The sequence below is a fragment of the Phascolarctos cinereus genome, unplaced genomic scaffold (genome assembly GCF_003287225.1).
Source record: "Phascolarctos cinereus isolate Bilbo 61053 unplaced genomic scaffold, phaCin_HiC Scaffold_726;HRSCAF=1367, whole genome shotgun sequence".
NCBI classification, from domain to species: Eukaryota; Metazoa; Chordata; class Mammalia; order Diprotodontia; family Phascolarctidae; genus Phascolarctos; species Phascolarctos cinereus.
In genome coordinates this window covers 173,953,691-174,093,977 of record NW_027556098.1, presented here as the reverse complement: position 1 = coordinate 174,093,977, position 140,287 = coordinate 173,953,691, and the positions used below count along the sequence as shown (strand labels likewise).

Here is a 140,287-nt window from a genome sequence, read left to right as displayed (position 1 = left end):
TTCCAAAGATTGTCCTAGTCCCTTTTCTTTAGCTATACTGTATCCCTCTGTCATCTTCAATTATCATCATTTTGAGGATGAGTCTCATAGCTTTAATTCCAGCCCTAACCTCTCCCCCATCTTTTTTTTTTTAAAGGCAATTGGGGTTAAGTGACTTGCCCAGGGTCACACAACTGGTAAGTGTCTGAGGTCAAATTTGAACTCAGGTTCTCCTGACTTTAGGGCTGGTACTCTATCCCCTGGACCACCTAGCTTCCCCTCAGTGCTAACCTCTCTCGATCCTCTAATCTTGTGTTTCAATTCAATTCAACAAACATTAATCGCCTGTTGTTAACAGCACTGTGCTAGGCACTGGATGAGATACAAAATTTCAGTGTGTCTCTACCCCCAAGGATCTTGTTTCTATCTGGCTATTATATATTTCCTTTTGGATATCCCACCCTTGCCTCAAGCTTGTCTTCTATTTAAACTTTTTTTTAAAAATGACTTTTATTACTACCTTTTGTTTTTATATCACATTCATTACTGAGTACTTGCTTCTCTGACCTGCTCAGTGAACCATCTCTTGTAACTAAGATTAATAAAGAAAAAATAATCAGTTCAGCAAAATCAACCAACTGATCAGCCTGTGACATGTCTACCCAAGCCTTCTCTCCTTTGTAAAGAAGGATAAAAGTGCATTTTCTCAACTCTTTTCAGGAAACAAATCAAGTTTGTCTTTTAAAACCGAGTTCGAAGGCCTAGGTGGCACAGTGGATAGAGCACTGGTCCTGAAGTGAGGACTACCTGAGCTCAAACCCAGGCTCAGACACATAATATTTCCTAGCTGTGTGACTCTGGGCGAGTCACTTAACCCCAATTACCTCACCAAAAAAAACCCCAATAAAAACACCCCAAACAAATTCATCATTCTCCCTCCCAACTCCCAACCAAACCAGGTCCCTTTCCTAGCTTCATTGGATTGATCAATGACAACACCTTTCTAGCCTCCTAACCTTAAAACCTTGGTGTCATCTTTGATACCTCACTGTCTACCATCCTCTATATAGGATTACTCATTGAGTTTTAGGGGTTCATCCTTTGAAATGTCTCTCATCTCTATCCCTTCCTCTCCATACCCATTGTCACCAGCCCGGTCCAAGTCTTCGTCACTGCAAACATGGATTATTTCAGCAGCCTTTTGGGAAGTCTCCTTACTTCCCATCTCTCCTCTAAGCCATCCTCCACACAGATTAAGTCTATTTTCATCATGACACACAAAAACTTTGAATGGATCCCTTTTTTCCTAACCGACTCTGTTTGGCTACCAAGGTCTTCCTTGATCTGGTTCTGCCTTACTGGCCCAGTCATTTTTTTCTACTCATTAGTATGTGCTCTTTGCTTTAGGCAGGCCAGGCTTCTAGTTTCCCTAAGATGTTGTGCCATCCCCTTTCCTGCCTGAATAGCCTTCTTATAATACAGGCAGTGTGGCTTAGTGGGTAGAATATTGGGCTAGAAGTCAGGAAGACTGGGGTTCGCAATTCACCCCCAAGTATTATACAAATGTGAGTTGTTATTTTGAATAAATCTTTATTGAATTAAATTGCTCATATTTCCTTCACCATGCTTTCCCATTACCCCTCTGCCTATCAAAATTGCACCCATCCTTTGAGTCCTACCTTCTCAATAAAACCTCCTCTGACCACTGGCTACCCCAACCTTCATTGATAGTCACTCAGTAGGTACTCTTAAGTACCCGTCACGTGCCAGGCACTGTGCTAAGTGCTGGGGAGACAAAGAGTGTCCAAAAAACAAACAAACAACCAGTCCCTGCTCTTAAGGAACTCATGCTCTGTTAATAGGGGAGAAAACATGCAAACAGCTATGTACAAACTATACCATTGTTGCAGTCAGATAGGACTATGTATGACTCTGATTGGGGTTTTCTTGGCAAAGATACTGGAGTGGTTGGCCACTTCCTTTTCCAGATGAAGAAACTGAGGCAAACAGGGTTCAGTGACTTAGCTGGGGTCACACAGCTAGTAAGAGCCTGAGGCCAGATTTGAACTCAGGAAGATGAGTCTTCCTGTCCGTTAGGCCTGGCATCTATCCACTGAGCCACCTAGCTGCCCAACGACAAATAGGAGAAAAACACGACCATTAAGGTGGTTCAAGAAAGACTTCTGGAAGGTAGGATTTTAGTTGCGACTTGAAGGAAGCCAGAGAAGCCAGAAGGTAGAGAGAATGATAAAATTCCAGGCATGGAAACAGCCAGAGAAATTGCTCAGAGAGTCTAGAGATGAAGTGACTTGTTCAAGGAGCAGCAAAGAGACCAGTGTCTCCGGATTGCAGAGGACACAACGGGGCTTGTAAAGGAGTAAGGTGTAAGAAGACTGGAAAGGTGGATAGATCCAAGTTATAAAGGACTTTGAGTGTCAAACAGAGAATTTTATATTTCTAATATATGAGAATGTCAGAAGAGCTGGAAGGGTCCTTATAGATCATTTGAGTCCTACTTTTTCCTTTTTTTTTTTTTGGTGAGGCAATTGGAGTTAAATGATTTGCCCAGAGCCACACAGCTAGTGTTATGTGTCTGAGGCTGGATTTGAACTCAAGTCCTCCTGACTCCAGAGCTGGTGGCCTTTTCCTTTTTTTGACATCTACATGACTTCAATCACTCCTTTGAGATTTGAAAAGATTTCACAGAGGGGAGTGATCTCTGTCATGCGGAGCATAAGGTTTTGTATCAATTTCATTACTTGCTATGGCTTTTAAAGGTCATCAGGGGCAGCTAGGTAGCTTAGTGGATAGAGCACTGGCTCTGGAGTCAGGGGAACCTGAGTTCAAATCCAGCCTCAGACACTTACTAGATGTGTGACCCTGGGCAAATCACTTAAACCCAATTGCCTAAAAAAATAAAAATAAGAAAGAAAGGCCATCACCTAGCAGTCAACATTCTAGTGCTAAATGTATCTGAATTCAGATAGTCTGGTCACCAGGAATAGTTAGACCCCTAATCCTGTGCAAGGCCCATACTGGAAGCCTGTTCGACTTAGTAAAGTCTGCTAGAATTTAAGGTCCCCTGGCATAGCCTTCCAGAGTCTGGGTCACTTCCCCAGCACAAGGAGGCATCAAAAAGAAAACTTCAGGGTAGAAGTACTTAGGTTTACTCAGTTTTATTCATTAGTGTGTGTGTGTGTGTGTGTGTGTGTGTGTACACACGAGCTTATTGTTTTACTTGGATTATTAGCTTGAAGGCAGGGATGAGTCATATTTGGATTTTGAAGAGCATTGATCACAAGTCCTTGCACATAGTAGGTCCAGCTTTAAAAATGTCTGTTAAATTGAACCAAAAAGAGTTTGTAAAGCAAGCTATAAGCAGGGATTATCTCTTTTATTCTGATTCTATCTTATTTTCCATTGCCTTTTTTTTCTTTTAGGCAATTGGGGTTAAGTGACTTGCCCAGGGTCACACAGCTAGTAAGTGTCAAGTGCTTAGTCTGAGGCCAGATTTGAACTCAGGTCCTCCTGACTTCAGGGCTGGTGCTCTATCCCACTGGGCCACCTAGCTGCCCCCTCCTTTGCCTTTCAACTTTCTCCTTGTAAACCAGAGCCTTTGGAGGTAGGTAATATATCTTTAGCTGAGTAAATGTCTTCATCCCATGGAGATTTCATAGATGTATAGTCTGTTGGAATTGGAAAGGATATTAGAGATCCTCATTTTATAGAGAAAATGGAGGCCTGGAGAGATTGAATACCTTGCTTAGGGTCATGAAGTTAGTCCATGCATGTTCCTCTGCTCAGGGTGCCTCCCACAACTTAAAAAATATTAGTTGAAGTGGGCAATGCATGAGAATATTGTGTCTGATCCTTAAATATCTCCTGATGAAGTTCTTTATTGGACAAGGCCAGTGTTTGGACTTCCATGTCAGTCTTTTCGGGTTTCCTTCAGCTTTTGTGTCCCAGGTTTGGAGGGGTTTCTTGAGCTCCATGTGGCAGCTACACCTACAGCCTGGGGGATGGTGGAATAGAAAGAATCAGGTTGGTCATTGAGAAGGTGAATGTTGGGCATGGATTTAAAGAATAGGAAGAACATGACCCAAAATAGAAGCCCTAAGGTGACTTCAAGATAGGGAGTGGCCTCTCTAAGGATTCCAGCCCTGAGTTTCATAATCTTATCAGCTCTTGGGGAAAACCTATCTAGGAGGCCTTTGCCTATGTCCCTAGGACTTTCTCCTTTACTAATTTCAAATCCAAACTCCAAACAAAGTCAACAAGCCTGCATTTTCTTGGAACTTTCAACTGTTTGGGTTCAGAGATCTGCTGCACCCGATCCTTAATTACTTCTCCCTCTCTCTTCCCCCACTTCCTTTCTCCTTCTGATGCCTCTGTACCTGGCTGTCTGATTCTGGCACTGTCTGCCTCTTCTTCTCCGGCATCTCCATGTGCTCTAGAACACACGAGAATGTTTTCTAGGATTTACTTATGAGAGAAAAGAGAATATGCAAATTTAGAAATAATACATTGGTGAAAGGTAATTAGAAGTGAGAATAAAAGAATTGTAACCAGTCCCAGACTAGGTGTTACTTAATTTTTAAGTTGTACTACCTACTTACAATTCTCTAGGTTTAGCCTGGCCCATCATTCCTCTCTCTACCCTGGAACTGCTGCTCCCTTCTGGCCATCAGACAAGCAAGGTCCCAGAACATCTCCAAGCCCATTTTGTGAGATTAGCCCACCTGAGGGAGTGGACTAACTCATTCCACATTCCCTAGCCCACTCTCAACCAATCAGAAGGCCTCTCTGCTGCGTGGAGTTTCATCCATATTGCTAAAGAAATATTTAGCTAACTATGTCTCTTTCTCCCCTACATCTACTCAAGAGAAAATAAGGAAAAGCAAATGGTACAGACATGGAACTATCACCTCAAAAATCAGACTAATTTAGTCAGACATATGAATTACCCCCAAAGTTCACAAATATAACCTCTTTCCTCCTAGTCTGTGGGCAAGAGGTAGAAGAGGTAGAAGAGAGCAAAATGTGAGATAGGAAGAAGTTTGACCACTCTGGAGTGTGGCATCTGAATTGGGGAACTATGGGAGGTGAAGACAGCTCCATCTTGGGGGAGGACAAGAAAAGGAAGTAAATGAGGACATATGTTAGCACTTCAAGTATCTATGTGAGGTTAATCTGGGTAGGCCTCCAGGAAGAGGATGCTCCGCTGTGGATCATATATGTGTAACTCAGGTCTCAGAACTGGAACATTTGCATAAGTCTTTCCCAATTGGTGGAGAGAATGATGATGTAACCCTGGGTGAGCCTGTGAGGGGTAGAGTCATCTGGAGTGCTTTGGAGAAGAGACATTGTTCCTTCGTACTTGGAGAGATGGCACATGTGCTTGCAGACTTTCTTCAGGGAGGCACCAACTAGAGAGAGAGAACAGACTTTGGAAGGCAGAAATGTAGGGGAAAGCCAGCTTCTCAACATGTCTCTGATTTCCAGCTTGTCTCCCTAGAGATTGAAGGGAATTTCACCTGGACTAAGAAGGAGGCCTTTTTCTTGGTTGATCTGAGATAATTTATGCCTAATAGAAGAACTCTCTTACTCTGTGTATTATCTGGCATATTCTAGTCTATAGAACTTCTCTGATTTCTGTTTGCTATCTGCTTGGATAAATTAGTTTATTTATTTTCTATTTACTATTTGTGATGGTCTTTTGTGTAACTAGCATTTGATGGGAAGAGGTAAAGTCTATAGATATAAGCTAAGGGTACCCTTTCTTCTTTAAGGAATGTGGCTTGGACCTAAGGGGAAAAAAAAATCATTTCCCTAGACCACGGTGGGGTGGGGTGGGGTGGGGTAGGGATGGATTCAGTCAAAGGGCCATACTTGAGGACCTATGTGACCTTGAGACTGCAGGCTCCCCACCCTTGCCCTAGACTAACAGTATTTAGGGGGGCAAATAGATATATAGTTATCCTTTCCACATTATGGGGGTTAGGGGTGGGGTACCTCAGGCATCTGAAAAATCTGCATAAAAATGTTTTGACCCTCCCTTTGTGCCAGAGAGGAAGTCTGAATTATCATGGTATTAAAAGATAAAATATGTTGATATTATACAATACTATACATATATTTTATGCATTTCTGAGTTTCTAACTTTTCTGTGTCATTTGCTGGGCTTCATGTATCTGTGGTTTCTGCAAAACTCCCCTCAAATTCCTATTTAATTCCTTGTGCTGACCCATAATATATCGAAAGTACAATGGGGAAAGTTGCAATGTGGAAGGGATAACTGTAATTCTAGTCTGATACTCCTCTCAATCAGGGGGAAACAATATGGCCAGTCTTGAGGCCTCTTCTATTTTTTTCCAGGCAGGTATCAAAACCTCACTTGGAGAGAGGGAGGCAAGATTCCAGATATTCATGCATCCCCACAAGATTTAGAGGGCTTATGTGAAAGGTAGGGATGTATTAGTGGGTAGTGATAGAGCTAGAAGGAGAAGGAGAAGGAGGAGGAGGAAAAGGAGGAGGAAGAAGAGGAAGAGGAAAAGGAGAAAAAGAAGAAGAAATCAACCGAACATTAAAATATTTGGAATTATACAAATAAAGTGACTAAACTTTGCAAAACCTTCGACCCAGAGGTTCTGCTGCTAGGTATATACCCCAAGGAGATTAAGCAAAAAAGATTCCATAGACACCAAAATATCTATAGCAGCACTTTTTGTGGTAGCAGAGAATTGAAAACAAAATAGGTGCTCATCCATTGGGAAACGGCTAAACAAATTGTGACATACAAATGTGATGGGATATGATTGCGTTGTCAGAAATGATGAACTTGAGGAATTCAGAAAAGCATGGGAATGCTTTCATGAACTGATACAAGGTGAAATAAGCAGAGGTAGGAAAACTATATATACAATGATTGCAACAATATAAATGGAAAGAAAAGCAACCACAAAACAATTGAAATAGAATATTTGAAATAATAAAAAACAAGCTTAGCTCCAAAGAAGAGATATGAGAAAATACTTCCCCCACCCCCCACACACAGAGGTGGAGGTTAATGAGTAGACAACATTAGGTATAACATCATATTTTATTAGTTAATTGGTTTTTCTGATTGTTTTTCTTTTCTCTCGCTTAAAAAAAATTCTTTGTTATAAGAGATAACTTTCTGGGAAGGGGAGGACTAATGGGGGAAATGCAGGTAATATAAAAACAAAATATATTTAATTAAAAAAATTAAACATTAAAAAGCTAGAAGTAACAAGTTCAGGAAGGTATACAAACTGGGCAATTTTAGTTATCCATTAAATTTAACATATACTTAAAAAAAAAGTACATATAACAAATGTTCCTGGTTTCATATACAGTCTTTTCTTTTTTTGGTAATTCTTTTATACTAAAATGTTCATGTTTGTTGATGATTGTTAAGGTCATAATAAAAGAAAATAGAAGGGAATCTCCTTCCATCATGGAAATCAGCCACTGTCTGTAGTTGATGCAGTAGTCTTAGAGAGTTGTCATTTGCTGTGTAAGTGACTTGCCCAGGGGCACATAGCCAGGATGTGACAGTGGTAGGCCTTTTGTCCCTGTCAGTTCTTCCTGACTCCAAAGCCAGCTCTGTATCCTCTTTACCAGGCTGCCTCTCTGTGCAACTATCATTTGAAATGATTAAAAATGATTAAGATTGGAGGGGCAGCTAGGTGGTTTAGTGGATAGAGCATTAGCCCTGAAGTCAGGAAGACCTGAGTTCAAATCTGACCTCAGACATTTACTAGCTGTGTGACCCTGGGCAAGTCACAAACCTGATTGCCTCCAAAAAAAATAATAATTATGAGATTTGAGAGGAAACTGAGGCTCAGAATAGAAAAGAGAGGCTCAGGAGGGTCATGCTACAGTAGAAAGGGCCCTGGATTTGGAGTCAAAGTTTCTGGTCACAAATCCTGGCTCTGCAACTTACTACCTATATGACCTCAGACAAGTGTCTGTACATCTCTGTACCTCTGTTTCTTCATCTGGATAATGAGGAGGTTGGACAAGATGATTTACAGTTCTAAAACTAGGATTTGCCTCATACATGGAGCAGGGAGGCATAGAAAGGGTGCCTTTCTATTCATAGCAGAGAACTGGCTATTGTAGAAATTTAAATTATTTCTATTATGGAAAACACAGGTCACACAACTAGTAAGCAGCAAAGCCAAGACTTGAAATCAGGTACTTTCTGTCTATCTGTAAGTTGTTGAACTTTCCACTTTTTCTTCAGTTGTTTCAATCATGTCCAACTCCTTGGGACCCCATTTGGGGTTTTCTTGGCAAAGATACTGGAGTGGTTTGCCATTTCCTTCTCCAGCTCATCTTACAGATGAGGAAACTGAGGCAAACAGGGTGAAGTGATTTGTCCTGGGTCACCCAACTGGTAAGCATCTGAAGGTCAGATTTGAACTCAGGAAGATGAGTCTTCCTGACTTTAGGCCTGCCTCTCTATCTATTTTGCCGTCTTTCCACTAGACTCATGTAAAGGAAGGCAGATGTGGCCATCCATGTCATGGGCAGAAGAAAAAAACATTGCTCAAAATAACTGAGACACCACCATGAAGTATGGGAGGAAAGTGTAGGGAGGAAGTACAAGGCAATTAATTTCAGCGGATTGAATAGAAGGGGGAAAGCTAGACAGATAAAGCCACCATTTTGGACAACCACTGGAATAGAACCTCTGAAAGTCATTGTTAGGGTTGTTGTGAGGAAATCACTTTGTAAACCTCTTCCGCTTCTGGGAGCCAAAATGGCAGAGTGAAAAGGTAGTCGCTCTCACTCTCCCCTATCAACCTCTGAAAACCCAGAAAATATCACCCCAGGAAAAAAACCCTGGAACACTTGAACTAGAAGAAAGATGAGGAGTAGCAGTGCAGCAGCCCAGCAAACGGGTCTCCCAGTGCCTCAGCAAAAATAAGGGAGACAGAACTACAAGGGGGTCCAGGCGGATAAGTACCCTGCGGCATTCATCTGAAAGGAGGTGAAGAAAACAACCTAAAGTCTTCCTAAAGCCCTGGCCTTGCTGGTTCCAACCCAACACCAGGTGAACTGTCGGAGCCTTGCAGCCTCCAGTTGTGAAGAAATCCTGAAGCCCAGGTGGTAGAACAAGCAAACGCCAACACCTGGACCTCTGAGTGCCTGAGTGGGGGGGGGGACGGGACGGTGGAAACCAGCTCAGAAAACCACCAGGTGCCTTGGCACTCTACCACAAAGGAATCTCCCGGTGCATTAGCAGAAAGGAGGGAGACAACACTGCAGGGGGCCCCAGGCAGGTAAACATCCTGCAGCAGCCATCTAAAAGAAGTGGAAGAAAGCTAAAGGAAAGGAAAAGCAGGCAATCTAGAATTGCCTGAAAGTTCCAGCCTTGCTGATTCCAGCCCAACACAAGGTAAGCTGCCAGAAACCTACAGCCTCCAATTGCCAGCATAAGAGGCCCCAGCACACAAAGCCAGTGACCAAGACCTAGGCTCCCAACACAAGAAGCTTGCGTCAGTACCCTCTGTTCCCCAGCAGGACAGCTCAGTCTCTTTAAAGGCCAGGGAATAAAGAAACACCATGAGTAAAAAGAAACGTACCATAGATTCATATTATGAGAAGAGTGAAGATCAAGACAGAAATTCTGAAGAGGCAACATTGTCAAACCCACATCTGCAACAACAAAAGGGAATATGAACTGGTCTGAAGCCCAAAAAGCCTTCTTAGAAGAGCTCAAGAAGGATTTTAATAGTCAAATGAGAGAGGTAGAAGAGTCCTTCAAAAATACAATTGGCCAATTGGAAAAAAAATACACTGAAGAAAACAAGTCCCTAAAAAACACAATTGGCCATTGAAGAAGGAAGTACAAAAACTAACAGAAGAAAACAATCTGTTAAAAACTAGAATTGGACAAATGGAAACTAATGTCTCTGAGAGAGCAAGAATCAGTCAAACAGAAACAAAAAAATGAAAAAATAGATGAAAACATAAAATACCTCATCAGTAAAACAACCGACCTGGAAAATCGACTCAGGAGAGACAATTTAAAAATTATTGGACTACCTGAAAATCATGATAAAAAAAGAGCCTGGACAGTATCTTTCAGGAAATCATAAAGGAAAACTGCCTGGAAGTCCTAGAACCAGAAGGGAAAATAACCATAGAAAGAATCCACCGATCACCACCTGAAAGAGATCCCAAATTGACAACACCAAGGAATATAATAGCAAAATTCCAAAATTACCAGATGAAAGAGAAGGTGCTGCAAGCAGCCAGAAAAAACAATTTAAATATCATGGAACCACAGTCAGGATTACACAGGACCTTGCAGCTTCTACATTAAAAGACACAGGGCATGGAACATGATATTCCGTAAGGCAAAGGAGCTTGGAATGCAGCCAAGGATCAATTACCCAGCAAAAATGAGCATCATTTTTCAAGGGAGGAGGTGGATATTCAATGAAATAGGAGACTTCCAAACTTTCCTGATAAAAGACCAGAGCTCAACAAAAAATTTGATCTTCAAGTACAGGACTCAAGAAGGACTTAAAAAGGTAAATGGGATGGAAAGATACAGTGTGTTGTTAATAAGGGGGGGGCTGTTTGAACCCCTACAAGGGAATATGACACTTGCAACCCTTGAGAACTGTATTGTTATTACACCATGTTAAAGGAGTATACATAAAGAGGGTGGATATTAGTTGACTTTGATATAATGATAAAAAAAAAATCTAATCAAGTGGGTTAAATGGATCCAAATAAGTGGATCAATCTGATCTTAGAAAATGTACTGAGAAAGGAGGAGGCAGACAAGGGTAAATTACATTACAGGAAAAGGCACAAAAACCTATTACAGCAGACTGAAAGAAGGGAGGGGGGAAGCATTGTTTGAACCTTACTCTCATCAGATTTGGCTCAGGAAGGGAATAACATAATCAGTTAGGTATAGAAATCTAACTTGCCCTATAGGCAGTGGGAGAGAAAGGAGGGGGGGAAGAAAACAGAGTGGGGTAAAGAAGGGAAGGAAGAAGCAGTAAGAGTAAAGGGGAAGAAAAGGGAAAGGGATAATAAAAGGGGGAGGGACTGAAGGAGGTGGTGGTCAAAAGCAAAACACTAGTGAAGGGGGGAAAGGAAAAAGGAGAAAGAAAAGCATAAATGGGGGAAAAAGGATGGAGAAAAAACCTTAAAGCCTATTGAAACGGGAGCTACTGCTATTCAAGGATGATTTATTCAGTGTCTACTGTGATAAGTCGCATGGCTGATTGGAGGAAAGAAGACCCTGGATCACATTTCATTCCTGACACTGACTGGATAACTGTAGGCTAAGTAATTTACCTTCGAAGTGAAATTGTTTCTTTATGGAAGTTACCAAGGAGTAGTTTGCTTTCTAGTAGTTAGTTTTCCATAAGGGCTGCTAGGTGGCACAGTGGATAGAGCGCCAGGCCTGCAGTCAGGAAAACCTGAGCTCAAATCCAGCCTTGGCTTGTATGACCTTGGGCAAGTCACTTGACCCTGTTTGCCTCAGTTTCCTCATCTGTAAAATGAGCTGGAGAAGGAAATGGCAAACCACTCCAGTATCTTTACCAAGAAAAACCCAAATGGAGTTGTTGGACATAAATGAACAGCAACAATAATAGTTTCTCAGAATGATGAAATCACCTGGAAACTACAATTTTTTTAAAAAAATGCTCAGGGCCTTAGTAGAGGCAGGGAGGAATGGCTTTCTATTCTCAACAAAGTCATCATTTTGCTACTTATACCTCCCAGTGATGTGCAGGAAATGCTTTACAAACTTCAAAGTGTATGGATTATATATAGATTATACACATAAAATATATATTTATGGATTATATATAGATTATAAATGTATAGGATATATATAATATATATTATAAATATATAAATTATTTTTTCATCACCAGTGCCTTCTTGTCTCAGACACATACTGGCCATGTGACCCAGGGCAAGTCACTCAACCCTTCAGTGCTTTGGGGGTGGCATATTGAACTGCAAAGCAGATGGCCAGGGTGGGCCTTTGCTCAACAATTCAGTACTGTGCTAGGCTCTGGGGAAGATATGAACTTAATTTGAGACTCAGTTCCTGTCCCCAAGGAATTTATAATCTAGTAGGAAAATGAGTCAAATGCAGATGGTGGTAACACACAACAATATAGGGTAAGGATATGAGAAAGGTAGATATAAAGTACAATTGTGATATGGGACCTGAGGGGAAAGAAGGCTTTATGGGGGGAGGGGAGGGAAGAGACTCAAGGAAGGTTTCATGAAGGATAAGTCCAGTTGCATGTGTCATTAGGTTCAAATTTCACAAAATCCAAGTGTTCGAGGTACTCTCAGAGGCTGTGGAATACCACCCTCTCATTTCATATACGAGAAAGCTAAGGCTCATGGAGGTCAGGTGACTTATCCAAAGATACACAGGGAGAAAGGATCAAAAGTATAATTTCAACCCAAGTCCTCTGGATCTAGACCCCATTCTTATTCTCACCGTATCATGAATTGACTAGTCCTATATCCTTTTTGTTGTTGTTCAGTTATTTCACCCGTCCGACTCTTCATGGCCCCATTGGCAAAGATGCTGGAGTGGCTTGCCATTTCCTTCTCCCCCCTCATTTTACAGATGAGGCAAACAGGGTTAAGTGACTTGCCCAAGGACACAGCTAATAAGTGTCCGGGGTTGGATTTGAACTCAGGTCTTCCTGACTCCTGAAAACCCCAAATGAGGTCATGAAGAGTCAGGCATGACTGAAAAATGACCCAACAATAACAACAACAACAACAATTCTCTGACTCCAGGCCTGGTACTCGATCCACTGTGACACCTACCTGCCTGTATCCTTAATTGAGTCTGAATATGATTGTCTGAAACAGCCATTCCTGGTCACGCCCTCTGGGGCCACAGAACAAATCTAGTTCTTCTACATGAGACAGTCTTCTGATCCTTGAAGACTGAGGACCTCCAAAAGTCTCTTCTTGTCCAAACTAAATATCCCTACTTTCTTTGTGTTTATGAGGCTTTTCAACATCTTGGTCATGTTCCAGTTCGTCATAGTCCTCCATAAAACATGGCACCATGAGAAATGGCATTTGTTTTGGGTTTTACTTGATAATTCTGTAAAACCTCCAGTAAGGCAGGGCTGGTATCTTCTACTTCATCTGTGCCTTCCAATAGTGTCTAGGGAGGTATCTATACCAGGGTATGTACCAGGCTCTAATGGGAGCTGGTCTGAGGGTTTAGGAACTGCCCTTGGAGGTGGAAGTGGAGAGGCAGAAGAGACAAGAGCGGGATGTCATCTGAGATCTTCCTCCCAGCTTTGGACTCAATTCATTTTAGTATTCATTTAGTATTCATATTGGGATCTTTAAGGCAGGGGTTCTTAACCTGGGGTATGGGAACTTTAAAAATATATATATTTTATAACTATTTCAATATAATTGGTTTCCTTTGGAATCCTATGCATTTTATTTCATACATTTAAAAACATTCTGAGAAAATTGGTTGTAGGCCTCACCAGATGTCACTTTACCAAAAGGATCCAATGCACAAAAAAAGTTAAGAAAACTTGGTTTAAGGTTCCCAAGGGCTCTCCTTTGATCCTCACCACAACTGTAAGTGGTGGGGATCAAATATTACGACTAATATTTAAGTGCTATGATAAAATATGATCCTCTTTTGCGGGAGAGGCTAGGTCTGTGAATTCATCAGTGTACAAAGCTCCAGGTGGGGAGCTCCCTCTACCAGTTCAGGTTGTCATCTGCTCTGTCACTTAGAGTTTCAGGGTAACTCACTCAAGATCACACAGATGGCATATGTCAGGGGCAATACTGGAACTCAGGTCTTCCTGATTCTGATGCCAGTTCTCTCTCCACTACAACACGCTGCCTGTCCCCATTTTAGAGATGAGAACAATAATGCTCAGGAAAGTTAAATGTGTTGTCCAGAGTCAGATCTAGAGGGTGGAAAAGCCAGCACTTGGACCTAGATTTTTTGACTGAAAATTCAGATTTTTACTTTTTTCCACTATAGCAGGCTATCTTACTCAGAGGAAGATCCCCTAAACAGAAAAACCAGTCTCTGCCACTGAATCCCCAGAGCCAAGTTTCCCCCTAGAGGAAATGCTGGGACAGCAGGCAGAAGGGAAGGCTCAGGATTTCTTCCTTCCCCTGCTTTAGATCTGCTTCCTCTGTTTCAGCTTACCCCCAGAATAGCCTTTCTCAACTGCAAATCCAGATCCAGCCACCAGGGGGGGCAAACGAGCACCGCCTCCCCCAGCCCCTCCTCTTTCCAAAGAACACACCTGGTGGCCAAGATGGGCGGAGGCCTCACCTGGCTCCTAGATACATCCTGAGGCAGCCCAGGTAACCCCTTTATGCCCGGGCTGGGCCGAGAAATTTCCAGATGATGTGGGACTAAATTAATCAAGAGGGAGTTGAGGGTGGCAGAAAAGGGAAGGGAGAGAGAGAGGTGATGACAGGCTTTAGAGGGGGGGGAGAGGAAATGTTCTGAATGGTCTGGTCAAATTGTTTAAGAGGGTAGGCAGCAATGGGGTAGGGGGATTTGCTGACCATGCCTCCTCAGGAACAGAGAAGGGAGCCAGAGCCCTTAGTAGGCTTGAGTATGTATGGGGAGCAGAGGGAGGCTAAGGTCTCAGTGGCTGGAGCTGGGGGTGGGGGGTGGGATGCTAAATAATGAGCAACAAAACCTAGGCTTCCTGGCTCTGAAGGCAATTTCTGCAATAACTACTGGTATATTGCAGGGGAGATACTCAGAGAAGGGGAGGGTTGATCGATATTTAGAAGTGAGGGTGAGAAGGCAGGGTGGTCAGAAGAGGTGAGTGGTGGACACTGCCTCATTACTCTCCACAGATGCTCTGGGTTAGGGAGCATTTCTCAGCAATTCAAGCCAGAATACAGCACCCCCCCCATGGCATCAGAGTTCCAGGCAATAAGGTGTTAAAAAGAGTGGAGTAGAGGGAGGTAGTCTGGGAGTTGGGGTGCCTCTAGTTTCTTTCCACCAGATCTGCTTGGGAATCCACCAGGCTAGTATGGAATGAGTTAAGTCTGCCTGCAATCTGTAAGACTGATGCCGATGGGGTGGGGGGGGAAGGTTGGGGGTGGAGAGGGAAGGGAAGCCAGAGCCTCCTGGATTGCTGGGAGACAGCTTCAGGGCCCCCTTCCCTAAAGGGCTGGCTGCCCCTTCCTCCCAGTCCCCACAGGGGCCCTGCCCTCCCTTGAGGTCCCCTCTTTCTCTCTCCCAGAAGCTCAGGCTCCCCCTGGCTTTGTGTCCCCAGGAGGGTGGGCTGCAGGATTTCCAGCCCAGCCCTGGCTGCCTGTTCAGTTTTTCCAAACCCTCCAGTTGGGGAAGGCAGAAGCCCTGTCAGGATAAGAGTCCCTTCCCCCCCCACTCAGCAACCCCCCACCTCTTACTTCCTGCCCCCAACGCCTCCCCCCTACTTCATTCCCATCCCTCTCCTCTAGCGCTCCCCCCTACCATTCCTGCTCTAATTGGAGGGGGTCAGCTAGGCTGGCAGAATTCTGGAGAGGGGTTAGTAAACCTTGATTCAGTAGACAGCTCCTAGTTCAATACCTGGCATGGTGCCTAACCTCCTTTCCAGCCTGGCACCCTGGTGTGTGTGTGCGTGCGCGTGTGGGTGGTGTGTGTGTGTGTGTGTGTTGTGTGTGTGTGTGTGTGTGTGTGTGTGTAAGGGCACAGCCTGTAGTGGTATCCCCTCAGGATAAAGAGGTGGGCAAAGGACTTCAGTTCCCTGGGGATAAAGGGATTTGAAGGGGGTGGGGGGTGGGAATGAAGAGTAGGAGCTGGCCCTGGGGCAAAGGGTAATGAGTGTTGGCTCAGTCCTGTCCTGTTGGTGTATTATATAATAATCACCATCTATCAGGAAGCTAGGCAGCAGGAGCTAGGACACCTGGGTCCTCTGCTTCTTCTCTAGAGCCCAGGAAGATGTCTCCGCCTTGGAGTTCTTCCAAGCAAGGGGTGTCATCATAATGATGTGAGCAGGGAAAGGAGATATTGAGGGGGGAGCCTGAGAGATGGTGGGCAGTCTAGCTGCCACGCTAAGAAATTGGCAAACTGGCCCCCCTTTTCCTCTGACTGACGGCACCCTGAGCCAATAATAGGAGTTATCATAAGGCTTAGATTTAACCCTTTTTTGAGTCCCTGGCTCAGTGATTTTTAAGGGATTGAAGTCCCTCCTGGGGAATGGGTCATCAGGGTGAGACCCTCCCACTCCTTTCATCTGCATGCCTAGAGGGGAACAGAGGTGTCACAGCCTGGAAAACAGGGATTCAAAGGTTCCAAGGAGCTGCTACTCTGGCCAACCCCATCAGAAAACTAATGAAAACTCTGTGTGTGTGTGTGTGTGTGTGTGTGTGTGTGTATTGCCCTATGTTGTGTATTCCATAACCATGGGACAGGAAAGGACTTTAGGCTGTGATGTCATACATGCACTGAGAGAAGCAAAACAGTATTAAACACTGACACAGATACACAGTGACACAGTTAGGTACACAATGACACATTCAAACACACTAGCATACATGACAACACAACCCATGTTTGCCAGTAGAGGGGGTTACTCCATTCCAGCAATGGGCACTCAGACATCCCCCCCACCCTATCTTCCCATCTCTCTCATTCTCTCTCTCCTCTCTCTCTCTCTCTCTCTCTCTCTCTCTCTCTCTCTCTCTCTCTCTCTCTCTCTCTCTCTCTCTCTTTCTCTCATTCTCTCTCTTCTCTCCTATCTTTTTCTCTCTTGTTCTCTCTCCCTCAATATCCCCTCAAGCTTTTTTTCTCTCTCAGCCCACCTAGACACTCTACTTGCTCCATGAGATTTGTTCTGTATCCCAATCTGGAACTTGAAGTACTGGGGGAATGAGTCACAGCCCCACCCTGGGGAATAGGCACATGGTTTCACAGACCAGGCCAAGGACTCCTATAACATTTATCATCTAGCCTTGTACCACATCATATAATGAACAAACTCATGCAAGTCTCACTATGCATTAATAAAGGCCCCTTTATGTACATTAACCCCATATTTATGTTCTGTGGAACATACTATGTGGTAGACTCAACTGTGGGATTGGAGATGGTGAACTTCCCTGGATGCTGCAACCCAGAAATCTTACCTTAGCCCTCAGCATTTTCTGGACTCCCTACTTTCTATCTGAGATCAACTTCTTTCTATTCCCAACTTCAGTCACCATTTCTGTATCCCAGGTAGGGGCTGAAAACCTTTAGAGCCTTCCCTGCCCTGTGCCTACCAGCTGACATGTTCTATCCATCAAACAAAATATATATTGAACATCTAGTTTGTGCCCAGCATGGTGGCACTGGAGGAGAAGAAAGAGACGCAATTAAAAGTCTGAGCCATCTTTACTGCCCTCGGGGAACTTATCTTCTAGGTGAGGAGACAAGGCTAAGACACTTGAAAGGATGATACAAAACATTATAAAATTAAGTGTGAAGTTGAGTGGTACTGACATTTGAAGCTGTTAGGATTTAAAAGAGGGAGATCTGTGAGAACTGCGGAAGTCTGGTAAAGCTTCACGGGGGAGGTAGAGCTTGAATTGGGCCTTGAAGGAGGTTGGGGGTTGGGAGGTGGGAGGGAGGCAAGAAGGTACAGGAGCAGAGTCGGGAATGAACATGATGTGCCGGAAATAGCGAACTATCATACAGATTAACACTGGGTGTAGGCTGCTTTGCATAGTTTCTGGAAATAAGATTGGCTAAGTAATGATGCTCATGGTGGCAGTGGGGAACCCACCTCTTTGGGCAGAGATAAGTCCATGTGACCCCAGCAGAATCTTCTCTGCTAAATATCACCCCTACTTGGATCTTCTGCTAGGTTCTCTCTCCCTGGGGATCACTGTCCCCTTCTTGGCTTCATAGCAAGTTGAGGGATGTTGCTTTTGGGGGAATAGATTAGGGAGGGGTCTGGTCAAAGCTTTTCCTCAATCCTAGAATAGTTTAGGGTATGGTTAGTGTTTCCCCTCTTCCCCACCTTCCATCCTTTCCAGCTCAGCCCTGTGGAGGAAGGAGGAGGGGGAAGGGATGAGAAGAGGAGGAGAGGAGGAGAGGGAGGAGAAAAGCCCCCTACTCCACCCCCCCATCTCTTCCCAGCCAGCTGCCATCCACCTTGGGCGCCTTACCGAGTCAGACCACTGGGAGGCTTGGGGGAGCCGGCCTGGGCGAGAAGGCGAGCGAGATGGTGGAACTCTTATTTTGACAGGGGCCTCTCCGGGCTCTGGTATGAAGGCAGAAGGAGGCAGCCAGAGCCCCGATGCTTATTCAGGCTGGGGAGAGGAGCGGAGCGGAGAGGAGAGGGACCGGGAAAGAAGGAGGAGGAGAAGAAGGAGAAGGGGTGGAGGAGGAGGAGGAAGAGGAGGAAGAAGCGGTGGTGGAGGAGGAAGAGGAGGAGGCGGAGAGAGTCAGAGGAGGCAGCCGGACATGCCCAAGACCCGGTCCCGCTGGACCCCCGCCGGACGCCCGGACGCCAGGGTCCCTCCGCTGACCCCCCGCTGGCAAGCTGTGACCGGGACTTTCGGCGTCTGACCGACACTAGGCGCCCAGAGCCCCAGCCTCCCTGGCCCGCCGGGAGCACAGCCGTCCTCGCGGACCTCGGAAGAAAGTGAAAGGACAAGCGGCGCCAGGGCTCCGAGCTTCGGGGCAGGAGCCTCCCCACCTCCCACCTCCGCCCCATCCCCAGGCCCCTCCCGGTGCCCCGTGCCCACGACCATGCCCCGGGGCTCGGAGGCAAGAAGCCAGGCTTGGTGCGCCCTCCGGAACCTCCCTTCGGGGCCCTGCCGGTGTTGAGAGTCAAGCGCCAGGATTAAAAAAGGACCAACACCCACCCCCCATTCCAACTGGTATATACCACCGTACCCAAAATCCAAAAAACGAGAGGAAAAATCCGCCGCCCCAAGACCTGATCATGGAGTCTACCCTCGGCCTGGCGTGAAGATACCCCCCCGACCCCAGGATCCAGGTAAGAGGGGCGCCAGGCAAGCAGGGTCACTAGTTTGAACGGGGTCCAGAGAGAGAGAGACACGGGGGCAATAGGATTGTTGTCTTGCACCCTAGTGGTTGCCCTCCAGTCTATTATGGGGCATCTGTGTCCTCCAACCCCAGATGGAGCTACTATGCTCCCACCCTCCTTGGGCCCCCACTAGGCCAGTTGGCAGCTTAATGGTCTGGCGTGGGGGTAGTTTGGGGAGGGGGGGGGGAGCTTCAACCTTAACACAGAGAACAAGGCCGGCCTGGGGCCAGCCCGAGGTCTGGCTAACCCTGCCCTGGGGGCTTCTGGGAGATGTAGTCTTTTTCCGACCCCCCACCCCCACCCCCAGCGCACTTATACTTCATTATACCCCTGGTCTCTATACCCCATACCCTGTACCCCTATATCTGATGACTAGGAAATTTCTTTGGGAAAATGGATTTGACTTGTGCACAGCTGGGGTCCTCCCTCCAGCCCAGGGCCCTGCCCAGCACCTGCAACCTGTGGTGTAGAAGAGGAGGCATGTAACCTCTGTCTGCCCACCGCTCATAATTTGCACTCTTGTCCCACCTGGCAGAAGTGTGAGACAGTTGTGCAGGTTGGTGCATCATGAGGTTACTATTACTTTATCCCTGCCTGCCCCACTATCACAAGGGATGTACCTACTGCCCTCCCCTTAGGTTCCCTAGGAGGCTGGGTATTGAATGATGGGTTGGATGGGCTTGGGACACAGGACGCACTTGGCCATGGTGCCTGAGGTTGAGCATTCTGAGAGGCATTGCCTATCCTGGGACACTTGAAATGGTCAATTCTTAGGGAAATTTCTCTTTTTCCTTTCCATACTGTCTTGGGAAGTAGAAAGAGGAGGCATATTCTAGGGAGTAAGAGCTCTCCTTGGGAGTATAGAAGGTGTCTGTCTCTATCTCTCCAGCTTCCTTCCTTTGGGGCCCCCACCAGCCCCCTGCTTCTGTCTTGTCAGTCTAAGGCTGGTTTTGAGGGGGAGGATCTCAGATTGGTAGGACAAGATACTGGAGGAATTTGTGGCATAGCCTTGGTGCCCTCAGAAGGCAGCTCTGAGGTATTTCTTATCCTCTTACTTCTGCCTCCTCTCTGTCTCTGGGCTTCTTGCTTTACTTAGAAAAGCTCTCCTGTACTTTTATCACAGACAGTTTGTTCAGTTATCGCTGCCAGATGGAGGTCAGAGATCCCTGGGGTGGCTGGGCCAGGGCTCCCTTAGCTTTCCCTGTGACTCAATCAGGAGACCCCTAGGAAGTGGCTTCCGTTTTCCTGGACAGAAGCTGTCTCTCACGCTGACTGCACTTAACCAGTGTTTCCGAGGGTAATGCTGGTGCCCAGGATTCAGTGGCTTTAACACCTTTTGCTCCTGGTACTAGAGCCAAGGTGTAGGAGTCTCTCTGTGTGGTAGGTCTGAATGAATTTGCTGCCATGTAGCTGGTGTGGTGGTGATGATAAGGAAAAGAGTAGGTAAGCAGGGGAAAGGTGGGGAAGGATCCCAGGAAGGAGGTATTCACTCTCATGTGGGGGCCTGTCCCCTGGCCCAGGTGTTCTGGTTGATTAAAGTGGGCAGCCTGGACATCTTAGCCTGAGCTGGCCTCCATAACTTGAAGGTGAGATTGCTCTTGGTTTGGAGGTGGGGGAGGGGAGCACAGGGAGTTCTGGGGAAATAGTAGAGGAGGGGTAGGGATGCTCAGGAATCTGAAGTGACTCCTGGACTTGGGGGCTGTAAGACGATGCTGCAGCTGCTATCTGGTGATCTAGGACTAGGCATAAGCGTCTGATAGTGGTGAAACAAGGCTGGACATAGGGTCAGGACTTCTAGGGTTTGTGATCTTGATAAAGGAATCTGGTGATAAGAAGGAAATCTAGGGTCAGAAATATGGTGACTAAGGAGAGGTCCAGGACCTCTGGACCTGAGGATCTTGTTTGTTGTGGCTACTTCTTGGTTCCCGTTCCCATTGACACCCATAGGGACTCCAGGGCTAAGGAGAGCTGGATTGGAGTTCTGGTGTGGTTGGGATGGGGAATGGGGGTTCCCCTTCTCCTGAAGCTTTGGAGCCTATGTCAGAACTGGGCATTATGCCCCTGGGTCTGGGCCTGGAGGGTGGTGGTGATGGCAGGAGCAAAGGCCAGGACGCCTGGCACCTGCTTTAGATTAAAGGAGACGCCACGTAAAGGGGGGCTGCCTGCCAGCAGGCGGAGTGGCTGGGATGGAACTGCATGGAGCCTGTGAGAAAGAGGGAGGGAAGAAGGGAGGGAGGGAGCAAGAAGAAGGAGCAAGGCCAGGGTTTGGGGAGACTGCATAATCCATAGGCCCAGGGGCTCATGTGGGATAAAGAGGGGTAAGGTGGTTCAGGGACTGAAGAAGCCATAACCTCTTACTTCCCAATTGGCCCTGGGGAGAGCAGAAGGGAAGCTAGGAAGTCCCAGATATTGGAGGGCCTGGTCCATTGAAGCATGGTGGGGGAGTTCAGAATAGGTCAAGGGAGAAGCATGGAGCATTGGCAGAGGGAGAGGGAAGGAACTATGAAAAAGGTACCAGGACATTTGGAGGGATCAGTGGAGCCTGAGACATGCTGAACACTTCCTTCTTGCTCCTAGGTGGGAAAGAACCTTCTCCCAGCCTCCTGTCCTTGCTCTTCCTGGGGCCACCAAAGCAGCATGGGATGGGGGTTGGTTTACTATCTGGCAAAGTTCAGTGTGTGTACATATGTGTATATGGGGTTGGGGGGCGTATATCTACCCAAGTACCTCTTCTAGTACCAGCTGTAATGTGTATACTCTAGGTAGTAGGAGGGAGCACACCAAAGGTGACTCAGAAGTCACTTCCCTCCTCCTCTCTCTGCCATGAGCCCAGTACCTTGGCCTGGCTATTGACCCCATGGGGGTGGGGGGTGGAAATGGGGGATGGCACCGTGGGAAAGCGGGAAGCCGTGGGAGCTGGGCTGGTGCGGGCCAGGCGCCCCAGGCAGAGGAGCCTCCGCCAGGCTCTGCTCTCCTCGGGGTGGGGCTGGGTTGTTTCTGAGACTGGCCCAACCTGTTGAACACTTGCCTTCTCTGGCCCTGGCACCTGTTTCCCCCCTCCCCCCCCATCCCTCTGCCCACCATACCTGACTGATGGCTGCTCATCTCCAGGTCAGAGAGGGCTGCTTCTTGGTTATGAGAAAAGTTACTTCAGAACTTGGGGGTGGGGGTAGTGATGGGGGATAAAATAAGTGGGCCTGCCTTTGATCCAATAGGAGCTCACTTTGTTGAGCCCACTTCTCCTGCTTGGCAGCCTGCCTGCTGTCCCTTGGAGTTGGACCGTTTTAGAAGCAGAGGGACCAAGGGAAGGAGCTAAGGTGTTAGGAGTAAGGGGTAAGGTGATGGAGATGAGGATTTCTGAAGTGCTGAGCTGTCTGACTGGCTGCCCTGGAGCTACTACTGGGTGCCAGGCCCTGCCTGGAGTAACAGCCTGGAATTTCCTTTGCTGAGTGCCCGAAGCCCCGCCCCCAGCCTGGCCTGACTGACCTTCCCTCCCTTCCTCAGGCTGCCTTTCCTTGGAGGTTGGAGGGAGGGTGGGGGGAAGTTGGGACAGACTGGAGCTGGGGAGGGGGTGGGGAGAAAGAGGAGTCTCAGACTGTGGGAGGGGAACCTTTCCAAGGACTGAGCAGCAGCTGCCCAAGATAGTCATATACCCAAGGGGAGGGGAGGCCTGGGTCCTGGGTTCCTCAGATATCTTCTTCTTTCACATACTTGTGAAGCCTCTTTCCCTTCAGTCATGTCCTCCGCATGGGAGGGAGTGGGCCAAGATTCTCCCCCTACTGGGTCCAAGATTCCTGTGCAATCTGGGGTCATTCGGGGAAGGCCGCAAAATGGGTGGTGACAGAAAGATGGCAGTATGGGGGAGAGCATACTTAGATGCCCACAAAATAAGAGGGCAACCTGAAATGCTTGGCAGCAACCAGCAGGACAAGGAAGAGGGACAGCACGTTTTATTCCCTTCTGTTCCTTCCCTCTGTCCTCTGAGCTGTGGCTCCTAGGGGCCCAACCTTCCCCCCCCCCACTCTCACTTTTCCTGTCTCCAGGCCTCTTTGCTCCTTTTGATTTTTCCTCTCCCTGCCTGGCCCCTCCCTGCCTGGCATCTTGCCTACTGCCCCACCTACCCCAGGCTCAGCCTTTAACCTTGGCTTTCCTGGGGGCTGGCACCCCCTCTCCTAATGCCACCCCCTCAATCTATTCTCCTTTCCAAGCAGCCTGGTGATGGGGATGGGCTTGGACTAGCCTCTCTCTGCTCTTCACTATGCCCCCTGCCTTCCATCCTTCCCTCCCCAGCCCCCTTCCCTAGCTGGGAATAGCCCTGAATCCAAGATTTCGAAACCAGGATTGTTTTGAAATCTGTGAGTACTTCTCCTCCCCCCACCCCCCCATCTCCCACCCCCCCCCATTGGGGCTGCAGGAGTATTGTCTCCAATCTGACTTCACCGCTGTGGATTGCAAGTGTGTGTGTGTGTGTGTGTGTGTGTGTGTGTGTGTGTGTGTGTGTGTGTGTGTGTGTGAGAGAGAGAGAGAGAGAGAGAGAGAGAGTGTGTGTGTGTGAGCATGTGGCTGCTTGTATACAACTTTTGAGTGTGAATGTATATATCCATATGAGTGTGTCTTCGGTGTGTTTGTGTATCTGAGAGACTGTCTTTGTGTATTATTTGTGAGTGCGTCTGGGGGAGGGGGAAGAGGACAGTACAGTTCTTGGTTGTATGTGTCTCTGGGGAGATACCTGTCTGTGTATGTTGGGGGTTACTGTGAGTTCTGGTCTCTAGTGTGTATGTCTCTTTTGAGGTGGGGGGAATTACTTTGCACGTATACATAGGTGTGCTGTGCCTAGCATGTGCATGTGTTGAGGGACTTGTCTGGAATAGGTGGGTGCATTTCTTAGAGGGGAGAGTGTGTCTCTGGATTATGTGTCTGGAGGGGTGGGGGAGGTTGGTGGTTATTTCATCACATGTCTCCCTGGAACTCTCTGGGACGTGGAGTCCTTTGTTCTTTGGAAGGAAAGGCTCCCAGAGTAGGGCTGAGGTGCCTGCTCATACTGTTGTCCCTAGTGGGGAGTGGTGAAGTTTGAGGATGAACTGTTCCCAAGCTCAGGATTCATGGTGATAACAGAGCCTATTCCTTGAGGAGTGCCCTCCCTCTTGTGGCTTTTCAAGCTCCATAGCTCTGGTCTCTATCACCCTCTATTGGGGCCCTCCTAGCCCATCCTGTGATTTATAGATGTCAACCTACAGAGCACCCTTCCAACAGTTCCAGGGCCGGGTCACATCCCTTGAGGGAGAGGGATGGGGGAAAAGGCAAGGGGCAGTTACAGAACTACTAGGTTGCCTGCCGGTTCTGGAATTGGATACCTTTACTAAATTCTGGACAGCTTTAGAATGGGAGACTGTAACAGCCTCAGATCCATAAGCTGATGGCAAAATCAGGGCCTAAGAGAAGTGACTTGGCCAAGGTCACAGAGAAAAGTAGAACAAAGTGCTAGGTACACTGATTCCCACACTGGGTAACAAGAGGGTATCCTGAAATACTGAGGGGGATGTGCCTTTTTTTGTGTCATGGACCCATCTGGTGGTCTGGTGTCACTTATAGACACCTCAGAATAGTGTTTTTAAATAATTGAAGAAAATGCTAAATTTCAGTTGGATAGAATTTTTTCCTCATCCAAGTTCACAGACTCCTCCCCCTTTCCCCCCTCCACTAATTAAGAACTGCCTTAGGGCTAGCCAGCAAGTTGGGGGGAGGGGGCAGAGAGGAGAAGGGGGCAGTCTCCCAGTGAAAGATTTCCGGAAATTCTAGTGTCTTTCAGCCCTGGGGAGGGGGAAGTCATTCTTCCAGTTTAATCTAATCCCCTTTATTACAATTAGAAAGTTGTGCTGGAGTATGCTGAAAAAAATGGGGAGGATTGAGGGTGGTTGGAAGCTTCTCTGATAAGGACTACCTGGTGATAACTGAGGTGGGGGGTGGGGAGAGGATTGGGGCTTAGATACTAGAATTCTTGCTCCTTTCTGTAGTTGATTTTCCACTCTGACTTCTGGACAAATCTTGTGGTCTCATTCATCCTAAAAGCAGGAATGGGAGGACAGTTGGGAGAGCAAGGCAACACTAAAGATACTTTAGAATTGAGGGGATACTGTCTGAGCTTAGAGCTTTCCATCTCCTGTGACTTAGGAGAAGAATGGGGGAAACAGGGTAGCCTCAAAGGAAGGTCTCTCTTTTCCAGCCTCCAATTCTGGGACACTCATATGTATTGCCCTCATAAACCTTCAGGAGCTGATCCCAGAAAAGTCACCACAGTGGTATTGGGGTTGGTATTCTAACAAGTGGTGCCAACTTAAGATATATAGAATCCCCTCTTGCCAAGCCTTCTGTCCCTTGTCTTCCTGCCTGGCATGGAAAAATAGGCCTGCCAGGGGTCTTCATCCCTACTCCTCTTCCCTGTCCCTATCCCCACCCCCTTTCTAGAGTCCACTGGGAACAGTGTGTCCTTGAAAGGGTTAAGTCTGGTTGGCTGGGACCCTGGTTCTCTTCCCCCCCCCCACCAGGATTGGTGCCGGGAGGGGTGGTTAGCAGCTTGCTCTAGTTGGCGTCTCTCCCAGAATGCTTCGGAAAAGAACTCCCCTTTGACCCCCAGTACAAACTGAGCCCAGCCGCCAGAGGGGAGGAGGAGGACTGCCTGCCCAGCCTCCTGCTCTGGGCTTCACCCAGCTCCCTCCTATCTCAATCCTCCCATCTCAATCCTCCCCATGGCCACTGAAGCCCTGTTAGGGCAACATTCCATCCCTGCCATTGTGCATCCCAGGGGGCTTTGAGGAACATCTCTCTGGTCAGGAATCTATCCATTCTCTGCCTGAGGTCCTTAAGAGAAGCTATTGGGACCTGGGATTCTTGGGCCCCTTCCTTAGCCCTCTCCAAGGGTCCATACCCTTTCCCCTTCCCTGTGTTTTCTGTCCTTGGGCAGGGCATGAGGTAGCCTCCCCTGGAGGGTCTTCTGGCAGGAACTCCTGGGTTCTTCCCCTGGAGATTACAGTGTCTTGGTATCTACCAATCCAGCCTTCTCCTCGTCCCCTCACCCCCCACCCCTAACCAATCTTCTTGGATTGGGTCAGACCATAAGAGGCCTCTCCCATCTCAGTCTCTCAGTAGAGAACTGCACTGAGGCTTATTTTCATTGCCTCCTTCCCTGCTTCCAGGATGGGGGTAGGGGGAACTGGATGGGGGGGAGAGTGGTGTGGCAAGGAGGCTGCCGACTCAGGCCTGGCCCCCAGCCAATCCACAGAGGCCCTGGTGGGGGGGGGAGAGGGGTTCTGTGCAGCTCAGAGACTTCCTGGAGCTGTAGGGTGTGTGGGGTGGGGTAGGGAAGTTGGGGGGATGCAGAAGGGGGAGAGCAGGATGAAAATGGAGTGTTTAGAAGAGAGCACGGAACCCAGGAGCCCTCCAGTATTTGGCACTGGGGGCTGGGGTAGGGGGGGAGGGAGAGGCAGCAGCAGGAAATCGAAGATCCCAAGGAGAGTGTTTAGGTTTCCCTCCTCTCCCAGGGGGAGACCACAGGGGGCATGTCAGGGTGTGGTTGGGTGCTCTGCCCCACCCCAGGATCCACACCCTTTAGCCCCAGCCCCTGACATAGATTCCGCAGTTGGAGAGTGTGTAAATGTGTCTCTGTCTTTGAGTCTCTGTGGTTGGTAGTGTCTATCTTTCTCTTTCTCTGAGTGTCTGTTCTCCTTGGGTGTCCGAATCTCTGCCTCCTTTCTTCTGGGCAGCCAGTGGAGGGCCCCGGCTTTGACCGTGCTCAGGTCCAGGAGACAGCTGGAAAGGGGTCAGAGAGGGAAGAGGGGGCAGGGTCAAGGAAGCATAGATACTATACTCCCCTCATAGCTCCTGGCCCATACCTGTTCCTTTTTGTACATCCAAAGTGGAAGGTGGGGGAGAGCTACAATCCCATCTCATGTGGGGGCAAAGATGTCACTCCCTGGTTACCCCAGTCCTCCCTCCACCCCTCATTCTCCTGGCCCCAGCCCAAGCTGGCTGAATCAAAGCCTGGATGGCAACCAGCCATGATAACGTGGTTTCTGTCCCTGCCCACCCCCCCCTTTACTTTCCCTCTCCCTTCCTCTCCCCTTCTTCCTTACTTAGCAACAGCTCCCTGAATTCACAACAAACACTCTTGTGGGCTCTTGGTCTGACTAGGAAAAGCTGGAGGGAGCTTGGGTGGGGAGGAGGGAAGGAGCAGGAAGGGAGCAGGAAGGGAAATGTCTCCCCCAGGCTGTCGCCAAGAGTGAGGTGCTGACTCCCCTTTCCCTGACTGGTCAGAATATGACTTCCTGGAAGAGAGAGGGCAGCGGGCTGAGGGAGCAAGGACCTGGGCTGGGTGAGAGCCCAGGTAAGCGAGGTGTGGGTTGGGACAGGTGGCCTGGAAGGATGGACAAACCGTTGGTATTGGGCAATAGAGAGGGCAGATAGCCTGGGAAGGGGCAGGGTAGGGGCTGGAATGGCCTGACCCTTGACCCACCCCCACCCCCAGTGGGTGGGGCAGGAGGAAGGGGGAGGAACACCTTGCTCCTCTCTCACCCTGTTGGTCTCCTTCCCTAGTCAAAGCCTATCTGGTGTTGCCTGAGTAACATCTTTTGCTCCTTCCCCCTTGCTCCCCCCACCCCCTACCTGAGGCTAAATGAGTAGGTATAAGGGGATTGGGGGGGGGAGAAGAGGCAGAGGGGGACTTTGCCCTCAGAGTCCTAGCCTTCCTGGCCCTCCTGTTGGGGCCAGGGAGGGAAATGAAGGAAGGAACGGGGACAGGCCTGGCTTGTTCCCATTTCTTTCCTGATCTCATTCGCTCCCATGAGACCGATCTTTCTTTTTTCTTTACCTTTCTTCTGGCCCACCCATCATTATGGCTGCTGGACATTTATGCTGATTTGACTTGCTGGCTCGGTGGTCCGCCCAGTCACTCCAGCAGGGAAAGAGTTAATAGGTGGGTGGGTGTGGGGGAAGGGAAGACGGGAATATAGATTTCTAGGAAACTCAGGTTTCTCGTTGCTTAAACCTTCCACTCCTACACCGAAACACACACACACACACACACACACACACACACACACACACACACACACACACACACACCCCGCACATTTTTGTTCCTTCATGCCTCAGTTTTCCCACCACTGTGGGTTTGGTGACATCTTTATTGTCAAGTGCTGAGAGTGGCCAGAATCCCCAAAGAGCCTCAGCTCTTCTCCCTTCCTTCTGTAGCATAGCAGTCTTCAGGATGACTTTAGATAATGTTTTTGAAATACTTTTCTAAAGTTCCTAATTACTCATAGGAGCTAGAAGGTACTTAGAGGCCATACGGTTCAACACCCCCCAAACCCCAACACTTTTGACCATTAGGGAAATTGGATTGTAGTGAGTTTAAGTTAACTAAGTAAGAGCTGGGGTTTGAACTGAGGTCCTGCTTCTTGAGTTAGGACTGTGCTGTGCTGTACTCTTTTCTATACTGACTTCCCTTAGGTTGTAATAGCCATAGTTCTTTTGAACCAAAAAATATGTGGATGTGTGGTTTGACAAAAGACATTTTTTTTTGCAAAGACTCCTTAAAAGATCTCTTTCCATTCCTCAGATGCAGAATCGTCCCAGAAAATCTTGAAGTACATGGCCCCTGTTTCCTCCCTGTTGATACATCCTGCTCTTCTCCCTTTTCCACTTCCCCTAGGACTATCCTGGGAATCGTGGTCTACATAGTTATATATCACCTTAAACCTGAGAAAGGCACCCGGGAGAAGTGTAAAAAGTAATGGGCTTGAAATTAGGAAGTCTCAGGTTGAACATAGCAATGGTATTTGGTAGTTGTTTGACTGTAGAGAAGTCATCTGACCTCTCTGATCCTCAGTTTCCCCATTTGTAAAGTAGATGCTACTTTAGAGGATTATTGTGGCGGAAAGGGCTTGTGAACCTTAAAGAATTATAGAAATGGGAGTTATTATTAGACCTGGCTCTGCTGCAAACCAGCTGTGTGACCTTGGGCGAGTCAACGCACTTTTCTGAGTTGTCATTTCTAAAGTGAGTAGGTTGGATAGATGATCTGTAAAGTCCCTTCTAGCCCAATGATTCTCTGTTCCTGGAAAGATTGGGGGTGGGAGGTGGGGTGGAGCTAGAGATGGTACCAGTTATGAACTGTAGGGCACTGCCCCTTTCCAGGAACCAGGACCTCACACAATTCTAGGGCATTATCAACAGCTCCTCCAGCCTATCTGTATAAAACTCAGCCTAGGCACTGCTCTGTAGCAGCATTGAGTGAGGGATTTGGAGACACCTCCTAGTTCTCCTAATTTCCTTGGGGAGGCCCAAGGTATTATGACTGGGTGCCAGCCACTGGCAGGGAAATTCTGGAGGATATCCACACAGTCACCACTTCATGCCCAGGGTGAAGTTTAGGGCAGTGGGGAAAAGCATGGGCTCAAGTGAGTGAATAAAAGTTGGGACTCTGGGGTTGGAAGAAAACTGACCGAATCCAGGCATAGCTCCCAGAATTCCAAATGGTATTGGCATCAGAAGGAGAGTGAAGAGAGGGGCCCCTGGCAAGGGCTAGCTGGGGCTGGGGCTTCCTATGGAGTTTACAAAATAAGTTATAGTAGAAAGAGGACTGAAATTTATGTGCCCAAACCTCAGTTCAAGTCCCATGCTTGACACTAGCTGTGTGGCCTTGAGCAAATTGTTTAATCTTAATCTGGTGCTTAACACAGTGCCTGGCACATAGTGGGGCTTAATAAATGTTCATTGATTGCTTGATTAATCTCTGAGTCTGTTTTCTGTTCTGTAAAATGGGGATGAGAATGATAATATCTGTACTACCGACCTTATAAGGATATTGTAAGGATCAAATACAATAATGCTCCTCCAGGTAAATGTAAAGTGCTTTGTAAATTGTAAAGTATGTGGAAAGAGCCTGATCTGGAGTCAAAAGACTTGGGTTCAAGATGTGTTTGTCTCTTATGTAGGCTTGGGCAAGCCGTTCCTCTGATCTTTCTGAGACTTGGTTTTCTTCATTCATAAATGGAAGTGTTGAACTACATTGTGTCTATGGCTTCTAGCAGTTCTAAATCCTAGGATTCTGTTCTCTGTGGGTTTCTGGATTCTTCCAGGGCTGTACTCTTTGGGACAAGGGCCTAGGAGGGTGGGTCAATCAAGGTGAGGTGAACTGGGCTGAGACAGGTGGTCTGGCCTTGGAGCTCTGAGCCCCTCCCCCGTCCCTAGGACTTGGTGTCCCTATTTCAGGATTAAGCTGATTAGGCTGTGGCGGAAACGCCTGGGATGCCAGGACACCTGGGTCTGCTGTCCAAGACTAGGCCTTGCCCTTGCCTCTCTGGCCACATGCTAGGAGAGTGGCATAGAGACCCTGGACTCTACCAGCCAGCCTTGAAGGCAGAGGCACGCTATATACCTCATCTCGGGCCTCCTCTAACCCTAAGGCACTACGGGGTGAGAATGAGAGTGGACACAGAGATCTGGCTTGGTGCCAGGGACTTGGCTTGCCTCCTACCAACCACTGCTCCCTGCTGGGCTGGTTATGCCCATCTGTGCCTGCCTCCCAAGGCTCTCTCACCGGGCAGGCTAGGACTATTTTTGGGAGTCGGCTGGGGCACTGGGGCTGGTTTCAGATGTTCCAATGTTAGCGGGAGAAAATGCGAACAGATGGCTACAGGGTTCATATCATCATCAACCCTGGAGCAGTTTATTTATAGGACCTCATTAACCCTTGAGGGGCTGGCTGGAGCCACCCTGAAATGTACAAGATTCCCTGGTTGGGGGAGGCCAGGTGTTTCCCCCTAGATGCCCTATACTGGCTCTTTCCTTCCACCTTTCCCACCAGAACTCCGTCAGGCCACATCTTTTCTCCAAGACTCAGTGAGACGTGGGGAAGGAGAAGGGGTGGAGCCCCCTCACCCATCCAGGCACTCCTGTCATCTGAATGGCCACCTTACTTCCAGGGGCAGAGGAGGCATGAAAAGAGCTACAAAGAACAATCTCTTGCCACCCAGAACTTTAAGATGGGAGAGGATCTGACAACCACCCAAATGGCAACCAGTGGCTTAGGGGCAGGGTAGTAGTAATTGGCCATGATAATAGCTAAGAAGTATAGGCAGTCATAACACATGGTGGAGAGTGTGAACCTTTGAGAAAGGATGTGTCGGACCTCCCCTTTACCCTCTGCAATGGATAGAGATTCAGTGGAATCAGCAAACTGTTCCTGGACTCAGGAGACCTGAGTTCCAATCCTGCCAGGTAGCTGTGTGACTCTGGGCAATTTACTAAATCTCTCGGAGCCTAGTTTCTTCACTGTGAGGTGGGACTCCTACCTGCAGTGTCTCACAGGGTTGTTGTGAGACCATGATTTACTTTAACCTTAAAATGCTACATGTTATTGCAAAAGACTTGGCATTTTTATTTTTATATGTGTGTGTGTGTGTGTCCATCCTCATTCATATGTTTGTGGGCAGCTGGGTAGCACAGTGGATAGAGTGCCAGGCCTGGAATCAGAAAGACCTGAATTCAAATCCAAGCTAAGACATTTACTGTCTGTGTGACCCTGGGGAAGTCACTTAACCTCTGTCTCAGTTTCCTTATCTCTAAAATAAGGATAATGGCCTCCTACATCCCAGGGTTGTTGTGAGGATCAAATAAGATAATAATTGTAAAGTGCTTAGCATAGTGCCTGCTACATAGTTAGTGCTATATAAATATTAGCTATCATCATTATATAAGCCATTCCTTTAGATGCATGTCACAGGTACCTCCTTACTGCCTAGGCGGTAGAACTGGGTAAGTTCTCCACATTTTAGTGCCTTGATTGGAGCCTAAGTATAAAGTCAGGAAAGGTGTTAGGTCCTAATGGGAATCTACCTGTCAGTGTGTCAGACCCCTATATTGTTTGAGCACCGGGCATCCTGAATCCTGTCACTGGAAGTCAGAAGAAACTGACTTCATATGTTACTGGCAGGGTCAGCCCAGATATTGGGTAGATGGGAGAGGAGGGGCTAGCCCAGAAAAGTATCAGCTAATGATGACTGGACGAAAGGCATGGGATCATAGCTCTAGAGCTGGAGGGGCCTTAATAGCTATCTATTCCAACCCTGACATTATCTAGATGAGGAACCTCAAGCCCAGAAAATTTAAGTGATTTGTCCAAGGTTACGCAGGTAGCAAGAGATGAGATAAGATTTGAAGTTAGGTTCTCTGACTTTGCGTTCTTTTCACTGTCTCTGTCATATAGGATGCCTACATTCTAGAGCTTGACGGTTTTGTGCTTTGTGAGTCATTTGATGTTATATTTTGGGGCTGGTAAAATCCTTTTGGAAATCCCAACATCTCTCTCAAGTGTACTAAGGGGAAGAAAGAGGGATATCCATGATTAGGTCTGGAGAATATGGGGGAATCCTTGGAGTCCAAGAACCACTGATAACAGCAGTGTATATGCAGAAGAAAGGGAGGTACAGAAGGGGTTAGAACTCAGCTTTGAGGAGCTGCCCAGTAAAGATGGCGTATGGTAGGAAGAAACGAAGAAAACCCTTATCTGCTAAGCCAAGGTATGGTTGCAAGAGATAGTCTTCTGGCTCATATATTTTTTTCCTATGAGATATTTCCCCTCTTGGGAATTTAGGAAGGGCAGGGAATGTGAGGTTGCTGAAGTGAGCCAAGTTGGGGGAGAGATGGGTATTAAGGTCAGTGGACCCTGAATCCCTAACTTGAGTTTTCCAGGATGTGACATTGCTGGATTTTCTATCCTCGTTGCAGAAGAGACCCAGGTCTGCACCGTGCTCAGCTCTCACTGTATCAGTCCATATGCCCCTCACCTTCTACAAGGGGTCATGGCAGTCTGGGTGCCAAAGTGTGTGAGGACATGCAGGCCCCTCTGGGAACCCTAGATGCCCTGAGTCTGGGATGTGGTAGGAGTGGTAGACCATTAGTGCTGGCAGGGTACACCTGCCTGCTGGGGGGCTTACCCATCTTGGGCAGTACCTGGGGAAAGAGCGGGTGTCGGGTGAGATTCCGGCCCGTGGCAGGCAGCCCGTGCCAGCGGTCTACCCGAACTCCTCTCCTCCCACAATGGCTCCATTGTTCCAAGCAGCCAAGCAGCTTGAAGGAGGCTCCTTGGCCATCCCCCCCATCCCAAAACCAGGGCAAGCTTAACCCTTTAGGGGCTAGGAACTGAGAAGGAGAGCCAAGGGGAACTGCCTCTACTCTTCCCTCCACTTACTTTTCTAGGAATCTGAGTTGATGGTGCTACCTATCCCCCCATCATCTCTGCATCCATACCAGAGGAAGCCACTTGGCCTTCCTCATTTGTCCTCTGAAGAGCAGGGCTGGGGTAGCCAGGTCATGCCTTCTGGCCTGTCTCTCTTTCCCCATTCCCCAGGACATTTCCTTCTGCTGTAGAACAGGGAGCTCCTATGAAGGGCTAGGGGCAGTTCTCACCTCCCTACCCCACCACTATCTTGGCAAAGGTGCCAAGGGCAGGAAGTGCCAGTGGGGCATTCTGGTGGGGGCCAGATATATTTGGGTGGTTGGGGCATTCATTCCAGCTACCACTGCCTGCCCTACTGGATCTTGAGCTCCCTTCCTTCCTGTGTAACCAGAGCTGGGCTGGGCCTAGCTCAGGATTTCGGTGGATTTAAAGGGACAGTGCCACTTCTGCTAGCCCCTTTCCCCACCCCGAGGCTGGAGGAAGTCCGTTCTCCTGTCCCGTCCTGTCATGTTCCCCCCCCCCCCCCCCCCCGCCCCGTGCTGCCCCCTCCACTCACACAAAGGTGGTGGGAAGGCTAGAACCTATGCATATAGTCGACTTGATCAAACCTCATTGGGGAGAAAGAGGAAGGGGCTCCTGGGCTCCCATGGTCTCCCTTAGCCCAGCCAGCCCCTCCCCCCAACCCTAGGCCCCCTGTCTCAGGTTGGGTTACCATCTCCTCCAGCTCCGAGTCCCAGAGCCTTTGGGCGGGTGGGGTGGGCGGGGGTGGGCTGTGGTTTCCTGTGTTGGTTGTTTGTGCCTGGCCCCAAGTGCCCGCTGTACCCGGCTCCCCCTGGGTTTCCTGCCTTGTCTTGTTTCCTTGTCCCGTCCTGTCCCCTTCCCCACCCCCACCCTTTCCCTTACCAAGCCCCAGGGGAGAGAGCTAGCAGGGATTTGGACAGCCGCTTTTGGGGGTCCTCGAGAAAAGGAGGAAGCCTTAGACCACATTGCTCTCCTACTGGGAAATCCCTGATGGCCCAGGGGGTATCCCTGGGCCCCCAGCTTTCTGGCTGTACTAAGCGTAGCTGGAGCCTAGCCGCGGGGGTGGGGAGGTGACTTCGAGGCAATCCCAAGTGTGCTCTAGGCCTTCTGAATGGTTGATGGATGTTGGTGGCTGGGGCAGCTGGGGAACTTCCCCTGACCACCTCTTCTCCAACCTCCTGGCTAAAAGTACCCCAGCTAGGGAGGAATTTCCATGTCCCAGCTGGGACCTCCAGCACAGCACAGCTTTGCACCTCATGGTCAAGAGCGCTGGGCCTTCCCATGGAAACAGTTCTCATTTGCATGGCTTCCTTTAGGTGTGAGAAGTGGGAGAAGGGGAAGGCCCCCAGAGCCTGGAAGTCCCCAGCAGAGGTTCCTGGGTCCCAGAACAGCAAGCCAGGCCCCCCAGCGGAGTTTCCTGCTGTGCCAGTTGAACTTTGACCTCCCCACCCCCGCCTGAGTCATCACCTGCTCAGGAAGAGGAAGTGACCTCCTGGTTTGGGGCTTTCATGGGACTGCTCGGCAGCCCAAGGGACTGAGCGAAGACCCAGGAATCCTGGCTGTCTTGGGGGTCTCTTGTGCCCAGCAGCCACTGCTTGCTGGGGCAGTGTCTCACTGGACTCTGTCAGTGGTGGCTGCTCCCCCTCCTCTTCAGGGTGACCTCTCCTCCCTGTCTCCTGTTTTAGCCCAGGGTACACCTGGGTTCTGTGTCTCGGGACCTGATTTCCTCCCTCTAATTAAAGAGCTTTTAACCTGAGCACCACAGACCTGTGACTGAATTTCAGGGGTTCTCTGAACTTAGACAGGAAAGAAATTACATCTTACTTTTCACTAACTTTTGCTTTGTTTGTAATTGTATGTATTTTATTTTGTGGTTTTAAAAGGAGTCCATAGATTTCACTTGACTACCAAAGGGCCTTTCCGTGCTGTGACCCCAAAAAGGTTAAAAATGTCTGCCCTGATTTATTTGGTTCATTCTTGAACAGGGCCTGTGAAGGAGGCTGAATATAATAAATACTAATGATAATAGCTAGCAAATATATAGTGCTTTAAGTCTGGCAAATCACTTTATATGTATTATCTCTTTTGAGCCTCACAACCCTCTGAGAAAGGTGCTGTCATCCCCATTTTACAGATGATGAAACTGAGGCTGAGAGGAGTTAAGTGACTTGCCCAGGGTCACACAGCTAGTGTGGTATTCCTTTTCAGTTCTTCCTGACTCCAAGTCCAGCACTCTGTTCACTACATTGAGCTGCCTAGAACATTTGGCTACATTCCCACAACTCATATCTATCCTTAGAAAAAAGTTGGGTAGTCAGTGAGGGATGGGGGAGGGGCACAGCAACTATATCCCGAAGTCATCTTGCCACCTAATAGGGCAAACGGTCCCGATAGTTTTCAGGGGATCACAAAACCAGAGCTGCAAGAGACTTTGGGCATTAATTCAAGTCCCTACCTTCAAGGGGAGACAGCATGCAAATGCACACACATACCAATCTATGTAAAGGATAAATAGAAAATCCTGAATGGAGGAAAGGCACTAGAATTAAGAAGGGTTGGGGAGGGCTTCCTGTGGAAGGTGGTATTTTAGTTGAGACTTAAAGGAAGCCAGGAGGTCAGTAGTTGGGGTGGAGGAGGGGAGAGCATTCTAGGGATGGGGGACAGCAGGAGAGAATGTCTGGAGCTGTTTATTATCTAATAACTCGATTCTAGTTTAACTTTCCTCACTTTTCCAATGAGAAAGCTGTGGACCGGAGAAAGGAGCTAGGTGAGTTGGCCAAATTTTGAACTCAGGTCTTTGGACTTCAAATTCCTTGATGTTTCCTTGGCATCACACTGTTGCCTTTAACCCTTTGACTAACAGGCTATGATGAGACTGCAGACACTGGGCTAGCTATAGCACATTGGGAGATCTCCCCCCTCCAATTCTCAAGAGTTTAGGGAAAGGTAGATAACCTCACTCTGTGTGTCTCGTCGTCTTTCTCTCCACCCCTCTGCCTTGTTCCTCTAGTGGGTTAGGAGTCTTTTCCTCTTGGAAGGTGACTCACACCTGCACCCGGTTTGTGTACACATATTGGCTCCCTTCCCCCCTGCTGAGGCAGTACTTCTCTTCCTAGGACATCAGATCCCTTCTCTTCTCCCCCCACCTATGGAAGAGGCTTCTGACCTCTTAGGCACTGGAGTTGGTCTTCCCACTTAGACAACTGGGCTCAGAACTTGAACCGTGGTGGTTGGGCTAGAGCTCCTCATCGCCTCATTGCTCACCCTAAGTGTTAGGGTTGGGGTGGGTGGGCCCTGGGAGCCCGAAGGGGAGGGGATGGGCTCCTGGAGAGGGCAAAGAAGGGAAGAGGAGGGGAGACAGAAAAGGTCTGACTCATCTGCTCTTGAATCAACTTGCCTGATGACCGGGTGGAGGTGAGGAGGAGGAGGAGGGTAGAGCTTGGGAAGAGGGGGCTGGGGCTTTGTCTGGAAGAGGACTCGGGAAGGGTTTGGAGAGCACACTTAGCTTCTCAGCTTCTCTGTGTGTTTTTATTCTTTTGGCTGACTGGGAACAGGGTGAGGGGAACAATTTCCCATTAGTTAGGTAGCCCTGTAGCTTGGAGATCCTAGTCACAGGGGCACCGAATGGCATTCTTCTGCAGAGGATGCGATGGTTAGCCAGGTACTAGTGTGGGGGAATGGATGTTGTCCAGTGGAGATGGCATGAATTCTAGCTGTTAATCTTACGTCCTCCTCGACCCCTTTCCCTATTTTTGAGGCCTGAGGTGGGGAGTAGTAGTGAAGAGAATCTGTCTGTGGGGGGGGGTCCTTTTGTTCCCCCACTCTAGGGGGAACAGAATAAAGTAGACACAGGGTGCTCTTTCTTGAAGACATCTTCAAGGAAGGCAGTGTGGTGCTGGATTTGGAGTCCAGAGACCTGGTTTCCTGGGAAGGTTTAGCGTCTGCCTTCAGGCATGGTAATATCGAGTCATTCTCCTAATCTGGGCTACAGTTTCCTCTTCTGTAAAATAGAGGGACTAGCATTCTCCAAGGTTCTCATAGAATGTGAGACCTGGAAGTGATAGCCTACGTTTGGTATCTGTGATCTGGATGATGGACGGTTTCAGATGAAATGCTGGTCGCACCTTTGAACCTAGCACACAGTAGGAGCTACTTAATAAGTAAATGTTGTTTGATTTGGTTTTGTTTTGTTTTGTTTTTAGGCAGTTGGGGTTAAGTGACTTGCCAAGGGTCACACAGCTAGTAAGTGTCAAGTGTTTGGTCTGAGGCTGGATTTGAACTCAGGTCCTCCTGACTTCAGGGCCGGTGCTCTACCCAATGCGCCACCTAGCTGCCCCTGTTTGATTTTTTTGAAGCTAGGATCATCTCCTCAAGCCTCAAGGCACCTGATTCTGCACTCTGGAGAGACTCCCCTAGAAAGCAGTGGAGCATGTTTTGGGGGTGTCTGTCTTGGAGGGGACGGACACTACATTTATGTGCTTTTTCCAAATGGAATAAAGTAGTGGCGATCTATGGTCTGGACCCAGCGTATTGAAGGAAGGGAGGGTCTTCCTCTGTTGCCTCCCATTAACCTGCTTGAAGGCCATTGAGGATACCTAGGTGGTCTCCTTTTTCCTGGGGCCTCAGAGTATCAGGGGAGAGAACCAGGGGCCTAAGGAATGACATATAGGATGTGAGAAGAAGCATCTGGACTTGTGTGTCTGTCTGTTACCACATTTTTGTGACTGTGTGTATCTTTGTGGGCTTGGGTTGAAGTTCCCATCTGTCTCCCCTCTGTTTCTCTATATGTATTCATATCTGTCCCTGAACCATTGACTCTTCTGTCAGTGGCCTTCTATCCCCTGGCCGTTTGTGTTGGTGGAGCTCTGTCTGTCCCTGGGCTGGCTTTGTTTCTGTTCCCATGAGTGCCTCTGTGTTTGTCTGGATCTGGTAGTCTCTTGACGCTGTGTGTGGGTCTGTCTCTGGAGTACTCTCTCTCTCTCTCTCTCTCTCTCTCTCTCTCTCTCTCTCTCTCTCTCTCTGTGTCTCTCAGTGTCAGTATGTGTCTCTGTGTCTGTGTGTGTATGCACACGTGCCTGCGGCCTGAGAAATTATACTGCAGTCATGCCAGTCTCTCTATACAGCAGTAGCTCAGCTCTTGGTTCTAGCCCTGCTGGATGAGGGGGGGTTAAGGGGGCGGGGGGAGGGGAGGGGACGGGAGGCTCCTGCATTCTTGCGGTTGGGGAAGAATCTGAGCCAACATTACTGGTCTCCAGAGGAGCCCAGCTGCAGCCCCGGGGCCCCGCCAGGCCAAGACTCTCTGTGCCGGCACAGGCCTGCTGGGGATGGGCTAGGACTGGGACTGGGCCTTGGGCTTGGGGTGGGGTGGGGTGGGATTTATTTGCCCTCAGCCCCATCACTAAAGGGCATGTAGCAAGGTTCAGCAGAGCAAGCCCTTGATAGCAGGAAACATGACGGATCATTGGATCGCAGATTTAGAGCTGAAAGAGACGATCTAGGCCAACCTCATTTTACAGACAGGAAACTGGCCTGGAGGGGCTAAGTCATTTATCTAAGGTCATGTAGCAATATTCAAACTCAGGTCCACGGACCACAAACCCTGTGCTCTTTCCATTCAACCTGTTGCCTTCATTGCCTGTGGTGTTAACTTCTCAAGGGAATTTTTTTTTAGACTATAAACTCCCTGAAGACAGGGACTTCCACTCCATGGGGATTGGTGGCATATGGTGGGGGCTGAGGGGCTGAGGAGGCTTTTAATTGTAAATAGTGATGAATATGGCCCTAATTAAGACCACCACCATCCCTTCCTCCAACTTTCCTGCCCTTTGGTTCCTCTCTACCTAGTTCCTATAACCCTAGGAGCTTCTGGCTTATTGGAGTCACCTATCAGCCCCCTCTCAAATTTATAGGAGGTTTCCTTTTTGTTAGCTCCATAGATCATCAGGTCTCCAGGCCGCTGGGCATAGGGTACAGACGTTTGAAACTCTATCAGGTTGTAGGAGCTTATTCAGAGCCTGTGAAGGGGAACCTCAGCTAACAGGAATAATATATATATGTGTGTGGGTACCTTAAGAGAGGGACAGATGTATAACCCAGATTGGGAAGGGCGAAGAGAAGATAGTCCTGAGTTATGAAAGGGTTGAAAAATGTCAGCATCTTGAAAATTGAAGGACCCCTGGGTTACCTGCAGGATATGTTGGGGGTGGGGAGACCTTAGAAAGAGGCATCCTCTTGCATTAACCCAAAGGACTCAGGGAAGAGGGTGACTCTGATCAGATAATGTCCTTGTCTTATGGGCACTTGGTGCTGGCTGTCTCCTGTGGGGCCTCCCCTACCCCCCAATCCTCCTGCTTTGCCCTCTTCTGAAGACCTCCAGCTCTGTAGCACCGGCTGAGAAAAGACTGCCCTCCCCATCTGCCATGTGCCAGACAGTGCTTGTGCGGTCTAGCTGAGGGGCATATTGCTAGCGGGTGGGCACCTGCCTCCTCCCCCTCCCCAGGAGAGGCAGGCAGACAGGGCCAGGCGGCGGCGGGCAGAAGCAGTGGCGGCTATAGCCGCCAGCAGCAGCAGCAGCAGCAGCAGGACAGCAGAGCTGAAATAAATCTGAGCTGGTGTGGAATGAGGGGGGATAAATATCCTCTCCCCGTGATGTGATCTTTCCAGCGGCTATTAATAGGTCTCCGGGGAGAGGGATGGGGAGGGGGGGGAGGCTGGTGGGGGAGTGGGGCTGGGCTTAAAGGGCCCACAGCCCTGTCTGCAGGAATCCTTGGCTCATGGCTCCGATGCTCTTGCTTTGGGAAGCTGGCTGTCCATACCACCACTGCCCCTCCCCTGCCTTCTGATTGCCTGCCTGTCTGTGGGTCTGCCTGTTTCCCACTGGGGAACTGGGATGGTGGACCTCTGCCCTCTAGGTCATTTCCTCCTTTTTCCTAAGGGAGACCTCCATAAACAGTGATCCCAGATCTTCTTGTCCCCCTTCATCATTCTCCACCCTTTGGCTGGGAAGGGGATGGGATGGTTGGGGGAAACCGGGAATGAGTGAGGGATCGAGAAGGGAGATGGCAGGTTTGAGGGAGAAAGGGAAATGGTCCAGGAAGAGGGGATGCCAACATAAGGACCTGAGTTTGAATTCCCTTTCAAGGTTGGTTGTAGACCTTCTTATCGATGTATGAAGGATTTAGGGGAATGAAGAAGGGGTTGCCATAGAAACCAGCAAGTCCAGGGGGCTGGTGAATTGGAGACTTGAGGTGGGTACCTGGTTGGGGATATGGTTCCCCTTCACACTTGAGATCCTTTGCTGATCTCAACCCAGAGGGGGGTACCCCTCAGTCTAACGGGTCACTGGAGTAAATCAGGGCGGTAGATTAGCTTGTTCTGTCTCTAGACATTTTGTTTTCTTGATGGAAACAAGAAACTATACAATTGAGTTGGCCCGAGGGCTACTTGGGCTCTGAGGATAAGCCAATTCCCCACAAGATTAATAATCCCTTCTTTCTTTCATTCTCTTAGGCACCTCCACCTCAGGACAGGAGCCCCCTGGGATCCTGCCACCATCCCTCCAAGGCCCTCTAGCCCCAGCCAAGCCAATGCACCCAGAAAATAAACTGACCAATCATGGCAAGACGGGGAATGGTGGGGCTCAGTCACAGCACCAGAATGTGAGCCAAGGGCCCACTTGTAACCTGGGCTCCAAGGGTGTGGGGGCAGGGAATCATGGGGCCAAGGCCAATCAGATCTCCCCCAGCAACTCCAGTCTGAAGAACCCCCAGGCACCTGTTCCTCCCTTTGGCTCACTCAAGGGGAAGGTGAAGAGGGAGAGGAGTGTGTCAGTGGACTCAGGGGAGCAGCGGGAAGCTGGGACCCCATCCCTGGACCCCGAGGCCAAAGGTACCTATAGTGTCCTAATCTGCAAGATCTTCTCTATCCTTTCCTATTGCCCTCAGCCACCAACATCCCATACTGTGAGAATCGGGCATTTTCCCTTTTGGCTCTGGTTTGGGGGCTAGGGGTGGAAGTGGGCAGGGGCTAGGAACTGAGTTTTGTGGCATAGGGAGAGTATCTCCATCTAGGCAGTACCAGTCACCAAAAGGGCACGTTGTGGGTGATGGAATCTCAGACAAAGGGGTCTCTAGTCCTGTCTTTTCTTTCTCACAACACCCTGAGGAGAGGATAGGGGAAGTGTATTTAGGTGGGACGTAGGGGTAGGAGAGAATACCTCTAGGATAAAGTGTGAAATCCAGGTAGGTCCTGGCTCCCAGGCTTTCCAGTGTCCTGAACTGGTGGAAGCCATTTGGGGAAGGCACAGGGGCCTGGATGAGTAGCTGTTCCCCCCTCCCCCTTCTCCCCCCCCCCCAGTCCTAATTGGAAACAGTTGTGGTCAGGATTATTCTATGCTTGGTATTGGGTGGGGGGGAGGGGCGCTGGGCGGCTTTAGCTTTGGAGCAAAATCAGAAACAAATGGTAGTATGTTGGGGGCCAGTGGCATGGGGGCGGAGTGGGAGACTGGCACAGTTCCCACAACAGTCTGGGCAGTGCCAACAAACTTGAGGAGAGAAGAAGGGAACAGAGATTGGGAGTGAACTGGGTGAATGCCCAGGACTTTAGAAACAGACACTAACATCTCTCCCTTCCTTCCACACACTGCTGCTGCCCTTCTGCCTTCCCGGGACAGAGGTGGCACCAAGGAGTAAGCGTCGCTGTGTGCTGGAGAGGAAGCAGCCATACAGTGGGGACGAATGGTGTTCAGGGCCTGACAGCGATGATGACGACAAACCCATTGGGGCCACCCATAGTGAGTTCCCATTTGGGCAAGGTTGGAAATCTCCAGATAGATAGAAGGAAGGGTTCCTTAGCCTTTGCCCTGTGTGTGTGTCTGGGGGAAGGGGGGGGAGGAAGGGTGCTTTGGGGAAAAGAGACCCCCAATCTCCTCCCACAAGATGAAGTCTCATCTTTAGCCAAGGTATGTGAAGTCTTGGAGCTGGGCAAAGTAGGTGATAGGGCAGCTGTACCTAGAACCCTTTAGTGTCAGACCCAGGGATCCCCAGAATCGACCCTCCCTTTCTACATTCTCCCATTCTGGCTTTCAAGGTACCCTAAGGGGCAAATCTTCCCCCCTACCCCCACCTCTTCCAGTGAAGACCCTATGTTATCTCTAATGAAGGCGGCTCAGAGGAACTGCATGCCAGGTCCCTCTCCTACTGCTGCCCCAACACACTGGTCATCATCCTGCCCTTCCCTGGTCCTCAGTTTTCTTCTTTCTAAAGGGAATTGGGGGTGATGAGTCACCCTTATCCCTGGAAAGCCCAAGGAGCCACCTTGAATCCTTGGCCTGTGCTGCCACCTGCTGGTTTTGTCGGGAAGGGCAGTGCTGGCTCACGCTTGAGATAGGACAGACTGGTTCAGTTGGTTAGAAGCTTTGCTAAGTAGCTGTAGTCAGGGGTTCAGACCTGGTGTGGACTATTTTGTTCCACTGTGTTCCTGGGCACCATTACTTTCTTCTAACCACCTCAGAAATGGGTCACAGAAATCACAAGGGACACTTGGAGTTTGTGTGACCAGACCAGTACAAAATTATTTTTCTTTGTTACTATATAGTGTCTATTGTATATAATCAGCATTTAATAAATGCCTGATGATTTATTGGTTGATTGATCATTTAGTCTGCATTGAGTGCATGGATGAGACAGATTCCTTCAAGTCAAGGACCTTACAGAGTAGTTAGGGAGAAAAGATTCTCACATATAAAGATGACCAGTATTGGCTCCACACTAGACAGTAAGCTCTGTGATGTCTGTCTATGATCAGGTTTTATCCAAACTTGGAGTCTCTGGCAACACCCAGCAGAGCAGGCATTTCAACAAATTTTTGCCATACTGTGAGCTAGAAGGCTAGACTACCTCTGTGTGTGTTATATGGTGTCAAACACAAATAGAAACATCTTTTTTTTCTTCTTTTTTTGGTAAGGCGATCGGAGTTAAGTGACTTGCCCAGGGTCACACTAAGTGTTATGTATCTGAGGTCGGATTTGAGCTCAGGTCCTCCTGAATCCAGGGCTGGTGCTTTATTCACTGCACCACCTAGCTGCCCCCATAAATTTCAAATTTCTTCAATGCAGGTGCCATGTTTTTATTTATCTCTGTACCTCCTCCAGTATTTAGCTTAGCCCATTACATGTCATACATTCAGGAAATGTCTGTTGGTTTATATGCTGTTGTTGTGCGCCGCTGTTAGGAGGTGATAGACTTTGAGGAGTTTTTCTGCTCTTGGGGTGGTTTGGTGCCAAGCCATCCATACTGTCACATTCACCCCCTTCTACAACCCTTGTGATCAGCTTATTTGTGAAGTGACTAAATTAGATTAAGAGAGTTATGGAGCAGAAATTTTCTCTTTGCTGGCCTATATTGAAGTAGAAACTGTGATCCTGACCACATTAGCATTGTTTGAACACAGATCTCCCTCCAATTTTTTCAGTCCATGTCATGGCTATGAAAGTCTAATAATACCTTACATCCTGCAGAGCTATTAAGTTGCTTCATCCTTACTGTATTCCTAGAAGGCATAGAGTAGGTATTATTTTCCCTGTTGTATCGAAGAGAAAAACCAAGGTATATAGAATTCAAATGACTTCCTCGAGATCATGTAGCAAATCACAGAGAGGCACTGGACCTAGAACTTCATGTTCTTGAGTTCTAGACCAAGGCTCTGCCTACTCTCCCTCACCCTCCTCCTTCTCCCTTCCCCTCTTCTCGCTCAGGGATTTACTAGTCCAGCCATCTGTGGCTTGATTGATTAAAGTACAGTATATGTACATAAATACACACATGCTGAAGCCACCATCCCTTTTCTCTCTACCACGGTTACCACTTATCGAAAATCGGCCAAGAGAAAGCAAATGAAATAGCGAACAACATTATAAATGCGTGGGGTATTTGTGGCCAGATGTCACTATGAACTCGTTAGGAAGAGGTGTCTTAACCACTTGTGATAGGTCCAGACTGGTTTTGATTAGTAAGCAGTGATCCTCTCCCAGCTCCAGAGCCTCCCTTAGTACCCATTATCCCCCTTCAGTGAAGCTGGGCTGGGGCAGAGGTCATCAGCCTGCTCACCTCTTTCTCTCCTCCTCCTCTCCCATTGCAGATTGTAATGTAGCAGACCCAGCCATGGCCACCACACAGCTAGGCCCAGGTGCAGCCCCACCACCACCTCTCAATGAGAGCAGTGCCCCTGGACCTCCCCATGGTCCTCCGGCTGGCCTTCGGCCAGAGGGCCCTGGTGGTCTGGGAGGCCCAGGAAAGCCAACTGCTCAGTTTGTCTATGTCTTCACCACCCACCTTGCAAACACGTAAGTGCTGCTGGGGGAGAATGCGTCTGTTCTGTCCAGCCCCTGCTCTGAGATTTCACCTGGGAGCATATACATCCAGATGCCTTAGCAAATTGCTTTGGGGACCGGGGTTAGCATGGACAACGTGGGGAAGTCAGCTTGGGGAGGGCAGGGTGTCTTCCTTCTACATACAGTTACCCCTCATCACCCTTCTCTTTTGCCATTTCTCTTCTCTTCTCCCCCACTCCGTGACCTCAGGGCAGCTGAGGCAGTGTTGCAAGGCCGAGTTGACTCCATTCTGGCCTACCACCAGCAAAATGTACCCCGTGCCAAGCTCGACCAGGTGAGGATTTTTAAGGCCTAGAGATGGGCCCAATCTAGAACTTTTCCTAGGAGGTGGGCGTGAGGGTATGGGACCAGGGGAAAGCCTGATGCTGTCTGAGAGGGGGGGTCCTTTGCCTACTGCCTTCTACCTCATACTTTGCTTTTGCTGTCCCATAGGCTGCAAAGGTGCCACCTACGTCGGAACCACTTCCCTTGAGCACAGCCTCAGCAGGCACCCCACAGTCCCAGCCACCCCCCTTACCACCACCTCCACCACCCTCTGGCAGTGCCCCCCCAGCTCTGCCTGCCTCCCTGCCTCCGGAGGGGCCGCCTGAGGACACACACAGGGATCTAACACCCAATTCTGTGGGTGCCACCAGTAGCAACGCAACGGGGGGAACCCACCCCAACACCCCAACAGCTGCCACTGCCACAAACCCCCTTGCTCCAGGGGGGGACCCTGGCGGTGCCCCTGGAGGTCCCACCTTGCTAGGGGAGGGCACTCCCACAGGCAATGGGCAACGAGCCCTGACTGGCTCTGAGGGCCTGTCAAAGGAACAGCTGGAACACCGGGAGCGCTCGTTACAGACGCTACGTGACATCGAGCGGCTGTTGCTTCGAAGTGGGGAGACTGAGCCTTTCCTCAAGGGCCCGCCGGGGGCCACTGGTGAGGGGGGGCCACCAGCACCAGCTCCTCCGGCACCCCAGCAACCCCAAGTACCCCCGCCCGGAGGACTGAAGAAATATGAGGAACCGCTACAGTCTATGATTTCCCAGACGCAGAGCCTAGGAGGCCCTGGGCTGGAGCATGGAGTCCCAGGTCCCCACCCAGGCGGCGACATGGGGCAGCAGGTGAACATCATGCTGCAGCGGCTGAGCCAGGACAGTCTGACGCCCGAACAGGCGGCCTGGCGCAAGCTGCAGGAAGAATATTATGAGGAGAAGCGGCGGAAAGAGGAGCAAATGGGCCTCCATGGGGGACGACCCCTGCAGGAGATGATGCTGTCCCAGGGCATGGGGGGTGTGATGGTCCGGGGCCCTCCACCGCCTTACCATAGTAAACCTGGGGACCAGTGGCCTCCAGGCCTGGGGGCCCAGCTTCGGGGACCCATGGACGTCCAGGACCCAATGCAGCTCCGAGGAGGGCACCCGTTTCCTGGACCTCGTTTCCCTGGCAACCAGATGCAACGGGTATCCGGGTTTGGAGGTATGCAAAGCGTGCCTATGGATGTGCCGATGAACGCCATGCAGAGGCCTGTGAGGCCGGGCATGGGCTGGACAGAAGACTTGCCCCCAATGGGGGGGCCGGGCAACTTTGTGCAGGGTGCAGTGCCCTATCCCGGCGGGCAGAGCGAGGCAGAGAGATTCATGACCCCAAGGGCACGCGAGGAGCTGCTGCGGCACCAGTTACTAGAGAAGCGGACTATGGGTATGCAGCGCCCGCTGGGGATGGCAGGCAACTCCGTGGGACAGGGCATGGAGATGGAGCGTATGATTCAGGCCCACCGACAGATGGAACCGGCCATGTTCCCTGGGCAGATGACCGGCGGGGAGGGTCTGGCAGGTGCCCCCATGAGCATGGAGTTTGGGGGCAGTCGGGGTCTCCTGAGCCCACCGATGGGGCAGTCTGGCCTAAGGGATGTGGATGCCCCCATGGGGCCTGGCAACTTGAACATGAATATGAACGTCAACATGAACATGAACATGAATCTCAATGTGCAGATGACTCCTCAGCAGCAGATGCTGATGTCCCAGAAGATGCGGGGCCCTGCAGACATGATGGGCCCTCAAGGCTTGGCTCCTGAGGAGCTGGCCCGTGTCCGGGCCCAGAATGGTAGTGGCATGATGGGGGCACCCCAGAAGATGCTTATACCCTCTCAGTTCCCCAACCAGGGCCAACAAGGCTTCTCTGGTGGGCAAGGACCCTACCCTGCCATGCCTCAGGACATGGGTAGTGCCCCAGACATGTTCAGCCCTGATCAGGGCTCAATGCCTGTGGGCAACCTGGGTACCACGAGGCTCAGTCACATGCCCCTTCCCCCAGCACCCAACCCTCCCCCTCCTGCACCCATGCACCCAGCCCCAGCTAGAGGGCTGGGCCGGCGGCCCTCAGACCTCACCATCAGTATTAACCAGATGGGCTCACCGGGCATGGGTCACCTGAAATCACCTACGCTTAGTCAGGTGCACTCGCCGTTGGTCACGTCACCTTCTGCCAACCTCAAGTCACCCCAGACACCCTCTCAGATGGTGCCTCTGCCTTCTGCGAACCCCCCAGGACCCCTCAAATCTCCCCAGGTCCTCAGCTCTTCCCTCAGCGTCCGTTCACCTACTGGCTCACCCAGCCGGCTCAAGTCTCCCTCCATGGCGGTGCCCTCCCCAGGCTGGGTGCCCTCACCCAAGACAGCCATGCCGAGTCCAGGAGTCAGCCAGAACAAGCAGCCGCCTCTCAACTTGAACTCTTCCAGTACCATGAGCAGCGTGGAGCAAGGTGGGCTGTCATCAGGGCTCAGATAGAGGGAGGCATGACTTGTTACTCACATGGGTCTGGAGACTTGTCTAAGGTGGCTATCCCAGAAGCACCAGACAGGAGGAGATTCCAAAGGGGAAGGTAGATTTGCTTCAGTCAGAAATGTATAGCAGGATCATAGGACCTAAAGCTGGAAGAACTGTCAGTGAGCAGTCATTACACACATGAGGAAATTGAGGCCAGAGAATTTAAAAGGTTTGTCCAAAGTCATACATAGGTAGCAAATGGCAAAACCAATATTCAAGTCCTGACTCCAAATCCAGTGGCCTTTTTACTGCCTTGTTAATTTCCCAGTGGCTGTAGGTAGGAAGGATGTGCACCTTAATCTCCCAATTGTTGAAGGGAGACATTAGTATTATCCTGGCCCTTTCAGAATTTCTAGATAACACCTTGGGATCTGTCTTAGAAAAGCAAATGGGTGTCTGTGGGGTAAGGTTGTTGAGTGTGTGAAGACGTCAAGTAAGTAGGTATAGTAGCAGCGGTCAGGTTGGTACTATGGGATGAGGGGAAATGATCCCTGCTCCATCTCTGGGATGCCTTGCAGAGGTATCATCTCTTTCTCTCCTCTCTCCTGTAGGTGCCCTCCCTCCCAGCGGCCCTCGGAGCAGTTCCTCAGCCCCACCTGCCAATCCCCCCGGAGGCATCATGAACCCCAGCCTGCCTTTTACTTCCTCCCCAGATCCCACCCCCTCCCAGAACCCTCTGTCGCTGATGATGTCTCAGATGTCCAAATATGCCATGCCCAGCTCCACCCCCCTATACCACAATGCCATCAAGACCATTGCCACCTCGGATGACGAGCTCCTGCCTGATAGGCCTATGCTTCCACCAGGGACCATGCCAGGTGGGAAACCAACATTCCTGAACACTTGGCCTTTCAGCTCTGGCCCCCTGAGGCAGAATAGGAGGGAAGGAATTCTGGCTGCCCACAACCATAGATGGAGTTAATGGACTAGGAGAGGCTAATACCCCCTACTCCATGGGGTACAGATGAGCTATGAATTATGGCAATGCTGGCAAGAACTATGTCAGAAACAGTGATAACCATTAATAATCCTAAAAATTCACATAGGGCTTTTTTCCCCAAGGGCACAGATAGACATAGATATCTATCTATCTATATGTATATATGATTACATATATGCATACATATATATATATATGTAAATTGTTGTTGATGAGTCATTTCAGTCACATCCAACTCTTCACGACCCCATTTAGGGTTTTCTTGGCAAAGATACTGGAGTGGTTTGCCATTTCCTTCTCCAGTTCATTTTACAAATGAGGAACTGAGGCAAACAGAGTTAAGTGACTTGCCCAAGGTCACACAGCTAATAAGTGTCTGAGGCTGGATTTGAACTCAGGTCATCCTGACTCCAGGGCCAGCACTCTATCCACCTAGCTGCCCAAAATATAAAATGAAGTAACACATTATATATACTTATGCATGCATATTGCATTTGAACCTTTGAAGAGCTCTGAGAACCAGGGAGAGACAGGGCTGTTTCTTCTCACTATTGCAGACAGCATACTTGAGGTCCATAGAGGCTACCTAGAGTCTTACTTGCTGCTATCCCAGGGGTGCTCATGTGGGGAGAATAAGAATCAGAACCCTAAAAGCCAAGCACATTGATCCTGAGGGAGGTGGTCCATGGGTGCTCAGTCTCATTGAGGACAAGGGAAGACATGGCAGATGAAGGCTGGAAGGGTTGGCTGCTTCCCTCTCCTGACACAGAAGGCATGTATGACCCCTCTGTCCTCTCCTTTCAGGGATCAACACCAACCAGGTCAACCAGTTGCACCTGAACTCGGCAGCTGCCCAGAGCCCCATGGGCATGAACCTGCCTGGCCAGCAGCCCCTGTCTCATGAGCCCCCGCCTACCATGCTGCCCTCACCCAACCCGATGGGCTCCAACATTCCGCTGCACCCCAATGCACAGGGGCCTGGTGGCCCCCCTCCGAACTCCATGATGATGCCCCCTGGTGCCCCAGACTCCCTGAACCCTCCATGCGGCCCCATGCCCAACGCATCCCAAATGATGTCCTCTAACCAGCTGGTGTTCCCCCCGCGGCTTCAGCAGCCCCATGGCGCCGTGCCCCCTGGGGGAGGTGGGGGTGGGGGTCCCGGCATGCAGCAGCATTATCCACCCGGGATGCCTCTGCCCCCCGAGGACCTGCCCAGTCAACCCTCAGGTCCCATGCCGCCCCAGCAGCATCTGATGGGAAAGGGGCTGGCAGGGCGAATGGGTGAGCCGTACCCTCCAGGAGTACTGCCTGGTGTGGCATCTGTGCTGAATGACCCTGAGCTGAGTGAGGTGATCCGACCCACCCCAACAGGCATTCCCGAGTTCGACCTGTCCCGGATTATCCCCTCGGAGAAACCCAGCAGCACCCTGCAATACTTCCCCAAAAGTGAGAACCAGCCTCCCAAAACTCAGCCCCCCAACCTCCACCTCATGAACCTGCAGAACATGATGGCTGAGCAGACCCCTTCCCGGCCCCCCAACATCCCAGGTCAGCAGGGTGTCCAGAGGGGTCTCAACATGTCCATGTGCCATCCCGGACAGATGCCCTTATTGGGCAGGACAGGCGTGCCCCCACAGCAAGGCATGATGCCCCATGGCCTCCATCAGGGGGTCATGTCCCCCCCTCAAGGCCTCATGGCCCAGCAGAATTTCATGCTGATGAAACAGAGGGGTGTAGCAGGGGAGGTATACAGTCAACCTCCCCATATGCTCTCTCCCCAAGGCTCCCTAATGGGCCCCCCACCCCAGCAGAACCTTATGGTGTCTCACCCCCTGCGGCAACGCAGTGTGTCTCTGGACAGCCAGATGGGCTACCTCCCTGGTCCTGGCAACATGGCCAACCTGCCCTTCTAACCAGCTTGGGACTAGGGAGGTGGGGCATGTGGGTACAGTAGGTGGGCAGGCTCTGGGCTGAAAAAAGTTTGCAAACTTTAAAAAAAAACTCATCCCCTACAACTTTTGAATGGCCTCTGTATCATGGGGTGGGGGGGGTGGGGGCCTTGTGTGTTGGAGTGGCATCTGTGGAAACCAGATAATGCTGTTGGCTTGGGGTGGGGGGGGGAATGGTTCGTTTTGGTTTGGGTTTTTACACGGTTTCAGCCCCCAGGACTCCCTGTCTTCCTCCCCTCTTCTCCCTATTCCAGTTTCTTGGCAGTTTATTGGTCTCACTTGCCTCCCCCCTCGTTGGTTACTCGGCATCAGTGAATTAAGGTGATTGTTGATCCCAGACTGTGCCGGGAGGAGGGTGAGAGCTGACACGGTCTGCCTTCTTCCTTTTCTGCTTTGGTCTCTGTCTTTCTGACTTGCCGCCTATAGGTCTCTGTGTCTCTCAAGCCTCTTGGTTTTCCTCTCTTGCTGCTGCCCCCCTCCCCTTTTACTCCTGTCTTCCTTTCCCACCACTGCCTCAGATTCCCTAGTGGTGTAGCTGATGCCTCTCTTTTCTCCCTCCACCCCTTCGCTTCCCCCATGCAGACAGGTGGGTGGATGTCATTGGCCATCATTGCTGTAAATAAGGCCTGCGCTTTGTGCCGGTGTGTGCGTGTGCTGTATTTCTGTATTTTAATAGATGACTCGGGGAAAAAAAGGAAAAAAGAAATCCCCCCTTCTCTAACCTGTGTTCTCCCTCACAACCCCCCTCCCCAGCCCTCACCCCTCAAGAAAACCCAACCCTCTGACATCTCTCACAGGGACATGCAAACACCCACACTCACCATTTGCAGAAAGGTCTCTAGTGCAAGGTCATACCCCCCAAGAGCATAGTGGCCCATAACCTCCTCCAGGCAGGCTTCCATCCTGGTGGTACCCAGCAGGCTGGATTAGGATTCTGGGAGTCCTGAAACCTGACTGTACTGCTGAGACATTCAGGGGCCACATGTATTGAATGTGTGTGTCTTCCTTGTGTCTCCCTTGATACCCAATGTCAGGCCCTTGCTTTCCCCAAGTTGCATATCTGGGGTGTCTGCCCCCACTACCTCTCCTCCTCCTACATCTTAACCCAAACTTAAAAGCTTCTCCAGAATGGAGATGCCAGAGTAGGGACCTTGTGCAGGGGCTTCCCATTCAGTCCCTCCTAAGTTCCTTTTAGGATCATGGAAGATTTTTCTCCCCCCATCCTGTTGGCTTGGGACCCTTGAGTCCCCTCCCCTCCCCCCAATTATGGAACAGGTTGTCATAGTGCCAGCAATAACTGCCCCTGCTGGAGCTGACCTTGTTACTTAAGACCATGGGACTGTGCCACACACCAGTGTCCTCCTGAAGCCACCACCCACTTCCTGTTACCAAAGAGGGAAGGAAAAGAGGGGAAGTTTCTGAGTCAGTACCCTACCCCCACCTCGGGGACTGTCTGAGGAGGAAAAGCCTCGGGGGTCCCTTCCGGGCATTGAGTTCATTGGCCCTTAGCCTTCCTGTACCCCAACCCTCTTCAAATCCCCACTTCTCCCTTCTCTACCCCCTTTTCTTCTAAGTGACCTCTCCCCATCCTCCGAAGCAGGGCAAAGCTCTTGGGAGGTTGGGGGGACAGGCACAGTGAATCAAAAGCCATAGACAGTTGTGTGTTTGCTCTCCCATTTGCCCTAAAAAAGGAATCTTTTTTTTTTCCTTTCCTGTCTTCAGGGAAGGCCTTTTGTTCTGAGGGCCAATTCCAGAAGGAGAGGTGTCTTTTTCCCTTGGGATACATGTCCCTCTCTCTGCCAGCTTTCCTGTCCCGTTAGGGATAGGGCCCCAGGTCAGTAGCCATGATACAAAGGGATATGGCCTCTTCCACCCCACCCCCCATCCCTGGCATTTGGTGCTGTCCACCTGGCCCATTGTCAGCCTAATCAAGTTCTTTCTTCCCATCCTTCCCCCAAAACAGCTCCTAGGGGGTCTAGGACAGAGTTCTCTTGTTTCTGAACACCACCTTCATTCACATCAGACTCTTCCTCATCCTCCCACTCCCACCAGGCACTTTGCCCATCCTGGGTCTTGCTTACCGTATCTTCTTTTTCACCCCAGCATTACCAACATCTTGTCTCTTCCCAGGCCCTGGGGATTCTTAATGTTCCCTGAACCCATGGGGAGTGGAGCTACACCTGACCCCTTTCCCACTGCCCACAACAGGCATTTTTCCACCTCTCCACACCCTCCACCATCACTGAAGTCAACCCGCCAGCCTCTATCCCCCCCTCATCCCCAATTCATGGCCATACCCCCGCCCCCAGCCATTTTGTATCATTATATAAATATATATATATATATATATATATATAAATATAAATATATAAATACAATATGTGAAGACATCTTCTTGGTTTTTATTTTGAAACAATTTTTAGGCTTGTTTCGGGGGTCTCTGTGCTGCCTGTACTGTATTGACCTGTTTTATAGGTGCCTTTTTATTAAAAAGAAAAACTTCAAAAATCAGCCTCTTTCCTTGTGCCTTTGTGTCTGACGGGTCTGTTCTCTGCCCTGCTGTTTGGGCTAGGAAGGATGGCTTGAGACCTCATGTTTTGTCAGGTAAGAAGCACTGGGCTTTTCTGCCCCATCAGTCAGGTCCTGAAGGGGTAGCTTTTTATTGGGTCTTGGTTATTATGAGGTAGAAGGTGTTGATCCAGGGTTGTCCAACAGATCTGAGCTCGCCAGCCCCCATCTCCAAGGCTGAAGGGGTGTGGGGCCTGGTGCAGGACCGTGAGGTGGTTGGTCAAGCTGGGCCCCTCTAAGTGAGAAGCAGCTTCCTCTGGTTCCATCTGAGCAGGTCCTTCAGAGAAGAGTGGACTGTTGCTTCCTTAGGGGTTTGGGGACTTCCCTCCCAGAGTTTGGTGCTGGGGCCCCATCCTGTCCCTTCCCCCACCTCACTTCCCTTACCAGAGGTACACTTGGTCCTGGGAGGCTGGGGCATTATGTGCCCCCATTCTCCATTTGAAGTTTGAATCTCCCTTCTAGGTACCAGTGAGTCTGGGCATGGTCCTTTGAGGAGATGCCAGTCCAGGAACTGTTTCATGGTAGACATATCAATCTATCAGTTGATAAACATTTATTACATGTCTGCTATATATCAGGCACTACATTAAGCACTGGGGATACAAAAGGAGGCAAAAACCAGTCTGCCTTCAAGGAGCTTACAGTTTAATGGGAGGCTCAGAGAATCACCTAGCTGGGTAGGGGTTCCCTGCTCAGGATCCCTAGTTTTCTGCTTGGGAAGGGGATTGGTCAGACACTGGTCTGATCAGATGCTCTCCAGGAGGCCCTTCCAGCAGACTTTCTCTCCTGGTCTTCTCGTCCCTTCCAGAAGAGCCTCTAATTCCTGGGCCCCTACACAGCTGTATTGTTCATCCCTGGTGAGCTTCATCCCCTTCTCTTGAGGTCAGGACAGTCTCCTGAATATACCCCTGTTCTGGGAGGTAAGGAGTTTTTCCCAGATTGCAAAGTGGAACAGAATTTGTCTATTGGGTAGAGAGCAGCAGGTATTCAGAGTCTGTTCCCGTTTGTGGAAGACGGCTGAACCATCCACCTCCCTACCCCCAGCACAGGTCTAAAGCTAGAATCAATCCCCACCTCCACAGATACAAAGACAACAGTTGCACTTAGGTTATCAGAACTGCTTCCCCACATGGGACTTTCCCTCATACCCGGCCCGAGACATTCCTCATTTTTCTGGCTGGCATCGGGATCCTAACCTTGAGCCTTTATAGAGCACTACCTGGGCCTGAACGGAGCTGAGCTAAGGGAGGGTTTGGGGGTGCCTGTGGTCAAGAACAAAGGTCGCCGTTAGCCAGGCTTCCAGGTGCCTGAACTAGGTCAGTCTGAGCTTCCTGTTTGCTTGAGTAGGGCCCTCAGATGGCAAGGCTGTGGAACGGGCCAAAGTGAGGAAGGCTGAAAGAATTAAGCGAGTGGACAGGTGGGGGAGCAAGGCAGATGTGGAAGAGTCTCTGCCCACATATCAGGCGGATTCACCTCAACTGGAGCCCTTAACCCAATAGTCTCTAGGCTTCAGTTTGTGATCCAGAGGGACAACACCCAGGGCCAGCTCCCCCAAAAGACTGAAAATTCTTTTCCTCTTAGGAGGTCAAGTGTGACCAGGGATACGGTATTCTAAGATGGAGGGAATAAAAGTGATGGTGAGCCTTTTTCTAGACTTCATTGAAGAGTTTATCCCTGAAGACCTAGGAGGATGTGTGAACCCTTTCCCCTCATGCCAAGCTAAGCAAACCAGGCCTTTTCAAGCTTTGGCCTCTGTCTCTATGTCCCCACCCCAGGCGCAATCTTCAGTCCCAGGTCTGGAAGAGTGATGGATGGAGATGTCCCTCGAAGAGAAGGGTTTGTCCAGTTTGTCCAATCTCCTATCCCTGTAAAAATCCTCTTTGGGGGTAGTTGTCCAGAGTGATAATCAGACTGCAAGGCAGATCCACATCTACAGGGTCCGGGAAGTACTGGGATCCCTCTCCACCCTTGAAAGGGGATAAGGGGTTGGGCCCTAGAAGGTAGAGACAGAGGTGGCATTCTCTGATTCTGAGCTGCTGCCCTTGCGCCAGCTGGGGAGGAATCGGTGAAGGGCAGCAGGGCCCACGCAGCCCAGCTTCCCCAGCAGGCGGATTAAGTCACTTCGGAACTTTACACCCACGAAGGTATAAAGCACAGGGTTGAGACAGCAGTGAGCCAGGCCCAAGAACTCACACGTGGTAATAGCCGTTGTCAGGCGGTCATCCAGTTGACAGGACTTGGGCATGGCACCTAGCATCACTAGTGTGTTCAGGAATATGACCACATTATAAGGGGACCAGCAGAAAAAAAAAACCCCCGTCACCAGGATAGCTACCTTGACGGCTTTCTGCCGCTGGTATCGCCTCTGGGCCCGGCACAGGCGCCTCACCACTCCTGTGTAGCACCAGGCCATCACCAGCAGAGGGATGAGGAAGCCCCCTATGTGGTACAGGAAGCGTGAGGTGAGCCGTGCATCGCTGCCCGCCAGGCCGTGGCCAGAGAAACTGCAGGTAGCAGAATCATTGGTGCCTGTCACATTGCTGACTGTCACAAACAGGATCTCAGGCAGCGCAAAGAGAAAGCTAGTCAACCAAACAGCCCCACAGGTGACGTGGACGGAGAAGAGGCGACGGTGGCGGTAGGTGTGGACAGCGTGAACGATGGCCAGGTGACGGTCCACGGCGATGCAGGCCAGGAGCAGGCTGCTGCAGTAGAAATTGATTTTATGAAGGGCACTCACAGTCTTACAGAAGAAGGGCCCGAGCACCCAGCCCACAGCTCCTTCCGTCATAGCAAAGGGCAGGGTAAGCACAAGGAGGAGGTCAGCCACGGCCAGGTGGAGCAGGAAGGTCTCGGTGGAACTTCGGGCGGTCCGATGGCTCACGAGAATCACTAGTACCAGTGCATTGCCCGTCATGCCCAGGAGGAAGATGGCGCTATAGGCCACCAGCACAAAAACTGCCTTGAAGCTTAGCTGGTCTTCCCAGCTGTGGACCTCAGGGCATAAGTAGTCATCCCAGGAGTCTGGCAGCTCATTGCTGTAGTTGCTATAGTTGCTATAGTTACTGAAATCCAGAGGTGTAAACTGTGAGGGACAAGAGGGATGGGGAGGAAAAGGAGAAAGAGAGGTGAGGACCAGGACCTTTGCTTCTGAGAACACTATCACCTTATCAGTTCCCTTTGCTCTTGTTAATAGCATTATGCATGCCTGTGAGGAGCAGGGAAAAGCAGAGCCAGAAGTCTTGCAGAAAAAACTGGGTTCATTCATTTATTTATTTGTTCATTTGTTCATAGGGAGGCAGCATAATATTGTGAACAGAAGGCTAGCCTTGAGATCAGGATTGAGGTTCAAGCCGTGCCCCTGACAGATCGTAGCTGCGGGATCACAGCAAGGCACTTCAGAACTCATTGCCCTCGGGCAAATTGCTAAGGCTATAATTTATTGGTGAGGGACTGACCTGCATCAGTGGAGAGAGTTTCCATACCAGGAATTCCCTGTATGGTTGAAATGAGAGTCCTGGACTGCCACAAACACCCACCTCTCCTTATCAAAATAAAAAAGCCTAAGGTAATGTGCTGGATGCCAGGGATACAGATGCAAAACAGCACAACTCCTCCCCTCAAGTTGCTGACAGTCTCCAGGAGAAAGATATACCTGTACATAAGTAAGTAAATGCAAAGATGTAGGGCTTTCGCTTAGTGAGTCTACAGCTGGGGAGGAGGACTTGACCCCTGGACACTTTGCATCCTGGTCATTGACCCAGTCTTTCTTGGGGATGGGCTCCCACTTTGTGTTAGGGAAAGAGGGCTCTTCAGCAGTGCCACCCACTTGTTCTATTTTCCACTCCTAGATGTCCTTGGGCCTCTTCCCAATCCTGGCTTGCCTCCTCTGCCTCAGTTTCCCTCTCAGGCTTATGAAGATAAAAAATAGATCTACCTCACCCCACTTACTGTCACCATCAATACTCCCTCCCATCCCAGTCTCCAACTTTAACGTAGCCAAACGGCTTCAGAAAACAGGGAGGAGAAAGATGAGGAAGAGAGAGGAGTTGAGAGAGGAGGAGGAGTGGATGCAGGCAGAGAAGTGAGTGGAGGGGCAGTGTCAGCTGTGGTTTCAGACCTCCTCTTTCCCCCTTCCCCCACCCCTTTACCCAGGCTGTTGACGGAGCTAACCGCAGAGGAAGGACCTGATCGGTGTTTTCATACCTTTCACTCACAGCTGCCTCAGCTGCACCTGGTCCTCACAGCCCCCTTCTTGCCTCTCCCTCCTCAACCCTGCCTTGCAATTGATAACTAATTATAACCCAACTGTGTTAGCAAAAAGGGTAATTCTGTAAATGACAAAGTCCCTAGGGAGCAACAGGTAAGGATGTGTTGTACGCTTATTCTCCCTGTTCATGAGGCCGTGACCTAAAAGCTCATCTTCCCACAATGTGAGTGTTGCTCCTACCTGATCCCGTGGAGGGAAAATGGCTGTTTGGCTCAAACACCCACTGCCAGCCCTTTCCTGGTTCTTCCAAAGTCTAGTGCCCACCCTTCTAAGATTACCTTGTAGTTACTCTGTATGTATCTTGCATAGACATATATATGTATGTGCTGCCTTCCAAATTAGAATGTAAGTTCCCTGAGGGCAGGGACTCTTTTCAGTTGTTCTTTGTATCTCCTGCATTTAGCAAGGAGCCTGGCACCTATGCAGTAAGTGCTTAATAAATGCTTGTTGGTTGATTGATTAACTACCATCTTCTATTGCTTACCATTTATCTCAGTGGCAAGTGCCCTTTGTCTCTGAGCTCTGACATCTGAACATAATCTCACCTTGTTAAATGGGAACTCTCCCCCAGATTGGGTCCCTCCTTCTTTCCTGGCCCTTGGGTCACAGCCAGGCCATGGTCTTTCTATCCTCTGAAAATAGGATGGATGTGTGGAGGGAATGGGAGAGATGGGAAGATAGTGCAGCCTGAAATCCAGATAACATAGAAGATCGGTTCTAATCTTGGCCTGCTAGCACTTTGCTAGCCAATCCACTTTCCTCATCCTCAGTTTGCTTGTGTGTAAAATGGGAGGGTTGTATGCTTACTTTCCTCTGGGACGTCAGACAAGCTATTTGGCCTCCTTGGGCCTTAATCTTCTCATTTGTGAAATGAGGGGGTTGGACTTCCCTTCCAGCCCTGGTCTGTGATTTCTAAAATCTCAATCCTGTGATAGCCTATGACCTTGGAAGCCCTGGAGCATCCACCTTTGTGCCCTTGGCTTAAGGTTTCTTTCTCTTGGGTTGGGCACAGGGAGCTTCATTCACGCTGCCATCTGATAACCATTGTCGCTTACTAGAATTTGGAAGGGGAAACCAAGAACATAGGGGAAGAGTAGGACAAATGAGAAGGAGAAAGAGAAGATGCAGAGTATATAGGGGCAGAAAGGGATAGAATTCTGGCAATGGGTCGAATATGGCTGCTTGTCAGAGAACCTGGAACTAGCCTGCCCAATTGGTACAGTGGCCCTGTTTTGATCTGCGTCCAAAGTGTTGGCCCACAAAACGTCAAGGCTGATTTCCATATTGATTTGCCTACAGCCCTAACAAGCCCTATCTATAATCAGAGCAGATTCAGTTGTGAGAGGATGGGGATAGTGGCAAGGAGAAGAGCCTGGTAGAGGGGGCAATTCTGTCCCCAGAGAATCTGGCCCTCTCCTTTATTGGGATTGGGGGGTGGGGGAAGTCTCTGAAAGAAGGATTAGCTCTCCTGGATGTCAGTACTCTGGGACAAAACCATATTCAGTCTGTGCTAGTTACAGCTCCGGATTTATCTTACATTTTGTGGGTAATTTATTTAATGTCAAAGTGTCTGACAATTGGGCAAGGTGAGATGATAGGTTTGTGTTCCCTCCTGACTCCCTGAAGGTGGGAGGAAAGGGAAGGATTTCTTTGTTTCATAAAGCTATGATTTGGAAGATGCCCTGGGAGAATGACAGGGTGAGAAGGGAGGGGAGGAAAGGAAGCTGGTTTGTGGGGAGAAGAGTTGATGTAATGTCGCAGCAGGAGGTGTCAAACTGCAGTTTGGGGGATGAGGAGGAGTGACAAGTGTAAAAGCCTCAGCCAACGGTTGAAGGAGGGGTCCCTGCTCTGGGAGACACCCTGACGAGAAGCATAGAGCATGGCTCCCTGAGGAAGACACACAGGCTGGCGTCAACCCACCGAGGAAGTTCAGGTGGTGGGTGGGAGGACCAGAGACTGTCCCAACAAATCCATCCCTTCTCCCCCCAGAAAGGCTATAGGGACGTGGGATATAAACACACATGTGCAGTAGGCAACACAATAGGGAGCTATTCACACACAAATTTTGGCATTAAAAAGCAGCAGAATGCAACTCAGATCAACAAACCCTTATTAACTGTCTGCTATGTACTAAGTGTCGTGCTAGGGGAATCAATCAATCAACAAGCATCAATGATTCCCATTGGTGGTTGGTTGTCCGTTCTTGAAGGGGACCAAAATGACATCACTGTATTGGAGTCAAGTTAGTGTGTCCAACTGTGGCTGCTCAGGCCAATGCAAGCTTGGAGGGCTGTGCTACAGATGGGGCACAGATAATCCATATGAACAAATAGTCTGTATGCACTGTGCTAGGCGCTGAGGATACAGATGACACAAGAGCATACACTAGGTTGGTTTTTTTTTTGGTTGGGCAATGGGGGTGAAGTGACTTGCCCAGGGTCACACAGCTAGTAGGTGTTACGTGTCTGAGGCCAGACTTGAACTCCAGTCCTCCTGAATCCAGGGCCAGGGCTCTATCCACTACGCCACCTAGCTGCCCCCAAGAGCTTATATTCTATAGGGGGAAGCAAAACAGACATGTAGTACTACAGTAGTGGTGCATGTAGAATATATAAAAGTAAGATATATAATATACCAGGCAATTTGGGGAAGGTACTTAGCAGTATGGGATTAAAGAAAAGCTTCATATGGAAGATGTTTGAGCTGAGTTTCAAGAGAAAGTACAGATTCTAAATGACAGAAGTCTTCCAGGCATGGGGCACAGCCTCTGCGAAAGTGTGGAGAAGGTTGTGTGTGAAGAAAAGTAAGAAAGTTCGGAGGTACTATAGAGTGAGTGATAGGGAATAACGTGTAATAAGGTTGGAAAGGTTGGCTGGCATGAGGTTTTAAAGAGTGTCAGGTGGGGACAGCTAGGTGGTACAATGGATAGAGCACCAGCTCTGGAGTCAGGAGGACCTGAGTTCAAATCCGAGCTCAGACACATAACACTCACTAGCTGTGTGACCCTGGGCAAGTCACTCAACCCCACTGCCTCACCAAAAAAAAAAAAAGTCCTATTAAGAGTGTTAGGTGCCAAACAGGTGAGCTTATATTTTATCCTAGAAGTAATAAAACCACAACAGTTTATTTAGAGGGAAGTGATGTAGTTGGACCGGTATTTTAGGAAAAATCGCTTTGGTAACTGAAGGAAAGATTGCTCGGAATAAAGAGAGATGAGGAGAGGAGAGCGATTATGAGGTGTAAAAGTCCATTCAAGAGATGATGAGGGCCATGTTAGGAGAGCCCAGGGGATGGGAAAGGTTTTTTCCTTTACTGCGGCAAATTTGGAAGAGGGTGCGTGACGAAGATATCCCCACCCTCCACCGGAGAAGGAAAATTAGGCAGGAACCCTCTCAGCACACTAAAATACTACATAAGAGACATTGTGAGTTGGTGGGGCTTACGGTCTAGTGAGGAGGCTGACACCTGTAAAAATGACTATAATACACCACTGAACATTCTCAGCGTATCAGAGAGGAACAAAACAGAGAGCTGTCCAAGCACTGGAGGAGAAGGATTCTTACTCTTCTGGAAGAACAAGGATAGCTTCATGGAGGAGGCAGCATCTTACAGGTTTGAATGCATTGAGTTTCAGCAGGCAGAGATCCAGGGAGGGGGACGTGGAAAATGATGAGGGAACAAGGACTGGAGACATGGGACATGGACTGGGGATGGTGAGAAGTTCTTTTTGGCTGAGGCATAGGAGACATGAAATAATAAAAAATGAAGGAAGAAAGGTGGGGGTGGTCACCAGATCACAGGGGGCCTTGACATCAGGGTAGTACAATAAAAAGAATACAGAATGGGGAGCCAAGGATCTGGTTCAGTTCCCAACTCCGTCACTTTCTCTTCGGGTGACGTGAGCAACTCATTTCCTCTCTCTGGGCCTCAGTTTCTTTACCTGGAAAAAGAGAGGATTGAACTGGATGGCCTCTGAAGGCTGTTCTATCTCTCAATCCCTGACTAAGACTATCTGGCCAGGCTAAAGAGTTTGACTTTTATTTGGTGGGCATTAGGGGGCAGAAACATGAGCTCTATATGTGTGTGTGTCTGTGTGTGTGTGTGTGTCTATATACATGGATACATACACATACATATGCAACTTGCTCTGATAGAGCAACTCAGACACAGTTATACTGATGTACGTACCCTGTTGTACCAACACCCTTATGGGCATGTGCCCACAAAAGAAATACATATATGTCAATGGGTTTCATGTATACTCTACTTGAAAAAAGCATGGCATGCCCTGGCACAGAAAGAAGAGAAAACAAGGGAACTGAATACAAGAGTACTGAGCCAAGTTCTATCTGACCTTGGTTAGTGAAATATCATGAGCCTGAGGAAATGAAAAGATGGGAAATCAGCACAATAGGCATGCAGACGTGGGTGGTGGGATGAAATCAGGATACTAAATTCAGTTCTTTCTTTATCCCAGGGCCAAAGGACTCCTCTGCTGCTGAGTTGGGTCTCTGAGCCCTGCCCAGCCTCCATCTGCCCAAAGAGTATCGATTAAAATGGAAGTTCCTTAACAACAGTCTGGACTGTTTTATTTTTTCCTTTGTATTCTCAGGGCCTAGCAGAGTGCTTGGTATATAGTATGTGCCTAATAAATGTTTGTTGATTAATTAATGAATTACTGTTAACTTGGATAGGGTTCCTACTGATATGCCACATGACTCTTGTCTTCAGCCCTGCCCTGTTCACCATGTTTTAATCAGTGACTTGGATAAAGTTCTAGATGATATACTTGTCATAATTGAAGATAGTCCAAAACTGAGAGCGTAGAAAGGGAGGGAGAATGACTGTGTTGGAGGACAGAATCAGGACTCAGAAAGATCTTGACAAGTTAGAAGGATGATTCAAAATCAACAAGATAAAACTGATAGGAGTAGTCACAGTCACAGAGTTTGAAAGGAGTTTTGTGAAGGCCACACAGAAAGTCCGTAGGTTAATAAAATCACCAGCACAGCATAGGCCGGGAGGGATATGACAAGTTAACCATTCGTATGAAAAAGACGTAGGGAGTTTTAGCAAGTTCATTGTGAACCAACAACAGGACATGGGGGCCCAGATCTCTTAGCCTGCATTTAAGCAAACCGTGTCCAGAACAAGGTCAATTCAACCGTTCTGCTCAGACACATCACATTGAGAATCACCTTTTTAAAAAAGTTGTAGTGTACTTAATGATGATATTAATAACAATAATATTATAATAATATCTAGTGTTTATATAGCTCTTTAAGGTTTGTAAAGAACTTTTCAAATATTCTCATTTTATAACAATACAATGTTATGATAAAATGATGCAGTATAATAAAACAGAGCATAATAGCTAACATTCCTATAGTATTTCTATACATTTACCAAACACTTTCCCCACAACAACACTTAAGATACGTAGTTAACATACACCATTTTATAGGTGAGGAAACAAATTCTGAGAGGTCTGGAGATCATATGGCTGGGATTCTAGGAATTGCTTCACTACACAACAGCCCTAAGGGCTGGGCAATTCCCTGACAAAGGCTGGAATGAGCACTTCTCAAGGATATTGCAGATTGACCAGGATATTGAGGGGTATGGAAACCATGTCATAGGTATGGTTAAAGGAACTAGGAATGGTTACTCTTGAGAAGAGAAGATTCAGCAAAATGTTTGCTTTCAATTTTTGAAAGGCTTTCCAATGCCCGGCCTGGCTCCGGAGTAGAAAGAGACCTCTGAGGCCACTAGTCTAACCCTTTTATTTTACAAATAAGGAAACTCAAGGAGTTTAAAGTGGCTTGCCCAAAGTCACAAAGGTAGCAAATTTCAGGGATGGAACTTGAACCTGAGTCCTGGGACATCAGAGAAGCCTCTGTTCTCTATAGATCTAGAAGGCAAAACTAAGATTAATGTGTAGAAGTCAGGGTGATGGAGATTTTGACTTAACATAAAGAACTTAAGAATTAGGTTAATTAAATTAAGAATTAACTATTAAATTAAATGAATGCTTATTAAATAATAATTAAATATTAAGAATTAAATATAAAGAACTTATTAATAGTTTGAGTTGTTCAAAATATAGAACAGGCATCTCCAAAAAAGTAGTGAGTTCTCTGTCACTGGAAATGGCCAGAGGCTGGATGTTTTATGTATTAGAGACTCTGTAGAGGGTCAAGAGGATTCCTGCATTGGGAAGGAAGGGGGAAGATGGATGGTGGACTAGATGGAGCCAACATGGGACAGTGAAAAGAGAAACAGATTTGGAATCAGGGGACCTGGGTTCAAAACCCATCTCTGCCACTTCCTCTGTATATGACCTTGGCAAGTTGCAACCTCTCTGAGTCTCAATGGCCTCATCTGTACAACGAGGAGATTGGACTAGATAGATGGCTTTTAAAGTCCCTTCAATCTAGATTCTAATATTTTTTTATTTCCTGTGGCTACATTCTTTTCCCCCGGACCTTCATTTCTAGGCTCAGTATCAGGGAGGCTGGTTTACCTATTTGTATCACCCTGTGAGGTGAGGAAATTCTGCCAGGCTGGCACCATCAGCCAACATCAGCTTGGCAGTGGGTGGGTGGCTGCCCACTCTCCTGGGCTCATGACTCAATCCAGGCCGAAGCTCAGAATTCCCATGGGTGCTGAATCATTTTGTCTGGGGGAGGCCTCTGCATACAAAGTATGGGTCACAGCCTTGAAGAAGGTTGTGCAAGCAACCTGGTTCCATCTGGAAGGTTTTGGAAGCTTTAAACAGTGGCCTCCTAAGCTCTCCTGCGTGGTGGGAATGTCTGCACCAATTTAGTGCCCATCTGCCCACCCTCTGTCAGTAATAATGGGACTCATCGATCTTCCCAAGGCAGATAGCTTCAGTGCTCATGCTTGCCCACGTGAGATGCAAAGGAGCTCTCAATTTAGAAATTTTAGAAAAAGCTTAGAAATCAACTGTGTTAAATTCTAGATTCCTCCTGGTTTTAACTAGAGTCTTTCTCTTTGACATAGCAGAGCATGGGCTCCAAATAAGATAGTTCTAGACCTTAAGTTCCACCACCCTTTTCCTGCTTCTGGGCTTTAAGATACTTAAGACTATTGGCCCCTCCTTCGTAGGCATGCTGAAACCTAGCTCTTTTCTGACATCTCTGGTAGCTTGTTTTATGGTACCAAAGAAATGGAAAAGAAGTCGATGTCCATCTATTGGGAATGGCTACCTAAATTGTGGTAATGTAAGTGTAATTGAATATTACTCTGCCTTTCAAGAAATGATGAATCTAGAGGATGGGAAGACTTACCTGAACTGGTAAATAGTAAAGTAAGTCAAAACCAGAAATAAACAAACCCAATGACTCCAGCGGGGTTAGGGATCGTTCTGCCTAGATCTCTGGCCCTTTGGTGCCCAAGGTTGGGAGGGCCCCTATGTCTGTGTGGTGAGGCAGGGGATTTTATTTCCCTCCTGCAGCTGGGAGATGCCTCACTGGGCCCCAAGTTGTCCACGTGCAGCCAGCCTGAACCAGTTTTGGTTTCCTTTTTACACTTCAGTGATCCATGAGTAGTGGTCAAGAATGTCCAGTTAATCAGTTATGGGTTCCCAGAAGACTAGCCTATCAACTCTTCAGGCAAACAGGCCTGGCCTCACCCAGAACTACAGAATCATGGAAACACCAAGGTGAAAGGAATGTCAGAGCCCACTTATCCCTAAACAAGAGAATCCTACTTCTTGAGTTCACCCTTAAGTAGTTGTATAGTCTTCAGCTAAAGACATTGTATGAGAGTAATAAGAGCTAGCATTTATACAGCGTTGTGTGCTATATTTTCTAAGTACTTTTTAAATTTTATCTCATTTTGTTCCCACAATAACACTGAGAGGTAGAAATTATTATCATCCCCATTTTACAAACAAGAAAACTTAGGCAGAGAAAGGTTGAATGACTTGCCCAGGGTCACATAGCTAGTAAGTATCTGAGGCTGAATTTGAACTTGGGTCTTCCTGATGCCAGGTGTAGTGCTCCATCTCCTGGGCCACCTAACTGCCCATAGGAAACTTGTTACTTCCTAATACAGTCCATTTAATTTTTATACAACTCTATTTGCTGGGAAATTTTTCTTTATATCAAGCCCAAATCTACTATAACCTGTCATTTCTACCCATTGCTTTTAGTTCTTCCTTCTAATCAAGTCAACAAGCATGAATTAAGCACCTACTATGTGTCAAGTATGGTATTAAGTACTAGAGATAAAAAAAAAAGACAAAAAGCAGTCCTTGATCTCAAGACTACAATGTAATAGAGGAAAACAAAATGCAAACGACTACATACAAATAATATATATGCAGGATATAAACTGGAGATCATTTACCAGGGATGGGGAATCAGAACCTCGAGGCCACATGTGGCCCTCTAGGTCCTCAAGTACAGCCCTTTGACTGAATCCAAGTTTTACAGAACAGATCCTTGAGGCTGCAGGTTCCCACCCCTGAAGGCCAAGAACAGTAAGTATTGCATAGGACAGCCCTTCAGACACTTGGCAGATAACCGTCATGTCTGCCCCAAGTCTTCTTTTCTCCAGGTTTACCACCACCAGTCCCTTCCATTGATCTTCATGTGGCCTGTTCTTTACTCATCTATCTCTTCATGACCCTGGTCACTCTGCACCGAAAGGGGCACTTTCAAAATTTGCTTTAATTTTCTCACTTGGCTCATCTGTACAATGTGGGGATTGGAGTGGATGACTTCTAAAGTCCTTTGAACTCTAGATCCAAATATTTTGTTATTCCCTATGGCTATACTCTTCTCCCCAGGACCTTCATTTCCAGGCTCAGTACTGGAACTTCTATGCCACGTCCCAAGAAGTTCATTCTTGGGAAAACCTCATCATGTGGCAAGATGTTAGCAGCCTTGGTGCTCTACTTGTCACCATCCTCTGTCCCTCTGGAGCTCAGAGCCACAAACATCAAAGCCTCCATTTAAGAGGGAGCCCAGGTCAGAACATCTCTTCACTTCTCACCTAGACTGAACTACTTTGGGATTTTTCTGACTTCCACACACTATGCCTCTACAGGCATCTTCCCTGGACACCCCCAGTCCCTTCTCAAGCTTGCTTTTGTTTATTATTTTCCCCTATTAGCTGGGTGGTGCAATGGATAAAGTGCAGGGCCTGGAGTCAGGAAGACTGCTCTTCGTGAGTTCAGATCTGCTCAGATACTTACTAGCTGTATAACCCGGTTTGCCTTAGTTCCTACAGTTTGTAAAATGAGCTGGAGAAGGAAAATGGCAAACCACTCTAGTATCTTTGCCAAGAAAACCCCAAATGGGGTCACAAAGAGTCAGATGGAACTGAAAACAGCTCAACAAATGAGATTGTAAACTCCTTGGGGGCAGGGACTATTTTTTTCCTCCCTATTTTTATCCCTAGTGCCTAGCACAGTACCGGGTACATAGCAGGTGCTTAATGAATGTTTATTGAGTATTGTGTCGCCTAGAATTGAGCACTGTTTCAGGTAAATGATCAGTTCACCTGTGCCCAGGTCTGACCCTCCATCTGAGATGATGGAGGAGGGGAGACTTGCCTTAGAAACTAAGTGGAGCCTTGACTGAAGTGGGAGGGGCCTCAGGGCTCTTAGCAGGCAAGCTCAGAATTCCTGTGGGCTGAGCCATGCCTAGGCATCTCTGTGCCCAGGGCAAGATTGCATTCCTCTCCACCCCCTCTGCCTTTAGCCACCTCAGCTCCAGTTTTTAGATCCTCTAGTTATCCCTTCCCTCTCTGGGCTTCTGGGCTAAGAGTCACAAACAAATCAACAAAACCCCCTCTAGAACAATTTTTAAAGCTCTGAGACCACAAATTTAGCCTCCAGCCTTGGCCACCTATGTCCTACCATCAGCCTGGATCCCAGAAGCTGTCCCTGTAAAGACAAAGGGGAGAATGGTATATAGGGATGAAGGGTTCTGCGAAATGCTAATTTAAAAAAAATTAACCCTTCAACTTAGAAGTCCTTTATATTCAGCAAATTGCTTTCGTGGCAACTCTGTGCTGTGAGCAGGACAAACATTATTATCATTCTCAATTTACAGATAAGGTTAATGCTATTAATAAACATTTTAAAATAAATACTATTACTATTGCTGACATTAACATAGCCCTTTAAGATGTGCAAAACACTTGACATATGTATATATTTATGTATTCTGTCATTTTAGGGGCAGAGAAATTAACATTCAATGAGTTTGTAGTGATTCCTCCCCTTCTCTTGGGGATTAGCCTTCCCTATTAGACCTCCTAGAGTACCTGGATTTACAACTGTAATCATTGTAGCAAAGATTTAGGGTTGGAAAGGGTCTTAGAGGTTAGAGTCCATTCCCTGCCCCCCCCCCTTTTTTACAGTTGAGGAAATTGAGACCGTGAAAGATTTAATGACTTGGTCATCATTAGATAGTCAGTTAACAAACGTTCAGTGCTGACTATGTGCCAGGCACTGTGCCAAGTTCTGGGGATACAAAGAAAGGCAAAGAGAGACAGTCCCTGCTTTCAAGGAGCTCATAGCCTGATGGAGGAGACAGCAAGCAAACAGCTATGTACAAAGAAGATGTATGGGGGACAAACTGGAGATAATCAAAAGAGAGAAGGCACGAGCAATAAAGGGGATGAGGAAAGACTTGTATGGAAGGAACGATTTGAGCTGGAACTTGAAAGAGGCACACACACACAGCCAGGAGGAAGGCTCTGCTAAGTGGTGGAGGCAGAGTTCTCTAACTCCAGATTCAGGCAAACCGCTTCCCATTCTGCCATTGCCACAATTGTCAGGTAACATTTTTGTATTATGGTCAGCCAGCTGTGTTTGTTTCTAAACTCCCTACCAAACTGTGAGCTCTGTGAAGGCAGCAATCACATCTTATCTACATTTTCCATCTCCACCCCCTGACTCGAAACTCAAAAGCAGGCATATAATAAATGTTTATTATATCTATTCATATTCCTGGCCTTTCTTAGGCCAGGAATGAGGCTCCAAACTGAATCGAGGGAAATGAAAGAGGACAAATTTCTTCATTCTCGATTACTGAGTGAGATTCTCTCTCGAGTCCATGTTTGGTTGGAGTGGAGACAGGAGCCAGGAAAAGTAAGAGAATATTAAAAATCAAGAAAGATCAGCCTAGGCCTTAACGGAGCATAATAGAGCTGTGACCACAAAGCTTAATTTGAGGTCATCTTTCTGCCTCACCCACAGTGCTCAACCATGGGAATTGGCACCTCAGTAGAAAAACCCCACTGGCCCCAGCTGTGTGGTGGAGGAGGGGTCTGCTCACCTTGGACTGCAATAGCCTGGGGGTGGGTGGGGATGGGAAACCAATTCAGAGAAGGGAGGAGAGAGAACAAAAGAATAAACCTTAGTGCTTTTCACATTCCCCCTTCCCTACTCTTTCTAGAGATTTTTTCCCCCTTTGAAGAAAAATGGGTAGCTGGGAAAGAAGGGAGATGGGAGGCCTGGGTTCTAGACCTGGTTAGCTTCCCAGTACATTGCTAGGGCTTGGAAAGATCTAGAACCCCTCAGCCCTGCCCTCAGGGTTGAATGGAGGGACGTGCCGGGAAGTTAAAAAAAAAAAAAAGAGGGTGATGTGCAGAGAGCCTTCAGGATAGAAGCCCAACTCCAACTCAACCCTAGACTCTGGCATTTGGAGAATTTGTCTGTCCTGACCTGATGATGTGTCTGTACTGTGAGATCTCCTTCACTACCTGGTCCCCCAGTGCTCTGTTGAGCTGGAATCCAACTAGAGAGTGGACTTTCCTTTCTTTTTTTAATTTTCAAATTTTTAAAAAAATTTTGGAACCTCATTTTATTGATTTTCTGCTCCAGTGGCGTGACTAATGTGCATCACAGTTTGAGTCTGGCAAAATGTTTACAGCAAAACCTCAAAGCAGGTGATATTCACCTGGTTTCTTCACTTTGTTATCAACCAAATCATCAGGCTCAATTCCTGAAAAGATCCATGAAGGCTGCATCCCTTTGTGACAATGCCGAGCCACCTCACGTGACAAAGCAGAGTTGGACTTTCCTTTCAAAGCTAGTACATTACCACTCTCCACAACCCAGCCTCCTACCTCTATTTCCCACTTATCTTTTGGAGTAGGAGTTTTTCATCTAGGGGCCACAGAGACCCTGTGGATAGACTTTAGAGGGTCCCTGAGCTTGGAAGGGGAAAAATTACATCTCTATTTTCATTAACCTCTAAATGAAACTTAACATTTCCTTCAATTATTTAAAAACATTATTCTGAGGAGTCCATTGTCACCAGACTGTCCAAGGGGTCCTTGATACTCACACAAAAGGCTAGATTCGGGGAAATGGGCTTGGGACTATCGTGTAGAGAGGGGGGTAGTTTCACAGTGTGCCTTGAGGTAGTCACTGGTTTTCCCCCTCTGTGCCCTCCTCAGTCGACTGCTCATCTCCCAGGAGACTTGTGCTGGGTATTGAGAAATACAATGCAGGGGAAATCCTTGACTTCTCAGAAACCAGGGGACAGACCAAGTCCAGAGGTTGGTGAGTTCGATGTTATCCAACTGGGTCAGGTCTCCTGTGGCCAGCCTGTCTTTGTGAGCAGAGACTGAATTTAAATTCAGTTACTTAAGTAACCTAAATAGGGTGGGAGCAAGGAACTGGAGGTCAAGGTGATGAGGGTGGTTCAGTGTGAATTTGGCTGTCACGCCTGTCCGTCTCCCATCTGTACTTTAATTATACTGAGACTTCTGGACCTTCTATTTGGGAGGGCAGGGAAGGGTCCAATGGACTGAATCCTTAGACCAGTTGTGGTTAGCTTGCCCTACATTTTTTAATGTTTCTATATCCTCTCTCTGCTTCCAACCCACAACTCAAATTTCTATACCTTGGAAAGTTAGATGTAAATGCTAGAACCCTGGAGGATTGAGAGGAAGTATGAGTAGTCTGAAGGTAGTAAGGGGGAGAAATTTCAGGGCAGGTCTAATTCTACACACCCACCCCAGCCGTGGGAAAAATCCTTCATCAGGGAGAAAGTCCCTGACTGGAAAAGAAAAGGAGACAAGACCCAAGAGCTGATTTTTAAGAGAGGTTCACCTTTCTGCCTCCTACCCTTTCATCCTTCTCCCCTCTTGGAGAGCCTTGTGATCCAATTCTGAGTTGCTTTGCTCCCTATCGTCAGATATTAAAGCTTTTTCCAGGCAGAGAGCCCTTATTTCTGGGTCTAAGCCACTTGAACAGCTCACACACTAGTGAGGGGGAGACTTTGGGAGGGGGTAGAGGGAGTGAAAAGTGATGATGGGGCACCTTCTCCCCAGGCTCAGGCAAAGTCCTCTAAAAATACAGAAATTCATGACTGAAATCTTTCACTGGGTTTCTACCTCTTCAGCTAATTCTGATACATCCTCACCGGACAGTATACTCTTTGAAGGTAGGGGCTGAGTCATTTCAACTTTGCACTGTACCCAGCTGCACAGAATAAGCTTAATAAATGTTTATTGAATTGCATACCCATTTCTTACCTTCATTCAGAGTCACTTCTATAGTACCTATTTCATGTGTTGGTTCTGTCTTCTGACATCAGCTATGAACACCTCAATGGTAGCCCACACAGCTTTATAGAGGAGGTATTCAATATAACAGTGAGAAACTGAATCTGATGCTGAAGGCTAAAGGATCTTAGAAAGTGTTTCCCCACCTATTCCTTATTCTAGCCCTAGAGCAGGGGTTCTTAATCTTTTGTGTTAAGTGATCTCCTTGGGCAGTCTGATGAAGACCTATGGACCACTTATCAGAATTAGCCTTTTAGTTAATTGAAGGTAATACTAAATTTTAGTTAGAGATTAGCAAAAATAAAGATGGAAAACTTTTTTTTACCCATCCAAGTTCTTAGACTCCTTGAAATTTAGTCTATGAATCCCAGGTTTAAGAAGCCCTTCCCTAGAAATAAAGAAAGGGAGTGACTATTTTCCCCTTTTCATGGGTGGGGAAACTGAGGACGGGTTTTAGGTCACAAGTAGATTTAGAGATGGCAGGGACCTTGGAACCCTTCCCCCTACCCCCTCATTTTACAGGATTTGTGTCCAGATCATCTGACTCTACGTTTGGTGCTCTTTCCACTATGGATCCAGGATTTGAACCTCTTGGATAAAGAGGGCTTCTGAGGGCTTTCCATGTTTATCTGAGTTAACCATGGATGGATCTCTCCAGTGGGCTGATAAGTTTTGAGAGCAGGCAGGAGCAGCAACTGGTCCATAAGCTATAAACTCTCCTCCTTCTCCCTTCTTCCCTTCCCTCTTCCTTCCCCTGCCTCCATCACACTGGAAATGAAGGTTGGGTTTCTTGGACCAGTCTTCTCCTTCCATCAGATCCTCCTCTGAGCTTTGTCTCCCTCCCGATGTTTCCCCAAGATACAATTTTTAAATTAAAAAAAAGAGTCCATCGATTCTTCCCCCTCCGGTGTACTCACCTGATCCTCCATGCTTATGCTCAAGGCCTCCATGTCCAGGGTGAATTGATAGTTCATAGCCGCATGAATGTGAACCTGCTGCATCCCCACTCTGGGATACTAGGTGGCTTTCTTCTGCCTTGGTGGCTCTAGAAAGGTGGTGGTAATGAGCTGCAAATTTAAACAAATCAGCAAGCAGGTCACGGTCCCCGGGGCTGAAAAGTACTCTGCCTATACAACTCATCACTTTTTTTTTCCGATGGGTCTCGTGTATTTGTGTGTGTGTGTGTATGTGTGTGTGTGTGTGTGTGTGTGTGTGTGTGTGTGTGTGTTTAATTAAAAGGGAAAATCCCCACAGTAGCAGTGCTAACCAAGCACTGAGGTGTTTTTTTTTCCCCCCTGGTAATGTTCTGCTTTGGAGTTTATGATGGGTCTTCAGGGGACAACTCCCTCCCTTGTCTAAAACCTCTCCCATTTTTACCCAGTGCCCTCATCCTCCTCACTCTATTGTCCTTCCTTACTCCAGGGTGACCCAAAGTACTCTTCCTCCCCAGCCTTCTTCCTCTCTGTTGCCCCTCCTTCCTCTCTTCTTTGGCACCCCAACCTTATCTTGTCTAAACCCCAGAGAGGAGAGTTCCTCTTTGCTTTAAAACTTCAGATGAACAAGATTCCCTAACCTTGAATCTGATTCCTCTATTCAGACCCATTTTTCTTTTTTCTTCTCTCTTCTTCCATCTTTCTTTGTTTACTGCTTTTACATGTCCAGAAGTTAAACTTGGACAGGGAAGGCTCTGGGAGCTTGGGAGAGTCTGTGGTTACAGATGCGGACTGAGGCCCCATACAAAGCCTCTCTGATACTGAGCCTTTGTCAAAGGTAGATGTTTGACCCTAGACGTAGTCTATATCTCAAGCCTAGCAAGCATGAATCTTGCCTATCCTTGTCTGGGAGCTGGGGAGAGGATACTATCAGATGTTCAAATCTTGGCCTGCTGTGTATACCTCTAAGGGAGATTTGACAAAGTGGGAACTCTTGGAAATGAGTTCATAGGGGTATTTATTGTTGTTTATTGGCCTATGATGAAAACAGGCCCGGGTTCCATTTGTAGGCATGTACAGGAGCCTGGGGGCAGAGAGGAAGGTGAAAGGATGGGAAGGTTCTTGGGTCTTTTTCCATTGGAACTGCCATGAAATTAGGTCCATGCTGGAACCTGACTAGGAAGAGGTGAAACGTACTCCATGGTGGCAGCTGCTACTCCCTTGAAAGCCCTTGATCTCCCAGCGTAGGCCAGAAATCTCAATTTACCTGACTTTTATTAAATGCCTACTGTATCAGGCACTGAGCTAGGTAAAGGAGATACAAAGGTAAAAAAAAATGAGTGTACCCCTGTCCTTGAGTAGCGTACAGTCTCCTAAATGACTGTACAATCTACAAGATCTCTTTGCTGGATTGTTCAGACACTCAGATCATCCTGCTGACAGGTATGGGTGGTAAAGAGAAATACAGATTTAGATTGTAGTCGTGCAAATAGATTAGTGACAGAAACTTAAAACAAACATGCAGATCTTGAAACCAACACCTCAAGGCCACATATGGCCCTCTAGGTCCTCAAGTGCTGTCCTTCATACAATTTCCCTTCAGGTTCCCCAGTCCTGGATAATTCGGGGGGCAGTTAGCAGTGTGTTGGACAAGTGGTACATACCACCAGGTTCACTTGCTATGTTTGACTCTGGGCCCTTCCTGAGCTGAAAGGGACAAAGAGGGGAGGGGAAGTTAGTGATTGGAAAGTATGTTAGTGACTGGGATATTTCTTCTTCCGTTCATCAGCTAATCAGTGAATATTTGCCTTCAATAATCACACTTCACATTTATATGGCACTGTAAGGTTCAATTCAATTCAATAAATTAAGTGTCTACTACAGGCAAGGCAGAATGCTTTACAAAGCATTTTCTTTATGCCAATTTTGCTTGAGAGGTAAGTAGTGAAATTACTGTTATCCCTATTTTACAGATGTCAAAACTGGAACCCAGGCACAGCAAGTCTGAGTCAGAGCTGGATTCAAACCTTGGTCTCCTGGGTCAAAATTTAGCATTTTCCCCATTAGGTGATGTTTCCTGACATTGCCCTGTGCCCCGTATTGGGGAATTTTTGGTCCCAAGCTGGGATTTTGTCCATGTAAGGAGGCATGCTTTCTCAATTACTTATATTTTTTGAGAGTTGCCAGGGGCGCTGAGAAATTAAGTGACTGACCCAGAGTGATGGAGCTGGTATGGGTCAGAAGTAGGAACCTGAAGGAAGTCTTCCTGATGCTGAGGCAGACTCTCTCTCTACAGGTCACTCTGTTACTCTGCTGGGACAGGGAAGCATAGATTAGAAATTAATTGGAGGGGGCAGCTAGGTGGCACAGTGGATAGAACACTGGCCCTGAATTCAGGAGGACCTGAGTTCAAATCCGGCCTCAGACACAAAACACTTAACTAGCTGTGTGACCCTGGGCAAGTCAGTTAACCCCAATGCCTAGGCAAAAAAAAAAAAAGAAATTAATTGGAAATTAAATAGTCTAATCCTAAAGAAATAAAAAACCAAATCAGATTGATATACAACCTCTGCTCATCAGGAGCTTACAGTCTAACAGGGGAGACAAGGCTAGTTAGAATGCTAGAGAAAAAGATAACACTGTTCAAAACTAAGTTATATGGCAAAAACTTTAAGTACCGTTGGAGAGCTGAGGATTCAGTGAGTGTATGTATTATGTTCCTATTGTGTGCAGAGTAGAAAAGCTATGATCTGCATAGGTGAAGGGAAGATCTATTGGCAAGATCAATCAGTCAATCAATCAATCAATCAACAAGAGTTAAGTAATTGCTTACTATGTGGTAGGCACAGTTCCAAGCCCTAGGGATACAAAGGAAAGCAAAAACAGTCCCTGCTTACAAGCAGCTCACAATCTAATGGGGGAAGGCAACAACAAACAAGATATATACAGGATAAATTGGGTGTAGTCAAGGAGGGAAGGCACCCTTACGTTCAGATACCATGATTTGTTTAGCTACATTCAGTTCCCTTCCCTCTACATCATTCTGCCATGCCCACTGTTGGCTCCAAGTGAACTTATACTCAATTAAAATCCCCTTGTCTTTCTCATTGCTAAGTCAAGTCTTTCTAACCTTTACTTGTATAATTGATTTTTTGAGCCACAATGTAAGACTTCATATTTTATCACATCATAGAAGCTAATTCTCAGCAATACAAAGATCCAAGACAATTCTGAAGGACCTGTGATGAAAAATGCTATCCCCCTCTATAGAAAGAACTAATGGAGTCTGAATGTAGATTGAAGCATAATGTTTTTTTCTTTTTAACTTTATTTTTTTTTGTCTGTGTTTTCTTTCACAACATGACTAATATGGAAAAATGCTTGTGTAACAAGTTGGAAAAAATCACAGAAGCTAGAGTTAGAAGGGACTCTAGAGGTCATCTCGTCTAGGAATCTTAATGCAGACATAATAGGTAGATTTCTAACCCCTGCTTAATACTTACTTTTAAAGTTCATATTGTTGATTTCAGCCTATAGAGATATTTTGGAATTGCCACTCTAATTTATTCTCCACATATCTGCCACAGTGGTTTTCCTAAAGTATAGGTCTGATGGTGTTATACTCCTACTCTATAAACTCTAATACATATATGTATATGTGTGTGTGTATATATATATATATATATATATATACAAAATTCTAAAGGTAATAAGGAGCCATATATATATACATATATATATGTATGTATATATAAAATTCTAAAGGTAATAAGGAGCCATTGGAGTTTATAGAATAGGATATACATATATATATATATATGTGCATGCACACACATACACACATATATACACATACATACATATATACGCTTCTTGTTTGTCATTTAAAACCCTTCCCATATTGTAAAGACAAAGAGCTTTGAAAGACTTAGGAACTCTGACCATTATAATGACCAACCATTATTTCAAAGGACTCATGATAAGTCATGCCACTCACCTCTTGTAGAAAGGTAATGGACTCAGAGTGCAGATAGATAGACTAACAGACAGACAATATACATATACATACATGAACACACACATGCACATGTACATATACATATACAGGACATGCCAATAAGGGAATTTGTTTTGCTTGACTGTACATCTTTGAAATAGTAGCATATACAGTAGCATGAGGAGCCAGATGGCACCGTGGATAAAATGCTAGACCTGGAATCAAGAAGACCTAAATTTATATGCTGAAAGGGCAGCCAAACTGTACATACCCTTTGATCCAGCAATACCACTTCTAGGTCTATAATCCAAAGAGATCATAAAAAGAGGAAAAGGACCCACATATACAAAAATATTTAAAGCAGCCCTTTTTGTGGTGGCAAAATATTGGAAATTAAGGAGATGCCCATCAATTGGGGAATGGCTGAACAAGTTGTGGTATATGAATGTAATACAATACTATTGTGCTATAAGAAATGATGAGCAGGCAGACTTCAGAAAAATCTGGAAAAACTTGTACTAACGGATGCAAAGTGAAATGAGCAGAACCAGAAAAACATTGTACACAGTATCAGCAACATTGTGTGATGATCAGCTATGAATGACTCAGCTCTTCTTAGTAACACAATGATCCAAGACAAATACAAAGGACTCAGGAAGGAAAATGCTATCCAGATACGGAAATGATAGACTCTAAATGCAGATCGAAGCATATTTTTTTCACTTACTTTGTTCTTTTTTGTTTTTTTTTCCCCTTTTGATCTGTTTCTTCTTTTACAACTGTGACTAATATGGAAATATTTTTTACGTGATAGCACATGTATCAACTATAGCAAACTGTCTACCATTTTCGGAACAGGGGAGTGGAGGGAAAAATTTAGAACTCGAAATCTTATAAAAATTAATGCTAAAAATGTTGTTGACATGTAACTGGGGAAAAAAATAAAATACTATAAAAAAAGACCTAAGTTCAAATGTGACCTCAGACACTTAACTAGATGAATGATCCTGGGCACTTATTTTCAGTTTCCTCAACAGGGGTAGGTAATAATAACCCCTACTTCCCAAGGTTGTTGTGAGGATCAAATGATATAAACTGTAAAGTGCTTTGTAAATGTTAAAGTAAAATTACTAGTATAAATAATAGTATAGTAGTAATAGTAGCATATACAGTAGCATAATAGTAGCCTAAATACTAGCTATGATTGTTATAACAGGGGGTTTATTGTTCCTTCTTATGGAGGAAGGGGAGAAGACAGATTTTTATTGATTGAAAAAAATTAATAAAAAAACCTTTACAACCTACCTCAGTCTACCTTTCTAGCCTTCTCATACATTACTCCCTTTCCCATAGCTACACTCCAGTCTAGCTAAACCAGCCTTTTTACTGTGCCTCAAACTGTTCTTTCTGGTTGGTCCCCATGCGCCTCCGCTCTGCACACACATATCCTGGGACTCCTCTGTTCCACATTTTAGCCTTATTATATATTACTTCCCTTAAATATGTTTAATATGATTGTACGTGTATAGCCTATATTGGATTACACGCCGTCTTGGGGAGGGGGGAGGGGAGAGAGGGGGAAAATTTAGAACTCAAAATCTTATAAAAATGAATGTTGAAAAATATTACTTCCCTTAATGTACTCTGGGGGGTAGAGATGTATCAGACCTGTGATTTCACTGATACAGGGAACTCCCAAATGAGGAAAATCCCTCTACCAATAGAAGTCAGCATCCTCCCAGCAGTGTTAGCAAATTGTCTCTCTGACTCTCTGAGCATCCCATAGTAAGGAGTAGGCCTTGACCCCTGTCTTCCTGGCTCTGTGGCTAGCATTCCATCTACTATGCCCTGTTCCCTTTGTGCATGCCTTGGCCCTCCAACTAAACTGGTCTTCTTGACTCACAACATCCTTCCATCTGCCTTCCCTGTCCCTTTGCATAGGGTATCCATGAAAGGCACTCCTTTCTTACCTCTCTCCTGACTTCCACCTCCACCGTGCCCTCTGGAATGCTTGCTGCATAGTTAAGAAACTTGTTTTATTTCTCAAACACTGGCCCTTTTCTGCCTCTATTCTCTTGTATTCACTGAGACCTGGCTCCCTGGAAGACATTGCTTTCCTGCACGGTCACTCATATCTCCAGACTCACTGGTCATGGTGGGGCTGTCAGAACTCTCATTCCTTCCTGTTGCCACTTCCAGACTCTCCCTCTATTACCATCACTCCTCTCCTCTTTTGAGGTTCATTCAATCTTTACTCATCACCCAATCAAGATTACTGCTGAATCCCAGGACATTTTCCTTCCTTCCTCAGAGATCGGTGCTTGGCTCACACCCTCTACTCTCAACTCCTGCCCCCGTACGAGGGATTTTCAGCATACATATGGATACTCCCTCAAACACTGTAACTTCCCAATTTCTCAGCTGACTAATTTCCCATGACCTAGTTTTCTACCCCACCTCTGCCACAGTCAGAAATGGCCATACTCTTGATCTTGTCCTCATCCACAACAACCATGTTCATGAACTCTAAAATTCCTGGAGCATCAGACAGAGCACTGGATTTGGAGTCAGAAAGAGCTGAGTTCAAATCCAGCCCCAGACACTACCTGTGTGATCCTGGGCAAGTCACTTAGTCTGTCTTTGCCTCAGTTTCCTTAACTGTAAAATGGGGATAATAATAGCTCTTATCTCTCAAGGTTATTGTAAAGATCAAATAAAATCCTGTACACAGTGTCTAGCACATAGTAGGTGCTTAATAAATGCTTCTTCTTTTCTTGTTTTATCTGACAGCAGTTTTTTTTTAACCATTCCATCTTTCCCTCTGCCTCACGACCCCTAACCCTGCTCTTTATCTGTACCATGACCTCGAATCCCTCCAATCCTCAGTTATTTTCCAGGCTATCACTCCTGCACTGCCTATACTCTCCCTCCTTCCCCACTTTGACCCCTGGCTCAACCAGTTCAGCTCTATAGTACCCTCTACTCTCTACTCCTTTTTCCCTTTTTCCTATTGCTGATCATGCCTTAAGTCTCAACCTTGAATTATTTCCACCATCTGCTCACATTTTTGTGCTGTTGAGTGAAGCTGGAGAAAATGAAACTGTACTGACAGGACCCACATAATCTCAACTGGGCCTTTACTTGGCAAGACCATCCCCTAATATACTCCCTAATCGATTCCACTCACCACAGCAACTTTTCAAAACGTTTCCAGCTCCCTTTCCCCCACCCTCTTGCCTGAGGACCTTGTCTCATATTTCACTGTAAAAACAGAAGCCATTTACTAGAGTTCCCTCTTCCCTCCTCTTTATCACACATCACTTCACATGATGAGGGGGCCCTTCTCCTTGGCAAGGCAAACTCCTCTACAAGCACAAATGATCCCATTCCATCCTGTCTTTCTTAGCATATTGCCCCTCTATAATCACCACTTGCTTATCTTTAATTACTCCCTCTCTACCAGATGCTTCTCGGTTGCCTAGAAACACACTCAAGTCTCTCCCATCCTTAAACAACCTTCAGTTGTCCATATATCTCGACTAGCTATAGTCCTATATCTCTTCTCTCTTTTGTGGCTACATACCTTGAGAAAACTCTATATTCACTGCCTTCACTTCCCTCACTCTCAATCTGACCTCCAATTTCATTGCTCAACTGAAATGTCTCTTTCCAAAGTTAGTAGTGATCTCTTGATTACCAAATCGAATGGCCTTTTCTCAATCCTCATCTTTCTTGACCTCTTTGCAGACTTTGATACTATTGATCACCCTCTTTTTGAAACTCTCTTCTCTAGGTTTTCAACCCTGCTGTCTCCTGGTCCTCCAACCTGTCTGACAGCTCCTTCTCAGTCCCCTTTATTAGATCTTCATCCAGCTTACATCTGATAACCATGGGAGTCCCCTCTAGGTTCCTTCTTGTATTTTCCCCTCTGTTCTATTCCCCTTGGTGATGTTATCAATGCCTATGGATTCAATTGTCTCCTCTATGCTGATGACTCTCACATCCATTTCTCCATCCCTAACCACCCTGCTGACCTTCCAGTCCCACATCTCCCATTGACTATTGCACATCTCAGACCAGATGTCCCAAAGGTATCTTAAACTCAACATGTCCAAAACTGAATTCATTATCTTTCACCCAAAATACTCCCTTCTTCCTAACTCCTTCCTAACTTCCCTGTTATTGTTGAGGGCATTACCATCCTGCCAGTTACCCAGCCTCAAAACCTACGTGTCACCCTCAGCTCTTTATTCTTTCTCACCCCTCATATCCAATCGGTTCACCAAGTCCCTTTGATTCTACCTTCTTGATATCTTACACATGTCTCTCATTTGACATTGCCACCACCCTATCACAGGTATTTATCACCTGACACCTGGACTATTACAATAGCCCTGTTGGCTGGTCTCCCTATCAAGTCTCTCCATACTCGAGGCCATCCTCCATTCACCTACCAAAGAGATCTTCCTAAAAGCTCTACTCATTACTCTTCAGTGGCTCCCTATTACCTCCAGGATCAAATAGAAAATCCTCTATTTGACTTTCAATTGCCCTTCATAGCCTAGCTCCTTCTTAGCTTTCCAGTCTTCTTACACTTTCCTCCCTTTCACATACTCTGAGATCCATCCATAGTGGCCTCTTTGCCTTTCCTTGGAAAAAACACTTCATCTCTTCCCCACTCTGCTGAATTCTCACTGGCTGTCCTCCATGCCTGGAATGTTCTTTCCACCTACTCCTCTCCACCTCCTAACTTCCTGGATTCCTTCAAGTCAGCCCAAATCCTATATTTGGCAAGCAGCGTTTTTTCCAGTCCTCCTTAATACCAGTGTCTTCCTTCTGGGCTAACCTCCAATTTATCCTGTATCTATCCTATATGTTCATAGTTGTTTGCATTGTGTCATCCTCATTAGGGTTTGAGTTCCTGAGTATAAGGACTGTTTTGACTTTTCTGAGTATCCTTGGCACTTATCACAGCTCCTGGCTTGTTGACTTAATGGTTCTCTGAATCCCCAGATTTCTGAAAAGTTCAATCCAGGGCCACTTTCTACATGAAGCCTTTCCTGACTCCCCAAATTATCTATTTTGTATATGCTTATGTAAATGTACATGTTATCTTCTCCCCACCCCCAATACCTTTAATTGTAAGTTCCTGATGGTAGGGATTTTTTTTAACTTATCTTAGGAGCCCTGGTACTTAGTAGAGTGCCTGGCAAATGGTAGGCGTTTAAAAAATGCTTGTTGATTGATTGATTAAGTTCTTATCCTATCATTAAAAGTCCAAAAATGTGAATTCTGTCATCCAATGTCACTCCAATTTCACGTTGTCTGAAAATTTGCTAAGTACGCCTAAAAGCAACTTTTCTTAGGTCCCTAAGAACACCAAAGTGACTAGTTTTCCCAGAAGGCAGCAGGGCATTTGCCCAGAGGCCTGTGAGATAAATTTCAATTTAACATTTATTTTTTAAATTTAACATTTATTAAACATCTGTATTCTGAGTACTACTTTAGGTACAGGACGAGATACAGTTTAGATAACACATTGTACTTCTCATGGAACTTAGGTATATTATACATGCACAAATAGATATAATAAAAATAATATATAAGTTCATACAACCATTTTAAATCTTTATTGATCATTTGGTTTTATATCACCTTTACCTCCCAATATACTGCTCCCTCTACCCCTATCCAGAAAGCCATCCATTTTAATAAAGAATTTTTTAAATCAATAATTTCTTTCAAAATTCAGACTATTTACAACTCACCATGTTTGGCGTTGAGGCTAAAGAATAAATGATACAATGGTATCTACCCTCAAGATGCTTACCTTCTACAAAATCCTAAGAATACAAAAAATAATTTCAAGGAGAAGAGAGTGCTAATACTGGGGAAATCAGGAAAGATATCAAGAGATAGTACCTAAACTTAACTTTGAGGGAAGGTAGGGATTCTAGGCTGAGGGCGAATTTCCGACATAAGAGACCAAATACTTTTTAAAAAAGGTAGAGGCAGGCAGGGACAGCTAGGTGGTGCAGTGGCTAGAGCACTGGGTCTGGAGTCAGGAGGACCTGTGCTGAAATTTGACCTCAGACACTTACTAGCTATGTGACCTTGGGCAAGTCACTTAACCCCAACTTCCTTCAAAAAAAAAAAAGATAGAGGCAAGAGATGGGAGGTCGAGTACAGGGAATGGCTCCAGGTCTGTTTGACTGGAACTGAAAGGTCAGAAAGGTGAATAATGTGAAACAATACTGGAAAGCTAGATGGGATCCAGATTGTGAGGGGATTTAAATGCTGGACTGGGGAATCTTTATTTTATCTTAGAGGGAATAGGGAGGATTTAAAGACTAAAGATTTTTGGAGCAGTGGGGTGACATAGTTGGATTTGTGTAGAGTATGGATCAGAGAAGGCAGAGATGGAGGCAGAGAGATCAATAGGCAGGCAGTACACTAGTTCAGAGATGTATGGGAGGTATGCTGGTAATCATTCAACAACCGGCTCTCAAAAAAATGAACAACACACTTTTAAATTCAATCAGCATTATTAACATTTTCTCCATCATTTTCTTCAGTCTAGACAATCAACGAAACAAGAAATCAGGTCCTGACTTCTGAGGTGGAAACACTCACACTGAAGATTTAATAATCAGCTCTCCTGAATCAGTAAGGTTTGACTCTAGCATGCTTTTGGAATATGTGGTATGTGAGGTCCAAGGAGAAAAAGTTCATTACCAACTGGGAGGAAGAGTGAAAACTTTGTGGGGAAGATATAATTTGAGTTGGACTTAGGTTATATAGTAATTCAATAGTCAAGAGGAAGCAAAAAGAAGGCACCCCAGGTACCTTCAGTTGTTTCAGTTGTGTCTGACTCTTTGTGACCCCATTTGGGGTTTTCTTGCAAAGATAATGGAATGGTTTGTCATTTCCTTCTCCAGCTCATTTTATAGATGAAGAAACTGAGGCAAAGAGGGTTAAGTGACTTGTCCAGGGTCACACAGCTAGTAATTGTCCGAGGCTGTATTTGAATTCAGCTCTTCCTGATTCCAAGGCCAGCACTCTGTCCACTGCACCACCTGGCTGCCCTTACTACGCCTGGAGAATGGTGTTATCAAAGGGTTAAAGGAAGGAGAATATGGAATATATTTGGAAGCCAGTTTGACTACAGCATAAGAATATGTGAAGGGAGAGGAGCATGAGTTAAGGCTGGGAAGGTAGGGTGGCATTAGATTGCAGAGAGCTTTAAATACTAGACAAAGGAGTATGAACTTTACTCAGCTTGGTAGCTCCCTCAACTTATTTTGTGACCATGAGTGGGTCACTTAAGCCTCACTGGGTCTCAGTTTTCTCAACTGTAAAATGAAGGGCTTAGATTAGATTTGAAGGTTTCTTTCAGTTCTACATCTACGATTTCTGTCATTCTAAGGGCTTTGAGCAGAAGAGTGACAAGATCCCCAAAATGCACAAGCAGAGATATAACGAGCAATTCTAGTTGGGGAGGGTGGGGAAGATGGAGGACTCAGGATGCCCAGATTGGTTTAGGGGAAGAACTTACTTTCAGTGTCAGGGGTTTTCGACTTGCAACTGGTCTTCACCATTGTGGTCAGGGCATTCATTCCTCCCCAGTAAGGTACAGTTACTCAGGGCAGTAGGGGATGAGCAGCTTGTCACCTGTAGAATCTGACTGGCAACAACTGATGCCACCCATCTCAACCCCTTGAGTAGAGGTGGAGTAGAAGGGGGTGGCAGGGGAAAGAGTGTGGTGGATGGTGGGGCAAGGTATACAGCAGCAATTGTTTTTCTCAATCCTGGGATGAGCTTTATGAGCACAAAAAGGTGGTCAAGACCTGGGAGAGGGGGGAAATAGTGACCAAACCTTCAGAGGGCAATGGCCTGGGACCAAGCAAGGAAACCAAATGGATTGTGAGATGGGTGTAGGGAAGGCTGTGGGGGTGGGGGCAGCAGAGGTCTGTGAGGTACAGGAGGAAGTATATCTCCCAAAATGAGGTGCCCTCAATACCAGGGTGTCCTGGACAAAGTTTCAATTGCCCTGTCTGTTGGCTGTGTGAAGGATAGAATGAAGAAAGATGTCAGTGAAAGCAGGACAATGTGCTAGGAGGCTACTACAATAGTCTACTGTGTGGTGATGAGGGCCTTTATTAGGGAGGTGGTAGTGAGTATAGAGAGGAGGGGACAGACTGGAAAGATATGGGGATGGAGTAAACAAGACCTGTTAATTAACTAGTGTAAAGGGGGTATGGTACATGTGCAGACTCCATTAACTTGCCTGGCTGATGCACGGAGGATGCAAGGCAGTTTACTTTGGGGAAATGGCAGTGACATTCAAGGAGAGATTGTGTGGCATGCATGGAAATTCTGAGGCTGGTTCCAGTTTGCAAACTGATCGATCAACCAATCAATCAATAAACATTTATTATGCATCTACTATGTGCCAGGAATTGTGCTAAATGGTGGGGATACAAAAAGAGACCAAAGATAGTCTCTTCCCTCAAGGAGCTTACAATTTAACAGAGGACACAAAATGCAAACAAATAAATACAAAGCAAACTATATACAGTATTGATAGGAAATAATTAGAAGAGGAAAGGAACTAGAGAGATGTTGGGGAAGATTTCCTATAAAATGCAGTATTTTAATTGGGACTTAAAGGAAACCAGAGAGATCAGTGGTTGGAACGGCAGAAGAGAGAGCATACCAGACATGGGGGACAGCCAGAGAGAATTCCTGGAGGTGAGAAATGGAGTGTCTCATTCATGGAACAATCAGGAGGCCAGTGCCACTGTATTGAAGAGTACATGATGGGGAGAGAGGTGTAAGAAGACTGGAAAGATAGAAGGGGACTAGGTTATGAATGAATGCCAAATAGAGTATTTTGTATTTGCTCCTAGAGGCATTAGGCCACCAATGGTGTTTATTGAGTATGTGATATGATTTTGTTTTAGGAAAATCACTTTGGGGGCTGAATGAAGACTTGGGGTAGGTAGAGACTTGAGGCAGGCTACTGTAATAGTCCAGGTGTGAGATAATAAGGGTCTGCACCAGGGTAGTGGCGGTGTCAGAGGAGATAAGAGGGTATATTTGAAAGGTATTGCAAAGGTAAAATCAACAGGCAATAGATTGGATATGGGGGATGAGGGATAGTGAGGAATCCAGCATGACTCCTGGGTTGTGAGTCTGAGGGACTGGGGTTTAGAGGGGTTTAGAGAAAAGACAATGAGTGAAGGTGCTATAACTGGCTTTGATGACATTGAAAAAAAGCCTGCAAACTATTCCCTTTTTTCCCCCTCTCTTCACTTCATTTGGTGACTCCTTTGCTAATGTCATCCAGTAACAGATCAGATGATAAAGAGGCTGCCTTAGGGCCTTCTCCCCCTCTGATGCCATATTCCCTAAGGAATTGGCCTTCATCCTTAGCCTTTTCCATTTGTTCTTTCCTATTCTAGGTGAAGGGTGTGGAGCCTCATAACCTGGTGACTTTGAAAGGTCATCAGGAGGGTGTGTTCCAGCATCTCTGGTATTCCAGAGGCTGGGTTCCAGAGCTAGTCCTGCACTGATGCCCCAGGGAGCAAGGAGGAATGTTCCAGAATGACCATCAGCTGCCCAGAGACGAACTTGTCCATCAGCGATGTTAACTTTGGTGGGACCAGTGCTATGTAAGAAATGAGACAAGTGTTGAGCCTCTTCCCCTAGAGACTAACATAGTATCGGGGTGGGGGTAGTCAGTCAATAAGCATTTATTAAGCACTTACTATGCTAGTACTATGCTAAGTGCTAGAGATAAGAAGAAAGGCAAGAGATAGTCCCTGCCTTCAATGAGCTCAAAATTGAATGGGAGAGACAACAAGTAAACAAATGTGTGCAAACAAGCTACATACAAGACAAAGAGGAAATAACCAACAGAGGGAAGGCGTGCACATCAAGAGGGATTGGGAAAGGCTTCCTAGAGAAGGTGGGATTTTAGGTGGGATTTGAAGGAAGTCAGAGAGGCCAGGAGGAGATGAGAAAGGATAGCATTCCAGGCATGGGGAACAACCAGAGAAAATTCCAGGAAGAGAAATGGAGTGTCTTGTTCATGAAACAGCAAAGAGGCCAGTGTCATTGCATTGAAAAATACATGTCGGGGGGTAGTCAGGTGTAAGGAGACTGGATGGGGGAGGGAAGAGGGTTAGCTTAGGAAGGGCTTTGAATGGCAAGTGAAGGATTTTATATTTGATCCTGGAGGTGATAGGAAGCCACTGGAACTTATTGAGTATGGAGGTGACATGGTCAGATTGGCACTCTAAGAAAATGATTTTGGTGGCTGAATGGAGAATGAATTGGAGTGGAGAGAGGCTTGTGGCAGGCAGATGCACCAGCAGGCTAGTGCCATGGTCCAGGCAAGAGATGAAGAGGGCTTGCACCAGATGACTGGCAGTATTAGAGGAGAAAAGGAGGAATAATCATGAGATGTTGCAGAGGTGAAATGGCCAGGACTTGACAACAGATTGGATCTGGAGGGTGAGAGAAAGTGGGGAGTCAAGGACGCACCTATGGAACTGGGGGCATGGCAGTGACTTTAATAATAAACAGGAAGTCTGAAAGTGAGGAGGGTAGAGGGAGAACAGTAATGAATTTAATTTTGGACATATGAGGTTTAAGGTGTCTACTGGACATCCAGTTCAAGACATTTGAAATTCAGTTGAGTTTGGTGGAGATGTTTGTCCATTAGTTCTTGCTGCATCTCAGAAGTAAATATCCCTTTGTCGAAGGTACCTAATGTTAAATGGTTAAATGGAACTGGAGTGCTAGTCATCGGTCCTCTTGACAATGAAGGGGAACACAACTGATAGGGGATTGAACTGATGGTGTTCCAGAAAAACACCCCAACTCTGAAGGGTATCCTAGAACCCCGAAGGGAAAAAGTAGCAGGTCTGGCTCTGGCACACTTATTACACTAGATGTAAAGATTAAAGGAAAGGGAAGAGCCCAAGATAATACCAAGATTCCTACCATAGGAAACCAGGTGAATGGCAGTGCTGCAGACAGAAATAGTAAAGTTAGAGAGAGCTGATTTAGGGGGGAAGAGAATATACTCACTTTGGGACACTTGAGTCTGAGGTGCCTCTCTAAGTAGACTTGAGTATGTTTTGTACTTTGGAGAGATTGCAAAGGATATTATGGAGGGAACACTAGTGACCTGAGCCTCTGGAAACCCTGCCCATTCCTCCAGGCCCCTGGGGTTCTGGCTGGTTGGAGGAAGTGTCCAGATTGTTGCTGACTCACCCAAACTACCAAAGGCACAAGAAGAAAAAAGACTAGTACAATACACATCAACACAGGAAGTGGGTTGGTGAAGGCTGTCACTGTCAGGAGGCATCTGTCGCCCACACACAGATTCTGGTCTTGCCAGGTTACAGGTAAGAGAGTCCTGGGGTTGGAAAATGTGCTGCACAGGCCGCCTAGGCAAGATCAAGGTTACCACAAGGTTATTAGGGCAGGAGGTACTCTTGAGAACAATAGATCTGAAGGGGCCCAGGAGTGATTAGACAGTTGCCCCCAAAAATAAATAAATAAAAGACCCAAGCTGGTGAACTCTGGCCCTGACACTCAATGAGAGGCCACAGGCAAGATACCTCATTTCACTGACCCTCAGTTTCCTCATTTGTGAAATAAAAATAATAATATGTACTGACCATCTCTTTAAATTGTGAAAAAAGTGCTTTGGATGAAGGTGAGCTCTAGAGACAGAGCTCCTTGGACTCTCATGAAGAGAGAGGAAGGGGGAGATTTGGATCCCTGGATGGGGCATCCTCCTAAAGGGGGGGGGTAGATGACGAGCAAGAAATGGATTCAAAGTAACACAAGCAAGGACCAATTAGTCTAGTGCAAGACGACCACAGAAGCACTTCCTGCCTCTACTCACAGTGTTTCTTGTGCCTGGACCGTCCTCCTTTGCCCATTTCCCTGGTAAGTTCATTCCTGTTTATCCTTTAAGCCCAGCTCAAACCGGCTGCCCTAAGGAGACTTCTTTGTGGCCCTGCGCTGGTACCGATGTTACTCCTAGGATTTCCCCTCGTACTTTGCTTCACATCTTTCTAATGAACTAATCACACAATATTATGTGTGACAGTTACCTGTGTTTGGTTTTCTATCCTCCAATCAGTCAGTCAATCAATAAGCATTTATTAAGTGCTTACTGTGTGCCAGGCATTGTGCTATTGGGTTGTAAGCTCTTTGGAGGCAAGGGCAGGGCTTGAACAGTTTACTTATTTAGGAAGCAGCTGCCCCCAGAAACTTGCTTGATGAGTGTTTATTGAAATTAAATAAAAAAGAAGCAGACGAAAGGGGTATGATCAGTAAAGTGGGATTCATCTCAGAAGGCTTCTTGGAGAAAGCAGAAATTTGAGCATGGTTTTGAAGGAGAAAAGTCCTTCATTTTGGAGCAGAGGAGGGAGAATGACCCCTATAAAGAAAGGCCTGGACTAGGGTGCAGACAAGTCTTAGGAGGGGATCGTAAGGCCATGTGTAGGAATTCTTTTTATTAATAGAATACCTGGAACAGAAATAGGACACTTAAACATGGAAATAATAAGAAGAGTAAGCTTCCAATTAGATCCCTGAACATTTCCAAGTGTTGTTAGGGTTTCCAAGTGTTGAGTTAGGGTCTTATAATGGTGCTAATGGCCTTGGTTCCCTTTGAGATATTACTCTTGATTATTGGCTCTGAGGTTCCCCGAATACTGAGCTTAGATGGCTTACCTCTGATCGTGGAATCACTCAGGCCACAGCCTCTCAGCAGTAGCTTTATGACAACCAATAACACGGAAAAGAGGACAAAAAAAAATGTCGTGTTCTACTGTGAACTCTAAGCTCACATGCTGCCCAAAAGAATATCTTTGGTGGGGTCTAAATTATCATGATATATTGGATAGACTGCTGGACAACCTGGATCAAATTCCACCTCTGACACTGTGTGACCATGGATAGGTCACGTTTATGCTATGAGTCTCAGTTTCCCCATCTGTAAAATGGGGATGATAGTACCTGTAGTATTTACCTTATAGGGTTATGAGACTCAAATTAGAACGGTCCATAAAGTAAGCAGTTGTTACTGTCACGATCTTAATGTTGACCGATTAGTTCCAGCTGAGAACCTTTCTCAGGTTGCCGTTTTTTCAGGGTTTGATAAATTTGTTGGGGGCTGCTTGCTGCTAGCAGCACCAGCCTCTGTCCCCAGCTCTTCTTCTCAGAGGCCACGGCACAGTTACTCTTGGTCTCCTCTCTGGCTTCTCTTTGTAGCTGGCTCCTTGTGACCCCCTTTGACGTCCAGCTTCTCTTCTTCCTCCCCCTGCTGAGGCCTGGGCTCATTTCTGATTGTGACACTGAACTCCTGGGACAGTCTTTGAAGACTGAAGGCACGGAGCATGGAGGGCCCTTGACAAACTGTAGGGATCGCAGTAGCAATGCTGCTAAGTGCCCAAGGAGCTGCAATAGAATACAGAAGCTTTGAGAGGATGGAGAGGATGGTCCACACAGGAAGGGAAGTAAGGAGAGGTGAGGCTGCTCACCATACCTGTTTCTTCTTTTGTGGAACAAGGGTCCCACTCAACTCTATAACCTCTCCTTTCCTGGAGTTTAGTATGAGATGATTTAGATTATTGCAATTATGAAAATAGGCCCACAATCTAGTGCATATTCTCTATTCACAGACTGGGCAAGAGCCACAAATAAAATAAGATGGAATTGTAAAGCATTTCATTAAGACAAAATAGCAGGGTGGCACATAGAAAGACAAACGGGCAACAGATTCATTTGCAGCCCCCCAGCCCACAAACAAAATGAGTGCAGCCTCCTAGAGATGCTCATGGGGAAGTAAGTAAATCCTCAGGGGGACTCACACAGCTGGCTGTGAAGCTTAGGGTTCAGCAGCAGCCTCAAGAGCTACAGTAGCTTCTTGAGTGTGGGGATCAGTCTCAGTCTGGGGACCTGGCTCTCCATCGCTTCACTCTGGATTTGCTCTGGATTCACCTATTTCACGGTCTGAAACCTGAACTTGGTGGCTGTCGGCTGCCAGGGCAGCCTCTCCTGCTCAGAAAGCCTTGACCTGAGGGCAGCGAAACGCTCTACTGTCTTCAGCACATTCTCTGTGGTCCTCTTTTTCAACTGGTTTATGCCTCCTGATGCAACCCTTTGGTACTGGTATCAATGGTTCATGATTCTGATGCCCCAGGGCTTCCCGCAGTGGACGGTAGCTCTCTTATCTCAGCCATTATGACCAATAGAGTTAGACAGAAATCAGGCTTGCGGGCAATGAAGTTGGACAAGATGCAGTCTAACATGATCAGGCACCTAGGTGGTGCAGTGGATAGAGCACAGAAAGACCTGAGTTCAAATCCAGCCTCAGACACTTACTAGCTGCGTGATCCTGGGTAATCATTAATCTCTGTGTGCCTCAGTTTCCTCAATTGTAGGGAAAAAAAGAATAATAGCAGCACTTACCTTCAGAGTTGTTGTGAGATCAAATGAGATGATACTTGTAAAATGCTTGACAGAGGGAAGCACTATAAACATGAGGATGATGGCAATAATATCTGCTTTACCTACCTGACATGATAATATTTATAAAGTGCTCAGCAGAGTGCCTGGCACATAGTAGACACTATATAAATGCTAGATATGATGATGATGACCCTATTATATCTGTAAAATGGGGATAATACTTGCTCTCCTACCTCACACAGTTGTTCTGAGGAAAAGTGATTTGTGAACTTTATAGTACTATTGTATATAAATGTGAGCTATTATGAGCATGTCAATGTGGTGTGGGATCCCTTGAAGCATGAAAATCTAGGCTGGGGAGTTTGTTTGCAATAAGACAGGGAGATCTGAGTTAAAATCCTGATTCAGACACGTGATAGCTGTGTGACCACAGGCAAGTCACTTAAACTCCTTGTCCATGAAAGTAGGTGATTGGACTTAGAATGCATTGGGGATCCTCTCCATCTCTAATTCTATGCTCCGATGAAGTTAGGAAGTCTTACCAGTTATTAAGTCACAGAAGGACATAAATGAAATGATGCTTGAGACACCAGATCAGCATCTTAGGCACGTTCAGGTTGGCAGGTCCGCCATCACATAAAAAGCAAGAATGACAAGAAAGTGTTGAGAATAAGTATTAGAGTTTGCTTGGCCTCACTAATGCCTGCCTCATTCAGGGGCTGGGGCCCAAGTGAATAAAATGAATTAAATATACATTTTCCCCATCCACTTCTACTCACAGTCCATGCAGCCTGGGCAGGGCCTGAGATGGGGAACTTTGGAGGGGTTCTTTGGTGAGTTTTCAGCCCTTGACTTGAGACTGTGTGGCCAGGACTCAGTGCTTTTGGGAGACAAGAAAGCTCGAATGGGAAAGTGAAGTGGCATTTTCAAAGCCACAAGCTCTGAGCGTTCCCTTCCCCAGTGAAAGTGAGCCAGCCTCAGATAAAAAGGTCATACGGCTTACGAAACTCCTTACAATTCAACTCGGAGATTTGGGAGATGGCACAACAGACTCCAGGCCAGGTTTATCAGCCCATCCATCGCTTAGCTCATCTGAGACAGGTTTCCAAATGACTGGGCTAGTGCTGCCTCAGGAAGGAAGCTCTTTGGGCTGCAGTGTAGCAGTCTTTAGGTAAGGGATGGATACCTGAAAGAGAGTTTGAGATGACACAGCATCACAGACAGGAGGGCTCAGTTCAGGTTTGCCCCTCCCCCACCTCCAAGATGTGGGCAGATTCACTCATAGAGGAAACACTTGGGGGATAAATTGAGAGGAATGAATGAATGGGGAAGGGGGGGCAGGAAGAAAAAGAGGTAAAAGGGTTGTAGCTTAGACTGGTATTGGAAGAAATGGAGGGGAAGTGAGAAATAGAAGCCACCACACCTGAGGGCAAGGTTACAAGAAATGCTGAGTTGGCAGTAGTTGAAAAGAACAAGAAGGAAATTGGGGAGGGCATAGGGGTGGTGGTGTTGGTAGTGGGAGGGGAGGCTCTGTTCTAGGCAATGGACCACAAGACCTATCTACTCTCGCTCAGGGAGAGATATAGTTCATGAGTGCATTGGAGTCTGACCACTATGAGGCCGGGTTGAGGCAGCCCAGTCTGATACAGAAGAGCCTGAGGGCCCAGCAAGAAAAGGAGCAAAATGCTCCACAGGCTGTGTTTGGAAATGGCACAATATCCTGCAAATAAGATGCAAAACAGTGAGAATCATTTTTTGAGTCATTGTCTCCGTGACAGCCCCATGACCTCTCAAAAGCTTGTTCGCTTCCAGGTAATAGGCAGGTGCAGCAGGGCAGCTGAAATTAGTGGCAGATGTGAGAATTTGCCCCCTGTTCTAGAACCCCATTTAGTGAGAAGGATCCAGGCCTCCTTCTTGAGATATATTCAGAGGATCTCCCACTTCTCTTCCTAGGTTTGGATTTTATATCTGTTTTATCCCAGATAGAGGAGGAGATCCCAATATCCAGACCCAATTCCATTTTTACCAGGAGCCATGGCCATTGCAGTGAAGCAAGAAAAGGCTTCTCTTCATTGCAGCAGGAAGAGTTATGGGTAGAAAGAACTTCTTTCCTGGAAGTGATGTTGGAACCTAGAATCTTCTGTTGTTCTTCAAAGACTAGAAAAATTAAATTAAATTAATTATTAATTTAAATTAATTAGTTAATTTTAGTTTATTATTAATCACTTAAAATGTAAATTTAATGTAATTCAACAAATATTTATTAAGGATGTAGTATGTACAAGGTACAAGATATACAAAGACAAAAATGGCAGGATTCTCAGGCTTCAGCAAGATTACTATAGGATGTTTCATGGCACTTTGGAAATGCCTTGAAGGGTTTTAGGCAGAGGTGTACTGAACTTTCTGTAATCATTGAAACCCTACTAACACGAAGTTACCACATAGGAGAAGCTGGGAGAAAGGGTTAGCTTACCCTAGAATGCATTCATTCATTCATTCAGTCAGTCATCAAACATTGGTTAAGTATGCAAAATTTTGTGATGGGCCTTGGAAAGATAAAGATAAATCACTGGCAATGAGTTCACAACTTCCTGGAAAAGGTGACTTGCACAAAAAGATATACAGAATAATAATAGAATACAAAATAGAACCCAAGTGCATGGAGTGACAAGTAATTAATTGTTTAGAGTCCTGAGGAAGGAGAGATCATTTCTGATGCATCAGACCACCTGACAGTCAATGGAGTTACCTACCATTTCGGTTGTTTGTCAGCACCTAGCCCCTCTAGGAATTCAGTCAAAAGACCCCACTTAAGGATCTAGAAGGCCACCTGTGGCCTAAAGGATGCAGGTTCCCCATCCCTGCCCTAGACACTTCCAGTGCCTGCCAGTACAAGGATTTGCCCAGTCGATGTGCTGGACGTGTCCATCCCTTCATAGGAGATGGGGCAGCAACATGGGCTAAGGGAGAATGAAAGAGACTTTCAAGCCAGGATGGCGGAGGGGGAATGGGGAGATGGAACCAAAATGACCCCTCAAGCTTTCCACGCACCCTTTTTTCCCCTGAGGCAAACCTAGGCACACAAGATATCTAAGAGGTTCTCAGAAACTAACACAGAGAGAGGAAACCAATGGTTATTAAGGTCTCTTTTATGTAACCTGAATATAGTCAGAAGTGCAGCCCAGGTGTGTGTGTGGGTGTCTCCTGAGAAGGAAATGGTGTCAAATGTCTAATCAAAGGTTCCTGGCTTTGAGGGGAGCTCCTTGGTTCAGAGAATCCTTTGGAGCTCAATTAGTCCATCTCTTCAAGCTTTTTCTTCTTTTCTTTTTTTCCATCCAAGGATCCGTGATTTTGTTTCATTTTATTTTATTTTAGTATTTTATTTTCTCCATTTCAAGCTTCTTTTTTCTAAGTAATTTTCTTACTAGGACTCCGGTGAGCTCATCTTTCTTTCTTTCTTTTTTTTTAAGCTTTTATTTAGTATTTTATTTTTCCCCATTTGCATATAAAAACAATTTTTAACATTCTTTTTTAAAACTTTGAGTTCCAAATTCTCTCCCTTCCTCTCTTCCCCTTCCCCTTTCCCTCCTCCCCCCCACTGAGAAGGCAAACAATTCCATATAGGTTATACACGTGTAGTCATGCAAAACATATTCATAATAGTCATGTTGTGAAAGAAAACATAGACAAGAAAAAAAAACCTCAAGAAAAATAAAGTTAAAAAAGTATGCTTCAATCTGTATTCAGACACTAATAGTTCTTTCTCTGGGGATGGATAGCGTGTTGTCTTAGATTCTTGTATTGCTGAGAATAACCAAGTCATTCACGGCTGATCACCTTACAATATTGCTGTTACTTTGTACACAGTACATTTCACTCTGCATCAACTCATGGAAGTCTTTCCAGGTTTTTCTAAGAGCATCCTGCTCATCATTTCTTATAGTACAATAAATAGTATTCCGTCATAATTATATACCACAACTTGTTTAGACATTCCCTAATTGATGGGTATCCTCTCAACTTCTAATTCTTTACCTGCAGAAAAGACTTACTGTAAATATTTTTGTACATATAGGTCCTTTTCCTTTTCGTTTTTTATCTCTTTTGGGATACAGACCTAGTAGTGGTACTGCTAGGTCAAAGGGTATGCATGGTTTTATAGCCCTCTGGGCATAGTTCGAAATTGCTCTTCAGAATGGTTGAATCAATTCACAATTCTACCAATAGCGCATTAAAGTTTCATTTTTCCCACATTCCCTCCAGCATTTGTCATTTACCTTTTCTGTTCTATTAACCAACCTAATAGGTATGAATTATTTTAATTTGCATTTCTCCAATCAATAGTGAGAATTATTAGAGTATTTTTTCATATGGCTGTGGATAGCTTTGATTACTTCGTCTGAAACTGATATCTTTTGATCATTTATCAATTGGGGAATGGCTCTTATCTTTATAAATTCGACTCAGTTCTCTATATGTTTGAGAAATGAGGGGGCAAATAGGTGGTGCAGTGGATAGAGTACCAGCCCTGGATTCAGGAGGACCTGAGTTCAAATCCGGCCTCAAACATATAACACTTACCAGCTGTGTGACCCTGGGCAAGTCACTTAACCCCCTTGCCTATACCAAAAAAAAAAAAGAAAGAGAGAGAGAGAAATGAGGCCTTTATCAGAGAAACTTGCTTTACATTTTTTTTACAGTTACTATTGCTAACTGTTATTTCCCTCCATCCTGTTCCTCCCAACCCCCTCCCATTTATTCTATTCTCTCTCTCCTTTCACCCTGTCCCTCCTCAAGAGTATTTTGCTTCTGATTACCCCCTCCCCCAATCTTCCCTCCCTTCTATCACCTCCCCCCTTCTCTTATCCCCTTCCCCTCCTACTTTCCTATAGAGTAAGATAGATTTCTATACCCAATTGAGTGTGTATGATATTTCCTCACTGAACTAATTCTGATGAGAGTAACATTCATTCACTCCTCCTCATCTCCCCCCTCTTCTCCTCCATTGCAAAAACTTTTTCTTGCCTTTTTTATGTGAGATAATTTATCCCATTTACCTCTCCCTTTCTCTTTCTCCCAATACATTCTTCTTTCACCCCTTAATTTTATTTTTTAGAAGTCATCCGTTCATATTCAAATCACACCTGTGACCTCTGTCTATATATGCTCCTATTAACTACCCTAATAATGAGAAAGGTCTTATGAGTTACACATATCATCTTTCCATGCAGGAATGTAAACAGTTTAACCTTAATAAGTCCCTTATGATTTCTCTTTCCTGTTTACCTTTTCATGCTTCCCTTGAGTCTTGTATTTGAAAGTCGAATTTTCTATTCAGCTCTGGTCTTTTCATCAAGAATGCTTGAAAGTCCTTTATTTCACTTAATATCCATTCCCCCCCCGAAGGATTATACTCAGTTTTGCTGGGTAGGTGACTCTTGGTTGTAATTCTACCTCCTTCACCCTCCAGAATATCATAGTCTAAGCTTTCTGATCCTTTAATGTAGAAACTGCTAAATCTTGTGTTATTCTGACTGTGGCTCTACAATACTTGAATTTTTTCTTTCTGGCTGCTTGCAATATTTTCTCCTTGACCTGGGAACTCTGGAATTTGGCTATAATATTCCTGGCAGTTTTCATTTTGGGATTCTTTCAGGAGGTGATCAGTGGATTCTTTCAATTTCTATTGTACCTTCTGGTTCTAGAATATCGGGGTACTTTTCCTTGATAATTTCTTGAAAGATGATGTCTAGGCTCTTTTTTTGATCATAGTTTTCAGGTAGTCCAATAATTTTTAAATTATCTCTCCTGGATCTATTTTCCTGGTCAGTTGTTTTTCTAATGAGATATTTCACATTGTCTTCTATTTTTTTCTTTCTTTTGGCTTTGTTTTTATCATTTCTTGATTTCTCATAAAGTCATTAGCTTCCATTTGCTCCATTCTAATTTTCAAGGAATTATTTTCTTCAGTGAGCTTTTCGACTTCCTTCTCCATTTGGTCAATTCTGCTTTTTAAGGCATTCTTCTCCTCACTGGCTTTTTGGACCTCTTTCTCCATTTGGCTGTGAGCTCATCTTTCAGTGATTTCATTTGTGTACTGGTTTTCTTTTGATATAAATTTTCTATAGGTTTAGTTGGGCCAAGTTAACTAGGCAGCTTTCTTCACCTAACCTTGTCCCACATATCATCAACCCATCCTAAGTCCAGCCTAGGGCTTGTTCCTTGGAGAATATTGGACCCAGGGGAAAACATTGTGAAGGTTCCCTCCTCCTACTCAACACTGTAATCCAGTCTGGTTAAGAGGAGCACATCCTAGAAAGGAAGTCACAATCCAAGGGAGGGAGAGTGTTAGTTGTCAGGCAGCCATCCCAAATCATAACCTATGGCTTAGAAAAGTAGCTCTGAGTTTACACAAACTAGGTTCACTCCTTTAAAGAAAATTATTGTCCATGTTTTTTTTTTTTAACCCGAAGTCTTTATACCAGAAGATTGCTACCTGCCCTTTCAAGTTGTGGAGAGAAGAGCCTGCCTACACATTCCCTCATTTTCTTTTTCAAAAACTTTTCCTTTTTATTATTTTAAACTTGATGAATATCGACAGACATGAGCATCATCTTATATAGAAAACAGAAAAAGAGGACTACATAGGAAACCATGGATCTCCCGTACATTCAGCATGGATTTGGGGGGGCATGTGCCAAATTTAGGGGCAGCTAGGTGGTACAGTGGATAGAACACCAGGCCTAGAGTCAGGAAGACTCATCTCTCTAAGTTCAAATCTGGCCTCAGGCACTTACTAGCTATGTGACCCTGGGCAAGTCACTTAACCCTGTTTGCCTCAGTTTCCTCATCTAGAAAATGAGCAGGAGAGGGAAATGGCAAACTACTCCAGTATCTTTGCCAAGAAAATGGGGTCATGAAGAGTTAGACATAACTGAACATAATAAATGTCAAATTTAATATGGTATTTCTAACACTGCCCTGGTTGTTTATGTCCCATTTTGAACTTTTTTCTTGTTCTGTTCTATTTGCTTTTAAGGATTAATTGATACTCTTTTCTTCCCTTTTTTGGTATCACTAGCTCTACCTCCTCACCCCCACAATTCTTCGTCTTTCTCCCCCAAAACCACCTTCCCTTATAACAAGTACAGTCATGTAAAACAAATCTACCCATTGTCCATGTTTGAGAATGTGTGTCTCATTCTTCACCTCTAGTCAGTCTCCTCTCTCTGCCAAGAGATGAGGAGAGTGACTCATCATTAATCTTCTGGAGTTTTGATGGACCAGTGATTAGTCAGAGCACCAATCAGTTTCTGAGTCTCTCTCAGTTATTTTCCATTACAATGTTCTGATCATTGTATAAATTGTTCTTTGGGTTCTGGCCAGGTTTGCCCTTAAAAGGTATTTCTCAAAAATCTCTCTGGTTTGAGTTCTGCTCAGGGTTTGGCCTTGGAGCATCAGGATTTGGTTCACATCTAGATCTCTACAGAAAGGGTGAAGAGCCCTCAGTAATCAGGTAAGTGCTCAGCCTCACAAGATACCAGATATGGGACAGGCTTTATTTCACCCAACAGACATTGCAAACCCCCAAGAACTTGTACTCAAGCCCATAAACTGTCAAGACAACTCTTCTTAATAATTTAAACAATAACATTGTAAAGACAGATGATTTTAAAAGATGTAAGAGCTCTAATCAACTCAATGGCCAACATGATTCCAGATAACACACCTGACAGAGAAGTGATGGACTCAGGGTGCAGAATGAGGCATGTGTTTTGGACACAGCCAATGAAGTAGTTTGTTTTCTTAGACTATGTATCTTTGTTATATGGTGATTGGTTTTTTTTTAAGTGTGTATGCATGGTGGGGGAAGGGGGACAACTAGGTGGCACAGTGAATAGAGCGCTGAGCCTGCAGTCGGGAAGACCTGAGTTCGTTATCTAGCCTCAGATATTTTACTAGCAGCATGACCCTGGACAAGTCACTTCATCTCTGTCTGCCTCAGTTTCCTCATCTGTAAAATGGGGATAACAGCAGCTAGGAAGCGCAGTGGATAGAGTATGGACCCTGGAGTCAGGAGGACTCGAGTTCAAATCCCACATATTAACTAGCTGTGTGACCCTGGGCAAGTCAGTTAACCCTGTTTGCCTCAGTTTCCTCTTCTGTAAAATGAGCTGGAGAAGGAAATGGCAAACCGCTCCAGTATCTTTGCCAAGAAAACCCCAAAAGGACACCACTGAAATGAACAGCAACAGCAGCAAAATGGAGATACTAATAACGCCTTCCTCCCAGAGTCGTTGTGGGCGTCGGATGAGATACCGCTGAAACAGCACGGCGCCTGACACGCAGTGAGGACAGCAGAAAAGCCACCGAGTATTATGGAGCGGATGCTTCCCTTCTTTCCTTGCACAGGGCAGTCTGGACGAGCTTGTCTGAAGTGGGGTGAAGCCACATAGCCAATTTCTATGTGTACCATAGGCAACAAATAATGGAAACCGAGGCCACTGTTCAAGGGCAGAGAAAGCAGGGGCAGGCCCCACAAAGGAGAGGCTGCTGTGATCCATATTACTATTTATGGAGACTGAGAACATGGATCAGGAGAGCTGGAACAGACAGAGACAGACCAGCTGACTGGGGATCAACACGCAGAGAACCAGGTCCAGAGAACCTCAAAAAACCTCAGTGGCTGGTGAAGAGACCATTCTAAATGCCTGGGATGCCTCCCTCATCTCTCATCCAGAGAGGGGTCCCAAATACACACTCCCTTCCTTAATCCCTTCCATAACCTAAAGGAGTCGGTGGAGTTAGGACTGTTCCTCAGGTACCCCCCAAAGTAGGAAGAGTCTGGAGGACATTTGGAGACAATAGGGAACCAGAAGAGTGAGGCTGTTGGTCAGCTTCTTCAAATTTTGCTCTACTACCCTATGTTTAATATACCACTTGGCTATAAAAAGCTCAAATATCTATAGTGTATCAACATAGAGGGCTAAGGCCAAGTTAGAAAATTTCCTAGCCATCGGGATAGGGACGTTAGAGCTACCATCTGCCCTATTTTCACAATCCCAAGGAATGCATTTATATCAGATTTTAGATCCATTCAGAACTGGTTCAGTGAAGAATTCTTTTTTTGCCAGGCCTTTCAAAATGGGGCTCGTTACACTTGCTCACGTACATAGAGGGATTTTTTGGCGAAGCCGTCAAGGCCCCTCAGTGGTCTGGCAGCTCGAGGAAAGTGTCACCTGGTAGGCAAATTTGTAAACTATGTTCCCTTGCTGTTCAATAGTAAAGTAACACCTCTTCATTCTGTAGGCCTATGAACGTGAGCTGATGTGGGTTGCATACATGACTGCAGTGCCCCAGGTGTCCCCTGGGACACGCCAGTTCACATGCAGCCTGTTCTACTTTCTCAGAAAGCACATTCCATTGTTAGTCAGTCGTAGTTAGTTATTTTTTAAAGGAGTTTTTTCATGTATCTACCTCCCTGTAAGCCTTGGACCTGGTTTTGCCTTCTGGAGCAACATAAAACAAATCTATCTCTTTTTCTTTGAAGACAACTATATGTACCCTATACATTTTCCCTTCTGCAGACTAATGTTACCAATTCCTTTACCTGGACCTAAGGTGAGATGTTTTACAGGCCACTCATCATGTTTCTTGTTCTGTTTGGGACTCTCTCCAGCCTGTCAGTGTTGCTCTTAAAATGTAAACACAGAATTACAGACATGATCGAACCAGAATATGATGAATGACTAGCATAGATTATTTCTTAAGACCTGGACATGGTACTTTTAGACCACTGAAGACTGCATTTGTGTGTGTGTGTTTATATGCTTGTTAATTTTGCAGCTACATCTCTTTTTGTGGTGGCAAAGAACTGGACATTGAGGCAATGCCTATCAATTGAGGAATGGCTGGATAGTTGGTGGTATAAGATTGTGATGTAATACTATTATGTTATAAGAAATGATGAGTGGGATTGTTTCAGAAAAACCTAGGAAGACTTATATGAACTGATGCCAAATAAAGTAAGAAGAACCCAGAGAACACTAGACACAGTAACTGCAATATTTTAATGATGATTAACTGTGAAAGACTTAGCTACTCTGATCAATAAATGATCCAAGACAATTTTGAAGGACTCATGATGGAAAAAATGCAGGTCCAGAGAGAGAACTGATGAAGTCTGAGTGCAGACTGAAGTATAAGTTTTTCACTTTCTTTCCTTTTCTTGTTTTGTTTTTTTACTTTTTGTAACATAGCTAATATGGAAATAAGTTTTGCATGATTTCACATGAATAATTAATGTCATATTGCTTGCTTTCTCAATGAGTGTGGGAGGGGTGGGGGAGACGGAGAGAATTTGGAAATCAAAAAAATTTTTAAATAACTGTTAAAAATAAACAAATAATGAATTTATTTTGAAAATAATTTAGCAGCTGCACTATATTGTTGGCTTCCATTAAATCTGTGATCCAAAAGCACCCACCAGCCCTTTTTCATATGAACTGCTTGCTGCTAAGCCAGGTCTCTCCACACCTGCATTTCTGAAGCTGATTTTTAAAAACAAGTGCAGAATGTTACACTGATGCATTTTCAATTTCATTTTTTGGTTACTGACTTTGTGATCCTTTCAATTCTTCTGGAATCTTCTGTTCTTTGAGATAGTTTAAAAAGCAAAATAGCTACAGGTCTTTAAAATTGTGTCACCCCCAGCATAGATTTCTTCTGTAAGTTTTTGATCAGGTCCAGCTGCCTCCTGACTTCATTTTCATCAGTGCTGTTTCCACTTCCTCAAATAACATACTGCTTGTTTTGGTGGTAGGATGTAAATGTGGTGTTTACACTATCAAAATAAATCACCTTGGAAACATGACAAATCTGTTCTAACATCTATTTGTTGCCCTTCTAGTTTCATCAATCCATCAATAAACATTTATTAAGCACCTACTATGTGCTGGGCACTGAGCTAAGTGTTGGATGTAAAAAGAGAGGCAGAAGACAGTCACTGCCCTCAAGGAGCTTACCACCTAATAGGAGAGACAACAGGCAAACAAATATATACAAAGCAAGCCACCGACAGGATAAATCGGAGATAATTAGTAGAAGGAAGGCACTAGAATCATCAGGTAATTTGGCTTAATTGGGTTGTTTTTTTTCCCCACAGCTTTTTGCTGTTTTATAAAACAACGCTGCTCTTCACCTTCGGTCAACCTCCTCCACAATGTGTTGCAGACAGCCTTGTATTCATTCGTTGTTGCTCTAAGTTTCCACACCTCTGGAGCGCCACTTGGCTGCCCCTCAATTCTCTTCTTAAAAAAAGAACTCTTGATATACAGACATGAAACTTCTGAATGCTCTAAAACCTTTTGGTCTGTTTCATTTCCCAACCCTGAACCGTGTTTGGGCCCATTTTTCCCCTTCCTCCCCTGTGTCCACCTTCTTATCAAAGTGACCAAGCATCAGTATTTATTTGATTTGGTTTGGAGGGTCTTCATGGAACATCTTTCTGCATCCTCTGCAGTAGCTGCTATGACATAACCTGTACTCTCTTCATGGCGAGCCTTTTGCCCACGCTTACCACGAGCAGCCCAAGATGAGATGACCAAGTATCTCATCAAGGGATGTTTCCTTAGGACCTTGTGTGGGTGATAAGGCCGTTCAGCCAAACCTCTTGACTTGCCTTTCTGACCAGAACCTATGAACCATCTTTCTACATGACTACAATTTCTTTATGTATTCTTGTTTGTTTATTGGGAGATTGTCAATATGAATGTGATCTAGTTCCACCAATAGCGTATCAACTCATTAGTCATTGTATGAAGATCTCACTTTTAAAGTTAAATGTATGTCGATAGTTTTAAAAAGGTGATCCCAAGGATCCTTAGCCGCCTTTCTGCCATTCCACTACCTTTACTCAGGAAATTGTGCAAGGCTGAGGGTCATTTTGTTTTTAGTCTGTTTTATGGATCATTCCATGACCAAAAAAATTCATCACCACTTTCATGATAGGCTTCTCTGTTTAGCTACACTAGTCCTCACATGGCAGATACAGTCGGTAAACAGGACCATTAACAAAATCCTTCCAGACTGGTAGATCCTGCTGGAACTTGGTATGATGAAAAAAATTAAATGACTGAAAAGAGACTATGACAAGTAATAAATATGGCTTTTTTATCTCCATAAAATATTTATTGAAACCATCTATATATAATAGGATTTGGGGAACCCAACTGGGATCCTGAGATTTGTGGTTCAGGGGAACAAGCATTCCCTCTCAGTCCTAAGAACAAGCGGGGGCTATTTAAATCTTTGAATCAGAAGGCAAACTGTGTCTGTACCTTTAAGTAATCCCAGGTATGATTGAAGCTGGTTCAAAACTCTGGATGGCCCCAAACTACTCTTAGGGCTGAGAGGGAATGCTTGTCCCTCTGAATTACTAATCCCAGGATGCTACTCAGAATGTTCTCAAACTTCTAATTATTGTTGTTGTTCAATCATTTTCAGTTACGCCCAACTCTTCATGAATTCATTTTCTTGGCAAAGATACTAGAATAGTTTATCATTTCCTTTTCCAGCTGATTTTGCAGATGAGGAAACTGAGGCAAAGTTAAATGACTTGCCCAGGGTCACACAGCTAGTAAGTGTCTGAAGCCAGATTTTAACTCAGAAGATGAATCTCCCTTAGTCTAGTTCCAATACTCTATCCATTGCACCACCTAGTTGTCTAATTCTAATAATAGCTAACATTTATACAGTGCTTACTATGAGTCAAGATGGAGAAGGAAATGGAAACCACTCCAGTACCTCTGCCAAGAAAACCCAAATGGGGTCACAGAGAGACAGACACGACTGAAACGACTCAACAAGAAAACATGTATCAGGCACTGCGCTAAGAACTGTACATGTAAAATTATCATCTTGTTTGATCATCACAACAACGCTAGGAGGCAGGTGCTATTATTAACCCCGTTTTACAGATGAGGAAATTGAGGAAAACAGAAGTGAAGTGACTTGGCCAAGGTCATACAACCAGAAATGTAGCCTAGGCTGGATTTGAACTCAGGGCTTCTTGATTCCAGGCATGGAGCTTAATAAATAGAGTGTCACCTAGCTGTCTTCTATTATGTATGTACTAAAAGAAAGTATCCTTGATGAAAATATGAAAACAAAGTCCAACCACATTTCTATAAGCACAGAATTGACTAAAAGGTATAAAGAGTTCAAGATCAAAGGAGACAACATATATAAAGCAGGACCCAAACCTCAAAGTGCTATAAAAATGTCAGCTGTTATTATTCACTGGGTCTAGTCAAGGGAGTTCCCCAATCAACTTGATGAGCTTCCAGGGTGGTGAGCCTTGACAGATGTGACCACAGAGATAACTGTTCAGAGATCCCCTACTGCTGTTGGATAGATAATGGAAGGTCATGGACAAGAATTTTACATGCTAAGAAGACATAGCTAGTTCACGGACTGTATCAACAGAAGGAGGACACATTGATGAGATCACCTATCCTCAAATTAAAAAGTTATTGGATAAGGCCAGTCAAGATAATTTTGGGTTATGATTCTGTCTTCTATCTTATTAACTACTCCTCCAGGTTTTTGGCACTTGAAAATTTAATAATATATCTATTATATCATCATCCAAGTCATTGATAGAAATGTTGAATATGCAGGAACTAAACACAGAAAGAACTGTAGAAAACTTCTCGGTTGAATCACCTTTTTAGCTGCTGAATCACATTGTTGGCTCACATTAAGTCCATAATTAAATAAAACCATCAGAACTTTTTTCAATAAACATTAATCAATTAAATCATTCATGAATCAATAGTTGGCAGACTTCTAGAAAGATACTGGTCAAAAGGAACTGGATAGAAAATGAGTATTTGATTAAGAAGATGCTGCCTGAGAAGAGGTTTTAGATTTCTAAATCACAGTTTAAACTATAGGAGTAATAGGTTTTTGGGCAAAAATGAAGCACACCTAATGAGGGCTGGTAAAAAAGCATTTACCTGTAATCTTTAAAATCTGATCAAAAGGACTTTAAGCTAAAGGGTAAGGTGGATGGAGAAAACTGACTACACATATCTACCCTATATAAGAAGAAAAATAATATCTGATGGTCAGAAAATCATAGAAATCTAAGAAAGAAGCTAGAAATAACATACATGGCCTTAGATGTCTATTTAGGTGGTACAATGAATGGAGTACAGGGCCTGGAGTCAGGAAGACTCATCTTCCTGAGTTCAAATCTGGCCTTCGAGACTTACGAGCTGTGTGACCCTGGGCCAGTCACTTAATCCTGTTTGCCTCAGTTTCCTCATGTAAAATGAGCCGGAGAAGGAAATGGCAAACTACTCCAATATCTTTGCCAAGAAAACCCCAAATAAGGTCACAAAGAGTCAGACGTAAGTGAACGACAGCGACAGACATCTTAAACTCAACATGTCCAAAATGAATTCATTATCATTATTTCCCATTCAGCTGCTTTCCTGGACTTTGTCATCTCCAGAAACTCAACCTTCTGTAAGATGAAATCAACTCCGAAATTCTTACCTCCTCAAATAATTTCCCATCCTGACTTTAGGACTTCATCATGTCATCAACCCAAGAATCCTGTGCTCAGCAACCTCCTCTTCCCGTCCCCTCCTCAGCCCCCTTCTGTCTTATGTCTTTCTCTGTATTCCCCAGCACTTAGCACACTGCCTGGCACATGGTAGGTGCTTAATAAATGTTTATGGACTCTAATTATCTTTCCCTCCAAACCCTCCCCTCTTCCTAACTTCTCTGGCACTGTCGAGAACACCACCATCTTCTCAGTCACCCTCCTTCTCAGGTGCCAGGGAAGTATCAAATACCAGCCATCTTTTTTGATCATACTAGGCCTGTGACAAAACAGGATAAGGCCCCACCCCAGGCGCAGGCTTGCTTAGGAGGTTATGAACTCATGGTTTGCTTCTGGGTGGGAGGAAGTGCATCCCCACATAATAACAATAATAATAACTAACATAATAACACTTACTATGTACCAGGCACAGATGAATTTTCTTATAATTTTTTCTGGTGTTATAAAATAATTCTTTGGCAATTTGATTGGTATGGCATTAATAAGTAAAATAATTTAGGTAGTATTATCATTTTTATTGAGAGGCAGGTAAGAAATAGGAGATAAGTTTTAATGGTGGGGAGGGAAAAGATGCAACTCTGGATTCTACACCATTGTGGGGAAAAGACCAGGGAAGCCAACGGCTGACCTAAGGACACAGAACCCTCCCCCATTTGTGAGTCACCAAGTCAAAGGACCCCCAAACCCCAACTTGAGAGGCCAGATGTGAACAGGAAAAGATGGAAGAGAGGTGAAAGAGAGAAGGCTGAAAGCAGAAAAACAAGGGAAAAGGCTTCAAAGGACTCTTCTGAGTGACTGCAGTGGGTTCCTCAGGGCCCAGCATTCAGGGCATTGCTAGGTTTCATGGGCAAAAGGAAAGGAGCTCATCTGAAAAATTTTGCTTTTTAGAAGGGCTTGGATTGGCAGGCTAAGTGGCACCTATCAGGAGAGGGGAGATACTCTGGGGTATCCAGCTTCCCCCACAAGAGTAAATTAACTATGCTGAGCTGCCCTGAAAATGTGGAATGGAAAATCTGAGCTGGAAATTTCTGAGCTCTGCTGGGCTGGGCTGGGCCTAGGCCTACCTTCAGCAGCCATCTGGCAGTTTTCATCTTTGCTAAATGTAGAGGTAAGAACTGGCCATATTTTGCAAACTAGTCTGACAGGCTTTCTGACCTACCTCTGTTCTGTGTAAATAGCAATCCCTTCTTTTGTGCCCTCCCTAGACTGGTTTCATCCATGGTCCTCTAAGGGTTCACTGGTTTCCATGACATGCTTGGGGAGTTACACTGAATCTCACAGACCTGAACCCCACTGACAAGGGGGACTCCTTTCGAAAAGAGCTCTAGGTGCACAGGCACCTGGATTCCTCTTGGGTGCACCTGACTCCCAAAGAGAGGAGTCATATTTCTCTGGCTCGTTTTTCCTACCCTGGAGTAACTCTGAAGGAATTTCTAAAATAGAGCCTACGCATTATTCTTGTCTAAGGATTCCCAAAAATGTGGGTCTCAGGATTTGTTCTAGAAATGATATCGGTTATAGGCCAACTATTTTTTGCCTCATCCATGCTTGGAATACGCTACCTCCTTATATCCTACCTTATCTTCCAGTCCTGGCTTCCCTGGTTTCTTTCAAGGGTCAGCTCAAATCCTACCTTCTGTAAGAAGTTAATGCTGGTGCCTTCCCTCTGGGATTATCTCTTATTTATGCTGTATATATCTTGTATGTTCGTACTTGTTTGCATATTGTCTCTCCCATTAGTGTGTGAGTTCTTTGAGAACTGGGACCATTTTTTGCTTTTCTTTGTATGTTAGCACAGTGCTTGGCACATGGGAGGTGTTTAATAGATGCTAGCTGACTTATTCTACTACAGAAAATGCTTAAGATTCAAAAGACTCCCAGATGTGTGTTAATACGTGCAGAAAAAATAAAATAATCTAATGACTCTATTACATTCATTATGCCCCTTCTCCCAAAAGGTAAAAGCCTGCTGGATAGATGCTTTGAATTATACCTCCATTCCCTTCATGGAAGATCTGCACAGTCAGAGCAAGTCCCACGGATCAGACAGATCTGTCCAGGCTTTAGGTCTGCATCTAGAGGGCCCTCCTGGCAGTGATTATTTTCCCCTCTTCTGAGAAACATACTATAGCAGAAATCACTGCAGAAATCTAGCCCCTGATTCAGGAACTCTTAAACTCATTCTCTATCTGCCAAATCTGGAAATGTCCGTTGGTCAGAATCACTGGTCATTGGCCTGTGCTGAGGAAAGGACACAGAAAAGCACATGCTCAAGTTTCAGTCTTAGACCCTTCCAGGGAAGTGCATGCCATGTGTCATGTGTTTCCATGTGTATTACCACTGAAGAAAAAAGGAGAGAGAATTTCTCCTTTCCCACCGCTGGAATTTCAAGGAGCTCATCCCAAAAGAAAAGGGTTCCAGAGAATCAGGGCCTTTTCTCCTAGCATTTCTTCTAGGCCACTAGACATGGTGAATATCTCTACCTGCCTCAGTCACTAATCACCACTGATGCCCCTGCTGAGTCATGAGGAACGTGGGGACCAATCAGGAGTTGCTGTGTTATCTCAGCAAAGTGCATGCCCATCAGCATGCAGTCAAAACACATGTCCAGCTTCACGGGAGGTGCCCCTTTCTGGCAAAGATCCACATTCATAAATTTTCTCAAGAGGATTGGAAGGATTCAAGCGATCAAAGGTCTCCCATTAACCTCCCTTTCTCAAGGTTACACTATAATTATTGGTAAAGCAAATGGCAAAATAGGTCAGGATTGGTCACTCTCTATTCTCTAAATGCCCTACCCCCATCCCTTACCCCACCCAGATCCCAAAGCACTACAGACACCTACACCCCCCTGGGAACTGCTGACTAACCTGATAACAGCAATCTATATAATATCACAGTCCTTTTCCATTCTACAGGTGGAATATGAGACTGTGGATATATAATTTATTGACTCTTCACCCCAGGATTCCCTCCTATTCTTATAAAATAGTCTACGTAACTCAGAGCAGTTGACTGACCACCTCTGCCATTCTAGAGTTGGTGCCACAACAGAAGTGAAAAGCTGTGGAGCCATGGCCACATGGTCTTTGGTGGGCATATCTCCTGATAATCCAACAGAAATAATAATAAAGCCTCACATTTTCATAGCAACTTAAGGAACATAAATCATCATAGAAACCCTGTGAGGCATGTAGTACAAATATTATCTCCACTTGACAGATGAGGAAACTGAGACTCAGGGGTTAAGTGGCTTGTCCATGGTCACAGAGCCAAGCTTAAGTCCACTCTTCTGATTCCAACTCTAGCACCCCTTTCTGCACGTTCCCTTCCCCCTCCTTTTGCTATAGCCGCTCAGTCAGACCATTTAGAAATCTGAGGTGGGCCGTGGTGTTTTTCATTATGTGTACCAGCCATGAAAAAATGTCCCTCTAATTCCCCCTACTAGACCATACTCCTTGAGGTCTGTGAGTACACTTGATTCATTTTCACCAACACCCAGCACAGCCCTCCACATACTTTACATGTCCATGAACAAGTATTCAAATATTTGTCAAATTAAGATGAAATTAAATCCAGATCATCTTTCTAATGGGTCATCTCTCTACATAGTACAAGTAGGTTATGGACCCCCTCAGAAACCTGGGATAAACACCTGGTAAGGAACAGAACAGGCTGTGAGGAGATAGGGATGGTTTGTGCAGGATTGGGAAAATGAGGCAAGGAAGCAAATCAATGTCAAGAAGAGACAGGAGTGGGCAGGAGGGACAAACATTAGGAGAAGGTTTGGGCCACTTTTTTTCTCTGCTGTCACCTAAGGATCTGGAGACTTCCTCTGAAGAACTTTGACCTAGTTAATGTACCTTCTCTCCCCCCCATTCGCAATAGGAAGACACAGGGTTAGTTATCTTCAGCCCACAAAAGCTGCTTAACTCAAGGTTGAGGACTGATCAGGTTTCTATAAAGATAGGCAATTATAGACACAGATAATTGGGATGAAGTCCAGCTAATTCTATCTTAGGAGTTGTCTTACTTAGCATTTCTTGGACCTGGACAGCTCTGAATATGATCCTTCTCTATCCAGTTTCCTCTCTACCTGATTACCAGGAAAATCAGTATTTTCCATGAAGTAGGCCCAGAAGGGTCCTAGTAAAGACCCCTTGATCCCCTCTTTTGTCTCCTGAATAAGAAGCTAAGCAAGGCGGGGCAGGGGGCATCTCCAGTTGTCCTGATCTATATCTCGCCACTGGATCCAGACGGCTCCAGGAAGAGAAAGTGAGGCCGGTGACTTTGCACAGCACCCCCTCACTTAAATCTAATTAATTTACCTAGAAGGAAGCCTGTGAAGATGTATGGACCCCTCCAGAGAGCCATGTGCTATATAGCACCACATGACCCTAGAGATGGTAGCAGATGTAGATGGTCCAGCCAGAAGCCTGAGTACCATTGCCGTGGCTGAAGTAGAGCTATGGGAGAGTTACTGGACTAAGGAGGAACCAGATTCAGAGAACCTCAAGAAAAAGAGGCATGCATTGGAGGAGCAGACCCAGGCCTAACAGTACCTTCTGTAACAGAGTTATAGAAGCCTTTTAGGTGCAGGGAAAGAAATTTAGCTCTTCAGTTGTTCCAAGATTTCAATTCTCCTGTTATCCAAGTACTTTCTCCTTGCGGGGTACTTCAATCTCAAGGAATTATATAAGTCTGGAGGGACTATATAGGTCCCTGAGAAAAGTGTAGGAAGTTGTCTTGACTATTTATGGGGTTGGTATATGATAGTTTTGTTTTTTAGTGGGGTTAAATGAAACCTTTCCTAAATTTGTTAACCCAAGTACTTGCATTGGAGTTGTGTGCGTTCAGTGTTTTTCAGTTATGTCCAACTCTTTATGACCCCATTTGGGGTTTTCTTGGTAAAGATACTGTAGTGGTTTACCATGTCCTTTTCCAGCTTATTTTACAGATGAGGAAACTGAGACAAACAAGGGTAGATGACTTGCCCAGGATCACCCAGCTAAGTGTTTGAGGCCAGATTTGAACTCAGGAAGATGAATCTTCCTAACTTCAGGCCAGGCGCTCTATCCTCTTGCATTGGAGTTAGCTTTCCTTTTTTGCAAAGATCTAACACAACACACACACACACACACACACACACACACACACACACACACACACACACACACATACACACACACGATCTAAGACACAAGGCAAATTCTGATGTTTCCAGGGGAAACCCTGGATTGGAAGTAAAATCAGTCCAATTCCGTTGTTCTCAGGGGAAACGCTGGGTGGGGGCTTGAGTCAAAATAAGAACAAGATTATTGAAAAGCCTCCCCCCAAGATTGAATCGTGTCCCTATAAACCCAGACCTTTACTTCTAGGCTACAGGTTACATTAGTCATAACTATTTCTGTCTCTAGCTTAAGGTTAAGATTTCCCTTTTCTCGAGTTTTCTAACTACATACTCTGGCTTAGACCTAACAGGATCTTAGGCAATAGTTCTGAATCTCTTAGCTCTAGGTCTCTGTAGGTCATTGCTTCAATCCAAGTCTTGGGATCTTGGAGATGAAAAGGCCCATGGAAGCCCCCAGCCCTCCAACACCATGGAGCCATGCTGTCTACAACATTCCAGACAATTGGGCCATTAAATCTCCGCTCAGACACCCCCAGCAATAGGGAACTTACTGCTGTGTAAAGAGACCTGTTTCGTTTTTAAACCGTTCTGGTTCTTAGGAAGTTCATCCTCATATTGAGCTGAAATCTGCCTCCAGACTTTCCATGCTAAGCATCCTCAGTTCTTTCAAGTGTTCAGAATAGGGCACGGTTTCCAGATTCTCTACCATCCCGGTCAGCTTCTTCTGGACACCATCTACTTGCACAATGTCCCTCTTCAAATGTGGCATCCAGGCTTAGGCACAGGACTCTGCCAGGACACCACCTGCTTAGTGCCTGAATGAATTCCTTCCACGAATGCTAGGTACTCTGGGACTTTTAGTTCAAGGAGTTCATTATTGCCACTGAATATTGTATCCAATCTTTTTGGCAGCTGCAGGACATGGTTGACCCTAGAGTCTGATTTCAAATAAGGTCCTCTAAATCCAATGGTTCTTTTATGCATTACAACAGAGGAAGGTTTTCAGAGAGTGCAGAGGGAAGAGAGGACAGGAGAGGAGCTAGATAGAATAAGGCAACCAGGACGATTCCTTACGTGGTAACATCCTGGGTGGGGGGTAAGGGCACTCCTGCTTTCTGCCGCAGTCAGCTCCTGGTGCCAGCCAATTTAACAGCCTGCTCTTTCAAAGGCCTGGACTGCCAACTCTGTAGCACTGCAGCTATTGAGCAATTATTCCCCTGGGTGCTTTCCCATTGGAGGGAAGCAGACCGTGTTCCCTCACCACTACCAGCTGGGGGCCCAAGGCTTACCTGGGACCATGCAGAAGTAGCTTAGAAGAAGGCAGGGGCAAAAGTGTCTCAACCCTGGGCAGCTGGACTGTACCACTGATAGTAAACAGACTTACCCATATCCCAGTCACTAACCTCCCCTCCTTTCCCACTGTGCCTTCTGAGAGCCTTCTGTGGTTTAGTTGAAAGGTCGTCAGGTGTAGCAGATCCGAGTTTGACTCCTGGCCCTGCCATCTTCTGGTGCATAGAGAAACCCAGCTTTCCCCTGAAGCCACCAACCCGCTTGCCACCTTCTGCAAGAGCAGGCTGCTGTTCTTCTGGTTGTTCTTCTTCTTCTTCGAGGCAATTGGGGTTAAGTGACTTGCCCAGGGTCACACAGATAGTGTCCAGTGTCTGAGGCCGCATTTGAACTCAGGTCCTCCTAACTCCAGGGCCAGTGTTCTATCTACTGTGCTATCTAGCTGCCCCTGCTGTTCTCCTTCTTAATGACATATTTACTTGCACAAGGCCAGGAGGAGAAGTTGGATACTCCTTGGATACTCCTTGGATACTCCTTGCTCCCCATTGCCACCTTCAGGCTCATCATTCAGCAATCATCTTTGCTTCCTGAAAGGTCACTGCAGCCCAGATCATGGTTGCTATCATTTATGAGCCTCCTGGTCATTCTCCCTCCTTCCCAGCACATTCAGTACCTGATCCATAATCTTCTCCTGTCCTGTAACCTCTGCTTCATTTAGCTTCCCATTTCCTTAACCTTCTCAACTCCTGTGACTCCCATCTCCAATCTACCTCACCCATTCATAAGTGGTCATACCTTATTCCAACTTATATCATTCCCCATCTGCCCTCCCCCCTCCCCCTACTAGCTCAACTAAATTTCTCTCAGGTGTGATAATTCCTACTTATAGCTCTAATGGTGATTCTTTTAAGAAATTTTATTTCTATTGATATCTTTTATTTTTACATCACTTTCTTTCCAAATATATCCCTCTCCCCTCCCCTATTCAGCAAACCATCCCTTGTAACCAAGACTTTTTTTTTTAAAGAAAGAGAAAAAAAGGCAATTCAGCAAACATTAATTATGTCTGACTATATATGTGTTGTTCCACAGGGGTGTGCAAAAGTCAGGAACTGGCTCTTAAGAACTGATTGTTTAATTTTCATTGTGAGCATTTATTCCTTGAAAATCTTCAAATATTACACGTTGGAGTTTGACATATTATTTTACTGACTGCCTAGATTAAGAAAGTGATGGAGAAAATGTTAATAATGTAAATTAAAATTTTAAATATGTCATATGTACCTCCCCCCCCACCCCCAGATCTGGTTGTTAAATGTTTACTAACATCTCACTGTCTGTAACCCCTCACCTCTACAAGTAGGAAAGGGAAGATGTATTATAATTCCAATCTGATGTTGACTCATTAAGCTCTTTTTTTGAAGGGTGAGTGGGTCTGGACGTATGATTGCATTGGTGTGGAATTTATATTCAAGTAACTCTCGCCAAGCCTTTTATACATTGATTCTATATAATACTTGTTATCAGTTTGATTCTATATGACATTCCTGCATGATTATTTTTTCAACCTCAATGTAAGACTTTAACACAATCAATTTTAAATTTCATCTTTTCAATTTTAAATGTCATCTTTTTAGTTTTGGCCAAATATTGTAGCCTTTCAAGGTAATTTTTAATCCTGATTTTCTAATCTAATACATTAGTTATCGATTCAATAATTTATTAAATGTCAGGGGCTATTTTCAAAGAAACATAATCATTATATTGAAACTAAGCCACAGTTTCTTCTTGAAATAATCCCAGCTTTTACTTATTGGTAAATATACCTGATCTGATGAGTAAGTAGATTTTGCAATCTATGTTAAACCTATAAATAGCTAAAGAAACTCAAATGTAGTTTAGTTTTTGTCTTTTTTTTTTCCTGCTTTCTCAGTTACTAACATGAACAGAAATAATTTGTTAGGTAAATGTCAGCAACATTAACAATCTAATCACAATGGACCAAATTTTGACCCCTAATATCAGTGGAAAATGCATTCTGCTACTGACTACCTATGTAACCTTGGGCAAATCATTTAATCTCTGTAGGCCTTACTTTCCTTATCTATAGAATGAAGGAGTTGGAGAAGAAGGAGGAGGAAAAGGTGAAGGAGAACTAGCATTTATATAATTTTTAGTTTTAAGATTTTCAAAGTGCTTTATAAATATTATCTAATTTTATCCTCACAACAACCCTCTGAGGAGGGAGGTGCTATCATTATCCCTATTTTACAAATGAGAAAACTGAGACAGATAATGACTTGCCTATGGTCATAGAACTAATAAAGTATCTGAGGCCAGATCTGAACTCATCTTTCTGACTCCACAACCAGTGGTCTACCTAATATGCCACCTACCTACCTCAAGAGTTGAGTGTCCAAGGTCAGATCTGAACTCAGGTCCTCCTGATTCTAAGTCCATTGTTCTTTCTAATGTACCACCTAGCTGCGCAGCTAGATAATCTACCTCTAAGGTCCCTTCCAGATCTAAATCTATAATCCTATAACGAATGAACTAGTCTAGTTTCTGGGGGTACAAAGATGAAAAATGACATAGCTTCTGCCCTCAAAGAGCTTACACAAATAAACATAATATAGGTAGGCTATAATAAGGACAAAGGAGAGATTCAATATGTTATTTAAAAATTGAGGAGAGAGAACATTTTTAATCTGGGGTGATCAGGAAAGTCTTCATGGGGGAGGTGGTATGTGAACTGAGCCTTGAAGGAAGAAAATTATTTTTTCCTCTTTCATTAAATTTTATTCTTATTTTGTCTCTCTCCTGTTCCTTATTTTAAAAAGCTCTTATAATTAATATGCGTAATAAAGCAAAACAAATTCCTACATTGGACATGCCTCTTCTTTCTTTTTTTAAAATCAAATTAATCAATGGTTTATCTATTTTATTGTTTTTTTCCCATAAAACCAACTCCTATTAGTTCAATGGATTATTTTTACTTTCAGTTTCATTCATTTCTCCTTTTATTTTCATTGTGGTGTTTAATTGGGTATTTAAAATTTGTTCTTTTTTTAGACTTTTTTTTAGTTGCATATCCAATTCACTGTTCTGCTCTTCCTCTCTTTTATTGATATATGCATTTGGAAATATAATTTCCCCCCTAAGTTTGTCTGTATCTCTCAAGTTTTGGTATGTTATGTGATTGTTGTCATTCTCTTTAATGAAATTATTGTTTCTACACTTTGTTCTTTGACCCTCTCATTCTTTGGGATTTAATTATTTAGTTTATAATTAATTCTTAATTTATGCTTCCACTGACCTTTATTGAATATAATTTTTATAGTAATATGATCTAAGAAGGGTACATTTAATATTTCTGCTTTTCTGTATTTGTGAGGTTTTTATGCATGGTCAATTTTTGTGAAGGTGCTTTGTGCAACTGAAAAAAGGCCTACTCCTTTCTAGTCCTGTTCAGTTTTTTCCAGAAGCCTATCATATCTAACTTTTCTATGATTTTATCTACCTTAGCTTCTTTCTTATTTGTTTTATGGTTAAATTTATCTAGCTCCAAGAAGGCAAAATATTGGACTCTCTCATTCCGCCCCCTGAACCCATACCTACTCGGTCAGGGGATGGGTAGCATTTTTTCTCGTTATTCCTCTGGCATTATGGTTGGTCACTGTATTCATCAGAGCTCTTAAAGCCTTCAAAGTTGTTGGTTTATCTTTACAATATTGTTGCTATCATATAAATTGTTCTTCTGGTTCTACTCATTTCATTGTTCATGCAAGTTGAAAAGTATTTTTAATAGGTAGAGATTTGGAAAGAGTGCATTGCAGATTGGGGGATGACCTCAGTGATTGCATGGAGATGAAAGTCTGCAGAGCAAGAGATAAGAAACGGCTTAAGGGTCCAGCATGGTTAGTTCAGAGCATCTAAAAGGTAGCCATTAAATGGGTGTGAATGGGAGAAGGGAGAAACTGGGGGAAGCGAGTTCAATTAGGAAACTATTTCAACAGTCCAAATGAGTTGTAATGAAGGACTGAACTAGGGTGGTGGCTGTGTGAGTAAAGATAAGAGACAGATAAGAGAGGCATTCTGAAGGGAGAATTGACAAGACTGGGCAGAATATTGTAGGGAATGAGGAAGAGGCAAGAGTTAAGGATGACTCTGATGTTTCAAACCTGGCTGACTGGAAGGATGGTGATGCAATCAGGAGAAATAAGGAAGTGGAGTGTGTAAAGGTTTAGTGAGTGGAACACTGAGTTCAGCTTGGGACTTGTTAAATTTGAAGCGATGATGGGACATCCAGGTAGAGATATTTGGTATGCAAGTGGAGATGGAAAACTGAAGCTAAAAAGAGTGATCAGGGCTCTGATTTGGGGAGATATAGGCAATGAGGTGATAATTAAAACCATGAGAATGGATGAAATTGTGCAAGGGAGAGAATGGAGAAAGAGAAAAGGAGAGGCCATAAGACAACTTGAAGGATAGCTACACTTTAAGGCTAGGAAGAGGAAAATGAAGCAGGAAAGGAAACCAAGAAAGAGGTCAGATAAATAGGCAGAGAATCGGGAGAGAAGAGGGTTACATAACTAAGATTACCAAGGAGGAAGAGATGGCCAATGGTGCTAGGCACAATAGAAAGGTCATGGAGGCTGGATAACGATTTGTCTAATATGTTGGAAATGGGATTCATGATTTGGTAGGGTTTGAATTAGATCATTTCTGAAATTCCTACCAACTCTAGGTCTGTGATTCCATGATCTTACAGACGAAGAAACTAAAGTCCAGAGAGAAGTGACTTGTCCAATTCTATTCAATTTAATTCAATTCAACAAAAATTGATAATGGCCTATCATGTATGTGTAAGGAATCATATAGGCAGTGTGGAATTGTGAAGAGAGAGAGCCAACCCTGGAGTCAGAAGAACCTCAGTTTAAGTCCTGCTTCTAACAGACTGGCTCCATGATCCTGAACAAATTACCTAAGCCCTCAGTGTCCCAGGCAAGTCCAAGGCTACATGTGGCAGACCAGTTGTTAATATGCATTGGTAGAGGATGTCTCCCCACTAGATGTTCCCACCACAGTTAAATCACCACTCTAGACTATGTCCATGTGAGGCACTGTGCTAGGTGTCAAAGGCCAAACAACCAAAAGTGGTACCAGCTTTCAAAGAGCTTACCTTCTACCCAGGAATACAAAATAGAAACAATTAAGTAAATACAAAGCAATTTCAGATGGGAGAGAATACTAACAACTGGAGGAATCAGGGAAGGAGCCACTTCATCTGAGCCTTGAAGAAGGGTAAGAATTCCAAGAGAAAGCTAAAAAACAGTCAACCCCCAATCCTTTTCATTAACCTGAACTTTCCTCAAAAACTTCAGTTCATCCTGAAGTGTAGCATGCTTAATGCTGTCCTTGGGGCAACTAGGTGGTGCAGTGCGTGGGTTTAGAGTCAGGAAGATTCATCTTCACCAGCTAAAATCCAGAATCAGACACTTACTAGCTGTGTGACTTTGGGCAAATCACTTAGCCCTGTTTTGAGCTGGAGAAATGGCAAACCACTCCAGTATTTTTGCCAAGAAAACCCCAAAGGGGGTCACAAAGAGTGGGATATGATTGAGCAACAAAAAACACTGTCCTTACAAAATGGTGCTGTGCTTTTGTCATCATCCTCTGTTTCCATTTTCTATGCATATCCTTTTAAAACGCTAAGTTGGTCTCTTGAGACAACCAGCTCTCCTCATAAGAATTGTTTTCCTATTTGTTTTTGGAGTTTCTTTTCTCAGTTTCCCATCCTTTCTGGGCTTGCTTCCTTTACAGAACTTTAGTACATAGGATGATACCTATCATCCCCTGAACCCTTTGCAATCAGCTTTCCCAAAATCTAGGGTGCCTGTCTGGAATTTCCTCTCCTCTATCACAAACTCTAGGAGGGAGTGGTCACTTCCCTCTAAGGTTCCTATCATTTCTAATTCCTCCCTGTTTGTCAGACTCAGATCCAAAATAGAATCTCTTGTTGGTTCCTGTACCTTTTAAAGGATGAAATGATCATTAAAGCAAGTCAGTCAGTTATGAAATGCTCTGCTTTTGGCAGAGGGGGAGCTCCAACACGTCTGGCTGACTCAGGTCCCCATCACTACTCCATTGTGCCTCTGTGCCAGCCTTGTGATTGGCTTTTTGCACTCTTAATCTATTTCGTCTTCTTATTTTGTTGTGGTTTTTTGGTTTTTTGGTTTTTTTAGGCAATTGGGGTTAAGTGACTTGCCCAGGGTCACACAGCTATCTATTTCGTCTTCTTGTTGAATATAGGGCTCCTAGAGGGCAGAGACTGTTTTGGCTTTGTCTTTGTGTACCCCATACCTAGCAGAGTGCTTCTCACAAAGGGGTTGCTTAATAGATGTTTTGTTTTGTTTTACTGGATCTGTGATTGCATTGGTACCAGGAACTCCCAGTGAAGAAACTCTAATGCAGATTGCAGCTTAGAGTCAGAGTTGCCTGGGACAGCAAGAGGTTCAGTGGCCCACACTTGAACCCAGGTCCTCCTGAGAAAGCCCTTTCCCTTTCCACTCTGCCACTCTTGAACTGAACATATAAATGATGAATAGAGTTACTCTGTTAATATTGAGGGTATGTGTTTTGCAGGGGAGGGTGCTTAGTTTAGACATAAAGAAGGACTTCCCAACTATTCAAAATAGTGAGCATTTGAATCAGGTGACTGTGGGAAACAGTTTAACCTCCCTCTAGATATTTTTAAGAGGATTTACAACCATCCCCACCCCAGGATCCTGATCCTGAAGATAGTAGAATGTCATAAATGACCTCTCTGGATTCTTGCCAGGGCAAGGATTCACCATATGAAAAGTGGATGCTCCCATCCCTAACAGGACCAGCCAGCTGTTTCTGGTCTAGACAAGTTTCCCCCCAATTGTGGGAACTTTACATTTCTCTTTTGTGGTCCCCACGGTGAAGGCCCCCCACCATGGGGTACGGGTGGGAGCAATATGGGGAATACCAAACCGGAAGCTGACATTTTGAGTTATGCCCCTGACAGAACTTCTTCACAGAAACAAGAACTGAAATATCATTTGGGCAGCCATGCAAAGCAGGCCTCTATTTCAGTCTGAATCATGAGCAGGGGGCCAGCCCCCTCGGACAAGATAGATGGGCACAGGAAAGCCCAGCAACCTAGAGGTAGAAGGAATGGATGCTGGGGAAGCCCATCTTCAAGGGGAGTGGGCTGAGTCCCAGCTTGGGGCCTGGGGGCAGAATTCTACTGCATTTTCCTTGTCTGGGTTATGCTTCTTTCTTGGTCTGAGGAGGTCAAAAAGAGAAACATTCTTCCCTCTAGCTTTCCTGAAGCCCCTTTACTTACTGCTGGACTCCAGAGAGCCCTAGGCCATCTCCTATCATAATGGTCCTCCCCGAGGCACCCTGATTCCTGCTGCAGTGAACTACTGCTTTGAAATTCTCTATCCTTCTTACATCTGGGTGCCTGTGCGCTCCCTCTGCACAGCCAGGATGACCCAAGCACCAAGAGCTGGATCTTGCTGGTGGTAATCAAACAGCCAGTAGGTAACTTTGTCTGCTCTTCAGTCCAATGACTGTACAGATATAGCCAGCACATGTGAAGAATCTTAAAGACCTCAGCTTAGGCTGCTGCCTTTGGCCTACACAGAGTAAAACACTGGAATCCTGGAATATTAGGACTGGCAGATACAGGTCATGTGATATAGTGGAAAAGTCAGTGAACTCAGACTTAGGATAATGTGGTTTAAATCTGAGCTCTTTTCCTAATATCTTCATGGCTTTGGGCCAAGTCTTATGAGTCTATCACTTTAGAGAATATTTCGTGGCTCCTAAATAGTCTAGTGGATAGTGTTGGACATGGAATTACGAAGACAAGGGTTCAAATCTGTCCTCTAACATTACCTACTGTGAGACCCTGGGCAAGTCACTTAACCTCTATCTGCCTCAGTTTCCTCCTCTATAAAATGGGGATAATAAAGATAATCACCTCCCTGGGTTATTATGAGGATCAAATGAGATAACATTTGCAAGTAACTTTGCAAATCTTTTTTTTTTTTTTGGTGAGGCAATCGGGGTTAAGTGACTTGCCCAGGGTCACACTGCTAGTAAGTATCCAGTATCTGAGGCCAGATTTGAACTCAAGTCCTCCTGACTCCAAGGCTGGGGCTCTATCCACTGCACCACCTAGCTGCCCCGTAACTTTGCAAATCTTAAAGCTGTATATAGATGTTAATTGTAACAATAATATTAATATTATTATCTTATCCAACCTGTTTAGGTAAGGAAACTGAATCCCAGGGAGATGGAATAACTTGTACGAGGTTACACAGGTAGACCAAATATTCACCACGCCTTATGACAACTGTCCATACTGTAAACCCTAAAGGTAGGAATTCGACCTCATTAGGATTCCTGATTTCAAATTCAGTGTTCCTTCTACAACACTTATCTGATTAACACCTGTCAATGAAACATATTAGAGCAGCTAGGTGGTGTAGTGGATAGAGTGCTAGGCCTGGAGCCTGGAAGACCTGAATTCCACCAGCCTCAGACACTGATTAGCTGTGTGACCCTGGGCAAGTCACTTAACCCTGTCTCTCATGTGTAAAATGAGCTGGAAAAGAAAATGGCAAACCACTCCAGTATCTTTGCCAAGAAAACCCTGAATGGAGTCACAAAGAATCAAACACAACCCTAACAACTGAACAACAACAACAATAAAACAGACAGGCAAATCTTTGATAGAAAAAAATTGTGGAAAAGATAGCAATTTCCTCTTCCTGAAACATCTTCCTCTCCTTACAAAATTGTGCCCCTCTCTTCCCCCAAACCCCTGCTATACACATCTTTTAGGAAGCTATGCATAATAGAAAAAATACTGGATTTAATCAAAAGACCTAGGTTCTAATCTAGGCTCTGTTACTCACAACCAGTGTGATCTTGCAGCTCGCTGAGATTCTGTTTTCTTATCTGTGAAAAAAGAATGGGTTGGACCTAGTGGTTTCCAATGCCCCTTACAGTTCTAATAGTCTATAATTCTATGAGTTCTTCATTAGTCCAGATCTGATTGCTGTGATATATCCTAAACTTATATATGTACAAGTCAATTCTAGATTATTTACCTGTGAATAATATGCAGATAATTTTTCATTCTAGCTCCAATTTCTTCTCAACTAGGGAAGGCAAATGAATGTTCACGGAAGGAAATCAGTGGTGGTATTAGCCTAAGTCACATATGACAGTGCCAGACACATAAAGACATGAAATACTTTTAATTTGATTTAAATTAGCTGAAGGAAAATGATCATACAATGCACTGGTAATCCAAGTCAAGTTGATCTGCGGATTATCTATACCACCACTCATGTAGTCTATTTGTACCAGCCTCCTAACTGATCTTCACAATCCAGTCTCTCCCTTCTTTCAACCTACCTACACATTGCTGCCATGCTAATTCTTAAAAAATTTATTTATTGGGACAGCTAGGTGGTGCAATGGATAGAGCACCGGCCCTGCAGTCAGGAAGAGCTGAGTTCAAATCTGGCCTCAGACCAAACACAAAGAAGCAAATGACATTCTGAGACCTTAAGTAATTTGCCCAAGGGAACATAGGGAATAAGTAGCAGAGTCAGAATTTGAACTCAAGATAGCTGGACGGTACAGTGGAGTGAGTGCCAGAGTGCCAGGATGGTGCAGAGTGCCAGGCCTGAGTCAGGAAGACTCATCTTCCTGAGTTCAAATCTGGACTCAGATACTTCTTAGCTGTGTGACCCTGGGCAAGCCACTTAACCCTGTTTGACTCAGTTTCCTCATCTGTAAAATGAGTTGGAGAAGGAAATGGCAAACTACTTCAGTATCTTTGCCAAGAAAACCCCAAATGGGGTCATGAAGAGTCAGACATGACTGAAAACAACTGAATAACAACAACCACCTTTGATTCAAAATTCAGAACTCCTTCCAATGCACTATACAGCTCCAGCCTCAGCTCAAATTCCTCCAATGATGGGTAATTCATTACTTCATGAGGCAGTCCTTTCCATTGTCTAAGACTTTAAAAAAAATATCCCTTATACCAAGTTGAAATCTCTCTCCTTGAAAAATGGACCAATTGGTTCTAACATTGCCCTCTGGATCAAGCAGAATAAATTTAAATCATCTTTCCAATGATAGATAACTCTTTAAATATGTGCTATCTATATTTGACATCTATATTGTCCCCTTCCCAGTGTTCTCCAGGCTAAATACTACTACCTTCCCTTACTAGCCTTTGATAAGAAATACTGGCAAGCCCTCTTCCCGTGCTGGTCTACGTCCCACCTACTCTGAACTGATGACAATATCCTAGAAGAGCATTATCTAACCAGGACCGAGGATCCCAGCACTACCACTTTCCTTATCCTGGATGTTTTTACTGCTGGTTTTTGTCTTTATATCATGGTCATTTTCCACCCACCTCCTCCAGATTGAACCTTCCCTTATAACAAAGAAAAACAATTCAGCACAAACAACTGATATAGAGACCATGTCCATAGATATAGTATTCCATCTAGTAGTCCCCTACCTTTCCATCAGAATGAATGAGATGTGTTTCATTATCTCTTCTTTAGGACCTCCATTGGTTTTTCCATTCCTAACAATCCCATTTCTTTTAGAGATCTTTTCCTCTACATTTTTGTAGTCATTTTGTGACATTCATTCTTTTGGTTACTGTGTTACACTGTTGAGTTTGCAGTTCATCACAACCCTGAATTGGTTGTTGTGGCTTTTTTTCCCCCACATGAGCTGCTGTAAAGCCACATCTTCTCTCAATTCTATTTTTGCAGTTGATTTTTTAACATAAGCGAAGGTCTTCACATATGCCCTTCCTATTAAATTTCATCCTGTGAGATTCACTTTATCATTTTAGCCTGTCAAAATTTTCTTGAATCTTGATTCTATTTTCCAACACATTAGCTTTCCTTCCCACCTTTTTTTAAAGCAAAAATTAAGCTTAGACCAACATCTTACACTATAGTTTGCAATAAATTCAAAATAGATATGCAACCTGAATAGTAAAGATCATACCATAAAAACAATAAGAATCATATACATTTCACAGCTACGGGTAGGAGATGTAGTCTTAACCAAACAATGGATAGAGACAATTACAAAAAGATAAAATAGATAATTATAATTGCATTAAATAAGTTTCTGGGATAATGAAATGCAGAAAGTATCCTTCTATCAAATTTCTCAGATGAGGGTTTGGTATCCAAGACATTTGGACAATTAACAGAAATACATAAGACCAAAAGCTATTTCCCAATAGATAAATGGTCAAAGGATATTACTAGTTCTGAAAGAATTGCAAACTATTAACAATCATAGGAAAAAATACTCCAAATCATTAATAATAAGAGAAACGTAAATCAAAGCAACCCAAGATTTAAAGTCACATCCAAATAATTGACAAAGATGAGAGTAGTCAATGTTGGAAAGATTGTAGGAAGATAGGCACACTAAAGCATTGAGGGTGGAACTGTGAATCAGTGCAACCATTTGGGCACATAATTTTGAAACATGCAAATAAGGTTACTTATAAATATGCAAATAAGGTCCATACCCTTTGACCCAGAGATTCTATTACTAGGCATATACCCCAAGGAGTTCATTGATAAAAAGAAAGTCTCCATAGACCCCAAAATATTTATCGTAGCAACTTTTTGTGGGAGCAAAGAAGTAGAAACAAAGTAGATGCCCACTGATTGGGGAATGGCTAAACAAATCATGGTACATGAATGTAATGGAATACTACTGTACTGTAAAAAACAATGATCCAGAGAAGCATGGACTTATATGAATTGAGGCAAAATGAAGTAAGCTGAGCCAAGGGGTATATGTGTGTGTGTGTGTGTGTGTGTGTGTGTGTGTGTATGTGTGTATAATCTGATGGAGGACACAATATGCAAATAACTATATATGAACCAGCTGTATACAGGATAAATTTTAAATGATCAATAGAGGGAAGGAATTGGTAGGAAACAAAAGTGATGTAAAAACAAAAAATAACAATGAAACAATGAACTTTAGTTCTTTAAAAAAAGAAAGATCTAAAAATATTAAGTGACTTGCACCAGGTACCACCTCCAGTAAGTGGCAGAGCTGGGATGGGAGCCTCTAATAGAAGCAGCATAATGTAATATAATGGGTCAGCTAGGTGATACAATGGATAGACCACTGGGCTGTAAATCAGGAAGATCTGAGTTCAAATCTAGCCTCAGACACTTGCTAGCTGTGTGACCCTGGGCAAGTCACTTCACTCCTATTTGCCTCAGCTCCTCATCTGTAAAATGGTGACACACTGGATGAGGAAATGGCAAACGACTACAATATCTTTGCCAAGAAAACCCCATGGACAAGTCCGTGGGGTCACAAAGAGGTGGACATGACTGAATGACCGAACAGCAGCAAGTAGTGAGTATGTCTTTAGAGTGAGAGGGCCTAGGAGCAGATCCGAGCTGCGCTTCAACTTCTCTGGGCCTCAATTTTCTCACCTATAAAATGGGATGAAGTGGGGATTGAACTAGACGGCCTTTGAGACGTTGTGTAACTCCTCCTAAGCATTCTCCAACTCTAAATCTATGATCGTGTATCTCCTAAACCAGCCATTTCCATCATCCCATGCTGGTCCTTGTATTTTCCTTACTCGACTATAAGCGCTACGGAAGGCAAGACTCTGAATTATTCTCCATATCTCCCACAGTGCAGTGCCTAGTGAAGAGCCTTATTGGAGGCAATACACAATTGTTTAATTGAATTGGGTGATTTGCCTCCCTTAACTATGAACTTCATGAGGGTAGGCATTTCATTTCCTTCCTCTGTAACCTCCCCCTTGTATCTAGTACAGGGTTGGACCATAGTAGGGGTTTAGAGTTGATTGACCGACCAAGAAACAAAGAGAATTTCACTAGATTAACAACCCAATCACCTGGAACATAAGTCAAATCAGGAGAAAGGCCTGAAAATAAGTGGAACTCCTTATTTCTCACCTGGCTATACCACTTTGGAACTTCTCTACCATGCCTCAGGAAGCTAATTATTGGGATAACCTCATCATCCTAGAAGGTCCCATCAGCTTTGGTCCTCTACCTTACCCCTACCTTCAGCCTCTCTGATAGAAGAATGGGGCCATGAACTCCAAACCTCCATTTAAGGAGAGCACCCAGCTCAGACAACTCATTTCTCACCTGGATACACTACTTTGGGACTTCTTTGACTGACTTCCCCAACATTCCCCCCAATCCCACACTGCCCAGGGTACCTTTCCCCCTCCTTCCTTCCCTCCTGCCTTTCAGCTTCCTTTTGTGTTTCCTTTTCCCCCATTGCACCATAAGCATTTTGAGTTCAGGGACTGTCTTTTTTCTTTTAGTATGTGTTTCCCTGGGACTTACCACAGTGCCTGGCGCATAGTAGGTGCTTAATAAATGTTTATTGCCTATGGCCTTTGTATTGCTGATACTGAAGACGAGACTGAAAGTTTCTTTGTGCCATGGCGAATCAGGTTTTTATGTGGATTTTAAGTGTAACAGACACGTTTAGGAGTTTTCCTAAACAACCCACAAATTAGGCATAAAGTAGTTACCTAAACAGCCTGATAATAAAGAATAAAGAAATTCCTCAATCACCCTTATGGAATTAGGGTACTGACCACTGGGTAAAGACAACTGACCATACAAACAGAAGTTCTAATAATTGGAATGCTGAAGGATCAGCTCCACCCCTGGTAGCCTTTAAAAAAGCAACGGTCAGCTCTGAAAAAAATTTACTCATAACCCTTTCCTTTTCCTTTACCTAGTGTAGAATACAACAAGGGTCCTGGAAAATTTCTCCTTACCCAACTCCCAGCACTACCGATTTTGGTGTCTAGCAAAAGAAACACATGGGAGCAAGTGAAGTCCAACTTCAGAGTCTAATTGAGTGGAGTTGGCAAGAGGAGTTGAGCGTTCATGACCTAGAGCTAGAGTCCTGTTCAGGGTAGCAGGCCCCAGAGGTGAGAGTCCAAGTGGCGCTCGGTTATCAGTTTATGTTCTTTCCAAGTGTGCATAGCAATAAGATTTCAGCAATCCTGAAGCTGGACATACTAGACACACCACAACTAAACATCAGGACCACATACCTCACTGAAGACCAAAACCAGGGCATCTAGTGGAATGACTTATCCAGCAGAGATGCCATGACCCATAAAGAGCAGTGCAAGGACATGCCAAGAAGACATTGGGGCAACCAGTAATTCTGGAGATACAGCTTGCCTTAATAACATACATTCATCATGCGGGTGCCTACCCACTTGTCAACTCTATGGCATTCCACTCTTCTTACTGACTCAGTGTGCATATATAGAAGAGTATACTCCAAGTATATGGGAGAAGGGGGTATTTTGTTGCTACTTTTCTTGGTATGACATTCCAATAAGTGCCTTTGTTTGAGCTGTGTCCTCCAGTTGAAAGTAAATACGTTGGTGGGGGTTCATGAGCTATGGTTTTAGGAATGCAGAACCATAGTAGTTATTCCTGGGGGACCCAATCTGCCAGTGTAAGTTTAGGGTTGGGTTGCCCAAAAGAATGCTGCATATATGTCACATTTTTTAGATGAAAGGCACCTCAAAGGTCATCTAGTTCAACCCATAACTAAAGCATGAATCAACCTCTGTGAGATGCTCATGAGCCCTTGGTTATGCAATTTTAACTTAACGACTTGAAGGGAATTTTTTATCCACCACCACCAAGGCAACCAGTTCTATTTTTGGATTAGTCTAATTGCTAATAAATTGTTCCCTTTTATTTTGGTCCAGACCTGTGACTTCACTGACTCAAGGAATTCCTATGAGGAGATTTTCTTTACCAGTGCTTCTGTAACTTGGTCTTAGAGAGTTGTCTAAGGGTTAAAGTATTTGTTACTCAGCCTATATGTCAGAGGTCACACTTGAAACTAGGTCTTCCTAAGAAGGCTGGCTCTTGGTGTACCAAGCCCCCTTTCAACATTCTTCCCTGTGTTCTTCACTCATTTGTCCTAACCTCTCATCTCTCTTGAGGGCAAAGTGAGATGACTGGATATGGAGCAACAATGAATCAAATTAGTAAATTTTTGGGGGGCTACAGATTACAGGGAACATACAAGAAACTCCCTCATGAGGATCTTACAATCAAATTTGGAGAAGATAAGGTGTATATACATAAACACATCATAAAAGGAAGTGATGCAGTAGTGGTCTGGCTGAAACCAGGAAGAGGCCATCTCTTCCTTCAACCTAGTCTGGGAAGGTTCCTTAAAGGAAATCATGGACTGTGCCTGCAAGGAGGAGAAGGAAGTTCTCCTTCTTGGGGATGTTATTTGAGAATTGTAAGCATTTTCCATGATCAAAGTGTCTATTTCTTTTTTGCGATGCCCTCATTTCATAGAATTCTAGGACTGGAAGGAAATGAGGCCAAAGGATCAAAAATTGAGGGCTAGAAGGGACCTTGGAGACCATCTGTTGCAAGTTCCTTATTTTATAAATGATAAACCAGTGGCCAAGTGACTTGCCCAATGGCCAAGTGACTTAAGTCACTTGCCAAAGGTCACACAGGAAGTAAGCATGGGGGAGGAGGAATCTGAACCCAAGCCCTCTGACTCCAAATCTAGAGCTCTTTCCACTTTACCTCTTAGTAAGATAGTCATCTACCTGATCCTAGAAAAGAATTCTTTACAAGGCCATTACTACACATATATTACATACTTACCAAACTCTTCTGAAAAGTTATTTAAATGGTTAAACTCTAAAAGCAGCTGATGTAGGCAAAAATGAATACATACAAAGGGGCTTTGGGGCAGCTCTCTCAAATGATTGGTTAATTGCCTATTTGGATCTTAAGGTTAGACCAAAAGGCCTTTTGAGAAACCTTCTAAGTATAGAATTATAGGATAATTTAAGTATTTGTGGTTTTTCTTGCCTTGCCTTTTCTAATAATAACAAGTGACATTAACATAGTGCTTTAAGGTTTATAAAGTATGTTGAGGGTAACTGACAGGCCTTCACTCTTGACTTCCCTGTCAGTGAGTTAGGAGAATGTCTTCCCCAAGCATGTGAAGACTTCCCCCGTGAGCAGATGAGAACAATTTGTTTCCGCAGCTATGAAGGCAGCTGAAGCAGGTGCTGCGGAGTGCTTAAAGCTCGGTCAGACATTGAAGACATCAAGGTCATCCACTGCTTCCCAGGCCACCACCTGTCATCTTAACTTTCACCTTGCCACTGAACTTTGATGACTCACCTCTGCCTCACTTAAATCCAATTCACCCATGAGTCAAGTCCTGTGACGTCACTGGTTCTCTTTGAAAATGAAGTACAAACAACATCTAGTCAGCACTTACCTTCTCCCACTTCTCTAAACACTGTCTCTTTCTCTCTCCTAATAACTCTTTCCAACACAACCATTTTTCAGTGTGTCTGAATGCTTCCATGTTCCCCTACTCACAATTTTTGAAGTCAACTTCCAAATCAAGTTAAGCCAACAAGCATTTTTTAAGTACCTACTACGTGCCAGACACTGTGTTAAATGCAGGGGATACAAAGAAAAGCCTTTGAATAGTGCTTCATAGATCACATTCTCTCCTTTGATCCCCACAATAACTCTGTGAGATAGGTGCAACATCTTTGAGATGTTTCAAAGAAATGACTACGACCATGCTTTGAATGGTCTAACACAGCTGTAAATGGGAGACCCAGGCCTTCTTATTTCAAGGCCAGTCCAGTGTACCCTCTCCTATATCCATTATCTCTCTAGATATTGATTTAGTCATCTGACTGTGGAATAACTTTGAGATAAGTTTTATTTCCTGAAAATCTTTTTATGGATAGAGTGCAGTATAGAGTGTTGAACCTGGCCTCTTAAAGACCTGACTTCAAATCCATTCTTGGGTATTTACAGACATTGTAGCCATAGATAAGTTGCTTAACTTCTCTGAGTCACAATTTCCTCATGTAAAATGAAGATGATAATATTTGTAATATCTGCTTCCTGGGATTGTTTTGAGGCTCAGAGAAGATCATATTTAATGTATATACATTAAATGTATATACATAAAATATTTTGTAACATTTTAAGTTTCATAAAAATGTCAATTACTGTCATGTTGTTTTGTTCAGTCATTTTTCAGTCATGTCCACCTCTTTGTGACCCCATTGGAGTTTTCTTGGCAAAGATACTGGAGTGGTTTGCCATTTCCTTCTCCAGCTCATTTTACAAATGAGGAAACTGAGACAAACAGGGTTAAGTGACTTGCCTCATAGGGAAGGAATATACATAGCACCAAAGACCACTAAGACAGTCGTTAAATTTAGCCAGGTTGGTGCTAAATGGCACATATTTGAGGACAGTCCTATGGCATGGCAAATGAGCCACTCAGATTAAGAATGAGGCTAGAGCCTCATTACTAAAGAAAATTATTCAAGGGATCACATGTAGTTGGAAAGCATCAGTAAATGGAGTCTCTGTTAAATGTTTCCCTTCTCGTTATCTCCTCTTCCCCCCTCCCCAAACCATTTCCTCCCCACCCCACATACTCATATAAAAGCCCAGTATTGTGTCCTTTTAAGGAAAAGATATAAGGACACATACTCCATAGAGTAGGGATTTCTCTGTTAGCCGTCTGACAGTACAGGTGCTATCACCATTCTGCTGTACAGAATGATAAGGGATGGGATTTCCCTGCAGCCAAGGAAACATGAAACTGCTGTTAGAAGCCTCTGGTGGATCCCAAAGCAACAGATGGATTCTGGATCGAGTGTCAGAGCTGGTGTTCTCTAGCATCAAGAAGTGAAGATGGGTTAAAATGTTTTCTCTACTGCAATCATCACCAAAGTAAAAAAATCAGATATTTAGGGTCTACTTCTACTGGGGCAAGATAATACCAACACAGCCTTTGTCTTTGAGAGAATTAGAAACACATCGTGGAAGTACATGTAACCCCGTTTCTGCCCAAGCCTGGGCTTATTTTGCAGAGGGACAGCCTTGTGCTTAGTGGGACTTACCAGAGGGAGATGCTACTCCCGATCTGTAGAAATAATTTGTAGTGCAATGCCATGTTCTTGTGTAAAGAACAGTTTGTTGCAGAGACTTCCAGAGAGACAGTTCAGGGACACATGAGAAGACAGAGAGATCTCATTTAGGGGAGGTCTACTTATAGCAGGCTCTGGGAATTCGAGCTCTGGAAGTCAAAGCATACCGGGGCTGCTTCCATACATGCCCATGGCTCCACGGGCTACAGTTTGCCATTCAAATTTTTCTCTCTCAACCCTAGAGGTTCTTTCTCCATGTGTGTCCCTAAAATCTCTCTCTGAAGTTTCTCCCCCTGAAGCCTCTGCAACAAACTGATATCTCTCACACAGGTGCACAGCACTGCTGTCAGCATGACCTCTGCCAGTCAGGAGTCTCCCTCCTTAAGCAACACAGAGCAAACAGCTATCCTTCCACAAAACTGCCCGAACTTGCACAGAAGTAGGATTATACACAAAAGAGGATTAAGCATTTCTATAACTAACATACTATAAGAGTAAAGACACAGCTGGGGGAATGACCAAGGGGAGAAGCATTGATGAAATTAAATCATAACATTTCTTAGAATCTCTGTGTAGGAAGGGACCTCAGAAGGCATCCAACCCAATCTGAACAGGAATCTCCTTTACAAAATGCCCAACAAGCACCCAGCCATTGCTCTAAGACCTCTGGTAAGAGGAAATCCACAGCTCTCTGTTGCATTTTGGGATAATTCTAATTGTTGCAAAGCGTGTCTATACATCAAACCTAAATTTGTTTCTTTGTGACTTCCATCCATCAATCCTGGTTCTGTCTTCTGAAGACAAGTAAAGTAAACATATTCCTGCTCCCACATGAAGGACCTTCAAGAAAGCTATCATGTTCCCCACTAAGTCTTCTCTTCTCCAGGCTAAATGGTTCCAGATGCAGGTCAGATCTTAAGATTTATCCAGCCCAGTTCTGTGACACTTAGCACAAATGGACTGGCTGTGCTGTGATACTTATTATCTATTAACCACTAATTTGGTAATTACTATGGGCTGCTTTATATTATTATTTGTATTTTTTTTGTATATATATTTTCCCTCTTGCTAGAGTATAATCTCCTTGACAACAGGGACCATGTTTCATAGAATATATCAGGAGTTGGCATAAAAAATTAAATGGGAATTTGGGGGGAGTTTTGTGGCAGCTGCAGATGACAAGCAAAGACTAGCAGATAACACAGAAAAGGTTTAGAAACTCAGAAATACATAAAATATATGTATAGTATTTTATAATACAAAAATATTTTATTTTTAATACCATAATAACTCAGACTTATTCTCTGGTATGAAGTGACAGCCAAAAAATGTTATGCAGATTTTCCAGATTGTGGGGGTGCTATGTCTCTAACCTCCATGATGTGGAATTTTTGTTAGTGATAGTTAGCATTTATATAATGATTTCAGTGTGTGCACTTAGACAAACCTTTTGGGGACAAACACACACATGTGCACACACGCATGCACACACACACATACACACACACACACACACACACACATTCTGCACAAAGTTTACAAAGAACTTTCCCCATAACAATCTTGTGAAGGAGATACTATATGTAATATATTCCCCATTTTACAGATGAAGCTGAGGCTTAAACAGATAAAGGGAATGGTCAAGGAACTTGCCCAAAGTCACACAGCTAGTAAGTGTAAGAGCTAGGAGCTCTTACAGATCTGATTCCCAATCTCGCCTTCATTCCACTGGCCACACTGCCTCTGTCTCTCTAGTGTGGTTTACACAGTATATGTCTAGCTCTCTGAAATCCTTGGAGAATGAATAAGTCATTCTGCAGAGCTAATTTTCCGCAATTGCCAAGAATTTACTCTTTAAAAGAATCAAATTTTCTGAATGTTTTATTGATATGGTTTGCCTTTTACACTATGATCACTTCCCAATGACTATCCTCCATAGTACCCTTCCTTAGAATATTAAAAAAAGAAAGAAAAGTTAAGCAAAACCTTCTAAATACAGTGATTGCACCTGGCAGAGTATGTCACATTTCACACCTATAGTATAAAACCAGGTGGCACAATAGATGGAGCACTGGGCTTGGAGTCAGGAAGACCAGAGTTCAAATCCAGACTCAGAAACATCCTTGCTGTGTGACCTTGGGCAAGTCACTTAACCTCTGTTTGCCTCTGGAGAAAGAAATGGCAAACTACTCCATTATTTTTGCCAAGAAAAACCCAGGGATAGGTCCATGGGGTCATGAAGAGTCGGACACAACTGAAACAACTGAGCAACAACACCAAGGGGAAGGAAGTATGTTCTAATCAGTCAACAGACTGTTCGTTTCATTTTGTCTCCATCTTGTTATCATTTGGGGTTATTTTCATTTATATCATAGAGGCAGCATAGAGGTGCTAGAGTTGGATTTAAAGGGACAGGTTCAAATCCTGTCTCTGACACTTATCAACTGTTCAACCCAAAGCAAATGATTTACCCTCTCCGAGCCTCAGACAGCTCTCCACCACTATGAGTTACAGACATCATAACCTTGTTACAGGTTGTGACGTACTACATCAGGAGTTCCCATATCAACCAAACCATAGACCTGGCACAATGATGTTTTATTTTATGCATATATCACAGTTTATTTAGCTATTTTCTGCTTTTTTTTTAATGTGGTGGTTTTTTTTTTCCCCTCTGCTATGAATCTTTTGGTATAAAATGAGAACTTTGACCTCCTTGGGGCACATGCATTTCAGATAAAAATCTTTCTAAAATGTATTTGTTACGCATATCCCCTCTTCATAAACAGAATATATGACACATAACTTCACCTGTCCTTGATTCATAACCTGTAATACGGTGATCTAGGATCTACTGAGCTGTGTAGGTTCGCTTGCCCCTATATGAAATCAATCAATCAATAAACATTTATTTATTAAGTGCCTGCTGTGAGACAGGCACTATGCTAAATGCACAATGACTCTGGAATGCTCTGAGGTCACTTGTTTGATTTTTGTTTTATGCCTAATTTTTATAATTTTGTTGTCACTTCCTTCTGTCACTATGCCTACTTGTAGTAACTTCCCCTCTCCTCCCCCTCTTCTGATCTGATGCTTCTCAACTGTTGTTAGCAGTTAATCAAACTTGTTCTAATTGTATATAAAATAAATTTGATCATCTGTGGGGAGGTCCAGGGGGGAGTCTATACACACTAAAGGAATGAGTTTCACAGTGATTAGAGAGCTGGATGTGGCGTTAGGAAAATCTGAATTCAAACCAGAAATGACTTAACTGTGTGACCCTGGGCAAATCACTCGACCTCTGTCTGCCTCAATTTCTTCAACTTTAAAATGGGGATAATAATAGCGACTACCTCATTGGGTTGTGAGGATAAAAGAAAGAGAGAGAGAGAGAGAGAGAGAGAGAGAGAGAGAGAGAGAGAGAGAGAGAGAGAGAGAGAGACAGAATCTTTGTAAAGCATTTTGCAAACCTTAAAGCAGGGTGGGGAACTTCTTATTAATTATTATAACTAATAATTATTAATCCTTTTATTAAGGAGATTTGTTCTATGAAGTTTGGATTCAGTCAAAGGGCTGCCCTTGAGGACCTAAAGGGCCACATGTGGCCTCCGCACCCCTGCCTTAAAGCATTATACAAATGTTAGCTGTCATCATCATCATCATCATCAATATCCATCATCACTATTTTGGCGGGACATTTTGCTTACTCCTAGTTCCCAGCTGTAGCCCAATTGGTAAGATTTCTGTGTAGCTGAATTCAGGATAGGCATAGTGTTACTACACCTTTCTTTACTGATGATACTTCAATAGTTAATATGCTTCTTCTTAAGGATGATGGTGATGATGACCTAGCTCTCCTAAAAGTCATTCTTAAAAGGTCAGAGGCATGCTCTAAAAATACTCAGTAGTTTTTCTTCTGAACTGTTACAAACCTATATTTTTAACCTTCTGTCTAGAAAGGCTTAGGTGGACTTGGGCCCACCGGATGGCTCAGAATGATTTTCACTTCCTCCTCAACTTTCCAAGGACCTCATGCATTTATAAGTCTTCACATACTTATTGTTTGATAACTAAACTGTCTTTTGTCACAGAATCACAGGATCTTGGTGTTGGAAGGGGTGCTGCTAGTCATCTACCGACTCCTCACTTGTACTTACCCTACATATCCAATCAATGGTCAAATCTTATTATTTCTACTTTCCTATCTCTCCTAGAAGTCGCCTTCTCTACACTCATGCAGCCACCATACTTGTTCAGTCACTCTTTACATCTCTATTGCAATAGCCCTTAAATTGGCCTTCCTTTTCCAATACATCCTCCACTCGGCTGCCAAAGTGATCTTTCTAAAGGGTTAGTTTGACCATATCAGCTTCCTACTCAGTAAATTCCAATCAGGATTTCAGATAAAGCTACAGTAAAGATAGATAATAAAAAGAAATATGCAGGGCAATTACATTATGCTTAAAGAAACCATAGACAACAATCAGTATTTAATATATATTCACCTAATAGCATAGTAGCTAAATACTTAAAGGAGAAATTAATTGACTTGTAGGGAGAAATAATAAAATTCCCTATTTCAGACTGTAATAGTGGGAAACCTCAATGAATCCCTTTCAGACCCAGACAAATATAACCAAAAAATAAATTAGGGAGAAATTAAGGACCTGAATGGAACTTTAGAAAAATTAGAAATGATAGCTCTCTGAAGATTACTGAATGGGGAAAGAAAGGAATTTATGAACCTCTCATCTATACATGGAACCTTTACAAAAACTGATCACATGTAGGGGTATAAAAACCTCATCAAAAAATGTAAAAAATGAAATACTAAATTCATCATTTGCTAATCACAATGTAATAAGATTATATTCAACAAAGAGCCTTTGAAGAAAGATGTAAAAAAAATTGGAGACATACTAAAGAACTGGGGGTCAAAAAAACAAGTTACAGAAACAATAGAAAATTTCATCCAAGAAAATGACAATAATAAAAAATATACCAAAACTTATGGTTGCAGTTAAAGCAATTCTTTAGGGATAATCTCTAAAAGCTTTTATTAACAAAAGAGAGAAAGAATAAATCAATGAACTGGGCACACAACTTTAGAAAAATACCTTGAAAAACAATAAATTTTTTTAAGAAAACCTTCCAAATAAAGAACAAAGTAGAAATTCTGAAAATTAAAGAAGATATTAATAAAATTGAAATAACAATTCAATTGATAATTATAACTAGGATTTGTTTTTTGATAAATAGCTAATCTGATTTCTAAAAAGAAAGAGGAAGAAAAATTGTTCATATTGAAAATGAAAAAAAGGAGAATTCACAATAATTGAAGAAGGAATAATAGAAATTTTCAGAAACTATTTTGTCTAATATTCTAACAGAACTTATAATGTAGACAAAATAGATGAATATTTATAAAAATATAAAACACCTAGATTAATAAAAGAAGAAATAGACTATTTAGAAGTCCAATATCAAGGGAAAAAAAGAATTAAACAAGTCATAAATGAATTCCCAAAGGAAAAAAAAAACTTCACAACCAGATGGATTTACAAGCAAATTCTGTCAAACATTCAAATAACAATTAATTCCAAGATCACACAAACTGTTTGCAATAATAGGAAAAGAAAATGCCCTTCCAACCTCCTATGAATATACTCTTGATGCCTAACAAGACAGACATAATCTAGAAAGAGAACTACATAGTCCAATATTCTTAGTGAATAACATTGCAAAAAAAATTTTTTTTTAATTTTAGGAAATAAACATACTAGGAAGATTATACACTATGACCAGGTCAGATTTATATCAGGAATTCAGGTTTGGTTCAAAATATGGAAGACTATAAATATAATAAATTATGCTAATAAAAATAACAAAAATCATGTAATCATAATAAATAATGAAAAGGTTTGTGATAAAAAACTCATTTCTGTGAAAAGCTCTAGAAAGGATTGGGATAAACAGACTATTCCTTTATATAATAAATAATATCTATCTAAAATCAAGAACAAACACATGTTTCCATTTAGATTGTAAGCTCCCTGAAGGCAGAGACTATCTTTTGCCTTTTTTTTTTGTATTCCTGGTGCTTAGCACTGTGTCTGGCATATAGTAGGTGCTAAATATTGATTGATTGATTGATTGATTGATATGTTATGGAGAAAAGTAAAAAGCTTTTCAAATAAGATCATGGGTAAAGTAAGAATGCCCACTATTATAATTACTAATTAATTACTACTTAATGTAGTAAAGTATAGGATAATGAGGTGGCACAGTGGATAGTGTCAGGTTCATCTTCCTGCCTTCAGATCTGCCTCAGACACTCACTAGCTGTGTGACCCTGGGCAAGTCATGTAACCTTGTTTGCCTCAGTTTCTTCATCTGTAAAATGAACTGGAGAAGGAAATGGCAAACCACTCCAGTATCTTTGCCAAGAAAACCCCAAATCAGGTCATGATTGAACTCTTAATGTAGTACCAGAAATGTTTTCTCTAGCAGTGAGACAAGAAAGAGAAATTGAGGGAATAAGTACAGCAAAAAAGGAAACAAAGTTATAACATTTTGTGGATGATATGATTTAACACTAATCATCTAGAAAAGAGAAGGTCAAGAATCTCAAAGGTAACAGTTTTTTTAAAGTGGGAAGGAAGGCATTCTATCAGTAATAGATCAAAAACTATACTATAAAGCAACAATTATTAACATGATTCATACTAGTTAAAAAATAGAGAGTTACTCAATGAAACAATTTAGGAACATACAACATAAAGAACCAAAAAAGCACAGTATCATGGTGTTCAATTAACGTAATGACCCAGTTAGTAGGATAAGAATTCACTATTTGACAAAAACTGCTTGGAAAACTGAACAGTAATATAGAAGAAATTAGATGTATACCAATACATCATACCTTATACAAAAATAAACTCCAAATGGATACCTGACCTAGGAGTAAAAGATCATATAAACAAGTAAGAGGAAAAAATTTATCTATCAGGTCTGTGGAGAGGAGAAAAGCTCATGGCCAAACAAGAAATAGAGAGAGAGGGTTCCAGAAGATAAGATGGATGATTTTGATTACATAAATTTAAGAGGTTTTGCACAACCTAATGCAGTTAAATTTAGAAGTGAAAAAATCCTCTGTAATAGGTCTCTCTGATATATCCAAGATGTATGAGGAACTGATTCAAAGAGCCATTCTCCAACAGACTGATAGTCAAAAGCAGGGATGGGGAACCTGCAGCCTCAAGGCGACTTGCGGCTCTTCCTTTCCATGGGTGTGGCTTTTGACTGAGTCCAAGTTTTATGGAACAGATCCTTTTAATAAAGGGATTTGTTCTGTGAAGTTTGGATTCAGTCAAAGAGCCAAACTTGAGGACCTAGAGAGCCAAAGGCCTTGAGGCTATAGGTTCCCCACCCATGGAAAGGATATGACTAGTTTTTAAAGGAAGGAATCCAATCTATCAACAACCATATTAAAAAATATGCTCTAAATCACTAATAATTTAAAAAATGCAAATTATAGCAGTGGCACAATAGATAGGCCACTGGCCCTGGAGTCAGGAGGACCTGAGTTCCAATTCTGACTTCTGACACTTTACTAGCTGTATGACCCTGGACAAGTCATTTAACCCTCTTTGCCTCCACTTCCCCATCTGTAAAAATGATCTGGGAAAAGGAAATGTAAAACTATTTCAGTATTTTTGCCAAGAAAACCCCCAAAGGGGTCACACGGTGTCTGATATGACTGAAAATAACTGAACCTCAGCAACAAAAATTATAGCAACTCTGAGGCTGCATGTGTTACACACATAAAATTGGTAAAGATGACAAAAGAGGAAAATGGCATGCTGGAGGGGCCGCCAAACAAAAAGAAAAACAGGTATATTAGTGCATTATTGGTGAAACTGAGAATTAGGGGAGCCACAGTGAAAAGCAATTTGGAACTTTGCCCAAAAAGTTTCCATATCCCCTTTGACCCAGCTACAGTACTTATAGGCCTATTCTTCCAAAGAGATTTAAAAAAAAAAAACCAAAGAGGAACATGATCTATTTGGGGTTTTTGTTGTTGTTGTTGTTGTTGGTTTGCTTGTTTTTGCTTTTTGGTGAGGCAATCAGGGTTAAGTGACTTGCCCAGGGTCACACAGCTAGTAAGTGTCAAGTATCTGAGGCTGGATTTGAATTCAGGTCCTCCTGACTCCAAGGCCAGAGCTCTATCCACTGTGCCACCTAGCTGCCCCTCAACATGATCTATTAGTACAAACATATTTCTAGCAGCTTTTTTCATAGCAGCCAAAAACTGGAAACTGAAGGGTGATCTCCTATTGAGGAATAAACAAATTATGGCATAGGGATGCAGTGGATGAAATGAACAGTTTCAGAGGAAATTGGGAAGAACTCTATGGAATAATATAGAGTAAAGCGAGCAGAAGCAGAACAATTTCTATGATGGCAACAACATTATAACGAAAAACAACTTTGAAAGACCTTATTACTGTGGTCGGTGGTGAACTGATAAACCATGACTCCAGAGAACTGAAGAGGAAATACACTACTTAACTTCTGCCAGAGAAATGATAGACTTAAAATGCAGAATGAGACATAGCTAATGTGGGAATTTGTTTTGCTGATCTATACATGTTTGTTATGAAGGTCTTCTTTTTCTTTTTTCAATTGTTCAATATGGTAACTAAAAAAGAGAGGGAATAAATATTTATAAAAATAGTTTTTAAAAATAATTATTTATATATAGGTATGTATATATGTGTATGCAAATATATGTGTATGTATGCATGTATGTGTGTGTGTACACACACACATAATGTATATTAATGTGTCTACCTTTCCAGAACTCCAGGATTGACTATTTTCACCTTTTGTCATCTTTGCTAGTTCTCCAGGTACAAAATGAAACCTCAGTATTGTTTTCAATTCTAATTTCATTTTTAAATCTCTTCATTTCTTCTAGATGTTCCTATAGTCAAGGCATTTCTTTTATCTCTGATGTTCTGCTTGTACATAGTAACTCTTTTTTTTTTTTTTTGGTGAGGCAGTGGGGTTAAGTGACTTGCCCAGAGTCACACAGCTAGTGAGTGTTATGTGTCTAAGGTCGAATTTGAACTCAGGTCCTCCTGACTCCAGGGCCGTTGCTTTACCCACTGCGCCACCTAGCTGCCCCTGAGTAATTCTTTTTGTCTGGAATTAACTCTTGAATTTTTTCATCTCGTTCAGTGCTTTCTTCTGTTTATGCATGGCCCATTTTCCAGTTCTGGATGACTTCAGATCATTTTTACCATTTTTACCACTCTTACGCTTGCTGGAAACCCTCTCCCAGCTTCCATTTCTAGTCACCCTTCTTTTCTCAACTTTCCCTACGACCTTCAAGTCACCACTAAGCCAGAAGTTCAGAATGAGTTTAATTGTTCACCATCTCCGTAGGGTCTTTGGTGTGCAAAAGTCAAGGACAATGGGCTTAATGGGCTTTGGTCTTTGCTCATCTGACAGCAGCTCTGGGCTAGGGGAGACACGGCAGGTAGTGGAGCGACAGGAGTTAACTGCAGAAGAAAATGATGATTGATTGCTGAGCTAACCTGAGCCTTCTTTGACTCACTTCTCCACCATTCCCCCAGGAAGCTCATTGTTGAGATAACTTCATTATCCTGTAAGATCTTAACAGTTATCTCCAGATTTGGGGAGGGGGCGGGGAGCCAGGCTTGCCAGTAGAGGCTGGGGAAGGAGCAGGAAGGAAAGCAGCTTTGTAGCTGCCTCCAGCTTCCCTCCTGGAGGGGTCTGAGTGGCGGGGACAGGATAGGAGCTGCTTCCTTTTCTGAATGTTCAGTAATTATCCCTTTCCTAAAATGTTAAAGAATTTTGTCAAGAATCCAAGTCAATCTCACTGGGCTAGAATTTGAAGATTGCACTCACTTTCATATATATATATATATATATATATATATATATATATATATATATATATATATATATATATATATATATATATATATATATGTATATGTATATATGTGTGTGTGTGTATATATATATAATATAATGTATATATATGTATGTGTGTGTGTATATATATATATATATGTATATTTTAAATCAGGATAGCATTTACCTGAAATGATAATTAATTTGTATAGCTATTTATTTCACAATTTAAGATCTGTGAAGCACTTTACATATATTATTTCATTTGAGTTTCACAACTACCTGTGAAATAGGTGCTATTATTATCCCCATTTTAGAGAGGAGAAAACTGAGGCTGAGAGATTAAGCAGCTTCCTAAGCTTAGGACCTAAGGGTCCTATAGCAAATATGTATGTGTATGAGGTAGGATTTGAACTCAGGTCTTTCTGATTAAGTCCAGCTCTCTATCTACTACATCAGTTAGTCCTGTAGTACCTTCTGCCCTTCAAAGTTCACTGACGGTACCTCAGTAATCACGATGGCCTGTTTTTCATACCTGGGATGATATTAGCTTCAATAGCCTCTCCCACAGGGATTATAGACCAGGAGTTCTCAATCTTTTTTTAAAAAGCAATTGGGGTTAAGTGACTTGCCCAGAGTCACACAGCTAGTGTCAAGTGTTTGATCTCGGGCCGGATTTGAACTCAGGTCCTCCTGACTTCAGGGCCAGTGCTCTATCCACTGCACCACCTAGCTGCCCCAAGTTCTTAATTTTTTATGTGTGATAGATCCCTTTAGCTGTCTGGTAAGACCTATGGACACTTTTCAGAATGATATTTTTTGATGCATAAAATAAAAATGCATAGGATTACTAATATAACTTTTGCTCAAAGGGCCATTTGCATAAAACTCTCTACATGGCAGAGACTGATTGCTCAGTGATCCATATCTACGGGAGGCATGGACATGGTGAG

General features: G+C 44.8%; 2 protein-coding genes across 3 annotated transcripts; one reads left to right on the top strand and one right to left on the bottom strand.

The window, feature by feature from the left end:
• The first annotated feature begins 18,933 nt into the window (after positions 1-18,933).
• On the top strand, positions 18,934-52,924 carry BCL9L (BCL9 like). 2 transcript variants are annotated; one of them, XM_078146883.1, is made up of 8 exons: positions 18,934-19,016; positions 40,834-41,211; positions 41,996-42,115; positions 44,461-44,665; positions 44,903-44,987; positions 45,146-47,459; positions 48,178-48,342; positions 49,269-52,924. In XM_078146883.1, the coding sequence occupies exons 2-8, from the start codon at positions 40,911-40,913 to the stop codon at positions 50,375-50,377; spliced, it is 4,299 nt and encodes a 1,432-aa protein (XP_078003009.1). In that variant the 5' UTR covers positions 18,934-19,016; positions 40,834-40,910; the 3' UTR covers positions 50,378-52,924. The 2 variants fall into 2 exon arrangements, with proteins under 2 accessions (XP_078003009.1, XP_020840356.2); XM_020984697.2 differs by having other exon boundaries at positions 48,076-48,342.
• A 593-nt stretch (positions 52,925-53,517) lies between these two features.
• Positions 53,518-72,201, bottom strand: CXCR5 (C-X-C motif chemokine receptor 5). Its single transcript, XM_020984802.2, has 2 exons — positions 71,723-72,201; positions 53,518-56,066 (listed from the first exon to the last, which is right to left on the bottom strand). The coding sequence occupies exons 1-2, from the start codon at positions 71,804-71,806 to the stop codon at positions 54,975-54,977; spliced, it is 1,176 nt and encodes a 391-aa protein (XP_020840461.1). The 5' UTR covers positions 71,807-72,201; the 3' UTR covers positions 53,518-54,974.
• Positions 72,202-140,287: the final 68,086 nt, after the last annotated feature.

Coding starts and splice junctions, on each gene's coding strand:
- CXCR5 (XM_020984802.2), bottom strand. CDS start 71,806: ATGCAGCAGGTTCACATTCATGCGGCTATGAACTATCAATTCACCCTG. Junction 56,067..71,722: donor GCATAAGCATGGAGGATCAG/GTGAGTACACCG, acceptor TGTCCCTCACAG/TTTACACCTCTGGATTTCAG.
- BCL9L (XM_020984697.2), top strand. CDS start 40,911: ATGCACCCAGAAAATAAACTGACCAATCATGGCAAGACGGGGAATGGT. Junction 41,212..41,995: donor CCTGGACCCCGAGGCCAAAG/GTACCTATAGTG, acceptor TTCCCGGGACAG/AGGTGGCACCAAGGAGTAAG. Junction 48,343..49,268: donor TCCACCAGGGACCATGCCAG/GTGGGAAACCAA, acceptor CTCTCCTTTCAG/GGATCAACACCAACCAGGTC.